The following is a 134,930-nucleotide window of genomic DNA, read 5'->3' as shown; positions in this document are numbered from 1 at the left end:
GCTCCATGTATTTGTCTTTTGCTTTATCCACCACTTCATTTGCGGGTGGTATTGGCAGCACTTTCTCTGTTGTTTGCCTTGGCACCTCTCTTGTCTGTGCAAATTTTTCTCTATCAATTTCCTGGTCAGTTGATTCTTGAGTCGGAGGAGGGGTGGTTGGTTGATTCAATGTTGATGGGTTATTTTTTATATGGACTTCCAAAGGATCCACACCACCCTCCTCTTTTATCGTTTCTTCTTCCGTGTTGGTCCTGTCATTATTTTTGGACTTGGTAGATTTTTTGGATGATTCGAGATCATCCACACGTTGTCGCTTTGACTCCTTTTGTGCCCTTTCCGCCACTTTACCCTAGAGCTTTTCTCTAATTCTTTGCCACATTTTGCCAGCTTCCAAATCTTCTTTAGCCGCTTGTCTTTTGTATTGCTTGATTTTTTCCAATGCTTCGGCTTTGTCTGCTCGAATGGCTTGTTCTCATTCTCATCTCCTGGTGACGTTTCTCTTAACCTCCGCTTTCTTCTTGCGAAGCTCCTCCCTTTGGTATTGAGCATCCTCAATGACCTTCGTGCTTGAGAGATCGGGATGGTCTCTATGTTCACCTGAGCATCTCTTTAGACTACCACGGTGTTGGGGAATATGTATTCAAAACGTGAGCCGGGTAGGCGCCGGGCCTCTTGTTGTGAGAGGTGTGAAAGAGAGAGAATAGTAGACACCAAAAGCTCTGGCAATCACCGTTATCATCAATTAATCAATTCAAGCTCTGAGTACAATGTAATCGGTAGCCCAAGGTGGGTTGTTAGCAGCACCAACACTTGGATTAATTGGTAAATAGGAGTTTATGCTCCCTTTACAGATTAAACGGGCCCTTAACGACACCGGGGCTTAATAAAATAATTAATTAACCTTCAGATGGATGAAAGTGATGAAAACTTTTGCCTGTCACTTTACTTGGTTCAACCTCCCCTTGGATCCTGCAAGCTTTCTCTTTTTATGCCGAACTTTCCCTACTTTAATAGCCCTCAAGAAAACTCTCTCTGTCTCTGTCTTTCATTTCTTCTCCCACAATTGCCAACAATAAGCCCGAGTCTTCTCCTCTGAATGTCTTGCTCTGACTACCCTTGGTGTCTCCTTGTCTTGCTTAGTCAAGAGATAAGATAGAGCTCTCCTAGCTCCCTTCTCCCCTTGAACTTGCTTATCAAGCCTTCATGTGCTTCAACCTTCTTCTTGTCCTTCTTCCCTTGTCCAAGCTCTCCCACTTGAGTGCCTTCAACTATCTTGCATTCAAAGTTGAGGTCGAGAGATCCTTTGTCCTTGCTTGTCTGCGAGAACAAGAGAGAAAATTGCTTGCTTCCTTGCTCTCAAGCTACCTTGGTCCTTCGTTTTTATGTTGCACCAACCCTCTTCTTCGTTCCCCTCCTTCAGAAGCTCCCTTGCCTAGTTCCAAGAGCGGGAGAGAGAGTCCTCTTGTTTTGAGAACGAGAGATTGTGTTGCTTTCCCTCCTCTCCGACTCCTTGCTTATGCATGAGAGCGAGAGAGAAAGCACCTCGCTTCCCTTGCTAACCAAGGACGAGAGAGAGAGCAGGAGAGCCCTTGAAGCCTTGCTTCTCTTCCCGTAATACCTTCATATCCTCCTCCTCTTTTGCAATTCCCTAAAAACCCTTTATTTGTAACTCCCCCCTCCCTTAGCAAAACGATGGTGTCGTCGTTGCTAGGGAGCGTGAAAAACACCCACTGATTATGTGGTAGTGAGTATGATGGCCGAAACGAGAATCTGTGAGTCTGACACGGAACATGGTCTCCCTGGTGAGCTGAGCAAAATTCCCTTATTTGTCGTGACCATCCGAAGCTGCTATGGGCCGTTGTCATCCCATCTCTCCCCTACGTTGCTGCTTACTACCGCCCCCGCCATCTCCCCTTATTTCCCTCGTTAGTTTCCCATTTGCCCTTATTAAAAACCCTCTTGGGCAGCCATTTGGTCGGCCTTTGGGCATCCTAGCCTTGGTTGCCCTTGGGCATTGGGCGGCCAAGCCTCTTTGTAAGGGCACCACATTTGACATGCATATCAGCCAAGGAACCGCCAAGCACAACATCTTTCTCCAGCATCCCCTGTCAAGCTAGGCATATCCCATAATCAATACGCTCCATGAGACAACATTTCAGACAAAGAGCTTATCAAGAGCTTTTTGTGCTTTCATAACAGCACCACATTTGGTATACGCATCGGCCAAAGCATTACCGAGCTTCCATAATTGTTGACCTAAGCAGTGTCGAGCTCCATTTTGCCTATCGAGCACACCCAGCTGCCAATGCACTGCAAGTGATGACATTCTCGACAAGATTCTCCTCAAGCACTTATTCTACTACATTCAAAACCCTGGCTGAATCTCAAAACTCCCAGATGGAACAACGACCGAGCCGATCAGACTGGTACAAAACCGGCCCTCGGTGAAATTTAATATGGCAATATCTTAGTAACCGTAACTTCAATCACTGGTCTGAAAAGACCAACGTGCTCCACAAAGTGAGCACTTCAGGCTGTACATTCACTTCATTTTTGTCCCCTCAGTTGCAGTTGCCCAATCCGGTACAGATCTGCAATCGACTTAAACTTCAAACTGCCATAACTTTTTCATCGTAGCTCCAATCGACAAGTCGTAAAGACAGTTCGGTAGAGCACTTCAAGCACTATAGTTCTAGATCATAAACTCCCATTTGTGCTCACTTTAAGAATACTCCTATTTAGCATCATCAAGGCATCTATTGACCCTTTAAAGCCGCATCTGGTATACATTAATCGTTAAACTTGGCCTGTCAACAAGCCCTAATCATTGCTTAATAAATGTGTAGGCTTCAAGGAATCTTAGCTTGCATTTCTTTGCTCTTCTTCCCATCATGGAAGCGGAGATGCACGACATCCACCCCTCTGAACTTGCACAGCCTCCGGTCTGTGCCAATTCCACTTCAATCTGCATCTGCTATAGGTACCTTAAGCTATTGGCCATCACCAGACTCACGTAACTGTTATACATATGAAAAATAATATAAGTATTATACCCTATCATCGATGTTCTAGCTTAACCATTAGGTAGCTGCCCATCAAAAATCTTTGAACCGTATCTGTCGTATCTCTAAAGCATTCAATCATGGAAAACCTGTTTAGTGAACCTCGCCAAACTCAAGTGTTCTAGTTAATGATGCACACGGCTTGACCATCAAACTCGCTTTTAGGGAGCCTTGTCAAGCTCAAGTATGCCTTACTTTGTCTACGCACGGAATGGCCGTCAAGTACTTTACTTCAAATTTTGGTATCAGAACTAACTCATAAGATGTGAAGATACTTCATCAATTGTCCAAAGAAGTCAACTAGAAGCCAGCCATGTAATCTTATTGAATGCATAACCAAAAATTCTTCTGACTTAGCATAATCTAGAAAACAAAACCTTGTACCATGCAACCTGCTATGACAGATAACTAGTACTCTTTGAATCTGCAAATTGCACTTTAATAGGCCCCCGGATCAAACGAGAAACCAATCATTTGTCCCACTATGAGCATTCCTTTGAAAAATTTGCACCATCCTCTAGGATCATAGGGAAAATACAAGAATTTCCAATCAGTAAAGCATAAACATGAATTAACCCACAGATCTTCATGAAAACCGCCTGGATCATATGGCATATAAGTCAATTGCCCAGGACAATGCATATATATGTCACCTCCTAGATCAAAAGCTAGCTCAACATCCCTAACATCATAGGGTAACATCAGATCCCATACAGCATCAGGTAGCACTAGATACTACCATATCCCTTGTGCAACTAGCTCATCCAATTGTTGATCATCAATCATAGGTAAAATCATTGGCAGTGCACCTTCACTCTCACTAGTATTGGATTCCCAATCATGCATATCTGAATACATCAAGTCTCTGGCAAAACTCTCTTCAATAGGCTCGCAAGATGCATTAGAAAACAATTCTCTATCTTGTAGAGGCTTAAAATCAAGTAGAGCATCATCTATCATATGGCATATAAGTCAATTGCCCAGGACAATGCATATATATGTCACCTCCTAGATCAAAAGCTAGCTCAACATCCCCTACATCATAGGGTAACATCAGATCCCATACAGCATCAGGTAGCACTAGATACTACCATATCCCTTGTGCAACTAGCTCATCCAATTGTTGATCATCAATCATAGGTAAAATCATTGGCAGTGCACCTTCACTCTCACTAGTATTGGATTCCCAATCATGCATATCTGAATACATCAAGTCTCTGGCAAAACTCTCTTCAATAGGCTCACAAGATGCATCAGACAACAATTCTCTATCTTGTAGAGGCTTAAAATCAAGTCCACTGCTTCAAAAGGTTCCTCCATCCTGCACATCTTTAAACTAAGATTTCCACATATTACATGCATACTAAATACATCTGTTGTAAACTGCTCTTCAAGTCTTTCACCCATCCAAATATCTTTGCACTTCTGTAGCACAAAGTTCAGCATACACACTAAAAATTTCATCTACTGCCGTGTCTGTATCATCGATACAATGAAACCAATCATATTCAACACCAAGAGATTTCACTTCACTATGCACCCCCTCTGGATCAGCATCATCAAGTTCATGATCATTCTGCCATAGTGTGAGCCCTGTGTCACAAGTTCTTGATAGAGAAGAATTTTTCTCCCCCTCTAAATCATCAGAAAATTGAGGATCAATCTGCCACATCGAAAGCTCTCGGTCACAGAAACTTGTCAAAGAAGGAGTATGCACCCCCTCTGAATCATCATCATCACACTCAATATCACTTTCCCACTTTGGTAGCTCGACGGCGCAACAACTTGTCAGGAGTCGGCACCCCCTCTGAATCAACATTTTGCAGATCTTCAAACACATACTCTTGCTTAACCAAGTCCTCAAAATCTAGTATTACCCAAATCCATGGTCCTACTACTCTCAATTGCAGCCTTGACCTATCACATATGTATCATCAATCAACTCTATGGTAGAATCTGTACTAGTATCATCAATCAACTTTATGGTAGAATCTGTACCAGGAGAATTTTCCTCTAATTCTGAGTCAATAGCAAAATTATCCGTTGTAACCAAATCTTCCTGCATGTCTACTTGAATATGGTTGCACTCATTCACCTGCACAATCTCTTCTTGAGCTTTAGACACTTCATTGTTTTGATTCCCTGATCTCTTTTCCTCATGTACTGCATGTATATGTTCTTTGCAAAATTCACCATGTGTATCTTGAGGCTATAGAGCCTCACCCTCAAATATTTGTACTTCATGTAAGGCATCTGCTAAACCCAGCTTTGCATACACAGCTTCAACTATATCTTCATCTTGTAAGAAGGTAGCATCTTGTACAATACACTCATCAATCACAGCTTCTAATTTCGGTCGTACTTGCCCTCAAATATCTCTATAGTTTAGTAGACTTGGACTTTGTTCTTGATAGCTTGCATAATTCTCATAACTTACTTGTACCATAGCTTCTTTGAAGTATTCCTAATTGTCATTGCAGGATTTTGTAACCTCTTAAATCTGCTCCTTCAAATCTCAACTCACTAACTGCTCAAAGGTTCTGGTCATTAACTCTTATGGTATCCCTCTTAACTTCATTTTTTATTCATAACACTCTAGGTAGCCCTCTAGATCATAACCATCAAAGACTCGCCTCTCGTCGTATACCGCATCTAAAGCTACAGCCAAAGCTTCATCCATTTGATTTTTCTTCTATACGGTCTCCATTTCAAGCAGAGATCCTTGAACCAATTGAAGCATCTTTGAATTGGAACTGTTGACTTATCATCAAAACCGTTTGCACTTAACTCTGCAATCATCTTCATCCATCTGCTCTACATTCTACATCTGTACCTCCCACCCCGGCTTGTTTCGTGTCCGTTTCACCAAAGATGTCGGGGGATATGTGTTTGAAATGTGAGCTGGGTAGGCACTGGGCCTCTGGCTGTGAGAGGTATGAAAGAGAGAGAATAGCAGACACTAAAAGCTGTGGCAATCATCGTAATCATCAATTAATCAATTCAAGCTCTAAGTACAATGTAATCGGTAGCCAAGGTGGGTTGTTAGCAGCATGAACACTTGGATTAATTGGTAAATTGGAGTTTAAGCTCCCTTTACAGATTAACCGGGTCGTTAATGACATCGAGGCTTAATAAAATGATTAATTAATCTTCAGACTGAGGATAGTGATGGAAAATTTTTCCTGTCACTTTACCTGCTTCAACTGCCCCTTGGATTCTACAAACTTTCTCTTTTTATTTCGAGCTTTCCATGCTTTAATATCCCTCAAGAAAACTCTCTCCGTCTCTATCTCTAATTTCTTTTGCCACAATTGCCAACAATAAGCCCCACTCTTCTCCTCTGAATGTCATGCTTTGATTGCCCTTGGTGCCTCCTTGTCTTGCTTAGTCGAGAGATAGAGAGATAGAGCTCTCCTAGCTCCCTCCTCCCCTTGAACTTACTTATCAAGCCTTCATGTGCTTTGACCTTCTTCTTGCCCTTCTTCCCTTGTCCGAGCTCTCCCACTCAAGCACCTTCAACTATCTTGCATTCAAACTCAAGGTCGAGATCAAGAGATCCTTCGTCCTTGCTTGTCTCCGAGAACAAGAGAGAAAAGTGCTTGCTTCCTTGCTCTCAAGCTACCTTGGCCCTTCGTTTTTATGCTGCACCAACCCTCTTCTTTGTTCCCCTCCTTCACAAGCTCCCTTGCCTAGTTCCGCGAGCGAGAGAGAGAGTCCTCTTGTTTCAAGAATGAGAGATTTTGTTGCTTTCCCTCCTCTCCGACTCCTTGCTTATGCATGAGAGCAAGAGAGAAAGAACCTCGCTTCCTTTGCTAACTAAGGACGAGAGAGAGAGAGAGAGGGTGAGCCCTCGAAGCCTTGCTTCTCCTCCCGTAATACCTTGATATCTTCCTCCTCTTTTGCAATGCCCTAAAAACCCTTTATTAGTACATCCCCCTCCCTTAGCAAAACGATGGCACCATCGTTGCTAGGGAGCATGAAAAATGCCCCTTGATGATGTGGCAGCAGGTATGATGGCCGGCACGAGAATCTGAGAGCCTGGCACCAAACATGGTCGCCCTGGTGAGCTGAGAAAACTTCCCTTCTTTGTTGCGACCATCCGAAGCCGCTATGGGCCACTATCATCCCATCTCTCCCCCCTACGTTGATGCTTACTACCGCCCTTACCATCTCCCCTTATTTTCCTCGTCGATTTCCCATTTGCCCTTATTAAAAACCCTCTTGGGCGGCCATTTGGTGGGCCTTTGGGAGGCCTAGCCTTGGTTGCCCTTGGGCATTGGGCGGCCAAGACTCTTTGTAAGGGCACCACATTTGACATGCATATCGGCCAAGGAACCACCAAGCACAACATCTTTCTCCAACATCCCCTGTCGAGCTAGGCATATCCCATAATCAATACGCTCCACGAGACGACATTTCAAACAAAGAGCTCATCAAAAGCTTTTTGTACTTTCGTAATGGCACCACATTGGGTATACGCATCGGCCAAAGAATTATCGAGCTTCCATAATTGTTGACCTAAGCAGTGTCAAGCTCCATTTTTGTCTATCGAGCACACCTAGTTGCCAATGCACTGTATATGATGACATTCTAGACAAGATTCTCCTCAAGCACTTATTCTACTGCATTCAAAACCCTGGTTGAAGCTCAAAACCCCCATATGGAACAACGACTGAGCAGATCAGACTAGTACGGAACCGGCCCCCATTGAAATTTAATCTGGCAATATCTTGGTAATCGTAACTCCGATTATTGATCTGAAAAGACCGACGCGCTTCACAAAGTGAGCACTTTAGGCATGTGCATTCACTTCATTTTTCTCCCCTTAGTTGGCAGTTGCCCAATCTGGTACAAACCTGTAATTGACTTAAAATTCAAACTACCATAACTTTTTCACCATAGCTCCAATCTACAAATCGTAAAGACATGCCAATAGAGCACTTCAAGCAATGTAGTTCTTGATCATAAACTCCCATATGTGCTCACTTTAAGCATACTCCTATTTAGCATCATCAAGGTATATCTTGGCCCTTTAAAGCCACATCTGGCATACATTAATCATTAAACTTGGTTTGTTAACAAGCCCTGATCACTGTTCAATAAATGTGTAGGCTTCAAAGAATCTTAGCTTGCATTTCTTTGCTTTTTTCCCATCATGTAAGCAAAGCTGTATGACACCGGTGGAGTGGGTATTCTTCTTCTTCCACCTCCTCCTTTTCCTTTTCCTTTTCCTTGTTTTCTGATGACTTGTATTTGAAAGGTGTATCCTCACTCAACTTTACATTTGACTGAGTTTCTTCGTTGTCGGAATTCTTTCTCCTTGAGCTTTGCCCATTTGCTTTCTTCTTTGGAGGTTGTGCTGCAGAGGGTCCTACCACTGGTTTAATCACACGTTTGGATTTATCGATCAATTCTAGTGTGTCTCTGCAGGTGGCAGCTCATCGATCATCCCTAATGCTTAATAGGTAATCCTTGTCAATACTAGTCACCGTTCATGTTTTTTTTTTTTGTGGCCGCTATTTTTCATATTTGCCTCCAGCAGATTTTCTAGAACATATGTGCCTAGATCACACTTTATGGTACGTTGCTCAGATAGCCCTATCGCCATCACCATTGAAGGTGGCGCAAGGAGCGTGTGCAAGTGCAAGTGCGAGACCAAAGAGAGAGAGAGACCTGCTTTGGGTGGAGCGTACAGCAACATAATCCTGTTTTGCAGCTCCTTATTCTTCTATGTATAAAGAATAATTGTATGTAGGTTAAGTTAGTAGATGGGTTAGTAGTAAGTGGGATGTCCAGCCAGTTGGCCTGAATCCCAACAAACTCCCACTTGAAGGCCAACGCAGCCCAAGTGACCTGGTATGTACAACCATGAAGCAATCTAGTGGCTTCAACCTATACCCATCAATGTGTAAACCGCTCCAAATCCTAAGCCTTTTGTCAAAGCATCTGTCGGGTTGTCGTCAGTGTGTACCTTGACCAAATTAATGAGCTTTTTGGCCAAGAGATCTCTCACGAGATGATACCTGACTTCAATGTGTCTCAATTTGGAGTGAAACACGAGAATCCTTGCCAATGCAAGAGCACTCTGACTATCACAATATATCATTGGAGTCTCATCAATGCCAAGATTTTTGACCAAGCGAGATAACCATACGGCCTCTTTACTTGCATCTGACAATGCAACATACTCTGCTTCCGTAGTGGAAGACGACGTACAATCTTGAAGACATGACCTCCAAGATACTACTGCTCCAACAAATATGAAGACATAGCCAGATGTCGATCTCCTATTGTCGACACAACCCGCATAGTCTGCATCCGCATAACCCACGATGGATGCATCATTGTTCCCAAAGCATAAACACCTGCGAACCGTACCTTTGAGGTACCTAAGAATGTGCTTTACTGCTTCCCAATGCTTGCTGCCAGGATTTGCGATATATCTGCTCACCACTCCCACTGCAAAAGCAATGGCTGGCCTTGTGGCTACCATAGCATACATGAGACTACCCACTACCGAAGAATATGGTACCTTAGCCATTTCAACTCTCTCAGCATCAAATTTGGGTGCGTCTTCCTTGTTGAGTTTCAAGAATGCCTGCCTTGGGGTATGTTGGGGTATAAAGCCCAATGTGGTCGCCCAGGTAAGTGGGCGGGCCGCCATGTATGTACACATATTCTTTTGTAAAAACCTAATAAGAACTCACTATGCTCTACACATTACAGTAGAGCGAGTTCACCATATCATCGTGCTCTTCTTCTCGCACTCTCTCTCGCGTCGCACTTCCGCTCGTACTCCTTCAACTGGTATCAGAGCTCAGATCGAGGCTCGGGGCAACACTGCAGGAGGCTAGAGTGGCCAGCTCAGATTGGAGTGAAATTCGACAGGTGAAGACACGGCCCCAAATCTCGTGGGAGAGCCCGAAAGTCTTGGTGTTGTCAGAATTTCATTCTGAGGTCATCTCGGCCACCATTTGGCTTCAACAAAGGTCTGCGCAGGTCATTTTCGACTACGTGGTCTCGACGGGTGCAGATCCGACTCTGCAAATTTGGGGTTTTTGGCCTACGACTGCAGGTGCTGAGGATATCGACACTCCCAGAGTGTTGATTTGTGGTTGTCTACACATTGAAGGACGCCTCACAGTTCTTGGAGGCGTGTCACATACGACACGGGCGTATCTACACACAGACTGTAGGCGACATCCACTAGTTCATCAGGTAGCTTGTGTTTGCCGCTTGATATTCCAGATTTCATCCTGACATTGCAGGTACTTCCACATGGGATGTATTGTCAGAGATGATGTATGTTTGTTGAGGGTTTGCTGGCTATGAGTCATGCAGCAAACAACCGCCGCAGCAGTTACAGCATATAGTGGGAAATTTGTGGATGTATGACTTTGTGGGAACTCTATGTACTGTCAGATTTACTGCAATCTTTGTTGAGGGTCGAGTGAGGTTTTATTGAGCTGGGGTATTCTCGAATGTTGAGATCCTTTCGGTGATACGGGTCTTGGGGCGATCCCTCGAGCACCCTTAGATAGGCAGCTAGGATGTATTGACTGTGAGTTAGACAGTTGGGATTGCATCTTTGCTTTACTGCCGTTGAGGCATTGTCGCAGTCTATGCTTACAGGACAGTCAGAGATAGTACAGGTGTAGGACAGGTTTACCCGCAGCTTACAGTGTCAGAGAGACAGTGTTTTTGGAGCTGTTTTTTGGTCTGTTTTTAGTACACCAGAGCCATTTTACAAAGGAGACTCTGCCAAAATTTCTGCAGAATCTGAAGCTTTCTTGGTTCATTTGACAGGTTGATATTGGTTCAGAGGTCAGTTTACAGGGGAAACTCTGCCGAATTTTTCCCAGAAAAGTAAACTACTGTGAAGCGTAGCTATGGCTGGATCACAGGACATTGCTCTTTACAATATCAAGAAGCTGGATGGAACTATTTTCCCATTGTGGAAGAAGCAGATTTGGCATGTGTTGGTACAAAAGAAGCAGATAAAACCTATAAATCTCAAGGGGATAAAACCGGAAGATATGGACGAAGATGAATGGAGCGAAATGAATGAATTGGCACTTTCTACCATTATGCTGACTTTGGCAAAAAGCGTTTACTTCAATGTAGCAGATGAGATGTCGGCTTATCAAGCATGGTTAAAGCTAAGTGATCTTTATGAGAATCAGAGTGCAGCTTCACAGGTATACTGGCTTAAGAAGCTTGTTGACTTGAAGATGAAAGAAGGGACACCTATGTCCAATCATCTGAATGAATTCAACACAATGTACAGTCAGTTGTCAACTCAAGGTGTCAAGTTTGATGAACCTGTTAGAGCTAGGTTCCTATTGATCACATTGCCGGAAAGTTGGGACACTTTTCGCACAGCTTTGAGTAATTCTGCACCTTCAGATGGTTTGAACATAGCAGGTGTAGAAGGAAGTCTGCTTACTGAAGAAACCAATAGAAAGACAATGGACAAAGGCAAAGGAACAGCCTTAGTTGTCAGGGGAAGGACTAAAGAAAAGTACAAAGGTGGAAAGAGGAATCAGTCTCGTAGCAAGTCCCGCAGTGCTAAAGGCAAGAGTGACATAGAATGCTACCATTGTGGCAAGAAGGGTCACATGAAAAGAGATTGCAGAGAATGGAAAGCAGAAAAAGGCAAAGAGAAAGCTGAAGACCATGGTGAGAAGAACAAGTCCTCAATGAAGATTCAAGAAATAAATGTGACAAACACTGTTGCAGAGGATGACAGTCTAGTGTCAGGAGACATCTACTTCTTGAAGAATACAATGGACTCAGCTCTTCTTACAGCATCTGATGGAAATGCACTGAGTGACTGGATTATAGACTCAGGGGCATCACTTCATGTGTCTCCAAACAAGGAGTGGTTTACCTCTTATGTGACCACTAAAGATCATGTTCGGCTAGGCAATGGGAAGACATGTGAGATCTTAGGTGTTGGAGATGTACAATTGAAGTTTCAGAATGTCTCTTCTTTCACGCTGAAGAATGTGAGACATGTTCCCGCAATTACAAAGAGCTTGATCAGCATAGGTTTACTTGATGATGCTGGCTACGTCACCACTTTTGGACAGAACATGTGGAAGATATCCAAGGGTTCTATGACAGTAGCACATGGAGTAAAGTCTGGAGGACTTTACATGATTTATGTATCAAATGTCTCTAAAAATGTAATCAATGTAACCGAGCAGCCGAACGTTTCTTTGTGGCATAGCCGGTTAGGACATATGTCCAAGAAGGGAATGGAAATCTTGTCTCGTTCTGGTTATTTTCATGGCTTTTCATTTAATGATTTTGAATTCTGTGAACATTGTCTGTATGGTAAGCAAACACAGCATCCACATAAGCATAGAAGCAGTAGAAGAGATACACAGTTGGCACTTGTTCATAGTGATTTGTGTGGACCTATGCCTAACTTATCTCTAGGGGGAGCTTCTTACTTTATGACATTTATAGATGATTACTCGAGAAAAGTATGGGTTTACTTTCTCAAGCACAAGGATGAAGCGTTTAGTGTTTTCAAAACGTTTGTGACACTTGTGGAGAATCAGAGTGGCAAGAAGCTTAAATGCTTACGCACTGACAATGGTGGAGAGTATGTTTCAAAGGCCTTTCAGGACTTTTGTGAGTCAAAAGGTATAAAACGTGAACTTACTGCTCCTTACAATCCTCCTCAAAATGGTGTTGCTGAGAGGATGAATAGGACCATACAAGACAAGGTCAGAAGTATGTTGTCTAATGCACAGCTGCCAAATGGGTTTTGGGCTGAAGCTATATCAACAATTGTTCATCTTGTAAATAGATCTCCTAGCAAGGTTTTGCAGAAGGATTCAATGCCAGAGATGGTATGGTCAGGCAAAATGCCCTCATACAAGCATCTCAGAGTCTTTGGCTGTGAGGCATATACTCACGTTCCCAAGGAATTTAGGAACAAACTTGAGCCAAAGAGTAGAAAGTGCATCTTTCTAGGCTATGGTAATTCTGGTGAGATGGGGTATAGACTTTGGGATCCCGAATCCAGAAAGGTTGTCCGCAGCAATGATGTTCACTTTAATGAATCCAAATATCATTCTAAACCAGAGAGGGTTGAGGAGATTAGAAGAGTTGTCTTCCAAGAAGATGGACCTGCACGTGCAAGACAAAATGTCAAGGCTCAAGAGGAGCAAGGACAGGATAGAGTGGAACCACAGGTTGTGGCTGAGCCTAAGCCACCTATTGTGCGTAGATCTGGACGTGTCACACGACCTCCTGATAGGTTTGTTCCATCTATGAACTATGTCATGTTGACTGATTGCAATGAGCCTTCATGTTACAAGGAAGCAGTGCAAATGAAAGACTCCGGGAATTGGCAATTGGCCATGCAGTCAGAGATGACAACTCTGCATAAAAACAAGACATGGAAGCTAGTTAAATTACCACAGGGCAAAAAGTCTCTACCTTGTAAATGGGTTTACAGGTATAAGATCACCGCTCATGATAGTCAGCCAAAGTACAAAGCAAGGCTTGTTGCCAAGGGCTTTAAGCAAGAACAAGGCATTGACTTTGATGAAGTCTTCTCTCCGGTGGTCAAGATGACTACATTGAGATGCTTTCTTGCATTGGTTTCCATATCAGATTTGGTGCTGCACCAAATGGATGTCAAGACAACGTTCTTGCATGGTGATTTAGATGTGGAAATTTACATGCAGCAGCTAGAAGGGTTTGTTGAGAAAGGCAAGGAAGATTGGGTATGCCAGTTGTTAAAGAGTCTTTATGGCTTAAAACAATCATTGAGGGCATGGTACCATAAATTCCACAAGTTTATGCTTTCTCAAGGCTACAAACATAGTGAGTTCGATCACTGTCTATATACAAAGAAGGCTAAGGATGGTAGTTGGCTGATCCTTATTTTGTATGTGGATGACATGTTGATTGCTGGCAAGCACTTGGAAGAAATTTCAGCTTTGAAGTCAAAGATGGCAAAATTGTTTGACATGAAACACATGGGTGAGGCAAGTCATATACTTGGTATGCGCATTGAGAGAGACAGATCAAAGAAGTTGATTTGGTTATCTCAAACAGAGTATATTGACAAGGTTTTGTAACGTTTCAATATGGAGAAGGGAAAGGCATTGAGTGTTCCATTGCCACCATATGTGAAACTTAGCAAACAAGATTGTCCTGTGTCTGAGGAAGAACAGGCTGAAATGGATAAGATTCCATATGCATCTGCAGTGGGTAGTTTGATGTATGCAATGATTGCTACTCACCCAGACATTGCATTTGCAGTGGGAGTAGTAAGTCGTTACATGTCAAACCTAGGCAAGAAACATTGGGAGGCAGTGAAAGGAATATTGAGATACCTGAAAGCTACAAAGAGTATGCGTATATGCTATGGGAGTCAGGAGCTAAGTGTGAAGGGTTTTACAGACTCAGATTATGCAGGTGACTTAGACAACCGAAGGTCTACGTCAGGGTATGTCTTTACATTGGCTGGTGGAGCAGTATCATGGCGTTCTAGATTACAAGATTGTGTTACTCAAGTCTACTACAGAGGCTGAATATGTTGCATCATCAGAGGCATGCAAAGAATCAATTTGGCTTAATCGACTAGTAACAGATTTGGGAATCAAAGAAGAGATGCCTGTGTTATATTGTGATAGTCAAAGTGCTATACAATTGGCTCGCAATTCAGTTTATCACTCAAAGACAAAGCATGTGGACGTGAAGTATCATTTCATTAGGGAAATGATACTCAAGGATAAGCAACTTCAGCTTGTCAAAGTTCACACCACAGAAAATCCTGTTGATCTACTTACAAAAGGACTTCCCTCAGAGAGCTTTGCGCATTTTCGCAAGTAGTTAGGTGTAGGGTAGTACATCACTTCTCTACATCTCTTGTATATTAGCTTGTATAGTAGCTTCTCTCACACTTAAAGTACCACATTGGACTCTAAGTGGGAGGTTGTTGGGGTATAAAGCCCAATGTGGTCGCCCAGGTAAGTGGGTAGCCCACCAGGTATGTACACATATTCTTTTGTTAAAACCTAATAAGAACTCACTATGCTCTACACATTACAGTAGAGCGAGTTCACCATATCATCGTGCTCTTCTTCTCGCACTCTCTCTCACGTCGCACTTCCGCTCGTACTCCTTCAGGGTACTCAATGCTTCCCCCCCCTGCATATTGAAATGCTGCAAAACTTTCTCAATGTATGTTTCTTGAGATAACTCAAGAATACGGCGTTTGCGATCTCTTTTGATTTGCATGCCAAGAAAGTGTGTAGCATCTCCCAAATCTTTCATTGCAAAATTGTTGCTAAGTGTTTTCTTTGAGTTGGCAATTTTCGCAATGGATTTCCTAGCTATAAGCATGTCATCAACATACAGAACTAGAATGATCATGGAGCCATCATCTAGCTTTCTTGTGTCCAAGCAGTGATCCTCTTCGCTCCTTTTATACCCTTGAGGCCTCATACATGCATCAAATTTATGATACCACTGTCTTGAACCCTATTTTAAGCCATAAAGTGCCTTTTTGAGCTTACATACTAGCTCCTCATGAGATGTGTTCTCCTGAACAAACCCTTCAGGCTGCTACATGTAAACATCCTCATCAAGATCCCCGTGAAGAAATGCTATCTTCACATCCATTTGGACAAGTTCCATGTCCTCAATTGCTACAAGACCAAGTACGGTTCTAAGTGTTGTCATCTTGACCACAGGCGAGAAGGTTTCATTAAAATCGATTCCCTTTTGTTGTTTGAACCCTTTGGCTACAAGTCTAGCCTTGTACTTTGGATTTGGATCACCTGAGGTAAATTTCTTCTTGTAAACCCATTTGCAAGGTAAAGCTTTTGCATCATTTGGTAGTTCTACCAAGTCCCAAGTGTAATTAGCCAGAATCGAGTTATACTCAGATTCCATAGCCTGCTCCCACTCACCACATCATCTGTCATCATGGCTTCTTGGTAGCAGCTTGGCTCACCACAATCGGTCAACATAATGTAATCAAGACCTGGCTCGAAACGCGCAGGTGGACAAGAGACTCTAGTAGACCATCTTAGTCCTTGACCATTACTATCCGCTCCCTCTGGAGCATTGCTAGTGGAAGGTACATCACTAGCCCGTTGAGTTGATTTCACTATCTCTGAGGCAGCATCCTCAAAAGTGACTCTCCGAATCTCTATTTCCTTGATAGGTTGTTTATGCATCTTCAACTCATTGAAGATCACGTATGAACTACGGATGACTCGACGAGATTCCGAGTGCCAAAGACGATATCCCATCTCTCCATCTGCACCATATCCAATGAAAATACATTTGTGTGACTTTGACTCTAACTTCTGTCGAAGTTTTTTAGGCACGTGAGCATAAGCTTCACAACAAAGAAAAAACGTAGATGGTCATAGTGGGACTTATGTTTAGACCATAACTCTTCTCGAATCTCATAATTCAATGGCGTACTAGGAGAACGATTTATAATGTGCACTGCAGTCAAGACGGCTTCTGCCCAAAAGCCTTGTGTGAGATTTGCCCTAGAAAGCATGGCTGTGACTATTTCTTGAATCGTACAATTCATGCACTCAGCAACTCCATTTTGAGCTGGTGTGTATGGTGTAGTAAACTGCCTTTTAATCCCCCTTTTGGCACAAAAATTGTCAAAACTCCTTGGAGACATACTCTCCACCGTTGTCAGTCCGCGACCTCTTGAGTTTCTTGCCAGACTGATTCTCAACAAGTGCAAAAGAAAATTGGAACACAAGAAGAACTTGATCCTTATGTTTCAAAGGATATGCCCACACCTTCGAGTAGAGCCATCTATGAATGTCACAAAATAGATGGCGCCCCCTAGAGATTTGGTTGACATAGGACCACAAACATCACTATGTACTAAATCTAGAGGTTCAGCTTGCTTTTGACCCAATGGTAAGTGAATGGACCTAGTCTGTTTGCCATAGATATAGTGCTCACAAACAGGAAAGTCAACATAAGACAAGATAGGTAAGTAGCCAAAATGAGTTAGAGTTCTCATTCCTTTTTGGATAATATGATCGAGCCGGCAATGCCACAACTCAGTAGACGTCAGCTTGCTATAGATATTAATCATGACCAACATCTGACACATACATGGAATACAAGGTACCATGCTTCTGACCTCTGAGTACAACAAGATTACCTTTGCGTACTATCTATGAACCATTGCCAAATGTGGTGTTGTAGCCCAAATCATCAAGCTGACCAACAGAAATCAAGCTTTTAGTCAACTTGGGCACATGTCTGACATTAGATAAAGTAAAGTGCGTGCTATTCCTTAGATGCAATTTGAAGTTTCTGACACCCTCAATGTCTAGTTCATAAGCATCACCAAGTCTCACTTTGCCACAAGAGTGAGAATAAGTAGAGAATCACTCTCTATGTGGTGTCACATGGAAACTCGCACCAAAATCTACTATCCAATTTTGTGCATACTGTGCATCTTCTGTAACAAGAACCTCAACAGGTAGATCTGTTGTGAAGACCAATACGTCAAAGGTAAGTGGCATAACAACCGCTGGAAGAGTCTCTATAATAGGAGCATTTGAAGACTCTAGCACATTGATCTCCTCTAACTTTGCTTTGCCCTTGTTTGAATCATCAGACTTAGAAGTGTCATCGGATTGTTTATCCTTCTTGCTTTGCTGCCATTTCCTGCAATCCTTCTTCACATGCCCTTTTTTATGGCAGTGATAGCACTCAATATTATGAATAGAACCACGAGACTTACTGTGTGAGCCCCCATGTTCCTTGATTTTGACATGACTTTGAGTGCGACCCCTCTTATATATCACTAGCAACATACTCATCACCATCCTTCTTGCCTTTGAGAGATTTCCTGTGAATCTTCCGGTAAACAGACTCCCAAGGACGTCATTGTACACTATACCATACCAGGTGCTGAGTTGCTAATTACAGTACAGAACGTATCCCAAGATGAGGGTAAATTGCATAGCAAGAAGATACATTTGATTTCCTCATCGAAGACCAAACCCTAAGTGGTCAACTGAGTGAAAATGATATTGAACTCATTAATGTGAGTAGAAATAGTGCCCTCTTTCTTCATACGAAGGTCAAACAGCTTCTTCATCAAGAAAACCTTATTAGTGGAACTTTTGTTCTCATAACTGGAACACAACTTATCCCATACATCTCTAGCAAACGTTTCTCCAACTATAGTAAAGTACACAAATTCGATCAAATGCAAACGGAGGGTAGATTTGGCCTTAAATTCAAGTCTCTCCCACTCAACATCTGTATACTCGCCCTCTGGGCGCTCCATGATAGGATCCAGCTGGCCTTTTTGTATCATAACATCTTGAATCTTCTCTTTCCAGATGGCAAAATTCGTCCCATCAAATTTTTGGATATTGTAAATATCATTTTCACCACTAAATGACATGGCTGCAAGCTAAAGATAATATGGCGATAAACACTGGTAATTCTAGGAAAATTTCGGCAGAGTTTTTCCAAAAAAACTAACAAAATCTCAATCCAAAATTGTCACAAGAGATCAGTAACACATCAAAAGTAATGCTCTCAGAGCATAAGTCAGGCGCATCAACCACTAACTCTGCATAAAAAGTCAAAAGCTGACCCAAGATTGCCAACATGGCGTCAAATGCACCTAGCCCTCTCTATACATGTCCTATGGTGAGGCCACAAAAAAGGGGTACTCCAGCAACCTGTATCAGCGAAAGGATCATAACATTCGAGAATCCCCAGCTCAAGAAAACCTCACGCCTATCGACCCTCACAAAAGGTTATGTAGACAAGAAACCAGCCCAGTCTCAGAAAGGGCCTCCGAACCAAGTCTCAAAAACGATCGGGACTACCAGAAACAAGCCGAGTCGGCTTCGACAAAGATGCATCCAATTTACTGTCACGCAATGTATGCACAACCATTTTGGCATATCTCTAGCCTACTCATTTTCAGCCCTTTCCTCATCAAGTACATTATGTACATTTGCATCAGTAATAGGCTGATCTGTAACATTTTCAGAAACCCCCATAGGCTGTACATTTGCCTCATTGGAATTTACATTCGTATTTCCACCACTAAAAGAGGCAACAAAGTGTCATAAATGTCCTGTGAGCTTACATTATTGTCTCTAGTACATGACAAGAAAGACTGAACAGAATCTTATACAAACACTAAATCCCGTGAAACCAAAATACGCTTTGTTTGCGGATGATACAACCTGTAACCTTTGCTTTCAGCACTATAACCAACAAAAATACATTTGACAACCTTATCATCCAATTTTTTGCGTTGTGTTCGTGGCACCAAAGCATATGCCAAACAGCCTAAAACACGCATGTGCTCAATAGAAGGCTTTCTATCATGCCATGCTTCATATGGAGTAATAGAATGCAAAGCTTTCGTATGACACCCGTTTAGTACATAAGTGGCACACATGATGGCTTCAAGCCAAAAAGAATGCGGCAAAGCTTGACTTTTGACCATACATCATGCCATTTTCGTAAGTGATCTATTTTTCCTCTCAGCAACACCATTTTGCTGAGGTGTATAAGGCACTGGTATCCCACGACTAGCCAGAAATGCATTAAATTCATGAGACATATACTCCCCCCCTCGATTGGAACGGAGGGTGCGCATAGTACATTTCGATACATTTTCAGCCATAGCCAGAAATTGTTTGAAGCACATAAAAACTTCGGACGTGGCTTTAAGCGGAAATACCCATGCATGCCTAGAGTAATCATCAATGAAAGTCATGAAGTAAAGGTAATTGCCCAAGGACGGAGTTTGCATGGGCCCACAAACATCACTATGCACAAGCTACAACCTGCATGTGGCCCGAACTGAACCATCCTTTGGAAACTTCGAACGTTGCATTTTACCCAAAATACAGCCTTCACAGACATGTTTGACAGGTGCTTCAAGAGGCGGCAAAGAAGCAACCATATCAGATTTCTGCAAACGTAGCAAACTGGCAAAATTCAGATGACCAAAACGTGCATGCCAAAGTTTTGCATCTGAAATAGCCCTGGAATCTACAACTGCATTTGCAAAATTTTGTCCACACTTGTCATACAAAGTGAGCTTATACAGCCCACGACACAAAATCCCAGATGCAACAATTTCATCACCAAAACTGAGATCATGAATTGTACATCTGTCATCCACAAATTTGACTACAAGTCCAAGTCTAACAAGTGCAGATACAGACAAAAGATTCTTCTTGATCCTAGGTACATAAAGTGCATCAACAAGTGTAAAAGAACTGCCATTTGCAGTAGTAAGCACAATCTTTCCAACTCTCTGAACCGGATAAGAGGCATTATTGACACAAGTGACTAAATTCCCATGAGGGACAGACTCGAGAGAGGTGAACAATTCATGATGTGAGGTAATGTGCTTTTGTAGCACCACTATTGAAATACCCATGTGAATATGGAGCAACTGACATGCATGCATGATGGACAGCAGGATTGTAAGTGCACACTGCACTAAAAGCCCATTCGCATCAACATCAGCATCACAGTCTCCTTTCACAGAAGACTCAACAATGGCTGCATTTGTAGTGGAACCAGCATTTGCAGTGGAACCACCCTCTTTCTTCTTAGCCTCTTTGGCCTTTAACTTAGGAAACTGCTTAATCAAGTGATCATTAGCTTTATAATAATGGCAACGTATCTTCTTTTTGCCCTATCACCAGAATTGCCAGACGAAGTACTGCCACAGCAGAAGCATTGGGAACAGAAGTTTTGCCACTCGCAACAGAACCATAAGAAGTGGCTGCATTGCTATTAGCACCCTTTCTTTGAGAAGCAATAAAAGCCTGTTCAACTGCACGCTGTCTAGTCCTGTTTTTTCTGGAAAGTGACTCTTGCAACAGCAATGTGCATAATGCATCAAACTTGACAACTTCTGGATTTCCTTGGGTCATAAGTCTCCAAGTACTAGCAAAAGTCTGGTAAGAATCTGGTAAGGCATCAAGAACAGTCTACACAAGGGGACTGTCTGAAACGACTTCACTTGCAGAAATAAGTTGCTCATTGATATCCTTGACACCAGCAAGAAAAGTGTCCATATCATCTTTCTCATGCATAATCTTCGACTCGAGCTCTTTACGCAGCAAAGCAATTTTAGCCTCATTGCGGCTTGCATAAAGACTTGCTAGAATATCCCAAGCCTGTTTTGCAGATTTTGTTGAACGAATGTGAGGAACAATGGTGAGCTTCACATACAACGCAATCAATGCATGAGCCTGCGCATCCTTTACATCCCAACGAACTTGTTCTACCGTAGGCAAAACAACTCTAATAGCAGCAATCCTTGCAGCAAGACCTGCAACATCCTCAACGTCGCTTGCATCCTCAGAACCAGGATGTACATCAATGCCCTGCACAATATTCCAGACGCCCTTTGACACAAGAACATGCTGCATCATATAAGCCCACATAGGGCAATTGTCCCCATCCAACCTATCCTCAGCAGCAAACATCTTGAACACATTTGTGTTGTTGTCAGCCATGGTAAATGTTGCACTTGATGTGAAAACTGGAGAAACGGAGCGGAAACAACACGTGCTATAAAGCACAAATCATTGTAGACTGTAAGGCACCTGGCACTGATAGAAATTCTGCACAAAATGACAAAATTGCCTGTGCAGACCTTCCTGTAGTGGAACAGAGGCCGAAATGAGCCAGAATCAGAAATCTAAGCATACTGAGCTCTACAAGCATTCCCGTTTTATTTGTCGAGCTGCGAACGCTCGCCAAACCTCACTGTAATTGGAGAAAGTGAGCAGGCGTGTACTATAGTAGCTGGCGACTAAGCCCGAGAGGATGCAACCTGCTCTGATACCAATTGTTGGAATTAGGGTTACATGGAAACGCACACAGCTTGGAGAAGATGAAGGAATCTCAAGGCACACAATAGAGTGTGTGTTACTTAGTGTGCAATGGGAAGATAGATAGCCCTAGAGTGATGGGCGTATATACAATGCACGAGGGAAAAAAACCCCCTAAAGAGGGAAAAATGCCCCGGCGGTCCTAGTGTGTTCACACACATCACTACCCCATGTATATGGTAACAGGGGCTTCCCACTACTTCCTAAGTCAATTGTGAGGCATTTTGTTATCAAACATTTCAAAAATTAGCTCTAGAAGTTGGCCAACAAGTTGTCGAGAAAAGTAAAAAAATGTAAACTTTGACCATAAACTAAAAAATGAGTCTAACTAGATTAAAACAAGCCCAATTTGGTCCAAAGTGTTCACTTAGATGTTTCTAAGTTTTATTTATCTTTGCAAGTTTGATACATGTACTCCAATCCCTTCACAACAACAATATCAGTGTAATAAAAAAAAACTACAACCCAACCGAAACTTCTATGTATGTCATTCTTGTAGAGAAACCTACAAGGCTTCAACAAAAAAGTACTATTTTGCACATGTCAAAGTTAAATACCCAAAAAAAAATTGCACATGCTACAAGCATTGCCATCATTTCAAATAAAGATCCCTCAAAAGCATAATCTTTAGGGTCCCAAATATTACAAGGCAAAAAGCATGCCATTGGAGAGATTGTTTTACTAGGAAATGCCAAAATAAAGCCTCACAAAGTGTACTAATCACCCACCAAAATGTCAAAACAAATTGTGCAAACTACTAGGCATTTCTTTTTTCTCTATTTCTTTGAAGGTGTAGACCATCTGATTCAAGATGAAAGTGAGATCTCTTTCACGTAGCGTTGGTTGATGTATAATCATATGTTGCTTACCATCCAACCCAAGAATCTGTGTGTAGACAAAGTATAGGTGCTTACAAGCCAAGTAAGATTTTGTTGCTTTCTCCCGTCCTTGAAAATTAGGGCATGTATAGTAGGGCTCCATAGCCACATGCACATCATATACATCTTGTGTTAATATCTTGAACACGGCATGATGAGCAGGCACCAAAATTATCTCTTGCACACAACAAGATAGATAGATAAAATCGGACCTCCATTATCACTTGCCTCCTTAGAGACACCGGACCTCCATTTTTTGTTGCTCTTGCTAGAGGTTCCCACTGTCTCCCCTTCCTTAACAACCTTTGGAGAAGGAGCTCTAATCACAAAACCTGCCCCTAGCAAACCAACATACTCCTCCTTTGATACACCTATTTTACTCTCTACTAGCCAAGTTGTTGGCCTTTTCGGTGATGACAATACTTGTTTGGCCACAACTTCAGTGTGATGCACATCATGGCCACAAAACCACATCCATTGGTGTTGCCTCTGGTCTTTGTAAGTTCTTCTCTTCCAAAATCATGGGGCCACAAGTCCTAGAGACCTACTTTGCATGACCCCTTGGCACAGCAATCTCAAAATCACCAATAACGTATTCACTAATAGAGAGTATGGTGTCATCTATTATGTCATTACTTGCATGAATCTCCTCATATGTGGAATCTGTATTCACATCAAATCTTTGTCCCTCTTGCTTCGTGTCGATATCAAACAAAATCTTTCGTGCTCGTCCGTGCTCTTTTCATTGTCTAGACTCCGTCACATAACCAGGCTTATGAGAAGTAGTTTCTACAAACCCTCTAGCCTTCTTTCTTTGCACGGTTTCCCTGTCTCCATATACGGAAGCACCGAAACCTATGTGATTAGTCCACAAAGGGGAATAAGTCCAAATGTTAGGACAAGGGTCATGCAAGGGCAAGATCGACTAGGAGCCACATGTATGGCACGCATAGCAAGGGGTCTCAATAGCTAAGCTAAAGATCTCTCTTAAGAGACTTGGATGGGACGAGATCATTATGCTACTTACCCATGGTCTCACATTGGTATGAGCACACAAAGATATCATGGCATGGAGAATTTGAAATAGAAGGTTGCCTTGTTGAAGCTTCATAAAGCTGAACAACCATGATTCATGAAGACTTGGATGATGAAGCTTTTTGTTGAATCTGCTAACATTCTTGTGGGAGACGTCAAGGTTCGATGAATTTGACTATGATAACATATGAAGTTGACTTTTGTAAATTGTTCCAAATATATTGTGTTGTGAAACTTGGACATTTGTGTCGGTCTCTTTGTAAAAAAGGACTACATATGTGGAGGATACTCTATGACATAAGTGAGAGGGGCCGTCATAAAAACATGCTCCATACTATCTTTATATGGCTAAAATAAACTCCATGAGCTCTTAGACCATGTTGTCCACCCTTGTGACTAACAACATGTGCCATAGAAAATATCACTATCTTTGTAATCATGCAATCTTTTTTTTTTGGGTTCAAGTGTATGTTATCCTCATATTCCATTCTTGTTTTCAAGATTTGGAAAGTGTGCACCATAGCACAAGCATAAAATTGCTACCTCTTGTAGCTATGTGAAAGAAATACTAGTAGAGTAGACATGCTTGTACGTTGACTCTATATGCCTTCCCTTGATTGCTATCTATGTAGATATGCATGCCCTTTGTCACATTAATGAACATGCTATGTGATGAAGCCTCCATAGAGAATCCATTATCATAGTGATATAGATGTAGTTGCACTCCTTGTTTGACAGTTCAAGATCATCTTAAGCTTTGAATTAAAAAAATACAAACTTTAACTTTCAAGTGAGCACTTTGATAGACCCTTGGAAGAGGTAAAGTCCTAAAAAAAAATTGCCCATTGGCATGAGTGTAGCTAGTCTTAGCCTCTAGCACCAACTAAGGGCCCTTCTCCTAAGGCTAAGCCATCTTAACAACTTAAGACCTTTTGGCATGAGTTAGAATCAGCATGATAGTTGAGGACCCTGTTTTGAAGTGTAAATCACCATGGAAGTATGCAATCTTGTGTATAATTGAAAAAAGAAAACATAGACTTGCATCTTAGCAAAGAGGATTCTACATATTCTTGGAAAATAGTCCATATAACATGAGAATAATGGGAAAACATGTGACCATTGAGCTACTGTTTGATTATCTTAGGAATATCTTTTCTTAGTGTGTTAAAAAGTACCTTATCTTGTTCCATGAATGCGCACACCTTCTCATGACCTATCCAAAAGAAAAAAATTTGCATTTATTGTTTCTATATACATTTATTATGCAACATATGCACGAGAAGTGAGCTTGAAATAATGTCCTTGTAGTTAAGTTCCAAAATATCTTGAAATTGGATAATAAGCTTGTAATACAAGTTCATCATAGGCCTTGCCATAAGAATGTGATCCTATATCAGGGCCTTTTTCATAACCAAGAAGGTGGGATACCCCGTGTGGACAATGGCTCTTGGTTTGTGAACCTAAATAATTAAAGTAGAGCTTGGATTTCTTAGACGTTTGGAAATCTTAATGTTATGAAGGGTTCAAGATGTCTAAACTTGTGAACCCCAAGGCACCTTCACCTTCGCAAAAGAAAATGATGTCCTTGCTCAAGATTAGTGGTCAATTCGATGAAAATCAACCCTTGGTTAAGATTTTGTTGAGGTAAGCTTGTAGCTTACACTCATAGTGAGAACAAACCCTTAAGACAAGCATGCACCATTTACAAGCATAATCACACCTTTCTTGTGGAACCTATAAGCCTCACACATGGTATTCATTCCGTAAACACATGCCACACACTTGATATCCACATGCTATTCGTGGTAGCTCACATGACCCTTTCCATTACCACTTGTGGTGCATATCCATCCACTCATTGATTGCACTTCTCCACCTTGAGCATATAAATGGTCACTATGCAAAACTTGTAACTCTCCCTCTCTCATTCTAATAAATCAAGCAAGTTCATTTCTTATTATTGCATTGATTATAATCTCTCTAATCTACGTATTCCTAATCGTTATGAAACTCTTACTATGATGAATGCCTCATCGGTCTATCCAACATAGGCATTACAAAGTTTTGATGATGCATTAGATGCTCTACCTTGGCAAGTGAAATGGTCATTTGAGTCTTTAACTATGTGATTCATATCACCAAAGCATTAAATCACACACGACCACCACTCCATGCCATCGAGAGAGGAGAATTCATAGCGGATAGAAAGTTGTGCTTGACATAGAAAACCTTAATGCAAATAGTGTAAGCAAGAGGAAGCACCTTGGCTAGATTTTATGGAAAGAGGTGAGCATTATTTTTTTCATATCTAAGGAAACATGAATGTTTAGGGACCTGGCTAATAGAATATAATAGCAAAAACCTTACTTCATAGAAACCTTTTAGAAACGTTGTAGCAGTTGTAGGGAATGTCACCCTTAAGAATGAGCACATGAAACTCCCAACTAGCGTATTCTTGTTGAGAATTTGATGGTAAAATGTAAGACCATGTAAGAAGAAAAAGTACAATCCATGATTGCAATAGAATATTTTACTATATAGTAGTACTTGTGTGTTGTAATATTGGCATCTCATTCCACCAAAATAACTCTAGATAAGTAATATTGAAATGTAGTTGCATCTACAATCAATCAATCTATACATGTTCAACATCTTATACCACTAACATGTAGAAAATATTGATTTGTTTGAATTCTAATACAATGAGGGTATTAGACTAATGGTAAAGTGCTAGTTTGTCATCTTGTAACTCCTAGATGTCTCTTTGAGTTATTCTAATTGTGACCATTTAGCCTTCACCTCTAAGGGTGACAATTTCTTGAGTCTATGTAGGATGAATTATGGCTACAAGAGCAAGGAAACTTAGGAGAATCCTCAAAATGTTCATGTAACTACAATCAAAGTGCATTAACAATCTGACTAATCATTCATAGTACATGAAAACATGATCGATGCCCATGCAAATGATTAATGCTAGTGTGCATGAATTTTGATTTGTACCATCCTTCATACGATTGGTCCCAAACAAAAAATCCATGTGTTAATCATCACGCATGTGGAATGCAATACAATATTGATGCACTTTTGTGTGATTAAAACCTAGATCATGACACTATTGAGGAATTTAAACTCGTAGTTTCTCTACTTTCCATGTATCAGTCACTATAGTTACAGACACGATATCATGTTTTCCATCAAGAACTAATCAAGTGGAAAGATAGACCTAAAGAAAGTACCACTTGGGAAAACATTAGTGTTTTAAAGAAGAAATACCCCTGATTTTCAAGGGCAAAAACTCTTCTTAAAGGGAAAAGGAGGAGGGGGGGGGGGGGGTTAATGTTAGGATGACAAGGGTCCTATAAGGGCAAGGCCATCTAGGAGCCAATGTTTAGGAGCCACATTGACATGCATAGTAAGGGTTCCTGGTAGTTGAGCGAAGGAGATCTTCTTAAACGAGTTGGATGGGTCTCAAGCCAAAGCTTTGCAAAAATCTTCAGACTTCTCACTAGGTAAAGCCTTTGTGAAAAGATCAACATGGTTATCCTGCTAGGCAAATAAGGCAAGTTGACCTCTCCTATAAAGACTCGCTCCTTGACATAATGATAATGCACCTCATTGTTCTTTGTGCAAGTATGGAAGGTTAGGTTCCTTGCAATTTCCAAAGCACTCTAACTATCAATGAAGATCATGGTGGCAAATTGCTCTCCAACACATGTCAATCAAATATTTCAGCCAATAACACTCAATAGTAGCTATGAAAGTGGCCATGTATTCAACCTCACAACTATAAGTGGCCATTGTAGATTGCTTCTTGCTCAACTAAGATATGCACAAATTATCGAGTATGAAACAAAAACCACTAGTGGACACTTATGTGCTATAGAAACCAACCCAATCTGAGTTTGAACAAGGATGTAAATAAGTGAAAATGGCCTACCTTAAGATAAAACAACCCAAGATGTATAGTGCCAGTCAAGTAGCAAAAGATCCACTTAACTGCCTTCCCGATGTGTAGAGAGTGGGCTATGCATAAATTTACTCACTTGCACGAGTGCATACTGAGCGTTTGGCCTCATAATACATAAATGAGGCCACCAATATTTTATTGCTAGAGGGTGACATCAAAGTGTTCTCCACCAGCATCATGTAGACTAAGCTTCAAATATATCTCCTAGGAGTAGTAATAGGTTGTAATCTTCAAGCTAAATCTATGCAACAATGTCTCAATGTGCTTTGTCTGACACAAAGCAATGCCTCCATCAACCTGCTAAAAGTGTATGCCCAAATATTGATGCAAAAGCCCCTAATTTGACATCTAAAAAGAGGCATATATTCAAATCCGCCTTAAAATCAGCAAGATGTCCCTCATTTTGGCCTAGTGAGTAACACGTCATCAACATAGGGCACGATGATCAGAAATAGATCATCCGCACCCTTGACATACAAAGTGCTCTAAGTTGGATTATTCTGAAAACGATGTGCAAGCAAATACACATGAATCTTTTCATATCAAGACCATGGAGCTTGATTTAAACCATAGAAAGCTTGTACACCTTGTTTTTCTATCCTTTTTGAGAAAAACCACAAGGTTGTGATACAAACACTTCCTCATGCAAATCCCGTAACAAGTGGGAGAAAAAGTCTCATAAAAATAAATGCCCTTTCTTTAAGCATACCCTTTTGCCACAAGTCCATCCTTATAACGAGCAACACTATCATCATGCTTACGTTTAAACTTGAAAACCCACTTAGTACCAATAGACTTTCTGCAAGGAGACAATTCACACAAAGACCATGTACCATTCTTCAGGCTTATATTTTAGCTTGAGAATCCACTTAGTAACAATGGCCTTTTTGCTAGGAGGCAAGTCACACAAAGGTCATGGCCATTCTTCACAATAGCATCTTACTCATATTGCATTGTGATTCAAATTGTCCTTTTTTTCCCATATTATAGAAGTTTTAAGCTATCCATTTGACGAGTTGAAGGTTTTTGGTATTTATCGTCTTTAAGCCAAACAATATTGCAGATTCTTATACAAGTGAGTTGTGGATACTTTGTTCTCCATGCATAATAATTTAGACCATTGCTACATTTGCCTTATAGTTGCTAAAGTGCAACACCAAGCAAATGGGTAGTCTTTGACTTGTCCATTCCAATCCTTTAACATTCTAGCTAGGAGCTAGGGTTGTTGATAGATTTTGAGTAGATCTTAAAAATTGTGTATACCTACTTTGTTTGGATAAGACCCACCAGTACTATGTCTCATTTCTTGCAACACCTACTTTGTTTCCTAACTTATTGCCCGTTTCCCTCCTTTTACAAAAGAGGAAGTTAGGGGGAAGAATATTAAAAGCTTATGCATCTCAAGTCCTACATGGTTCCAAATGTGCATATAACCTTATCATCAACTACACTTGGACATGCTCAATAGATCAACTGTTAGCCTCCTAGGTTTGCAGTAAGCTCCAAGAAGGAAAGGGGCAAATGTAGGATTAGGGATGTGAATATGCGAAGGCCAAGGACGGTTTATTCCAATAGATTTAAGGTATGACTACCCTTTTAGTGGGAATAAGTTGACTTGAGTGCGAATGGGAATAAGACCCCTCCCCACGGGACGAATTGGCTTCAGATGGAAGCAATGATCCGGACCAATCTCATGTCTTTCAGAGGAAACAAATGGTTCCCACCAATCGTCCCCTTTGTGACGCAAACCACTGACTTCCCTCTTCCGGGGCTACCATCACACCAGCTTCTTGAAAGGTGTAAGTGTTGTAAATTATATTGTACTCAAAGGGCAAAGTTCCCTTTGCTATATCTAACTTTCATAAAAGGGTTGACTACCCTTTGTAAAGTTCGTTGGAAAGGCAGGCATGTCCAAATGTTTGAGCTCCATTACATTGGAGTACTAGTCGGGTAACGCATGTCGACGCGATCGACCCTGCCTTCACGCTTCCTCCAATTGCCATGGACGAAGTGCATCAAACTAGCAGCTCCGAGGATCACTTCTCATCTGGATTCCAAAAGACGAGTTTCTGCTTGCATCTTCGCGTGCCATTTACGAGCAAAAGGCTGCTCAATAGAGCTTGCGGTCGATCCAAGAAAGTAGGTGCATTTCGGCCCCTTCTGCATTTGGAAGCAAGTGTAGTTGTAGCATGTGTGTTTGTGCGTGTGTGTGGGTGTGTGTTTTTTGAACAGTGATCCAGCGTCATACCTTCAGTATTGACATGCTTGGTGCATACAAAGCACAAACAAAAGGACACTAGTGCTCTTTAGCAATCGAGAAAGACCTAAGACCCTCTTGCATGCCTAGGGATTAAAACCTCATTCTTTAGAGTAGATTAGATTAGGCATTAACGTAGCAATCTTTCCATTGCGTTGGGGTCAAGTAGATCTTGGCTAGTTGAAATTTCAATCAGAAGAAGTTTTGGACAAATTCTCACAATAATTCCCACATTGTGACTTACCTCAACATCGTGAGCTTCTGTGAGGGAGGCACCGCATACCTAGCTAGGTATGCGGTGCCTCTTGAGCGGAAGCTCATGATGTTATGCATTGTATGGAAAACATTGACAAAGACTCCGTTTTCCTACATGAGAAAATTTTTAAATCTTCTTGTGAATTGAAACCAGCCTTATTGAAATTTTTCCTAGTATGAACGATTTATCTGTTCAATAGAACATGTTTTGCCACTTAAATTGTTTACTTTTTTATTGTTTGCTTATTTCCATCCAATACTTTACTCAATTACAAGCTTAAAGCATACTACAGGTTCAAGCAAGAATGTAATGTCCGGAGTAGTAACCGTTTATTCTTGTAAATCAAGTTATGCATAGGCAAGGTCAATTTTTGATCATCTTGTGCAAATGTTGGTAGCACTTTCAATGGGGATGGTTTTGTAATAGCACTATGCACACTCCCTATCAAGGCAAATTGTAATAGTGCTTTAGAGCATATAGTATGCTTGAATCTTTTTTGCATCACTAAATATTTAAATTTGAATGTTGCAAAATTCAAAAAATTATGCATAATGTACTCCTGGCCTTTTTTATCCTAGTTTTATGGTGTGTGAGTGTGTCCTCTACAGTTAGGTTGAACATCCTCAGGAGCCCATGATGGTTGGAAGCTCTCCTCGACCATCCCCTTTTGGTCGATCATTTGGTGGTTCCATCTTACGAGGATCGAAGCACCTCAAGGTATGGTTCTGAGTTGCTTAGCAAGCAACATTTTTTTAATTTCAGCCTTAAAAATTGGCCTATGAATGTGCTTGGTAATTTTATCTTCACCCGTTCAATTACGTTGTATTTGATACCGGTATAAGTAAGTCTACATTACATGCACCCGAGCACATCCACAAAACAACTCACATTCTCTGGCTTTTCGAATTCTTGTGAGGAGGGTGAAAGGCTAGATATAGCCGAATCAAGCAATATTGGAGTGAGTTGTGTAGTTAGTGTATCGATAGGTGGTGACGGGTCAAGAAGCATAAGCTCATCATATATCGTACTTGTGTACATGTCACACTCATATATGAAATGAATGATAGCAAATGATGGTAGTGAAGGCTCCTTTATTCTAGGAAAACTTCTCGGACCACTACCACATGATGAGGATGCGTGTCACAAGTTGGTGACATGGCAATTGAAAAGGAGGACTTGTTATGAGCGGCGGACCATGCTGGCGTGGCACTATACGACGAGCCCACAAAGTGCGGAATTGTATAGACCCTTCGCAATTTATGAAAACTGCTTTTGGGTGCTAGCTACTGGTTGGGAATGCTTTTGAAGACCCAACTTTTCATAGCAATTGCTTTTCAAGGTGAGGGGCCTTTAAATCCAAGCCTTGGGGTCTTACTCTAGCATTCTCGCACAAGAGAAGCAGAGGTAGAGCTCCCTGGCAATTGTAACTTTGTGAAGCCATATGAAAAGAAATATTGGAAGGGGCGCCAACGTTCTGGGGCCTGTAACATGCTTGGACACCCAAGCGAGAAATCAATAGCAACACAATAGAGAAACTGCAACAACTGAACTTGAAAGGAGAAAGAGAGAGAAGAGGAGAGTCGACACGAAGCGGTGGAGTTCCGATTTCAGATCCATTGGCCCCAAAGACTCGTGCCCCTTTCGGTAATTCTTTCTTCATTGCTTTTTGTAACAAACTTCGACACCCCAAGTCTAGAATCTGTCGCGACATGAGAGAGAGATTCACTTAAAACACTTCATAGAATCAAATTACAGTTAAATTGAGTCGACATGGCCCGGTGTAGGTCTGTGCCAAGAGAGATTGGCCCCAAAGACTGGCGCCCCTTTCGGTATTTCTTTTTGTATTAATCTTTGAGCAAAGTACAACTCCCGAGGGTCCTCTGCTCTCCGACTCTTCGTCCAGATCTTCGGCAGAGTGAGGCCCTTGGGTTCCTTTTATTCTTACAAAGGGATGCCAAAAGCAGAGCCCCAAAATCAATTACACAAAAAGCTTCTAACTCAAAAGCACTAGGCCCAAAAGCAGCCAGTGCTATTTGCGAAAATCCGTAGCTGTGCCACGTCAGCATTGTCATGTCAGCGCAACTCACGGAAATCCGTACGTTTCGCCACATCAGCAGCCAGTGCAATTTGCGATATTCGTACAGCTTGGCAGTCCGCCGGTTTTATTTCCTTTGTGTCCCTTGGCCTTGCCTCGGCTAATGCCCATATGTTGGAATAACTTAAAAGGTGATAAGTCTTTACTTTTAATGTCCTGGGTCATACTACATCATCAGTTTGTGACATACCCCCCTCTTGAAAGAAATGTAATCGCCCTCGATTACGCCTGCAAAACGGACAGAGGCCATAATCCAGTTCAGTAGGCACTGACTCTAAGTACCGACGCACTAGACATGACATCTAGCACTTGTACAAAGACGACAGTCACATCACATCACATGACATCACATCCATATCAAATCATTCACATTAAGATTTATTCCAAATCTCAGACCATGACTGCCAGCAACGTATTTAGTAAGTGCATCTAGATCCATCCCGGACCTCACTGATGTCGTATTAATTAATCCTTATTGCGATCATGTCTATAGAGATTCTCAAGATTGAAATGCTGCAATCATTTCGTCTTTTAGTTCCTGCACTCAAACAAATCACATGAGAGAGTACACATCATTCAGGTTCAATTTCGGGAATTCCCATTTTCATCATTCATAGCAGAATATTGTCAGCACAACGGTATCCGTGAAATCCAAAGGAAAGTCAGTGACTCTATTCTATCCAGGTAATCTATGACAAAGGAGCGGAGTGACTCCCCTCTTGTGTAGTCCCGTCTGCACCAAATTCAACCTTGCTGATTCACAGGATCTTTCTGAGTAGATGCAACTAAACCAAAAGCCTCAAGGTAAAGTTCCAAAATCTGAGGAGTATCTGGTAGGTCCTCCTCCTCTATCCACATTGCATCCAATACCGGATAGTTCTTAAATTTCACTTAGAACCGTCGAATCACTTTACCTTTCACTTTTCTTTCTTTATGTGTCAAAATCTGTTCTGGAACGAGTATCTGCTCGCTCTCTTCCACTTTGGGTTGCTCATCAGGCTCCCCATCAACTGACACCTCACCCTTAAAGGGTTTCAACAGACTCACATGAAATGCATTGTGAATCTTCCAAGTATCTGGAACTTGAGTTTGAAGGATATATCATTTATCTTTTCTTCAATCTGGAAAGAGTCATAACATTTCATGCCAAGCTTTGGAAAAAGCCGTTCCTTTCCCTTTCGTTTCCTTAGGCATGCCTTATCAAAACGTAAGAGCACCCAATCATTTGCCTTCAACTTTGAGTCGCGTCAATGTCGATCTGCTGCCTTCTTGTGCCGTGCTTGAGACTTCTCTAGAGCCTCTCGAACCTTGGCAAAAGCAGTGTGGTCCCTCGTATACTGATCGGCTTCAAAAATCTTGTCTTTAGTGCTTAGAAAGGGAGGGACCTTCGTAGCACCTTCAATTACCTCAAATGGCGCCTTCCCCGCCGAGGAGTGAACCGTGTTATTATAGGCAAATTCCACCAAAGGCAAATATTTTTCCCATTGAGTCTTCTGATCAGAGATGTAAGACTTCAATAAATCCAAAACCACTGAATTGGCTATCTCAGATTGCCCATCTGTCTGCGGGTGGAATGATGACGAGAATTGCAACCACGCGCCAATGTTCTCCCAAATAGCCTTCCAAAACCAACTCGTGGATCGGGGGGTCTCTGTTGGAGACTATGGTCTCAGGCATGCCATGTAACCGTAATATCTTAGCAATGAACAGTCTTGCTAAATGATCAGGCTTGACTGTTTTCTTTACTGGAACGAAGTGAGCTTGCTTGCTAAATCTATCAATGACAATCTAAATACCATCATGCCCACTTTGAGTCTTCGGGAGATAAAAAATGAAATCCATAGCAATAGTTTCCGTGGGGCGGGTGGGAATGGGTAAAGGCTGTAGTAATCCCTGTGCCTTATGTGTAAGGTGCAGCGGAAGTGAATGTTGAACTTTGCTAAAGATGAGTTCTCCGAACTGTGCTCAAGGGTTCCTTTTACTTACGGAAGGGAGAGCCTTCCTTTCCTTTAGTGAGAGAGTGCAAATGATCACAAACAAAGCGAATGACACTGTGAATGAAGGTATTGAGACTGAGAGATAGAGAGAGAAAAGAATATGACACCAAAATGTTGTTAAACTCTCCTCCAAGGGCCCCATCCAGTGCAACCGCCTTTGCCCCTACCTCCACCACTACCACCGTCACCAGGCTACAATGGTTGGAGCCCATATGGATACCCTTATTATCCATACCCGGGATATGCTCCTAACCAACCCAAAGATTTCAAAGATGGCGGCACGACAGTCAAATTTTTCACTTTTTCCGGGGTGAAAGATCGCAAGAAAGCATTGTAGTTCCTATAGCAATTCGACAACATCTATGCTTTAGGGAACTATATAGAAGAATCCAAGATTTCTTGAGCAGCGGGATTTCTTAAAGATAATGCTATGTAATGGTGGAGTTCAATCGCGACACAACCGCATGCTCCAAGGACTTGGCAAGCTTTCAAGACAGTTTTTGCACGTAGTTACACGACTTCTATGTTTGAAGTCCAAATTTTGGTAGAGTGGGGCAACTTGAAAATGCTTGCCACCGAAACCATGGACGAATATAACCAAAGGTTTCTTGACGTGTACCTTCCGGTGTCCTTTAGATCTGTTCCCTTGGAGGCCCAATGCGAGCGATACACCATTGGACTACCATCACCATTGCAAGAATATTGTCTATCCAAGCAGGTCTCCACCATGCAAGAACTTATGGACCATGCCGCGGTCGGCTACAAACTGATGAAGGGAAAGGTAGAGTTTACCACAGAAGAATCTCCGGCCACTAACCACAACTCTCAGCAACAACGAATAAATTCTCGAGAGTCTCGTGAAAATCAACCGCAAAGGCCTCGTTTGACGCCTCAACAATGAGACACCTTACTACAAGAAGGCCAATGCTTTGGATGCTTTCAAACAGGGCATAATCATTCTAATTGTCCCTGTCACAAACGGGAGCGCATAACAATATAAAATATACTCGGATAAATAGAATTTATCACTTAATACTGAAGCCAAAGGATATAGAGAGAAATAGATAGAGAGAGAGAGAGAGAGAGAGAGAGAGAGAGAGTGAGAAGATCGACACAGTACTGGGGACCAGAAGATGGGCTGGTCCCCCTCCTTAAAGAGAATTCTTTATTAGGGAGAATCTTTTTACAAGCACAAGAACCGGAGAAAACCCCTCCGTTCTAAATCTCTGACTCGATGGTCGTTCCTTCCCGTAAGGGAAATCTGAGAGAAGCTCTCAATCCTTTTTCCGTCTGTACTCGGAGTTAAGACTCCGCAGACAATTTCCGAATTCCGTTTCCAGAATTCCCAAGCGTAGGCCGAAGCCTTCTCGCTTCTCCTTCGCGATGAAGTACCTGCAAACACACACGCAAACACACGACAACAATTCGTATGGCGAATCCACAATAGGTACCTGTCGCTCTTGCGCGAGAAAAGCGACTTCCGTGCTTCGTAGTCTCGCGATCTCTCGCGTCTTTTGGCGGCAAAGTCTTCTCTTGCTGGCGTTGGCAACCTCCTTTCAGTGAGGGCGTGTGGTGCTTTTATAGCTCCTTGGCCACGACATGAATAGCTGCTCGCGTAGAGATCGCGGCCGGTTTTTTTTTTTTTTTTTTTTTTCGTTTTTAATGTTCTAACCGAAAGAGAGAGAGAGAATTCGTTGGCTGGTTTTGTTGCTTTATTTTCTAAGTGGCTGCCCACTTATTAAGTGGACGGCCGGCATATTTTAAAATTGGTATGAACCTGCCCAAAGACTCAATAAAACCTTATAAGTTTAAAACAATGCTTTTCACAACACTTCCGAGGCGTCCCTGGATGCAACCACATGCACGAATGCAATGCAAACATAGATTCCTCGTGGGAAAGCGTCTGCTCTTTCCGGAAAACTCGTTAAAATATTCCACTTTTTAAGAAAAGCTTCTCAGAACCCATCTTTATTCTTGTGCTTGCGTCTTTACGCGTATTCCTCTTTTCCAGTTCGGATTTCCTCTCGACTATGGATATCCCCTTTCCGATGCACCCGTCATCCACCTTGTGACGCATCAAGAATACCCATCACCTAGTTCTTTCCTACCGAACTTACGGTACAATCCCCTTCACTATGCTCTATGTCACCCATCCTATGACGCATCAGAGATGTCCGTTCCTGGATGGTCGGATACTTCTTTCCGATGCTCCCTGTCACCCATCCGATGTGACGCATCAGAAGTACCCGTTCTTGGTGGCCTTACAGATATTCCCGTTCTCAGTGCTCCCGTCGTTACTTTGAATGACGCACTAGGAATACTCTGTACTCGGATGTCTCCAGTGAGAAAAACCCTCTCACTTAAAATTCCAATAATTCATTTAGAATTATTTTCTTGGTGTTCCAAGCGAGAAAACCCTCTCACTTATAAATCCAATAATTCATTTAGAATTATTTTTCTGTCAGATAAAGCCAATTTAGCAACAGTCCCAAACGCATTGATAGACCAGAGGAGCCTACGCCTGCACCAACGATCGACAGAACCCCAACCCCACCTCCTGTTAAGAGAGCTAGACCCGCTATTGGACTAGTTCCCGATATTTATGGCATACGCCTTGCGAGTACAAAAGAATTGTGTCGAGCATATGGCAAAGTCAATGGCTTCAAAGCCCTTATTTTCTTTGACCCCGGAGCTACAGAGAACTTCAGCCATCCAGAATTCTTAAAGCAGATGCACTTTGATTATGATGCAGAGGGTGGAGAAATTGAAGCTGAGCTAGCCACGGGGCAAACTCAGAAAGTAGTACCGCTCATTGGTGCTCTTTCAGTGACTATTCATCATGGAAAAGCTGATTTCCATGAAGTTGGGCAATTGCGACGTTCTCTTGGGCATGCCTTGGCTCGACAAGAATGATGCAACTCTTTAGGTTCGGAACCGAACCATCACCGTGATGCAGAAGGACAAGCCAGTCGTCCTCAAAGTTCGGTTATCCGAACAAAACCTCGAATAAACTCTCTCTACTTGTTTCTCTTCATAGCTAGAAAGTATTGTTTGAAATTTGTTTGAAATGGATGGTATCTTTTGGTGCCGATTTGAAATTTGGTTTTAATACTGGTTTCAATGATTAGTGATTTTACTCCCGGGTGGAGTAGTGAGAAATGATGATTGAAAAGTGTTGTTTTTACTCATGGCCCGGACCCTTGTGGTTATTTTACTGGGGGAGTATTGTTGTTGTGACTCCCGGCCCGGACCTGGATGGTTATGCGGGAGGAGGTATGAGCAGTGGTTACTCTCAGCACCTCCAAACAATGCAGGCTACGGTCTGGGGGGTGTTTGGTTGTAAAAGGCCTCTATATCTCCCGGCCCAGACTTTTGTTATGCGGGAGGAGTGATGAGGGAGTCGTTGAATATCTCCCGGCCCGGACCTTGTTAGGTTATGCGGGAGGAGTGTTCATTGGCGGCTTTATGTTTCTATGTCTTGTAACATGCATATGTGAGCATTTGTGTTGCATTGTGATGTGCCAACCACTGAATATTCCTAATTGGATGAGATTGCTTGGGTATGTAATTTTAGTGCATCAGGACACCTGTGGAAGATCAGTGCGGTCTGGGTGTGATGGCTAATTTTACTACACCGGAATATCTAGAGTTCCGATCTGGACAAAAGAAGAAGCCAACTCCTTGATCAAAAGAGCCGAAAGGAGAAGCCAACTCCTTGATTAAAAGAGCCGAAAGGAGAAGCTAACTCCTTAACAAAAGAGCAAACTGATTGTCCCTCTGAATGTCCCTCGGAAATTTTTGAGCAACTTGAGTTGTTTTGCCGATATGCTGTAATTGCGGACAATTACTTTCTTTCAAGAAGGGGGGATGTCACAAACTGTTGACGTGTCAAAGCCCTGAAGAATGGAGCCAACTTACAAGTGCCGGCCGAGGGGCCTAAACCCTAAGAAGAACAAGTAGCAGAAGAAGAAGAAGTCCTACCAACTTATGGGGACCCCGTCCGATGGGGTCCCAGTGACATAAAAGACATTAAAATAAAGCAGAACCCACACAAAGACTTGCGCAACTGATGACGTGGCAGTTGTACGAAAAATCTGGAAATTGCACTGACATGATGATGTGGCAGACTGTACGGATTTCCGCGTTTTGCGCTAGCAGTCAAGGGTCGAAGCTATCAAGACATGGCCAAACTTGAAGACTGTGCACGATGTCAGAAGCTTCTTGGGATTGTGTTCCTACTATAGAAGGTTTATCAGAAATTTTGCAGAGATAGCATCGCCTCTTCACGCTTTGCAAAAGAAAGAGTTCACTTTCAGATGGACCCAAAAAGAGATTTCAGCTTTTAGTCTCTTAAAGGAAAAGTTGACTTCAGATCCAGTTATTGTTTTGCCAGATCTTAGAAAGTCATTTGTGGTCCAGTGTGACGCGTGTGGCAGTAGCATCGGAGCAGTGCTAATGCAAGATGGACGGGTAGTAGCTTATGAAAGCCGAATTTTGCAAGGGCCAGAGAGGACTATGCAAGTCTATGAGAAAGAGCTCTTGGCCGTGATTCATGCGCTTTCTAGTTGGAAGCACTACCTCTTAGGTGCTGATTTTGTTGTCCAAACAGATCATCAGACCTTGCGATACTTCTTGACACAGTCAAAGTTATCCGAAAAGCATATGCGATGGGCAAACATTCTTTCTATGTTCCACTTCCAGATTATGCATGTGGAAGGCAAGAAGAATGTTGTGGTTGATGCATTATCAAGAAAGCCACAAATTTCAGCTGTGTCAGTTCCTTATCATCATGAGTTAGATGACATGAAGGAACAATATACTACTGATGAGGATTTTGCAAGGATCTTTGAACAGTTACAAGAGGGGCAACATCACGAGCACTACCTCCTCAGAGATGGTTTTATGACGATGCATGGCAGATTTTGTGTCACTAGGCCACTGCGACATAAGGTCATGGAAGAGAGTCATGTCCCACCGTATGCAAGGCATCGTGGCATTGATACAACAGTTAAAGTCGTAGAGACATTCTTCTATTGGCCTACCTTGAGGAGAGATGTGGATGCCTTTGTGCGAGCATGCATAGTTTTCCAAAAGGTCAAGTTTGACAGGCAAAAGGCACCAGGGTTGTTACAACCACTGCCGATTCCGGATAGGCCATGGGAAAGCATTGCTATGGACTTTATCTTTGATCTTGCAAGAACGCCAACAGGGAATGATGGTATATGGACCATTATCTGCAGGTTCAGCAAGCAGGTCCATTTTATCCCTGTCAGGAAGAAGATAAAATCTAATCAGATGGCACGCTTGTTCATGTACAATGTGTTTAAGTACCATGGTATGTCACAATCGATTATCAGTGATCGTGATCCTCGGATGACCAGTTTGTTCTCGAGAGGATTGTTTGAGAACATGGGCACTACACTCAAGTTCTCGTCTTCGTTTCATCCACAAACTGATCCACAAGCTAATTCTACTGTCTTAGATCTGCTGAAATGCTATGTGTCAGATAATAAGGGCAAGTGGGAACAGTATTTGCCTATGCTTGAGTATGCGTACAATAATACGGTGCATTCGTCTACTGGCAAAGCACCTTTTGAAATTGTTGAAGGCGGCAAAAAGGTTCCTCCCATTTTGCATACAAAGGACAAGATCTTTGAGGCAGATCGATATGTTGAGAACATGGATGAGATGTATAAGAAGATTAAAGTTGCCTTGGAGAAGACTCAGGCAAAGCAGAAAAAGGTTGCTGATCGTCACCGTCGTGAATTGCTGTTATCACCTGGTGATTGGGTTGTTAAGGTTCGAAAAGGCAAGGTTAAAGAAGATGAAGGGCAAGGAACGGCTCTTTCCTAAGCTCAGCATGCGTTACTATGGGCCTTTTCAAGTGCTTGACAAGATCAGTGATGTGGCTTACAGGCTGAAATTGCCTGATGCGTGGAAGATTCATAATGCATTTCACGTGAGTCTTCTAAGACTCTTCGTGGGTGATGTGCCACAAGATATGCCAGATGAGGATCAGCCAGAAGTTGAAGAACTTGATGAGATCCTGGTACCTGAGCAAGTTTTGGCACATAAGGACAGAAAAGTTAAAGGACAAGTTGCAAGACGCTATTTGGTGAAGTTCAAGAACTATCCGCCTATGGATGCAAAGTGGATGGAAGAGCATGAACTGTCAGAGTCACCAAATGTATTGCAGCTTTACCTTGAAGCCTTTGGGTTACAGCCTACTTATGCCCCAACCCAACGTGTGCAAAGGAGGGGTAATGATAGAGCTAGTACATCAAATGTACATATGAATTCAATGTAATAGATAGAAATGACAAAAGTATGAAGGCCCCATTAAGTCATTTGTATCTATGTGTTATGACCTTTCTTGCGGATACATGCGATGATAAAAGAGTGTTAATAGCACAAGATCATCAGTGGCGTGTATTTATGGTTTGCAATCGAGGACGTTTGCGATTTCAAGAGGGGGGTATGTCACGGGGACGTGGCAACTGTTAACTATGTCACGAGGACGTGGCAACTGCTAACTTTAGTTGTTGGTTTCTTTCCAAGGGGTTTTGTTTTATTTTTGAGACCTCTGCTTGAAGTAGCAAACGGTCGGACATTGCATGGCCAATGTGAACGGTAGTTTCACCCGTAGATGGGTAGTGGTCGGCACTAGAATTCGTATGGTAAGAGGATGTCTAGGCTCAGAGCAAGATCATATAGGTCCCCCCCGTCGCACTTAGCAAGTTGGTGGATACTAGGAAGTGAACTCAATAAAGGCCTAAAGTCAAGGTGTGACTACCAACTGAAAGTATCCGATAGTTGGGCCACATTGCATTTTTGGATGCGGTCCCAATGAGGATAGATGGTCAGAAGACCAGTGGGAGCCCAACGGAAGCATCTCCTAAAATTTAGGGAATTGCTATTTTGGGCCGAGAAATGTGTTTGCGTCATTACCTCCGGTATGACTAGGGGAACATTTTACAACTCTGCCGCGAAGTCAACTGGGCAACCGGTCAGGATATTTTTAAGCGGTGAACCCGAAACGGGAAAATGCTTGTAAATGCGCCGAGTGTCAATTTCTCATGGACTTTCCTCCTACAGAAAAATGGGCGCTGAATTTTAAGCTGGGAGAGGGCCTCTTTTGCAGTCTGTTCACAGGTTAAGAGCTATGGAGTGCTTCCTTTCCCTCTTATGTACAGTGTGGTGCTAGGAGTGATGCCCTACACGCTACGCATTGCTCTCTCTCCCCCCTACGAGCAGTATGTTATGCCCCACTAGTGGGCTTTTCATTTGACCAATGTACAGTTATGTGGGTTCATGCGCGATTGCCGAGGCAAGAGCCTCTTGCACAGGTACTGGATTAGCTAGCGGCTAATCCCCCGCAGGTACAGGTGAATGCGGAGAGGTTTCACGCCAGAAATCTCGTCCAGAAATCTCCCTACTGGTGCGGGAGCTCGAGGTCTTGCTACAGATGCGACTGGCACGCGAAACGGAGCCCAAAACAGGGAATTACAGCCTGCTGTGTATTTTTGCAGGTTTAGGGTTTTGGCCCTAAATGGACCCTAATACCCCCAGGAGGTTTCGGGGACGCAAGAGGACTGCTGTACAAGTGAACTGGCGCATTTTCGGGGCAGAAAACAGAGAATTCAGCGTGCTGCAGATTCTCGCCAGGTTTTGCAAAGTGTCCGTATGCGTCGGGAAAGTCACCTATTGCGTGGGGATACTGACTGTGAAGCGTCCTAGTACAGTTATGTTACCGAAATCGGGCTAGAACAGGTGTTTCTTAGCCTAGATTGTGCGGGGCAGCTTGTAGGAGAACACAGGTTTTATTGCCTCTGTTAAAGAATAAAGAAATACCGAAAGGGGCGCCAATTTTGGGGCCTACAGGTTGTCAGCGTCTGCTCGGAGCATTCTAGCTCCCGAGCCGTGTGTGTACTTAGGTGTTAATCCTCGTTACAGGTTACCTTTGCAAAGTACTCTGTGTGTGTCTAAAGTAAAGAATTTCAGGTGAAAGCCAACGTCTACCACCCTACGGGCCGGTTTCAGTAGTTGTGTACCTCGGGTCTATCCATTGGGCATGTCAGATATACGGACCACGCTTGGTCACTTGTATGAGCAGCTTGTTATCAACATGGAGAGCCTTTCCTAGATCTCTCTCTCTCTCTCTCTCTCTCTCTCTCTCTCTCTCTCTCTCTCGCTCCCACTGGTCATCTGACCATCTATCCTCATTGGGACCTGGTGTGAAGACGTGAGAACATGTTCACAATGCCCTCCACATGTGTGCCTTGTTCATATATGTGGCATTGCAGGTGTTCTAGATCCGAGTCGAGGTGCCCACAGGATCACGAGCCATTTTTTGTCTTCATTGCATCTTCCCCTGCCACCTTTGATAGTTGTATGGTACTATGGTTCATTAGACCTTTGTTAGGTGCAGCGGAATTAAAATGGTGAAGATCTAGGTTTTACGCTTTCACAAATCCGGTTCTTTCTTTTCTTGTGTTAGTGATTTCTTTTAGCTTGAATGATGGTTCCTTTTATCTTTCCTTGAAGAGAGGGAACGAGAGAGAGAGCGGTAGAGATGTGGAGAGAGAGAGAGAGAGAGAGAGAGAGAGAGAGAGAGAGAGAGAGAGAGAGAGAGAGAGAGAGAGAGAGAGAGAGAGAGAGAGAGAGAGAGAGATAATAAATATTTTTTACGTCTATGTCAGGCCGAAATCGGCCTATGAGACAAATCAAATATACATGGTGTGTATGTCATCCGTCTATCGGAAAGACAACTGAAGTAAAACTAATACAAAATCGAACTAAAACTGAAAATAAGTAGTGATGTACTGAAGATGGTGATGGTGATATGTCCAGGGGATATTTGAGGAGGGATGGAGCTCTATCTCTAGGATATATACATGTCTATATGCTCAGGGTAGTACAATCATGAGAGTGCATCAAGCTATCTAGCTCCATCCTGTACTAATGGGGGGGTGTAATATGTGGTACATGGGCGGGTCTCGTGCCAGGGCTACTCGGTTGAAAGCTGCAGGGTCCTCCCTCATCTGAGCCACTCGCTCCTCAGTGGCACGTGGCTCTCGGGCCCGGATCTCCTCAATCTGTCGATAGTGGAGGCTCGCACCCCTGTAGCCAGTGACTCGTGGTGGTCGTCTGGCTCGGCTCGCCTTGGCTTGTGGGAGTGTCACTCCCCTTTGAGTGTCGGATGAGGGGCGGACTGCAACCCTCTGAAAGAAGTCTGTGAGCTGCAACTGTCTCCCCTCTGTTTGTGTAGCTGCGTGTGTTTGTAGTAGTATGTCCCGGTGGCTCTGTATATCTAGTAAGAAACTCCCTAGCTGTCTTTGATCTCGGGAGTCCATGATCTCTCGAAGAGTGGGCTGCCCTTTGAATAAGGCCTCATACCTGCCTCTGATCTCAGTATATGTGCTGCTTCGACACACAAAATGCTTCTCACTCTCCACCTCCTCTGTGCATGCTCTGCAGACTCGCTCCTCTCTGGGGACACCAGTATGTCTCCCGATCTCAATCTCTAACCTGTGTGATGCCACTCTCAATTGACCAATCGCCACCCGTGAACTATGTGGCATGTATGTGTCCATGTAGCGTGGTCTCTGTATGAACCCATCAAGTAGTATGGTACTGGTCTCTGTAGTCAGGCGTCTTCGTCCCCAAGCCTGGTGACTCCCAGAATCTCCTTATGTATAGCTGCCAAAGGTCTTGTCTCAACACCAGGTTCCTCTCTGTAAGGTGCAGCGGAAGTGAATGTTGAACTTTGCTCAAGATGAGTGCTCCGAACTGTGCTCAAGGGTTCCTTTTACTTACGAAAGGGAGAGCCTTCCGTTCCTTTAGTGAGATAGTGCAATGGACACAAACAAAGTGAATGGACACTGTGAATGAAGGTGCATGAGACTGAGAGATAGAGAGAGAAGAATACGACACCAGAATGTTGTCAAACCCTCCTCCGAAGGCCCCACTCTCTATGGCGAGAGCGGTCTACTATGATTGCACAAATCTCTACAATGCTTGGACTTGCCGACGAGGTCGACGACGATGGGGACGACGACGAGACGGGCTGAAATCTGAAAACGCTAAGGGCTGAAATCTGCAAATCTTTATCTGCTGAATTCTGACTCTTATGTCGATGACGATGTCGATGGCGAGGATGCGACGACGACGCGCTGAAAATGCAGATGCTGAAATCTGCGTTTTCCGGGCTGAATCTGTGAACTTTGCGGAATCTGACCGTGCGGCGAGGAACTGCTGCGGGAAGGTGAGATCTGCGAGGTTCCGGGGTTCTACTGCGGGTACTGAATGCTGAAAACTGAAAAGGCTGATGCTTGTGGGGATTCCGTCGCGAAGATCTGCAAAAGCACTGAAGTGCCTTGCAGATGTAGAAACGCTAGGGCTGATCTTTGTCCTTGCGGTGGAAATGTGTTAACGTTGGAGAGTCTGCTGCTTCTTGCTGTCGCCAGGCTGTTGCCAATGCAAAACGTTGGCTGATCTGGTCCAAAAACGCTAGCCTTCTGCTGTGATGCAAAAACGCTAGGCCTCTTGGGGGTTCTGCTGAGATGTTGCCTGTTGAGCGAGTGCTCCTGCTCCTGCTGCCTCTTCCACCACAAAGTGCTAGCGCTAGGTTTCTACTTATACAAACTTAGTAAATTTGCCCTACCTACTTTCCAACAAAAGTCACTTAAAAATAATAAGTGGAAAATGTCAAAAATAGGGAAAATAGGTTTAATGCGTTGGAAAATTCCCTTGATGGATTCTGATGAATTCTGATGGGAATGCTGATGATCATGCTGTGTGCAACCAGAGGATATGCATCTAATCTAAGTGACTGGTCATGCACGGTCTGCGAACACTCACAAAAGTGCTAGATCACTGCCTATCCTAGACTGACTTGACTGAACTGAACCCTGGTCATGCTTTAGCTTGTCCACGGACACATAGGATTGGATGTGTCACGTGACAACCCCTCCTTTTCAAAGTGAGGTACTGGTACCGAACTGTATGGTGTCGAGGGAGATCGCCAATAGCATCCGGAAACCTGGAAAGGACTCTTCGCCGGCCCTCTCTGATGTGTGGGTCGTGCGATACTTGAACTTCATAAAGATCTGCAACGCTTGCTGCTTTGGGCCGCGCCGAAAGCGACAAAATCATCGTTGATTGCTGCAATGCTTCCACTTTGTCTATGGACGTAAGTCCACCTTCTTCAAGAATCTCCAAGGCTGAAAATTCCTGAAACCACCTCCAACACAAAAACATGAACATACCCATTCCATGTAAAGTGACTGGAAAAAATCTAATCTTCCTAAAACATCGTGTATGCAATGTAGATGAACAAAGAGACGGAGTGCCAAATCGTTCATCAAACACATGCAAAAATGGAATCCAAACTCATTTTTCTGATCTAAATCAATCAACTGTGGCAAATCACAAAACGTTGGAGAAAGACTCGATATTGTTGCCCGCACGCTCCCCCTCCCCCTTCCTTGCCATCGCTACCTTCCCTCCCTGCCCCTGCGCTGCACCCCTGTCCTCGCCCCCTAGCGCAGCGCGCCCTGCCCGCCTCCCTGCGCAGCCATCCCCCTTGCCCGCCCCGTGCGCTGTCCACCCACCCCGCCTGCTACCGCGTCCGATTCCCAGTCCGCAGCCTCTCCAGCCCGTTGCTCGTTCGCTGCCTCGCCCTGCCACGCGCGCCCATATCCCAGCCAATCCGCATTGCCCCCGGCCCCCCCCCCCCCTCTCGCTTCCTCCGTTTTTTGCCTTTCTTCCCAAAGGTCTCCTTCAGCCGACATTGGCAGTACTACTCCTTGGATAGTGCTCGTGAAGGTCGTTTGCAGCGAAATCACTCTCCGCTTCTCCGACACAATAGTAGACACAGATGGAGGCTCCAGCTGTAGAGACCAGACAGGGTGGACTCTCGACTCAGTGTTGGGATGGTTACACACACAGGTCCTGGAGTTCTCTCACCACATAGGAGAACTAGGAGTTACAGACATGCTTCAGAATTTGTGGCCATTGGCCAAGTTTGCGGGGACACCTCCAGATTCAGCAGGATGTAGACACATTGTGGTTTACTTCTTTGCTGATACACAGTGCTTGCCATGCTATGTATACATTCATGAGGACTCTTGGACAGAGGAGGTTGCTTTACGTACGGCTCGCTCTACTTGGGCTTGGACCAAGCACTCGTTACAATCACGCCTATCTAGAGGACGCTCGGATGCGGATTACTCCCCATCCAAGCCAGCCTCGAAGATAGCCCGTCTAGCTGCTGCGGCAACATCTGCTCCCCATGAGGATCGTCTCATGGAACGTGCAGGGACTAGGTGGGCCCCAGTTTCAGCGTCAGCGGGGCCGACTGCGTCAGGAGCTTCAGCGTTGCCTTGTGGGAGGAGAGATTGATCTCCTTATGCTTCAGGAGCACCATCTGTGTGTGAGCCGCATTAGACGTTGTGGTCAGCTCTTGCGTGGACGATATGATACTTTTTGGTCAGCTGCTTTTGGACCTGGAGGCATCCGGGGTGGGGTATGTATGTCTATTGCAGACTCTTTGCAGCAGGCCATTGTGGGCAGAGGGATTATTGTGCCAAGCAAGGCTCAGTGGATTACTATGCAGGTTCAGGGTGGCCTAGTGGGTTTCCTGAACATCTATGCGCCCAATGTGACTAGTGCTCGTGTAGAGTTTTGGTCACGGATAGTTGAGTCTCTGCCGCAGGTAGAACATTGGTGCATAGGAGGGGACTTCAACATGTTGGAGGACCCTTCTGACAGGGTTGGTAGTAGCCATGCTACTGTGCGTGGAGTTGAGTTGGCAGCTTGGGAGAGGTTTTGTATGACTTTGAGGGTCTCGGATGTTTGGCAGCACTCTGGTTTTGTGAGGCCCCCAGATAGCCTTGCCTTGTCTCGATCGGACCGCAGAGTGGGAGGAGTGAATCTATTGCGGATAGATCGCTTCTACACTAGTGACCACTTCAGTGACTTGGGAGGGACAGTGGGCATCTTGGCAGGGACCTCCTTCTCGGACCATGCACCAGTGATCCTCACAGTAGCAGACAGACAGAGGAGTGGGAGCACGATGTTTCGCATCCCAGAGAGGGTCTTGTTGGACTCAGCACTCAGAGAGAGGGTAGAGGCTCTCTGGACAGAGGGCTTGGACAGTCAGGACTCTCCTGCTGACAGAGTGGCCTCATGCCTAGCTCAGATTAGCCGTTTTTTTCTCTAGGAGTCTCTGGCTTCCCGGGCTGCAGCGAGAGAGACGGAGCAGCGTCTCAGACGAGGCATTGCTTCGTTACAGAGGATGCAGGAGCAGCATCCAGACATTCTTGGTTGGAGGAGCAGTTACAGTAGGCTCGACAGGAGCTTGCTAGCACAGAGAAGAGGCGACATGAGTTTGCTTTCCACCGACAGGCATCTCAGTGGACCCAGGTGGGTGACATAGTGACTGGTGCTTTTTTTGAGGCAGTGGGACCTCGGCACTCGCATGCCATGGTCAGTCAGTTGAGGAGGCCCGATGGGTCAGTTGCTTTTGAGCCCGAGGATATGCGTGCAGTTGCTACTGACTTTTTCCGTGAGTTACTGTCTGCAAAGTCCCAGTCAGAGCAGGTTTGGGCACAGATGCCTTGTCTTGTGACTGAGGAGATGCGTCAGAGGCTTGAGCTGCCACTTCAGCTTGAGGAGCTGCACACGGCTCTTAGGGCCCTCCCCCGTGGTAGCTGTCCAGGTGAGGATGGGTTGACTCCCAGTTTTTTCTTGGAGTACTCGGACTTGCTTGGCCCAGATCTTTGGAGTGCTTTTCAGTACATTTTGCACACAGGAGTGATGCCTGACAGCATGAGTGAGGGCTGTTAGGATTTGGATCGTGCTAGCTATGGTGGATGAAAGAGAAACATGGTGCAAGTGTGTGAGTGTGTGTAAGCAAGCTTATCACTCAAGTGAATTAGGTTCCAAGATAGATTAGCTTGGACTCATAAACACAATCTTGAGTATTGACTTAGCTTAGCACAAGCTCACCATAGACAAGCATGTAGTGCAAAATGAGTTGTTTATTGATTCAAGAGATGAGCTTTAAGTAGCTCTATAGCCTTGCTCCACACTATGTGGGATAAATCAACTCTCCTCTCCTTGACTCACACCTTAGGACAAAGCTCACACTTTACAATCCTCCCCTTGAGGTTTGGACTAAGACAAGATACTGAATATGCACGATCCACACAGGCTAACAAAATCCACACAGGATGGTGATATCCACGCAGGAAAATAAAGTCCACAAAGGATGGTGATATCCATACAGGATGGTAAATTCCACACAAGAACAATCCACAAAGGATGGTGATGTCCACACAGGATGATAAGCTAGTATCCACACAGGAAACAGTCCTCCCCTACAAGTAGAGAGTCTGCATCTTCAAAATGGGTCTTCCCAAACGCTACCTTCGTCTTCGTCCTTTTTGTCTCTTACTATGTGAGCTGATCCTCTGTCAGGTCTCTTGCCTTCGTTGCTTCTGCTGTTGCTTCTAACTGCTTCATGGTCTGACTTCGTATCCTCCCCTCGAACAAGAACTTCTGTCCCCCTTTTTGTGGTACAATCAGGCTTTATTCCATGTGTCATTATGACATGCAACAATATGCTAAAATATCCTATGAAAAGGTTTATGCAAAAATTAATGCTCTCTTCCATCTTGGTTATACTCCGAGAGCCCAAGCATGCGGTGTTTCTCATACACTTTGTCACAAATTCTTTACACATGGGGAGATTTTAGCAATTTGGAGACTCTCCAATGCCAATGTCTATCCCATTACAAAAGCACACTATGTCATCCATGTAGACAAATATAATTACATACATTGCAAGAATTTTGTTGTGCTTGGCTGCAAGATTTCAATTTTAATATCTTCTTAATGAAATGTGAAGTACCTCTTCACTCGAGGTGAAGTCACCCTTCACAGCTTTGTTTTACCTTGGCGTATTTGGCCTGGAGATGCCTTTTGAAGCGCAATAATATCCGCCTTTGAATGTCTTTTGGAAGGCTTTGAAAGCCTTGTTGCAGCTTTGGTGGGAGTGCTTGTGAATACCCTTTTGAGGGGCTCGGAGGTTGTCCTCGGGGTTTTGAATGGTCTGCTCGTGGGAATAGGCTCTTAAAAAATCTCTTGGAGGCTTTGAAGGCACTTGCCTTGAGGGCAGGAGCAGCACGGGAAGGGGGGCTTTGGGCCTCTTAGAGTGCTCGACAGCAGGTTGTGGGACTGCCCCCTTGAGGGAGAAGGTCTTTCGGGGCTCTTGTGGCCGGGAGCAGTGTTGCTAATTGGACTATTTCTTATTTTTAATGATTAATTTCTTTTTATGAAACTAGGATATTTTAATGTGTACACTAAGAACTGTTAAAAGATTGTAGCTACAGGAAATGCCATCAGGAACGGACAACTCTGATGTGTCATTTGATGGGTGACGGCAAACATCGTGAAGGAGTTTCCGTAAGTTCGGTGGAAAGGGCCGGGTTACGAGTGCCTCTGATGCGTCACATGATGGGTGACGGGTGCATCAGTAAGGGGGCATCGCGTAGGCTAAGGAGGAAATCCGAACTGAGTAAGAAAGTACGCGTAAGAACGCAAGCACAAGAATAAAGATGGGTTCAATGAAGCTTTTTACGAAAAGCAGGAAGAGTCGCGGGAGGACAAATGTTTTCCCGCGAGGAGTCTATGTCTGCATTGCATCTGTGTCGTGTCCTGCACCCGGGGACGCCTGAAATGTGTCCGTGTAGCATTGTTTTCACTAACGGAGTGAGTTTTTAAAGTTTGAATAGATTCACACTTTATTTTATAAAGTGACCGGCCTCTTTATTAATAAAATAAAGCAGCCACTTAGAAGATAAAGCAACAAAACCAGCCAGCGAATTCTCTATCCCTATTTCGGGTAGAATAGCGCCCAAAAAAAAATAAAAAAATAAAAAAATCCGGCCGTGATCTCTACGCGAGCAGTTATTCGTGCCGTGGCCAGGGAGCTATAAAAGCACCACATGCCCTCACTCACGGTAGGTACCAACATCAGCAAGAGAAGACTCTGCCGCAAGAGATCGCGAGACTACGAAGCACGGGAGTCGCTTTTCCCGCGCAAGAGTGACAGGTATCTATTGTGGATTCGTCATACGAATTGTTGTCGCGTGTTTGTGTGGTTTGTTTTGCAGGAATCTCCCGTCTTACGGGAAGGCCCTTTACGAGAAGTACGGCTTCACGCTTAAGTCCCTTACGGGAAAGTACGGCTTCACGCCTAAGTCCCTTACGGGAAAGCACGGCTTCGCGCCTAAGTCCCTTACGGGAAGGAATGGCCTTGTGCCCAAGCCCCTTTACGGGAAAGCACGACCTTCGGGTCTAAGATTACAGAACGGAGGGGTTTCCTCGGGTTCTCGTGCTTGTATAAGAATTATCCCTGAATAAAAGAATACTCTTTACGGGGGGGGGGACCAGCCCATCTTCTGGTCCCCAATACTGTGTCGATCTTCTCCCTTTTCTCATGTTTTCAAAGAATTATAATTTTCAGATTTTCTAAGTGCTCGTGTACGCTCCCGTTTTGTGACAGTGGTATCAGAGCTTGGACTCCTCTGTTTCTCTGCAAAGAAGGACGATTCCGGGAAGAACGAGAAGAACCATGTCGAGCCAAGGGAGAAGCGTTGAAGAGGAGCTTCAACAAGTGCAAGCTCAACTTGCGGAGTTGCAACAAATCTTACTGTTGCCAGACGTCCAAAAGCTTTTGGACGGAATGAAGAAAACGAATGGAACTGATGTAGCCAAGCATCCAGACAACACTGTTGGCGTGAGACCACAGGAGGCAAGAGAAGAAGAACGTGCCGAGGTGCACAAAGGATCTTCGGATCGGAATGAACGGCCTACTTCAAGGAAAGGCCAAGAAAAAGCGCTCTCTCTGCTAGACGAGAGCAAGGACATCTCTATCTCATCTCCATCTTACTCTCTTGATTATACTTCTACTTCTCGATCATCTCGTCAGAAGAAGGAAGCCGCTACTGCCACTACCCTACATCAACCTAAAGATAAGCCTAGATTCAAGAAGCAAGGTCGCAAGTCTCAACATCGCATGAGAGTCTTCAAATCAGGCGACAAGGACATCAAGTTCGAAACCTACAACGGACGGAGAGACATCTCCAAAGCACTGTCCTTCATCAGACAGTTTGAAGTCGCCTTTACCAATGGGCACTTCACAGAAAAATCCAAATTACGCCATGTGGGGATGCACCTCAAGGAAACGGCAAGTAATTGGTGGTTAGCCAAGATTCTGGAAGGTTCTCAGGCCAGAACTTGGGAGAGCTTCAAATCTGAATTTTATGAACAATTTCTTCCACCTGACTTCGAGCAGGACATACGGAAGGAATGGGAGTGGCTTGCCTAGAAAGAACATGAAAGAGTAACGACTTATGTGGACAAGTATTGGTCGGTTCTTTTGAAGGTCACTCCCTTCATGAAGATTACCGACGAGGAAAAGAAAAGAAAATTCGAAGCGGGTCTCCAACCGCAGCTTCGAAAGAGTATGAAGGTGTATCCGCATGATACTCTTCAAAGGATGATGGAGTCAGCAATCATCGCTGAGGATTTGCACTCAACTGGGACGCCCAGAAAGATGGAGCATAGCACTTACCGTGCAAGGCAAACAGGGGTCTACGATGACCATGGGGGCCAAGGAAGAAAACGTCCTCCATCTAGAGACGATGATCATTCTAAGAAGCCAGCGGGCACTGGCAAGCAAACTAAGTATCTTTCTCCTACTCAACTTCAAACTTTCAGAGAGGAAGGAAGATGCTTCTACTGTGGCGAGAAAGGACATATGAAACCAAACTGCCCTCTAAAGCAGCAACGGCAAGAGCAAGCCTCTACGAGGCAAGAGAAAGCAAGGAAGGAACCCGCACCACCAAGTTCGAACTCAATCCCAGATGTTCAAGGAAACACAGAATCGGAGAAAGGGAAGCGTCAACTTCTGAAGGGCTGGGGGTCTTTGAACAACCAGCGAGTACTGATTCTCTATGATCCAGGATCCACTGATAACTTCATCTCCCTGGATACTGCAGAACGTCTGTGCCTTACACAGGCTCAACTTGGCACACCGGTTACATCCGGATCGGCATTCGAGGGGTTGACAACCAATGCAACTCCCGTGCAAGGACAACTCAATCTTCGGATTGGCGAGTACAAGGACTGCGAATCATTTTTGATGGCACCCATCGAGGGATGTGATATCATCTTGGGTATGCCATGGCACTTTTACATGACACCTATTCCCGATTATGTGGAAAAGACCCTCACTTTTGATCATGGGGGTAAGAAAATAAAGATTCAAGCTGATGCAGGAGATTGGCAGTTCCCAATTGTAAGCCATATCTCCATTAAGAAAGAAATGAAGAAGTGTGTTTCTGCTTACTTAATTTTTGCAAAGGATAAAACTAGTAGAGACTCTCTCTCTAGTCTGGAAACTAAGCATCTTCAATTTATTGAAAAGTACAAGGATTGTTTCACGGAAACACTTCCTGATGAACTCCCTCCGGTACGCCCGGAAGATCACCACATAGATCTCATACCGGGTAGCTCGCCTCCCAATCAACCCCCTTATCGGGTAAGTCTTGCTTAGCAAGAGGAAATTCTGAAGCAAGTCAACGAGCTTCTAGAGAAAGGGTTAGTACGGCCGAGTGCTTCACCCTACTGCTCTCCAGTTCTACTGGTGCAGAAGAAAGATGGCACGTTTCGAATGTGCATAGACTATCGGTCTTTAAACAAGATCACAATCAAGAATCGCTTTCCGATCCCCCGGATTGATGATATACTTGATAAGTTGCAGGGTGCAAGTGTCTTTAGTCGCATAGACTTAAAGAGTGGGTATCATCAGATACGGATCGCCCCTGAAGATGTCCATAAGACTGCTTTCCGCACGACCTTTGGACTGTATGAATTTTTGGTAATGCCTTTCGGCTTGACCAATGCTCCTGCGACGTTCAATCGCATGATGGACCGCATTTTCAGCCCGTATCGAGCTTTTACGGGAGTATTCTTTGACGACATACTCATCTTCTCTAAGTCAGAAGAGGAACATCGGAAGCACTTGGACTTAGTGTTTCAAGAATTGCGAAAGCATGAGTTGCATGTGAATGCAAAGAAGAGCGAGTTCTTTCTCTCTGAGATACACTATCTCGGCCATATATTCTCTCACAATCAAGTGAGTATGGATTCTGCCAAGATCCGAGTGGTCGAAGATTGGCCTATTCCTACTACGGTACATGATGTACGTAGCTTTCTGGGATTATGTTCATATTATCGAAGGTTTGTCGGAGGATTTGCTCATGTAGCGGGACCACTTCATGATTTGACAAAGAAGAAGATTCCTTTCAGATGGGGATCGAGACAACAAGGAGCCTTTGATCGGCTCAAGTACTTACTAAGCCATGGACCTATTTTGATAGTGCCTGACTTAAGGAAACCATTTGAGGTTCACTGCGATGCTTCAGGCGATTGCATCGGAGCAGTGTTAAACCAAGAAGGCCATGCAGCGGCATATGAAAGCAGACGGCTTAAGGATGCAGAGTTGCATGCATCAATCTACGAAAAGGAACTCTCGGCTGTGATTCACGCCTTATCCAACTGGAAGCACTATCTTCTAGGAGCGGATTTTGTGATCAGGACTGATCACCAGAGTTTGCCGTATTTTCTTACGCAAAGGAAACTATCTGAAAAGCAGATGAGATGGGCAAACTTTTTGTCTATGTTTCACTTCCAGATCCTTCACACAGCTGGGAGTAAGAATGTAGTCGCAGACGCATTGTCTAGGCGGCCAAGGGTGAACGCTATCACTTCGGTGTATCACCAAGAATTAGAAGCACTACCGGATTTGTATCCGAATGATACAGACTTCTCCACCATTTGGGGAAAGCTACATCGTGGAGAGAATGAATTTCCCTATTCCATCCGGGACGGTTACCTCTACCACCATTAGGCAATATGTGTGGCGGAACCATTAAGAAAGAAGATCATGGATGAAGCACACGCTTCGCCTTATGCGGGTCATCGGGGTATTCTCCCTACAACCTTAGCAATGGAAAGATATTTCTTTTGGCCTAGCCTTAAAGCAAACATTGATAAGTATGTCAGGGAATGCTTGGTTTGCCAAAAAGTGAAGTATGATCGGCATAAGACGCCTGGGTTGCTACAACCTTTACCTGTGCCTAATGAACCTTGGGAAAGTATTGCCATGGACTTCATCATGGACCTCCCTAGAACTCAGACTGGAAATGACGCGATCTGGACCATTGTGGACAGGTTTAGCAAGCAAGCACACTTCATACCAGTCAAGAAAACGATCAAAGGAGATCATATGGCTAGGGTCTTCCTGACACAGATCTTTAAGCATCATGGAATGCCTAAGTCTATTGTGAGTGATCGAGATCCTCACATGACAGGAAATTTTTGGCGTGCCTTGATGGATAATCTCGGTACAAAGCTGAATTTTTCATCTACCTACCATCCTCAAACGGACGGGCAAAGTGAGAGAGCCAATTCCACAGTATTGGATATGTTAAAAGCTTATGTGTCAGACCGGCAATCTGACTGGGAGAAATATTTGCCTCTTGTCGAGTATGCGTATAACAATACCATACACTCATCGACGGGGAAAGCACCTTTTGAGATACTTTATGGTAAGCCTTTGCTTCCACCTATCCTTTTAACTAAGGATAAGATTTTCGCAGCTGACGAATTTGTCCGGGATTTGGACACAGCCTACGGGCAAGTGAGGAGAGCTATTCTACGCTCTCAAGAAAAGCATAAGAAAGCTGCAGACAAGCACAAGAGGAATCTCGACTTAACGGTCGGGCAGTTAGTCTTACTCAAGTTTGAGAAAGCAAGACTTAAGAAACAAGCGTCTCATAAGGGGAAGGTGGTAAAACTTTCTACCCGTTATTATGGGCCGTTTAAGATCACTGAGCAAGTGAATGATGTTACATTCCGATTAGAGCTACCGCCTAATTGGAGGATCCACAATGCTTTCCATGTCAGTTTACTCCGGCTGTATGTGGGACCGCCTCCGAGTCAACCAAGTGCTGAGGAACCTCCTGAGGTTGAGGAAACAGAAGAAATACTCCAACCGGAGTAGATTGTAAGTCATCAGGAGCGGCCCCTTAAGTCCGGAAAGATAACACGGAAGTATTTGGTTAAGTTCAAGAATTATTCGAACTTAGCTGCTCAGTGGATGACTCAGGAGGAATTAGCAGCTTATCCCGAGATATTGGAGGTATATGTCCAAGCACTACAGTTGAGGTCAACTGTTTAGAAGCCAGAGGGATGTTGCTAATTGGACTATTTCTTATTTTTAATGATTAATTTCCTTTTATGAAATCAGGATATTTTAATATGTACACTAAGAACTGTTAAAAGATTGTAGCTACAGGAAATGCCATCAGGAACGGACAACTCTGATGTGTCATTTGATGGGTGACGGTAAACATCGCGAAGGAGTTTTCGTAAGTTCGGTGGAAAGGGCCGGGTTACGAGTGCCTCTGATGCGTCACATGATGGGTGACGGGTGCATCAGTAAGGGGGCATCCCGTAGGCTAAGGAGGAAATCCGAACTGAGTAAGAAAGTACGTGTAAGAACGCAAGCACAAGAATAAAGATGGATTCAATGAAGCTTTTTACGAAAAGCAGGAAGAGTCGCGGGAGGACAGATGTTTTCCCGTGAGGAGTCTGTGTCTGCATTGCATCTGTGTCGTGTCCTGCACCTAGGGACGCCTGGAATGTGTCCGTGTAGCATTGTTTTCACTAACGGAGTGAGTTTTTAAAGTTTGAACAGATTCACACTTTATTTTATAAAGTGACCGGTCACTATAAAAGTGACCGGCCTCTTTATTAATAAAATAAAGCAGCCACTTAGGAGATAAAGCAACAAAACCAGCCAGCGAATTCTCTATCCCTATTTTGGGTAGAACAACGCCCAAAAAAAAAAATAAAAAAAAAATAATAAAAAAAATCCGGCCGCGATCTCTACGCGAGTTGTTATTCGTGCCGTGGCCAGGGAGCTATAAAAGCACCACATGCCCTCACTCACGGTAGGTACCAACATCAGCAAGAGAAGACTCTGCCGCAAGAGATCGCGAGACTACGAAGCACGGGAGTCGCTTTTCCCGCGCAAGAGTGACATGTATCTATTGTGGATTCGTCATACGAATTGTTGTCGCGTGTTTGTGTGGTTTGTTTTGCAGGAATCTCCCGTCTTACGGGAAGGCCCTTTACGGGAAGCACGGCTTCACGCCTAAGTCCCTTACGGGAAAGCACGGCTTCGCGCCTAAGTCACTTACGGGAAGGAACGGCCTTGTGCCCAAGCCCCTTTACGGGAAAGCACGACCTTCGGTTCTAAGATTACAGAACGGAGGGGTTTCCTCGGGTTCTCGTGCTTGTATAAGAATTCTCCCTGAATAAAAGAATACTCTTTACGGGGGGGGACCAGCCCATCTTCTGGTCCCCAATACTGTGTCGATCTTCTCCCTTCTCTCATGTTTTCAAAGAATTATAATTTTCAGATTTTCTAAGTGCTCGTGTACGCTCCCGTTTTGTGACAAGCAGTGCGGGACCCGGTGCTGAGAACCAGTGGGCAAGCAAGCAGCGCCGTGGGAAGGGGGGGCCCGTAGGGGCGGACCCGAAATATCTTTTAAAAGGAATTGAGTGCAGACAGGAGGTCCGTGGCCGGTCGGAGGGGCGCAGGCGCGCGCGGGGTCAGGCCGTCGATTGATCGGACAACTGGGCAGGCGGCCAGGCGTGGATGGCCGGCAGGTGGCGGACCCGAAAATGTTATGAAAAACGTCGTGGTGCCGTTTGAAGTCCGCCCAGTGGGCGCCCGATTTGAGGTGTGGCCGCCCTTAGAAAATGGTCAAAGACCCCTAAAATAGGAGGTTCCCACCACGTGGGCTCACAAAGGAGGTGTGAAAAAGTTTGATGAGCATTAAAGGAGTCAAAACACACACACAAAGGATTAGCTACACACACACAAAGGATTAGCTATCACAAAGAACAGAGAATGAAGCTTTGTAAGTTCGAATCTTTGCTCAAAGTGTTAATTGACAAAATGTAGCTCAAATTTTGTGTGGTTGGGCTTGATTGAAAGCTCTCGAGGCAGGCTACACACACACACTAATTGCAAATGCCAATTAACCTAAAATAAGGAGCAGCCGTTGAATGCAAAATGCAAGTTCTTGGAAATTGAATGCAATCTAATGCTAATTCTCTCCCTAATCAAGTCTACCTAGCCATGGAGGGTAGTGGCCTCTTGGGTGTGCCAAGGACATGCCCACACATAGCTAGATTAGTGCTTGATTAGTGAGATATGCAACTTAACTATGAAACTGTTAATGGGCCGTGACAACAATTATGCAATGCTAATCGATCTAATGGAGATGCTAATGACTAACACACACTAATGCATAATGAAAATCCTAGCTAGCACACCATAGCTCTGATACCAAATGTTAGGATTTGGATCGTGCTAGCTATGGTGGATGAAAGAGAAATATGGTGCAAGTGTGTGAGTGTGTGTAAGCAAGCTTATCACTCAAGTGAATTAGGTTCCAAGATAGATTAGCTTGGACTCATAAACACAATCTTGAGTATTGACTTAGCTTAGCACAAGCTCACCATAGACAAGCATGTAGTGCAAAATGAGTTGTTTATTGATTCAAGAGATGAGCTTTAAGTAGCTCTACAGCCTTGCTCCACACTATGTGGGATAAATCCACTCTCCTCTCCTTGACTCACACCTTAGGACAAAGCTCACACTTTACAAGGGCCTGATCTACCTCATTCCCAAGGAGGGTGGCTCCTTGGATGAGATTCGACAGTGGCGCCCCATCACCATCCTCAAGCCTACAAAATTCTTGCCAAGGCTCTAAGTTTGAGGATTCAGCCACCTCTAGAGAGCCTTATACATGGGACTCAGACAGGTTTTGTCAAGGAACGCAGTATCCTTGACAACATCTTTACTTTTTGGGAGGCTTCTGCCCTGGCACGGCTCCGGGGTGAGGACCTCGTGATTCTTCTTCTCGATTTTAAGAAGGCATATGACAGAGTTGACTGGGACTTTCTTGAGGGAACTCTGTGCAGGATGGGCTTCTCAGATGCTTGGAACAGAGGGGTGTCAGCTTTGTACAGACAGGCTCATAGTCAAGTACTCTTGGCAAGAGGTAGAGGTGATCGCTTCATGCTTACACGCTCAGTCAGACAGGGCTGTCCTCTTGCCCCCTTCCTCTTTCTGTTCTATGCGGAGGTGATGAGCAGGTTTTTGGTGTCGCAGCAGGTTGGTCTACGGGGCTTAGCACTTCCTATTCGGGGAGATGAGCTATTGGACGCTGAGTTTGCCGACGACTCAGCCTTGTACTTAGATGGCCAAGAGGCCAACCTTCACAGGTGTGAGCAGGCTTTGGAGACCTTCTGTTGTGCATCGGGCGCATTGATCAACTGGAGAAAGACAGTGGCTTTCTCGGTTGGTAGTGCTCCTATGCCAGATTGGATGCTTGGAGAGGGTTTTAGGTGGATTCCCCCAGGGACTGCAGTTCGGTACTTGGGTTGTCAGGTTGGTTTGGACTTGTCTCCCGAGCAGCAGATTGCTCCCCTTCTCCTGTCTATCAGGAGAAAGTTGTTACACTGGAGGTCAGCACGGCTGGTAGAGTAGTAGTTGCCAACCAGGTGTTGTTGGCGACTATGTGGTACATCACTTCCTGCTGGATCTTCTCGAGTTCTTGTATCAGCCAGGTAGAGAGGCTGATCAGGAACTTCCTTTGGTTAGGAGAGTCTCACAGCTGAGTTCTTGGCAGCATTTTGGGAGCGGTTGTGGGACTCCAGACAGCCAAGGCGAGTCACCTTGTTTCAGTGGCTGGTCGCACACAGAGCTATAGCAGTTGGTGGCTAGTGCATAGTGGTCTCTCGGCCGCATGTGCAGCTTGTGACCATCTTGTGGAGAGTCAGCGTCACTGTCTTTGGGACTGTCCCTCGGCCCAGCAGGTGTGACTACGAGTTCTTCGACTGATGCCTGCTCTCTCCACGGCTCGACAGTACACTTCGGGAGCAGCGGCTTGGTCCACCCTCTTAGGCCCGGCACTTCAGTTTGAGCTATCTTCCACTAGCAGGATGATAGTGTTGCAGGAGGGGCGACCGACACTCCAGCCTGCTACAGAGCTTACTCCATAGGAGTGGTGTAGTGAGAGAGTGTAGTGTTGGGAGCTCATCGGTGGCTTGACACTTTGGTTCATCTGGCGGGCCCGTTGCTTCCGCATCTATGAGGCTCGCCCCGTGCCACCAGCAGAGACTGTTCGCGATTTTTGGCTAGAGCTGATCCACACTCTCAGAGGACAGCTCGAGGGACTACAGAGCAGCTTCGACCGCATGCGGGAGCGCAGAGAGGCTTTCCTTCGACTCTGGCGTCCTGGGCCTTTCTACACCATGGTCCAAGGTGTACTCCGACGTCACTACCGACCACCTGTGTGGCTTTTCCCTCGCCCCATTTCTTGATTTAGCCCCATTGTACATATGTTGGTTTTTTTTCATTGGGAGAGTCTCCCACCATGGTTGTTGTAGCCCTCTCTTGCAGAGGTGGTTGTAGCCCTATGGGCAGTTTCAGTAACTGAAGGATCTTTTTCTCGGAAAAAAAACCTGTGGCAAATCAATGGACATGCCGAGGCTTGATGCTCAATTCGTCTTGTGATCTTTCTACGACTGTGTCATGCCAAGGAAGAGACATTGAATGTGACTTCCTAGAATGCAAACATCTTTGTACTTATTTGATTATTTGCAGCCTCTTCTTCGTAGGTTTGTAGTAGTATTCATTTTTTGATTTCGTATTTAGCCTATGTTAGGACTTAAAAATTTGTTTCTTTAGAAGTTGTTGTGTGAAGTTTGATTTTTACAATTAAGTTTTTTAAATATCTTATCCTTTTTTGTTTAAAGTTGAGTACTTGTTTGAAGTTTTATCCAAGTAACTGCGTGAACTTATTTTACGCATGACTTTTCTAAAAGCATTTTTAAGTTAATAATATTTTGTTTTATCTAGTTTTGTTTCAAGTGATTTAGTCTTTTTTCTTTTCGTTTCTTCTTATTCTTGTGTCACTTGTTTTTATAGTTTTATGAGTGCTTTATTCCCTCTTATAATTCGTGAGTTCGGACTATTCTGAACTTATGAAGGTATATATATAAATAGTCTTACCGGGCGTCGTGCATGTTGGGCCAAAGTGATCCGAATCCTCTCATGCAGCCTCCGTTGATGCTATGTAGTCCTCCGCAGTTGTGGGCGTCTAGATTTCCCTAGCTCGATCGATCAACGTGCCTCTGGTGTGAGGAGAATGTGAGCTCTGCTGTGGTAGCTGCTCCTCTGGCTACCCAGTGTCCCCTCTAAAGAAGTCTGTGATCCGTCTCTGAGTGTTAGGTGCAGTGTTTGAACTTTGCTCAAGATTTGTGCTCCGAACTGTGCTCAAGGTTCCTTTTGTTCTTATGGAAGGGATAGCCTTCCGTTCTTAATGAGAGAGTGCAATGGACACAAACAAAGTGGATGGACACTGTGAATGAAAGTGCATGAGACTGAGATATAGAGAGAGAAGAGAATACGACACCAAGATGTTGTCAAACCCTCCTCCGAAGGCCCCACTCTCTATGGCGAGAGCGGTCTACTATTGATTGCACAAATCTCTACAATGCTTGGACTTGCCGATGATGTCGACCACCATGAGGACGACGACGAGACGGGCTGAAGACTGAAATCGCCAAGGGCTGAAATCTGCAAATCTTTATCTGCTGAATTTTGACTCTATGTCGGTGATGATGTCGATGGCGACGATGCGACGACGACGCGCTGAGACTGCAGATGCTGAAATCTGCGTTTTCCAGGCTGAATCTGTAAACCTTGCGGAATCTGACCGTGCGACGAGGATCTGCTGTGGGAAGGTGAGATCTGCGAGGTTCGGGACTTCTTCTGTGATGTCTAACTGCTGAAATATGAAAACGCTGGTCTATGTGCTGATTCTGTTGTGAAGATCTGCAAAAACGCTGAGGTTGATCTGCAGACCAAAAACGCTAGGGCTGAAAATTGACCTTGCGGGGAAATCTGCTAATGCTAGGGCTGATCTGCTGTCTACTGTCGCCGGGAATCTGCAATTGCAAAAACGCTGGCTGATCTGGTGCAAAAACGCTAGGCCTTCTGTTGAGAGAAAACGCCAGAGTTGTTGCGGGGGTTGGTCTTGTTGAGAAGTTGCCTGTTGAGCAAGGTGCTCCTGCTGCCTCTTCTGCCAGAAAGTGCTAACTCTGGTTTGCTTATATATTAACTTAGCAAAATTGCCCTACCTACTTTCCAACAAAAGTCACTTAAAAATAATAAGTGAAAAATGTCAAAAATAGGGAAAATAGGTCTATGCACTGTAAAAATGCTACTAATGGGATCTGACTGGAATGTGATGGTCATGCTGTGTGCAACTAGAGGATATGCATCTAATCTAAGTGTCTGGACATGCACGGTCTGCGAACAGACTCACAAAAGTGCCAGATCACTTCCTATTCTAGACTGACTTGACTGAACCGAACCCTGGTCATGTTGTAGCTTGTCCACGGACACAAAGGGTTGGATGTGTCACGTGACATCCCCTCCTTTTTAAAGTGAGGTACTGGTACCGAACTGTATGGTGTTGAGGGAGATCGCCAACAATATCCGGAATCCTTGTAAGGAGTCTTCGCCGGCCCACTCTGATGTGGGGGTCGTGCGATACTTGAACTTCATAAAGGCCTGCAACGCTTTCTTCTTTCGCCTGCGCCAAAAGCGACACAGTCTTCTGTGGCTCCTTCGATGCTTCAACTTCGTCTGTAGTCATGCGTCTACCGTCTTCAAGAATCTCCGAGACTGAAAATTCTTGAAACCACTTCCAACACAAAAATATGAACATACCCATTCCGTGTAAAGTGACTGGAAAAATTCCCGTCTTCTCTAAAGACTGTGCATGCAATGTAGATGAACAAATAGATGGAGTGCCAAACCGTTCACCACACACACGAAAACAATGAGATCGAATTTTTCTCTCTAAATCCATCAGCTGTGGCAAAACACAACGGAAATGCCCATGCTTGGTGCTCATACTTTCTTGCGCTCTTTCTACGACTGTGTTGTGCCAAGGAAGAGACATGGAACGTCCTTGAATGCATACTTTTCAGCTTTTCATGAATAATCCGCATACATCCGTGCTCATCCATGAGTGAATCGTGCTCAACGTACAATATGTCATGCCTAGGAAAAGGGATCACATAAAGACGTTGACTAAAATACAGGAAACGATCACGAATGAAACACTCGATCACTGCGTGCTGACTAATCATGCGAACGCATAGTACTTCCTGTGGGGGTTCATTGGACCTAGGCTCGAGAGCCAAGATCGGTTCTTCCTGAGGGGGTTGTTTGGACCTCGACTCGAGAGCCAAGATCGGTGCTTCGTGATTGATCGTCTCTGCAATGAGGTTAGCTTCACTATAGAAAGTATCAACTAACACATCATCCTTGTGAACAATCACCTCATCTTCATGCAAATCATCATGGTTGTTAGAAATCATATCTTGATCATGCAAATCATCATGCTTGTCCTTATCATCCAAATCATCATGCTCATCATTATCATGCAATTCATCATGCAAATCCTGTGTGTCATGCTTTGGAGAAGAAGAGACTGAGAGAGTCTCCTTCTCTTGATTCTGTGCAAATTGCGCCTGCACAATAGAAAAAAGTCGCCACAACTCTTTCATGTGTTGGTCGCTCTTCTCTTGTCTTGCTTTGTTCTCGCGGTCATGTCCTGCTTGTCTTTCGTTGTTCTCGCGATCAAATTTGACTTGTCTTTCTTTGGCTTCCAAGCGTGCTTGCTCGCTCTCACGCGCTATGGCTGCCATTCTTTCTTGGCATTTGCGCTCTATGGCTGCTATTCTTTCTTCGCTTTCTAACTTCCTGTCCATCATCCTCTTGTCAAAAGCCTCCATAGGAGTTAGTGCAATCCTTGCCGTAGATGGGGAAGGGGGAGGGTCGGAAAAACCTCCTGGTGCGGAAAATTCTTCGCCTCTCTCATGCTCATCACCTCTAAGCGAAGTATCCATTCCGCTTCGAGTGATGACCATCTTGAAGTCATGGGTTCTTGTGGTCTTGGGTTCTTAAGTTCACAAGGAACTTGGGTTCTTGGGGTTCTTGAGTTCTTGAGGTTCTTGCGGGTCTTGAGGTTCTTCTTTCGCTTGCAATCTGTGTTAGAGAAGGATCTTCTCTTCACCCAAGTTCTACTCTTTTCCGCTGGCGCCCCCCTTGGCGGCCTTGCGCTCACACCAAGGTTGCTTTTTCCCATCTCACGTCGATTGGCCGGCCGCTAAGTGCACGGTCCGCTCTCAATGAGTGAAAAGAGGCACAAGGGGAGGCTGGACAAGCCGTTCGTTCTTGGGATTCCTGTCACTCTTCAAAAACACGATTAGGAATCGACACGCCCAAGCAAACTTGGGTTCGTGTGACCTCAACAAGCAAAAACAAATTATGTGGTTCTCGTGGTTCTTTCCTTGAGTGATACAGAACGCTGCCAAAGCTCTGATACCAATGTAAGGTGCAGCGGAATGAATGTTTGAACTTTGCTCAAGATGAGTGCTCCGAACTGTGCTCAAGGTTCCTTTTTGTTCTTATGGAAGGGAGAGCCTTCCGTTCTTAATGAGAGAGTGCAATGGACACAAACAAAGTGAATGGAGACTGTGAATGAAAGTGCATGAGACTGAGAGATGGATAGAGAAGAGAATATGACACCAGAGATGTTGTAAAACCCTCCTCCGAAGGCCCCACTCTCTATGGCGAGAGCGGTCTACTATTGATTGCACAAATCTCTACAATGCTTGGACTTGTCGACGATGTCAACAACGAGACGGGCTGAAGAGTGAAATTGCTAAGGGCTGAAATTTGCAAATCTTTATCTGCTGAATTCTGACTCTATGTCGGTGATGATGTCGATGGCGACAATGCGACGACGACGCGCTGAAAACGCAGATGCTGAAATCTGCGTTTTCCGGGCTGAATCTGTAAACCTTGCGGAATTTGACCGTGCGGCGAGGATCTGTTGTGGGAAGGTGAGATCTACGAGGTTCGGGACTTCTTTTGCGATGTCTAACTGCTGAAATATGAAAACGCTGGTCTATGGGCTGATTCTGTCGCGAAGATCTGCAAAAACGCTAAGGTTGATCTACAAACCAAAAAGGCTAGGGCTGAAAACTGACCTTGCGGGGAAATCTGCTAACGCTAGGGAATCTGTTGTGTTGTTGTGGGAATCTGCTAACGCTAAGGCTGATCTGCTGTCTACTGTCGTCGGGAATCTGCAATTGCAAAAAACGCTGGCTGATCTGGTGCAAAACCGCTAGGCCTTCTGTTGAGAGAAAATGCCAGAGTTGTCGCGGGGGTTGGTCTTGCTGAGAAGTTGTGAAACCGGCCCGTAGGGTGGTAGGCGTTGGCTTTCACCCGAAATTCTTTACTTTAGACACACACACAGAGCACTTTGCAAAGAGAACCTGCGACGGGAGTTAACACTTGAACACACACACGGCTCGGAAGCTAGAATGCTCCGAGCAGACGCCGACAACCTGTAGGCCCCAAAATTGGCGCCCCTTTCGGTATTTCTTTATTCTTTAGGAGGGTAAATTACAAGGTAAGGTCCTGGGAATCCTTCACGTGTATCCACCTAGATACCATTTGATTTGGCCAAATTTCGGTAGCATAACAGCCCCAAAACTTGCGCGAAACCAATTCCCCTGCTGGAACTCGCTTGCACTGGCGTATACCCTCTGATTCCTGTCCAAAAACAGTAAATTCAGCACGCTGTATTTATTGGTTTTTGCCTTGTTTTCAGCCCCAAACAGTCCCCTAACTGTCCTTTGCCAGTGGGGCACGATTCCCAATGATCCTGGCGTCCGTACGGCTGAAAAACAGTGAATTTACAGCGCATAGACAGCGCTGATTTTGCACCTGTACGGTGAGGTTATGACCCTCACCAGTGCCTGCTTTGGAGCAGCAGTGAGCTACCCTTGTTCCTGCTCAAGGAGGCTCTTGCCTCAGCATAAAAGCATGAACCCACACAACTGTACATCAGTCAAATGAGTAGCCCTCTTGTGGGGCATCACATAACTGCACGTAGGGGAGAGAGAGAGCAGTGTGTAGTGTGCAGGGCATCACTCCTAGCACCACACTGTACATGAGAGGGAAAGGAAGCACTCCATAGCTCTTAACCTGTGACAAAAGCTGAAATGAGGCCTCTCCCAGCATAAAATTCAGCGCCACTTCTTCTGCAAGAGGAAAGTGCATGAAAATTCGACACTTGGCGCATTTACAAGCATTTGCCCGTTTCGGGTTCGCCGCTTAAAAATATCCTGACCGGTTGCCCAGTTGACTTCACGGCAGAGTTATAAAATGTTCCCCTAGTCATACCGGAGGTAATGACGCGAACACATTTCACGGCCCAAAATAGCAGTTCCCTAAATTTTAGGAGATGCTTCTGTTGGGCTCCCACTGGTCTTCTGACCATCTATCCTCATTGGAGCCGCATCCAAAAGTGCAATGTGGCCGAACTGTCGGATACTTTTTGTTGGTAGTCCCACCTTGACTTTACGCCTTAATTGAGTTCACTTCCTAGTATCCACCAACTTGCTAAGTGCGACGAGGGGACCTATATGATCTTGCTCTGAGCCTAGACATCCTCTTACCATACGAATTCCAGTGCCGACCACTTCCCGTCTGCGGGTGAATCTACCGTTCACATTGGCCATACCATAGTTTTTCCATACGTCAATCACACGTCGGACGCACACGGGTACGGAAGTACGGAATAAGTACGGATCAGACCACCCAAAATTCCACACGTCAGTCTTAGGATGCTACATAGTAATTGTAGAAATACTTACTGCACCACCATGTTTAAAACTTTATAAGTTTATAGACAAACAAAAGTTAAAACTTAAAACCATAGAAACTTTAGAAATTAAAAGTGGACTCAGGAGTCTGGAGAGTCGAGATTGGAGAGAATCAAGATGGTGCCTCAGACCTCTAAGTAATGATTGATAAAGTAACCTCCAAACAGAAAGGAGTCAAGAGTCAGGACAATAGAAGCAAGCCAAAAACATTCAGGAATCAGGAGTGTAGTCTCCTGAAGGCTGAATCCAAAACATAAGTAGGGAGGCGAGACTAGAGGCTAGAATCTAAACTGTAGACTCTAGAGTCAACAGTGAAAAAAACACCATACGGGTAACGGCATGCCGCATAAGTAAATGTCAAAAACCATGGTCCAGACTCCATAAGCAGGCGGCCAGGCACAGTGAGCTCTAACTCTCACCATAGCTCACATCCTCATCGTCATAAGCAACATCATCCTCCTCCTCGTCCTCATCCTCGTCCTCATCCTCATCCTCATCCTCATCCTCATCACCACCAACTGAGCATGATGCCCCAATATGACTGGTCCCAGCAATGGGAATAGGCTCTATCGCATCTGTAGTACTCTCTGCAATGTCCTCCTGAATCTCTTGCAAGGCAAGCAAGCGGTCCTCATCTTTTTCCTTATTGAGCATTTCCAATGTGACCTCCATTCTCTCATAGACGCGCTCTTTGATTTTGGATATGAGCCTCAAGTTCGTGTGTATGTACACAAGCTTCTCTGTATGAGATGGGAGTAGCCTATTTCTTCTCTTGGTATGAATGAGAGAGAAGGTGCTCCAATTTCTCTCACATGGAGAGGCACATGTCCCTTGCGAAAGCACTCTCAAAGCAAGAGCTTGCAAAGCAGGTGTGCAAGCCCCAAAAGTTTCCCACCATTTCACTCCCTCTTGCATCCTCAATGCATCTTTTGCAATTGGATGAGCAAATGACTTGCTTTCAGCTTTATAAATGTCAAACTCATCAATTAGGGTGCCTTGCAAGGTCAAATCACCCTTGGTGTACCTGTCCAAGAATGTCATCCATCCTTCATGCACCTCGCCATCACTTTCTTGCCCTCTTCCTCGCCATATGGGATGCAACATGTATCCAACAGCATGTAACGGTGTGTGCAACATATTCCATCTTTGAATGCATAGATCCCTAATCTCTCTCATCCTTGCAGCATCAATGCCTTGCATGTTTTCAATTTGCTCTACCATGCGATCCGTAAGCTCGTACATAAGCCCCATGGTGGCTCCTTCCCTATCAGCCAAACGGAGAATTTTCAAAATCGGAGCACACATTTTCAAAATCAGCCTTGCCTCTTGCCAAAAGGATGCATTAAACACAATGTTCGAGACCTCAGTAGCCTTTTGAGTCTTGGATCTCTTCATCTTAACAAATTTGTCATCAATCATAAGCTTGCGCATACCTTGCATGCATCTCTCATCCACAAGATTGGCCAACATAATAAAGTAGTACGCAAATCGAGTGGCTGACGGCTTGACCAAGTCCTTCTTGCTAAGTTGCCGAAACAATGCCAACACAGTAGATTTTCTTGTCACAAATGTGACAATCTTTGTTGCATCCTCAAGCACTTTTCCAACCCAACCAATCTGTCCAATGTCCTCAAACAAAAGGTCCAAGCAATGGCAAGCACATCTGGTAAAAAAAATGTGTTTCCACTCCCTTTCAATCATCTCCCCAGCACCAACACAATTGGTTGCATTGTCCATGCATACCTGCACAACATTTGATGGGCCAATCTCTCTGATAACCTGTTTCAGATGCTTAAAAATAAATTCGGATGTCTTTGTTTCCCCAGATGTGTCTATAGCTTTCAAAAACACTGACCCATGAATAGAGCATGCAAGAAAGTTAATGATAGGCCTGCGCCTAGTGTCAGACCATCCATCACACACTATAGAGCATCCATATCTTTTCCATTTCTCGCGTACACCCATGATCTCAGTCTTTACGCATTTAACCTCCTCATTCAATTCTTTGGTGCGCAAAGCATGATAAGAGGGGGGAACATACGAAGGACCTGCTTGCTCAATAGCTTTCACCATTTGCAAAAAGTAAGGGCTCCTTACTTTCCATGTAGGAACATCCTCAGCATAAAAAAACCTGCGCAAGGCTTGGTCTGCTTGCTTCCGTGTTTGCAAGCCAAATGCACTCGCCAAACCCCCTTGAGAAACCTTCCTCTTTTTGCTTGAGGACCCCACATTGGACTTGGAAGAGCCACTTACATTAGTTGTTCCCTTAGCATGCGTACTCATTGAAGCACTTCCTTGAGCTTGAGAGGCATCTCCTTCCAAATCATTGACCAGTGCATCTACAAAAGCAGCTCTGTCTTCTCCCTCTGGCCTTGCATCTGCATGCAATCTTGTGACAATCTCTACAACATATGCTGGGGCCTCATCACATGGGCCTCCCACACCATGGCCAGCAATGCCCAAAATATGTGCACGGATACGCAAAGGACCACCGTCCCATGAATGCCCACAAAAATTACATTTACAAGTCCATTTTCCTTTTGGAAGACTCTTCACTTGTTGCACATACTGCCACTCGGGACGCTTGGTTCGGCCCATTTGCAAACTTGCAAAGAATTCGGCTTGGAAGTTGGAACTTGGAAGATGGTGCAACGAGCTTGAGCTTTGCCACTTGGAGTACTGAGCTGGCTGCTGCGCTATGTGTTGGGGGAGAGGTTGGAGGCAAGAGAGAGTGCGACCCGAGGGCGGAGACTCGAGAGAATGGGCGGGCCGCGGGCTGATGTCCAAGCCTCACAAGTTCATACACGCTCTGTGACAATGTGAGTGTCTCTGCAATCTTTGTATATTCTATGCAGAGACATTCGCCTGCAGACTATACGAGCGCGCGGCCAAAATAATGCACCCAATTTTTTTTGCCATGCTGGCTGCACGTACGAAATCCTCTTCCGTACTTCATCGATTCCGCACGTATGGCAGTACGGCAGGCCTTCCGTACGCGAACGAAAAAAACTATGGGCCATACAATGTCCGACCGTTTGCTACTTCAAAAAGAGGGTCTCAAAACAAATAAAATAAACCCCATTGAAAAGAAACCAACAACCAAGGTTAGCAGTTGCCACATCTCTGTGACATGGTTAATAACTGCCACGTCCTCGTGACAAGTTGCCTGTTGAGCAAGGTGCTCTTGCTTCCTCTTCTGCCAGAAAGTGCTAACTCTGGTTTGCTTATATATTAACTTAGCAAAATTGCCCTACGTACTTTCGAACAAAAGTCACTTAAAAATAATAAGTGAAAAATGTCAAAAATAGGGAAAATAGGTCCATGCACTGTAAAAATGCTACTAATGGGATCTGACTGGAATGTGATGGTCATGCTGTGTGGAACTAGAGGATATGCATCTAATCTAAGTGTCTGGACATGCACGGTGTGCGAACAGACTCACAAAAGTGCTAGATCACTTCCTATTGTAGACTGACTTGACTGAACTGAACCGTGGTCATGGTGTAGCTTGTCCACGGACACATAGGGTTGGATGTGTCACGTGACACTGAGACTGGCTAGCCTTGCCTCTCATTAGGCTCTTTTTGTGTCTGCGCAGGTCGAGCAAAAACAAACCGAGACATCTCTAGTCCTTATACCCCATGACTCTAAAGAGTGGTCCAAAGCCCTCTCTAAACAGGCAGTGAAAGCGGCCTCGTATCTCACAGTAAACTGGGCAGTGGCATGTGTAGTTCAACTATGTCTCAGGCTCCATGTGACATAGGGGACATGTCCTGGCCTCTACTGGTACTCCGCTGTATCTACTTTTTTGATTTGAAGCTGGTGTGGAGATGTGTGTACCTGGCCAATAGCACATCGTATCCCATGAGATAAGTGGGTGTCCATGTATCTGAGCCTCGTCACAAAACCATCCTCAGTAAGTAAGCTGGAGAAGATGCTCTCTATAGAAAGCCATCTTCGTGTTCAACTCTTGTGCCGGCTGTATCCAAGTCCTAGTATCTAACGAGTCAGTTCTTGTGTCACAAATTGCTGACGTGTCAAGTCACTGAAGAACAGAGCCAACCTTCAGATTACGGTCGAGGGGCCTAAACCCTAAGAAGAACAAGCAACAGCAGAAGAAGAAGAAGTCCTACCAACTTATGGGATCCCATTTGATGGGGCCCAAGTAACAAAGGAATTAAAATAAAGCTGGACCCTCACACACACACACACACACACACACACACACACACACAACACACACACACACAAAAGACATGGAAACTGATGACGTGGTAGTTGTACGGACAACCCGGAAATTGCGCTGACATGCTAATGTGGCAGCCTGTACGGATTTCCGCGATTTGCGCTGCTGACGAGGCACTTGTACGGATTTTCGTAAATCAAGTTGATAGCTTTTGGGCATTGCTTTTGGACTAGATGCTTTTGAGTTTGAAGGCTTTTCATGTAAACTGCTTTTGAGCCTAGGTCCTTTAAATATGAGGCCATGGGCTCATTCTCGGGCATGCTTCTTGGAGAAGGTGCAGAGCGTGGAGTACCGGCTTGTACTGTGTTGATGCAATATAAAGAAATACCGAAAGGGGTGCCAAGGTTTGGGACCAATACTCTCTGGGGTGGAGTTCCGTCACTCCGTGTGGCGTGTCGTCTCTCTCTCTCTCTCTCTCTCTCTCTCTCTCTCTCTTGTCAGTTGTTATTAAAGTGCTAAAAGTCTGTTCAACGTGTTCTTTTTTATTGGCACGTGGTGCCCGTCTTGTGACATCTTGGCGGATGAGCCTGGTGATCTCGGATCTTGTAAGAGTCAGAGATGGTGCATCCAATGAGTATTGGAAGGGGGGCAATCTGTCCATGCTGAATCCATGTACCTGAAACCATGATGTCATCTCCCCATACCAGCATGTTGTGTCTCCGTGCAAAGCTAATTGTCGAGAGGACTCAAGTGCTAGGCGGGCATATCTATCTCTGGGGAAGTCCCACAAGTGGTGTAAAAAGGAGACTGATTTGGTAAGCGCCTCAACCGCTAGTGGGGAGGCAGCTAGGTCTGCTCAAATAATGTCATGTGGTACTGAAGCCTTGGCTCTAATAAGCCGTAAGATCATAGAGACTAGAGGCTTCTCCATGTCTCCCCATCCATTAGTGCGATCCGACCTCCCGTGAGTCCAATGAAGGCCCCCATATCTGAAATCCATAGAGCAATGCGGAAGCCACCAGAGTGTCAAAAAGCCAGAGCTTCGGGCGAGGCTCCTGAAACTGAATCTGTGAACACATCCTCTTCAATCTACCCAATGCTGCATGTGCTCTGGTCAGTCTAGTGTCTGTTGCTCTCCTCAATGAAAATGCTAGTCCACTAAAGACCACCCCAAGGTAGGTATAAGCATCTGTATACTGGACTGTCTCATGGCCGTATGTGAATGTGGGTGCTGATCTCCTGGCCCACTGTGGGGTGGTGTTAAACACCATAACCTTGGTTTTACCAAGGTTGACAGATAGACCATTGTCGTGAGCAAACCTATGCAAAGCATCCAAGTGACGTTGCATCCCCTCCGGAGAGTCGGAGATGAACACAATATCATCAACATATAAGAATAGTGGAATCCATGTCCCTGCCAACTGTGCACCTCTATCACCCTCTCTCTTAATATAGTTAGAAACCTCATCCACATACATACCAAATAGAGTGGGAGAGAGCGGGCAGCCTTGCTTCACCCCGATAGTGGAGTGAACTAATGTAGATAACCCCTCTGGAGTGTGTACATGCCCCACTATTGACCTGTATAATGCCATGAACCCCCAAATCAGCTCTGTGGGTACTCCCATCTCCTGCAGTTTGCGCATCAATCTAGCTCTAGGCACTGTGTCAAATGCTTTGTGGAAGTCCACAAAGCTACAATAGATCCGTCTCCCATGTGATTTGCCCTCAATAATGGCTCTGAGTGTCTTAATGTGCTCAAGTGTAGAAAAACCTCTCTTGAACCTTGCTTGCCCGGCTGCGCTTATACCCTCTCTCTCTGTCCATTTACTCAGTTGCTGCTCAAGAATGGATGCGTACAATCGTGCCAACGTGTGTCCAATCATGATAGTGCGATAATTCCCAAGCTCCATAGTGTCTCTTGACTTGAAGATAGGTACAATAGTAGATAAACTCCAAGTATCAGGCAAACCTTACACATGGCACGGTTGAATGTCACTGCTAGAAGCTCAGAGAGAGAGAGAGAGAGAGAGAGAGAGAGAGAGAGAGAGAGAGAGAGAGAGAGAGAGAGAGAGAGAGAGAGAGAGAGAAGAATGACAGGTCCCAAACAACCCGCTCGAGGGCCTCCCACATTGTTGCCAATGTGGTATTTGCTTTCGATTGCGTAAATGGAATGTACACACATGCAATATGTAACGGGGACGGGTACCATGTGCCAATGGAAAGAACAGTGTGAACAACTTTAAGCACTTCAAATAATAGTGAATTGAAAAAGATGCACGACACACGAGACACGGAGTGACGGAGTTCCACCCCAAGAGAGCATTGGCCCCAAACCTTGGCGCCCCTTTGGGTATTTCTTTATATTGCTTGAACTCAGTACAACGCCGGTACTCCACGCTCTGCATCTTCAGTCGGAAGCGTGCCAGAGAATGAGCCCATGGCACAAATTTAAAGGCCCTTGGCCTATGAAAAGCATTACATGAAAAGCTTCAAACTCAAAAGCATCTGGCCCAAAAGCAGCCAACACATTTTGTGAAAATCTGTACAGCTGCCACGTGGCATTGTCAGTGCTTTTTGTGGGAATGTCCGTACAATTTGTCACGTCAGCATGTTAGCGCGTTTTGCGAGCTGTTTGAAAGCTCTGCCACATCATCATATTCTACCCTATCTTCTGTGTGTGTGGGTCCAGCTTTCTTAATTGTCTTGTGTCACTTGGGCCCCATTGGACGGGGTCTCATAAGTCGGTTGGAACTTCTTCTGCTATGTGCTGCCCCTGCTTCTTAGGGTTTAGGCCCCTCAGTTGGGATGTACAAGTTGGCTCCATTCTTCAGTGGCTTGACACGTCAGCAATTTGTGATATCCCCCCCTTCTTGAAAGAAAGTCACAATTGCAACATATCTGCAAAACAACTTAAGATAGCTCTAAAATTTCTGAGGGTCATTTCGAGGGACGATCAGTTTTTTTGTTAGGTGCAGGGGAATGAATGTTTGCGCTTTGCTCAAGATGAATGCTCCGAACTGTGCTCAAGGTTCCTTTTTGTTCTTATGGAAGGGAGAGCCTTCCGTTCTTAATGAGAGAATGCTATGATCACAAACAAAGTGAATGGACACTGTGTGTGCAAGTGAACGAGACTGATAGATAGAGAGAGAAGAGAGATACGACACCAGAGACGTTGTAAAACCCTCCTCCGAAGGCCCCACTCTCGTCGGCGAGAGTGGTCTACTTATGATTGCACAATCTTGTACAAGTGGTATGCATGAGACTGATGCAAGTCTAGGCTATGTCGACGATGACGACGGGGATGACGAAGGCGACCTAAGGGCTGAAATCTGCAATCTTTCTACTGCTGTCCAAAAAAGCTATGGGCTGAAATCTGCGACTGAGCCAAAAACGCTGATTTGGGGGGCTGTTTCTGTGGTTCTTTGACGCTGAAAATCTGCAGGTTTGGGGCTGAAAACTGACGTGTCTAAAGGCTAAAAACTGAGGGTCTTTACCGGGGCTGAATCTGCTAATCTTCGGGGCTGAGAATCGTTGAGGTTCTGCATGTACTGAGATCCAAAAACGCTAGTGGAGCTGATGACCAAAAACGCTATGGATGCTGGTTCAAAACGCTAGCTTGCCTGACCTTTCTGCTGGCGATGGGATGGTGAAGCAAAACGCTAGGCTGAGAGGGTTCTTGCGGTGAAGACTAGAGAAAAAACGCTAGGTTGGGAAGTTTCTTGGCGATGAAGCTTGCAGAAAACGCAGGGCTGATTTGGGTCAGAAAACGCCAGGGTTGGATCTTATTGCTTGGAGAAAACGCCAAGGCTTGGGATCTTGCTTGGAGGGGGAAATCGCCAAGGTTCTGCTGAGAAGTTGCCTGTTGAGCTTGGCTCCTGTTGCCTCTTCTGCCATTTAGTGCTAACTTTGGTTTGCTTATATATTTTCTTAGCAAAATTGCCCTACCTACTTTTGTTGGAAAGTCACTTAAATTAATAAGTGAAAAATGCCAAAAATAGGTAAAATAGGCTAAATGCACTGGAAAAATCCCCTGACTGATTCTGATTGATTCTGATGGAAATGCTTATGATCATGCTGTGCAGTGTGTGCAACCAGAGGATATGCATCTACACTAAGTGTGTGGGCATGCACAGTCTACGAATAGACTCACAAAAGTGCCAGATCACTTCTAATCTAGATTGACTGGACTGACTGAACCTTGATCATGCTGTAGCTTGTCCACGGACACATAGGGTTGGATGTGTCACGTGACATTTTTTTTGGCAAGCATTTCCGGATAACTCACTCTGTCAGAAGGTGCACTCCGAAGGAAGATGTGAGAAGGCATGTAACTTCGGGCAAAAATTTTCTTGAAAGCTTGCCAAGTCCTTGGAGTGTGCGACTTGGTAGCTATAGACATCCACCATTGTATGGCACTGCTTCTGAGAAAAACAGCGGCTCGAAATTTTTTTTCCTTGATCCTTCTCTTGCAAGTGATCTTTATGGCTTATGCCCGGTAAGGCAGAGCGATGAAGACGAGAGCGCGCTCGATGCGCAATGAAGTAAGGGTGGGAGTGCCTAATAAGTTCGGGGTCAGGGCACGAAGTTTCTTTGGTAAACTTTCGAGAAAACTTTGGAAGCGCCATCTTGCTCTGTCTGCTCTTTGATAGGACCGGTATGCTTTCAGAAAAGCACAGGCATGAAGCTCTGATACCACTGTAACGGGGACACGCACCATGTGCCAACGGAAAAGAACATACTGAACAACTTTGAGCACTTCAAATAACACTGAATTGAAAGAGATGCACAGCACGAGAGACGGGGAGTGGCGGAGTTCCACCCCAAGAGAGCATTGGCCCCAAACCTTGGCGCCCCTCTCGAGATTTCTTTATATTGCTTGAACTCAATACAACACCGGTACTCCACTCTCTGCACCTTCACTCGGAAGCGTACCAAAGAATGAGCCTATGGCACAACTTTAAAGGCCCTTGGCCTATGGAAAGCATTACATGAAAAGATTCAAACTCAAAAGCATATGGCCCAAAAGCAGCCAACGCATTTTGCGGAAGCTGCCACGTGGCATTGTCAGCGCTTTTTGCGGAATGTCCGTATAGTCTGCCACGCTAGCATGAGAGTGCGTTTTGCGGGCTATTCGTAAAGCTCTGCCACGTCATCATCTGCTACCCTATCTTCTCTGTGTGTGGGTCTAGCTTTATTTATTGTCTTTGTGTCACTTGGGCCCCATCAAACGGGGTCCCATAAGCTGGTTAGAATTTCTTCTGGTGCCCTTGCTTCTTAGGGTTTAGGCCCCTCGAATGGGATGTGTAGGCTGGTTCAATTCTTCAGTGGCTTGACACGTCAGCATTTTGTGACACATTACCTCAAGTGCAGACTCTACTCACTCGAATGGGGATTGTTGCAATGGGTACTCCTCAAGACGAGGCACCTCCGAGGCTGATTTGATGCACCTTTGGATCCTTCTCGATGTGGGATCGCAGATGGCCACCAAGGGGTAGATCTAAAGCTGAATTGCGCTCCCAATGTGAGAGGAATGAAGGGCTGAAAATGCAGATCTCGATGATACCGATGATGGACAGCAATGGGAGCACTGGATGCTGGCAATTGCCAATAGAATGGCCGTGGAGAGGCTCACTGACTGCCGAAATACTGGATCGCAACGAAGAGGCTAGCGAGGCCAAATCCAAGCCGATCGGGCGAGGGAAGGTCTGAAATCTGAAAATGCTGGCTGATCTGCTGCAAATCCGGTTGATGTGCTATGCAAACGCCAGGCTGATGGGTTGCTCCAAAAAACACTAGCTGGTTCTGTTGCAAAATGCTGAGGCTGAACTGTAGAAAACGCTGGGCTCTTTCTGGCGCTAGCTCTCAATGCATGAAAACGCTAGCCTAGGTGCTCCTTTTATATGACTTTGGGCCAGATCTGGAAACTTAGATCAAGTAGGGAAAAGTGTGCAAATGAGTGCATACGGGCGACAACTGACTGCTCGGTGAACCATTTGACAAACTAACTGGACTGCCATGTTCCTTTAACCAAGACCTACATACTCATCATGACAAATGCCCACAGTATTGTCATAACATCTGTCTAAACGCTTGTACAAACCGTTTATGCAAGAGGGTTCCAAAACTGAAAAATTGGCTCTAGAGGTTGATGAAGCATGCCCACGTGGCATCCCCTCTTGCTTAAGGTGAGGTACGGATACTTAACTCCATGCACGCCATAAGATGGTCTCGGATGAAGTTGTGTAACAAACTTGGACACTCCAAGTCAAGATTCTACCGCGACACAGCAGAGATTCACTTCAAAACAGTTCATAGTTCACAATTGATTCGTTACGGCCCGACTGAGTTCTGTGCCTAGAGATATTGGCCCCAAAGACTGGCGCCCCTTTTGGTATTTCTTTTTGTATTAATCTGTGCTCAAAGTACAAGGGAGTGGGAGGGATCTCACTCTCAGACTCTACCCAGATGCTCTGAGGAGTGGGAGTCCAAACCACTTATTTATTCATTACAAGGGGTGCCAAAAGCAGAGTCCCAAAAGCTGCCAATCTTTCAAAATAGGCTTAAAATAAAACAAAGCCCAAAAGCTTGTGATTTTTAGCCTTGTGTAGGATTTTTCCCAGTGCAAAAAGCAAACTGCCGTACTGCTGCCAGAAATCCATACGCTCAGCCACGTCAGCCTGTTAGCGGGAAATGCGCCGCAAATTCCGGAAGCTGCTACGTCAGTCTGTACTTGCGTTTCACGAATCCGCGAACCGGGTGTGGGTGTATCTGCTGCACCACTTTGATGCTAGGGTCATGCCACCTCACCAGTTTGTGACATACCCCCCTCTTGAAAGCATTGTAATCACCCTCGAATCCGCCAACCGGGTGTGGGTGTATCTGCTGCACCACTTTGATGCTAGGGTCATGCCACCTCACCAGTTTGTGACATACCCCCCTCTTGAAAGCATTGTAATCACCCTCGATTACTCTTGCAAAACAGACACAGGCCGTAAACTGTCTTAGCAGATACTAACTGTTAGTACCGACGCACTAGGAATATACATCTAGCACATGTACCAATTGACAGTCACATCACAGGACATCACATGACAAATCACATTCAAAATTCATTCAGATCTCAGATTATGATTAATCGGCAACGTATTTAGCAATCGCATCTAGATCCACTCGGAACCTCATAGATGCCCTATTAACTAATCCTTATTGCAACCATGTCTATCGAGATCTTTCAGACCGAAATGCTGCAGTCATTTCGTCTATCAGTTCCTGTACTTAGACAAGTCAAGAACAAATTAGTATTATATTATCGGGAATTCCAGTTCATAAAGTCATACAACAGAATGCTATCAGCTCACAGTATCCCTGAAACTCAAAAGAGACATCAGTGACTTTAGTATCAAAAATCGGGGCAATCTGTTGACAAAGGAGTGGAGTGACTCCTCTCTTGTGCATACCCGCTGCACCAAATTCCGCCCAATCTGAGTTTGGGGTTCAATTTGGGATAGACTATGCTAAACCAAATGCTTCAAGGCACATCGCCTTTAAACAGCTTTAGGAGACTCACATGAAAAGCATTGTGAATCCTCCAAGTATCGGGCAGCTTCAGTCGAAAGGAGACATGATTTATCTTTTCGGAAATCTGGACAGGTCCATAGTATCTCATGCTAAGCTTTGGAAAAAGTTGCTCCTTTCCCTTTTTCTTTCTCAGGCGTGCCTTCTCAACGTAAGAGCACCCAATCGTTCTCCTTCAATTTCAAATTGTGACGATGTTGATCTGTTGCCTTTTTAGGTCTTTCTTGAGATTTATGCAAAGCCTCGCGGACCTTGGCAAAAGCAGTGTCCAAGTCCCGTGTGTACTGGTCGGCTTCAAAAATCTTATCTTTCGTGCTTAGGAAGGGTGGAACCTTCGTAGCACCTTCAATAATCTCAAATGGCGCCTTCCCCGTCGAAGAATGTATCGTGTTATTGTAGGCAAATTCCACCAAGGGCAAATACTTTTCCTATTGAGTCTTCTGATCCGAGATGTAAGAGCTTCAGTAAATCGAGTTCGACTGAATTTGCAATCTTCGATTTTCCATTTGTTTGCGGGTGGAAAGATGATGAGAACTGCAACCGCATGCCAATGTTCTCCCGTATAGCCTTCCAGAACAAACTCGTGAATCGAGGATCTCTGGCAAAGACAATTGTCTCAAGCATGCCATGTAATCTGAAGATTTGGGCCACAAACAGTCTCGCTAAGTGATCCAGCTTGACTGTTTTCTTCACTAGAATGAAATGAGCTTGCTTGCTAAATCTGTCAATAACAGTCCAGATACCATCGTGCCCACTTTGTGTTCTCGGGAGATCAAAAATGAAATCCATTGCAATACTTTCCCAGGGGCGGGTGGGTATGGGTAAAGGCTGTAAGAATCCCTATGCTTTATGCCTGTCAAACTTGACCTTCTGGCATACCAAGCAACTGCGTACAAAATCGTCCACGTCCTTCTTGAGTCTTGGCCAAAAGAAACATCTCTCCACACCTTTCAAGGTGGTAGCAATGCTGCAGTGACCCGTAAATGGTGGACAGTGGCATTCAGTTAAAACCTTTTCCTTCAACGGCTGTGTAACGCACAACATCGTTTTCTTCATCAAGTAGCGATTCCGAATGGAATATCCCGCTACTACCTCCCCTTTCCGTATCCGAGTGAAAATATCTGCAAAATCTGTCTCTGTGGCATATTGATTGACCATATCCTCGAAGCTCCTATGATGTATCGCAGAAATAGCCATAACCAATGGCTTCCGGGACAAAGCATCTGCCACCAAATTCTTTTGTCCCTGCTCATGGACAATCTAGAAGTGAAACTGTGACAAGATGTTTGCCCACCGCATTTGCTTTTCTGAGAGCTGCTTCTGTGACAAGAAGTAGCGTAAACTCTGGTGATCTGTGAAGACCGTAAAATCGGCTCCGAGTAGGTAATGTCGCCACTGAGTAAGAGCATGGATAACCGCCAAAAGCTCTTTCTCATATATCTGTTCTCTCAATTCCGGCCTTGAGAACAATCGGCTCTCGTAGGCAATGACATGGCCTTCTTGCATACGACCACAAGCATCACAATATACTTCAAATGATTTCTGCAAGTCCGGCAAAGTCAAAACTAGTCGTGTAGTCAATTTCCCTTTCAATGCCTGAAAGGCAGTCACCTCTGTGGATCCCCACGACAAAGGGACTCCTTTCTGTGTCAAGATATGCAAAGGGGAAGCAACCTCTGCAAACTTTCTAATGAACCGCCGAAAGTAAGAACATAAGCCCAAGAAGCTTCTAACTTCATGAACATTCTTCAAATCGAGCCAATCACGGATAGTCTCTATCTTGGCCGGGTCCATCTGCACTCCTGCTGCTGCTGAGACGATGTGTCCCAAAAAGTGTATCTCTGGTAGGAAAAATTCACTCTTCTTTGCATTGATCACCAACTTGTGATCTCGCAATGCCTGAAAGACTTGAAGCAAATGTTCTCTATGTTGTGCCTCATCCTTGGAGAAGACAATAATGTCATCAAAGAAAGTGCCCACAAAAGATCTGTACTCTTTGAAAATCCTGTCCATCATTCGGTTAAAGGTTGCTGGAGCATTGGTAAGCCCAAAAGGCATCACCAAAAACTCGAATAAACCGAAGGTCGTCCGAAAAGCTGTCTTGAAGACATCTCCCGACGCGATTCGGATCTGATGATATCCGCTCTTCAAATCGATCCTGCTGCTGCTGAAACAAGAGGATCCCTGTAGTCGGTCTAGAATATCATCGATCCTTGGAGTCGGAAATCTGTTCTTGATGGTGATTTTGTTGAGAGCTCTATAGTCAATGCACATTCTCCAAGATCCGTCTTTCTTCAAAACCAACAACACCGAAGAGCAGTAAGGTGAAGTACTCGGCTGGGTAAGACCCTTTTCCAAGAGGTCTTTCGCTTGGTTCATAATCTCTTCATTCTGGGCTCGGCTCACACGGTAAGGTGGCCGATTCGGTGGTGTGCTTCTAGGTATCAGATCAATGGTATGATCCTCAGGACGAGCTGGTGGCAACTCGCCTGTCAGGCCCTTAGAAAAGCAATCGGCATGAGTGTGGAGAAAATCTTGGCGTTCTTTTTCTAGATCAGACATATTTTTCCTATGATCATCATTCAACTCTTTCAAAAAGATCGAGTAAACAAACAGACTGGATTTCATTAATTTTGAAACGGCCGAAGCCGATACAATAGGGACAGACTCGCCCTTAAGTTTCACATCAAGTACAATGGTTCGCCCCTTTTCAATAGTTAGTGTCGCTTTCTTCACCTGATAATCGACCACGACGTTGTTCTTATGGTACCAAGGGACTCCCAAGAGAACATCACAACCTTCCAAGGGCATTATGTAGAAGTCCTTGTGCCCCAAATACCCTTGACAATGCAACCGAAGTTTGCCAATGATAGGTGTAATGGCCACGTCCCATCCGGGTGCCGCTAGAACTTCCTCTGCTTGTGGTCCCATCCGATCGGGTGTAATCTCGAGCCGCGCCGCCAATTCAGGTGAAATGAAGTTGGCCTTGGCTCCTCCATCAAAGAAAATTAGGGCTTCTTGATCTTTCACTTTGCGAGACAAGAAGTGTTCCAAGCAGTTTGTATGTCGCGTTCCAAGCATGATGCGACAAGAATGATGTGACTCTCCAGGTTCGGAACTGAACCATCACCGTGATGCAGAAGGGCAAGCCAATCGTCCTCAAAGTTCGGTTGTCCGAACAAAACCTCGAATGAACTCTCTACTTGTTTTTTCTTTATAGCTAGAAAGTATTGTTTGAAAATTTGTTTGAAATGGATGGTACTGTTTTGAACTTGTCTTTGTGCCGATTTGAAATGTTTGACTCTGGTTTTAATACTAGTTTCAATGGTTGGTGATTTTACTCCTGGGTGGGGTAGTGAGTTTGAACCTCTGAACGACGCAGACGGGATGTCTGGGGAGCGTTTGGTTGTATGCTTGAAAAATATTGTTGTTGTTACTCCCAGTGTAATAGACTTGGACACTCCAAGTCAAGAATCAATCACGACAGCACCAAATAACCACTTTAAAACAATTCACAGTTCACAATAGATTTGAACTGGCCCGGCGGAGTTGCGTGCCTAGAGATATTGGCCCCAAAGATTGGCGCCCCTTTCGGTATTTCTTTATGTGTTAATCAGTGTTCAAAGTACAAGAGTGGTTCGGGTCTCACTCTCAGACTCTGCGTCCAGATGCTCTGCAGAGTGGGAGCCCAAACCACTTATTTAATGTTTACAAGGGATGCCAAAAGCAGAGCCCCAAAAGCTTTAGATCAAAAGCAAAGTCTCTCTCTCTCTCACAAGCTCTCTTAAGCTTTTGTCAATAAAGCAACAATATTCTCTCTCTCTCTCTCTCTCTCTCTCTCTCTCTCTCTCTCTCTCTCTCTCTCTCTCCAATTGCATAGAGAAAAAGCACCAAAAACAGCCACGCAAATTCAGCGCTTTTTTCGAGCCTTGCCGTACGATGCCACGTTTGCATGCCTCTGCAAATTCCGGGATTTCAGCCTGCTGCCCTTTTAGGGTTAGGGTTAGGGTAGGGTTTCTGTTGTTTTTAGGGTTTTTGGAAGATTTTAGGGTTCGCAGGTTTTAGGGTTAGGTTTCTAGAATTAGGGTTTTCAGCAGCAGTCATGGCAGCCACGTCATCACTTTGTGACATACCCCCCTCTTGAAAGCATTGTAATCTTCAGGAATTCCATTTCATAAAGTCATACAACAGAATACTGTCAGCTTTCAGTATCCCTGAAGCTCGAAGAGACGTCAGTGACTCTAGTATCTAAATCAAGGCATCTGTTGACAAAGGAGCGGAGTGACTCCCCTCTTGTGCATCCCACTGCACCAGATCTCCGGCCAAGCTGAATTCTGGGTTCCATTTGGAGTAGACTATGCTAAACCAAAAGCCTCGAGGTAAAGTTTCACAATCTTAGGAGTATCTGCTAGGTCCTCCTCCTCCATCCACTTCGCATCCAATGCAGGATAGTTCTTGAACTTAACCAAGAACCGCCTTCGGACTTTACCTGTATTCTCCGTATCCTTATGTGCCAAAATCTGTTCAGGAACAAGGATCTCCTCGTTTTCTTTCACTTCGGGTTGCTCATCAGGCTCCTCATCATCAGACACATCACCTTTAAAAGGTTTCAAGAGACTCACATGAAATGCATTGTGAATCTTCCAAGTATCAGGCAGTTTTAGTCGGAAGGAGACATCATTTATCTTTTTAGTGATCTGGAAAGGTCCGTAGTATCACATACTAAGCTTTGGAAAAAGCCTCTCCTTTCCCTTTTTCTTTCTTAGGCGTGCCTTCTCAAAACGTAAGAGCACCCAATCATTCTCCTTCAATTTCAAGTTGCGACGATGGCGATTTGCTGCCTTTTTCTGTCGTTCTTGAGATTTCTGCAAAGTCCCGTGAACCTTGGCAAAAGCCGTATCTAAGTGGAGAAAGAGAGAGAACTGCATTGCTTTATTTTTTAAAGCTCAAGAGAGCTTGTGAGAGAGAAAAGAACCTCTGCTTTATTTGAAGCTTTTGGGGCTCTGCTTTTGGCATCCCTTGTAAACATTAAATAAGTGGTTTGGGCTCCCACTCTGCAGAGCATCTGGACACAGAGTCTGAGAGTGAGACCCGAACCACTCTTGTACTTTGAACTGATTAATACATAAAGAAATACCGAAAGGGACGTTAGTCTTTGGGGCCAATATATCTAGGCACGGAACTCCGCTGGGCCCGTGCAAATCACATTGTGAACTGTGAACTGTTTTGAAGTGGTTATTTGGTGCTTCCGTGATTGATTCTTGACTTGGAGTGTCCAAGTATGTTACAGTGGTATCAGAGCTCGTCTCAGCAGCAGCAGGAGTGCAAATGGATCCGGCCAAGATAGAGACTATCCGTGATTGGCTCGATTTGAAGAACGTGTCCCAAAAAGTGTATCTCTGGTTGGGAAAATTCACTTTTCTTTGCATTAATCACTAACTTGTGATCTCGTAATGCGTGAAAGACCTGAAGCAGACGATTTCTGTGTTCTGCCTCATTCTTGGAGAAAACAATGATAAAGTGCCAACAAATAGCCTGTACTCTGGAAAAATCTTGTCCATCATCCGGTTAAATGTTGCAGGAGCATTGGTTAAGCCAAAAGGCATCACCAAAAACTCAAATAACCCAAAAGTCGTTCAAAAAGCTGTCTTGTAGACGTCTCCTGGCGCGATTCTGATATGATGATATCCACTCTTCAAATCAATCTTGCTAAAGCACGAGGATCCCTGTAATCTGTCGAGTATATCATCGATCCTAGGAATCGGAAATCTCTTCTTGATGGTGATTTTGTTGAGAGCTCTATAATTGATGCACATTCTCCAAGATCCGTCTTTCTTCAAAACCAACAACACTGGAGAGCAATACGGTGAAGTACTAGGCTAGACAAGACCCTTTTCCAAGAGGTCTTTCACTTGGTTCATAATCTCTTCATTTTGTGCTCGGCTCACACCCGGTAAGGTGGCCGGTTTGGTGGTGTGCTTCCAGGTATCAGATCAATGGTATGATCTTCAAGAGGAGCAGGTGGTAACTCGTCTGGTAGGCCCTCTGAGAAGCAATCGGCGTGAGAGTGGAGAAAATCTTGGCGTTTTTTATCAAGTTTATACAAATATGTGCTATCCTTATCGCTCAATTCTTTCATAAAGATCGAGTAAACAAACAGACTAGATTTCATTAATTTAGAAATGGCCGAAGCCGATACAATAGGGACAGACTCGCCCTTCAGTTTAATATCAAGTACAATGGTTCTGCCCTTCTCTGTAGTCAATGTCGCTTTCCTCGCCCGATAATCGACCACGGTGTTGTTCTTGTGGTACCAGGGAATCCCTAAGAGAACATCACAGCCTTCCAAAGGCATTATGAAAAAGTCCTCATGCCCCAAATACCCCTGACAATGCAACCGAAGTTTGCCAATGACAGATGTAATGGCTATGTCCCCGCCGGGTGCCGCTAGAACAGCCTCCGCAAGTGGTCCCATCCAATCGGGAGTGATCTCGAGCCGCGCTGCCAATTCCGGTGAAATCTCTCTCTCTCTCTCTCTCAAGCTCTCTTGAGCTTTCGTTAATAAAGCAACAATATTCTCTCTCTCTATCTCCAATTGCGTAGAGAAAAAGCACCAAAAACAGCCATGCAAATTCAGCGCTTTTTCCGGGCCTTGCCATACGATGCAATGTCAGCATGCCTCCAAATTCCGGGATTTCAGCTTGCTGCCCTTTTAGGGTTAGGTTAGGGTTAGGGTTTTTGCTGTTTTTAGGGTTTCTGGCAGATTTTAGGGTTCGCAGGTTTTAGGGTTAGGGTTTGCAGATTTAGGGTTTTCAGCAGCAGTCAGGGCAGCCACGTCATCACTTTGTGACACCCGGCCCGAACCTAGATGGTTATGCGGGAGGAGTATTAAGAAGCATGAGCAGTGGTTACTCTTAGCACTTCCAAATGACGCAGGCTGCGGTGTTGGCGGCGTTTGGTTGTAATAGGCCTCTATATCTCCCGACCCGGACCTTTTTAGGTTATGCGGGAGGAGTGATGGAGTCGTTGAATATCTCCCGGCCCGGACTTTGTTAAGTTATGCGGGAGGAGTGTTCATCGGCGGCTTTATGTTTCTAACATGCATATGTGAGCATTTGTGTTGCATTGTGATGTGCCAACCACTGAATATTCCTAATTGGATGAGATTGCCTGGGTATGTAATTTTAGTGCATCAAGACACCCGTGGAAGATCAGTGCGGTCAGGGTGTGATGGCTAATTTTACTACGTCGGAATATCAAGAGTTCCGATCTGGACGAAAGGAGAAGCCAACTCCTTGATCAAAAGAGCCGAACGGAGACGCTGACTCCTTAACAAAAAGAGCAAACTGATTGTCCCTCGGAATGACCCTCGAAAATTTTTGAGCTAACTTGAATTGTTTTGCAGATATGTTGTAATCGCGGACGATTACTCTCTTTCAAGAAGGGGAGATGTCACAAATTGCTGACGTGTCAAAGCCCTAGAGAATGGAGCCAACTTACAGATGCCGGCCGAGGGGCCTAAACCCTAAAAAGAACAAGTAAAAAAGGAAGAAGTCCTACCAACTTATGGGGACCCTGTCCGATGGGGCCCCAAGTGACATAAAGCTTTAAAATAAAGCAGGACCCACAGACGCACACACACACACACACAAAACTTGATGATGTGGCAGTTGTACGGACGCTCCGCGTTTTGCACTGACTGCTGACGTGGGAGTTGTACGGAATTCTGCAAAACGCACTGGCAGCTTTTTGGGCATTGCTTTTGGACTAGAAGCTTTTGAGTTTTGAAGGCTTTTCATGTAAACCACTTTTGGGGCCTAGGGCCTTTAAATATGAGGCCATGGGCTCATTCTCGGGCATGCTTCCTGGAGAAGGTGCAGAGTCTTGAGTACCGGCTTGTACTGAGTTGATGCAATCTAAAGAAATACCGAAAGGGGCGCCAAGGTTTGGGGCCAATAATCTCTGGGGTGGAATTCCGCCACTCCGTGCCGCGTGTCGTCTCTCTCTCAGTTCTGTTTTTATTGAAGTGCTAAAAGTCTGTTCAGTGTGTTCTTTTCTATTGACACGTGGTGCCCTTCTTGTGACACCACAGAAGCAAGCAATGTCGTTTCCCATTTCCAGGTATGGAGGAGTCTCTAGCCGGCTTTTATCCCAATATCCCTTGATCCTCATGATGTACCTTTCACAACGCATTTTTAGTATCTGCTTGAGACGTAGAGGGCGAGGATAGTAGTAAAAGTCCTTGTCATCTGTCGTTTGCTTACCCGATCGTAAGCAAACCATGATGAGATGAGCTAGCTGTTCACAAGACAAGATAATAAGAAAATGCATAATGAGAAGACGAAAAGAGAGAGAGAGAGAGAGAGAGAGAGAGAGAGAGAGAGAGAGAGAGAGAGAGAGAGAGAGAGAGAGAGAGAGAGAGAATATGCATACATGCATGTATGTATATTTACACATGCACATATCTATTTAACGTCTATATTGTGTGTGTATGTGTGTGCACATGCATATATTTATTTAACGTCTATATATATATTGTGTGTGTGTGTGTGTGTGTCTACACATGCATATATCTACTCAACGTCTATATTGTGTATGTATGTGTGCACATGCATATATCTATTTAACGTCTATATATATTGTGTGTGTGTGTGTGTGTATGTGTGTGTCTACAAATGAATATATCTACTTAACGTGTCACCAGCGTGTGACTACTATCTATCCTTTTTGTTGATTTCTTTCTTATTATCTATTTACTTTCACTTTTTGGAAACACCCCTCGGGAAATCTAATTGCCGTGCATTGCATAGCTAGTGTGGAACTGTCCAGAGGGAGTCCAGGCCTGAGGGCAAGAGAGCACTAAGGTTGGACAAGGACTATGGTTAGCCAAGTGGGGTCATTGACTAGCCAAAGTGGAATCCTTTGCTACAGAGGCTACATTTCAGTTCTGGATGTGGCCGCAGTGTACAAAGAGGGTCGGATGACCTAGAAAGATACAATGGCAGCATCTCCTAAAATTTAGGGAACTGCTATTTTGGAACCTGAAAATGTGTTGGCGTCATTACCTCCGGAATGACAAGGGGAACATTTTCTTACTCTGCCGTGAAGTCAACTGGGCAACCGGTTGGGATATTTTTAGATGGCAACCCCGAAACGGGAAAATGCTTGTAAATGTGCCAAGTGGCACATTCTGGTGCAGTTTCTAATGCAAGAGAGAGTTGGCGCTGAATTTTAAGCTGGGAGAGGCTCATTTGCAGCTTTGGTCACAGGTTAAGAGCTATGGAGTGCTTGCTTTCCCTCCTATGTACAGTGCGGTGCTAGGAGTGATGCCCTACACGCTACGCACTACCCTCTCTCTCCTCTTTGGCAGTATGTTATGCCCCTCTAGTGGGCTTTTCATTTGACCAATGTACAGTTGTGTGGGTTCATGCGCGATTGCCGAGGCAAGAGCCTCTTGCACAGGTACTGGATTAGCTAGCGGCTAATCCCCCCGCAGGTACAGGTGAATTCGGAGAGGTTTCACGCCAGAAATCTCGTCCGATTCAGAGGGCAAGTAGCCCTACAGGTGCGGGAGCTCGAGGACTTGCTACGGATGCGACCGGCACGCGAAACGGAGCCCGAAACAGTGAATTACAGCCTGCTGTGTATTTTTGCAGGTTTAGGGTTTTGGCCCTAAACGGACCCTAATACCCCCAGGAGGTTCGGGGATGCAAGGGGACCGCTGTACAGGTGATCTGGCGCATTTTCAGGGCTGAAAACAGAGAATTCAGCGTGCTGCAGATTCTCGCCAGGTTTTGCAAAGTGCCCGTATGCGTCGGGAAAGTCATTTAATGCGTGGGAATACTGACCGTGAAGGGTTCTAGTACAGTTATGTTGCAGAAATCGGGCTGGAACAGTGGAAATTCAGCCGAGTTTGTGCGGGGCAGCTTGTAGGGAACCACAGCGTTTATTTCCCTCTTTTGAACAATAAAGAAATACCGAAAGGGGCGCCTAAGTTAGGGGCCAATCTGGTGTCGGTCTACTCATACAGGTGCAATCTAGCAACCTGTATCCCTCTCCCCTTTGTTGTGTCTTGAAAGTACAGGTAAAATAGACGACTAATAATGGGTGAAAGCTAAATCAAGGTTTAAAGTAAAGTCTACCGCCCTTTTTGGATTAAACAGGCCGGTTACATGGTTCCATCGACGGGATTAAATCACTTTTTCCCATAGAAGTGAGCCTTGGTCAGTTTTGGGCTTGAAGACACAGGGGATTATAGACCAGACACAGGGAATTGCAATTATGGCTGATAGACCAGATGATGTGACTGAAGAGGTTTCCTCTTCACAAGGTCAACAGACACATGAAGTGGGTGAGTCCTCAAGACCACCAGAGACAGATGATGATATATTCAGGACCCAGTTGGCTACTGCTATGGCTATGTTCACACAAGTAATGCAGAACCCGAGGTTTTTAGCCTTTCTGCAACCTCCTGTTCCGTCTCAGCAAGTTGGGTCACTGGATCATATTCAAAAGCCTGTTAAGGCTCGAGCACAGGTGATTCATACCGCACAGTTAATGGAAACACCTGTACACTTGATGGAGAACATGCAGTCTCCACAACCTATGCCTAAGGTGCAAGAACAGGTGGTTGAGATGCTAGTATTTCAAGCTGTACCAGTTCAGCCCGCCACCTTTCAGCAGCCTATAGCTGGTTCTAATGGGCAGGGAAGCAACCTACAGGCTATGCAACAAGTCTTCCCACCACCTTCAGTACACCCTGGCTATTTTGGAGGTGGATCGGTATTCCAGAGCATGGCTGGTCATGCACCTGGAAATCAGTTTTACACGCCAGGAACAGTGTTTGGGGGTGCTCAAACGATGATGCCTAACCCCATGTATGGTGTCACAAGCATGCTACCAGGGTTTCAGAGCACTCAGGGCCAATTTGGGATGCCACAAACAAATTTTGGTATGGCTGGAATTACAAATCAGCAGCCAAATATGGCATTTCCAGGTCAAGTTAATAGCGCCCAAGGAACACAGATGAACCCTAATAGTGTTCCCATGTTTCAGTCACTTCCATATGACAATTTAACGCCGCTGGAGAGGCCAACTCCGTACAAAGAAGGTGACAAAGGTGTGTCATTCATGACCTTTACAGGGTTTGATGACAGGAAGAAGGCTCTCTCATTCCTCCAGCAGTTTGACAAGGCCTATGCAGGGGGAAACTTTACAGAGGCTTCAAAGGTCCGCAAGGCAGCCACTTTCTTGACAGGGAATGCGGGACAATGGTGGACAACTTTATTGCTTCAAGGGCAAGCTCCGTCCACATGGATTTACTTCAAGCAGATTTTTGCAGCAGCATGGTTATCTGATGACTTTGAAGCAGATGTCATGACAGAATGGCACCAGCTAAATGCTGCCACTTGCAGAAATCTGGATGATTACAATCGGAAGTTTTGGAAAGCTCTACTTCCAGTAACTTCCTATAGGTTTGTGCCATTGACAGAACAAATTGAAAAATACTGTTGTGGCCTACCTAAAGGATTGAGAAAGTACTGTACGAAGACAAAACCCTCTCTCTCCTCTTTGGCAGTATGTTATGCCCCTCTAGTGGGCTTTTCATTTGACCAATGTACAGTTGTGTGGGTTCATGCGCGACTGCCGAGGCAAGAGCCTCTTGCACAGGTACTGGATTAGCTAGCGGCTAATCCCCCCGCAGGTACAGGTGAATTCGGAGAGGTTTCACGCCAGAAATCTCGTCCGATTCAGAGGGCAAGTAGCCCTACAGGTGCGGGAGCTCGAGGACTTGCTACGGATGCGACCGGCACGCGAAACTGAGCCCGAAACAGTGAATTACAGCCTGCTGTGTATTTTTGCAGGTTTAGGGTTTTGGCCCTAAACGGACCCTAATACCCCCAGGAGGTTCGGGGATGCAAGGGGACCGCTGTACAGGTGATCTGGCGCATTTTCAGGGCTGAAAACAGAGAATTCAGCGTGCTGCAGATTCTCGCCAGGTTTTGCAAAGTGCCCGTATGCGTCGGGAAAGTCATTTAATGCGTGGGAATACTGACCGTGAAGGGTTCTAGTACAGTTATGTTGCCGAAATCGGGCTGGAACAGTGGAAATTCAGCCGAGTTTGTGCGGGGCAGCTTGTAGGGAACCACAGCGTTTATTTCCCTCTTTTGAACAATAAAGAAATACAGAAAGGGGCGCCTAAGTTAGGGGCCAATTTGGTGTCGGTCTACTCATACAGGTGCAATCTAGCAGCCTGTATCCCTCTCCGCTTTGTTGTGTCTTGAAAGTACAGGTAAAATAGACGACTAATAATGGGTGAAAGCTAAATCAAGGTTTAAAGTAAAGTCTACCGCCCTTTTTGGATTGAACAGGCCGGTTACATAACGTCTATATTGTGTGTGCGTGCCGCACATCCGCGCATGCATGTGTGTGTTTCGAGTGTTGGAAGACAAGTTTGTACTGATATAAACGTTTGTACAAGAGGTTCTCAAAGGTACTAAATGTAGCTTGTCTCAAAGAATGAACAAAAAGTGTGTATATACCTATAGGTACGCGCGCGCGTGTGCGTGTGTGTGTGTGTGTGTGTGTGTGAGAGAGAGAGAGAGAGAGAGAGAGAGAGAGAGAGAGAGAGAGAGAGAGAGAGAGAAATGAAATGAAATGATATATTAACGTCTTCAAAAGGCCAGAGTGACCTAGGAGATAAAAGAGTTTACAAATGGTGAATGTGATACAATGTTTGTGTAAAAGACTGAAAACTGAAAGTGAACTGAGCTAAAGTGAAATGAAATGGAATGAAATGAAATGAAAGGTTGAAATGCTGGAATCAGGATCCTATGATATCCAGCATCGATCGCTGGCGAAGCTCATCAATGTCCTCCTTAGTGAGTACTCTGACTGGGCGTCTCCCATGTCGTGCTAGAACAATCCGGACCCTCTAATGCAGGAGGAAGGAGGGGTTTACATGTCACTTGAACATTCTCAAACCAGTCAATATATTTTTAGTTGGCAAAATATGTGAGGTAGAATAAGTTGTGTCATATAAAAGAGCACTCAATCCGCATCAATAAAGCCACTTCTCTAATCTATTATTGCTTATGTGATATTTGCTTTTGATTGCATAAATGGAATGTACACACATGCAATACCTCAAGTGTAAACCCTATTGACTCGAATGGGGATTGTCACCGCCGTAACTCCTCAAGACGAGGCACCTCCGGGGTGATTTGATGCACCTTTGGATCCTTCTCGATGTGTGATTTTGGATGGCCACCAAGGGGTAGATCTGGGGCTGAATTGCAGGAGTACTCGATGCCGGCGATGGAATGGCCGAGGAGAGGCTCGATGGCTGTCGAAGTGCCGGACCGCAACAAAGAGGCTCACGAGGCCAGATCCAAGCCGATTCGGCGAGGGAAGGGCTGAAATCTGAAAACGCTGGCTGACCACTGCAAATGTGCAATTCCCTGGCTGTTGGATATGAAAACGCCAGGCTGATGGGTTGCTACAAAAATCGCTAGCTGGTTCTGCTGCAAAACGCTGAAGCTGAAGTGCAAAAAACACTGGGCTCTTGTTGGCGCTAGCTCTCAATGCATGAAACGCAGGTCGGGAAACTTGGTCAAGTCGGGAAAAATGTGCAAATGAGTGCACACGGGCGACAACTCAGTGCTCAGTGAACCATTTGACGAACGGACTGGAACGATACGTTTCTCTAACCCAGACCTACACGCTCATCATGTCTGATACCCACTGTAGTGTCGTAACATCAGTCAAAACGCGTTTACAAACCATTTATGCAAGAGGGTTCCAAAACTGGAAATTTGGTTGTAGAAGTCGATGAAGCATGTCCATGTGGCACATAGAGCCATCTGCACGTGACAACCTTTGATATGGGCCTAGTGCACCGTGTGCCTTTGGTGGACCAAGGGACCATCTTATGGTGGCCAAAGTACTTGGGTCAAGGACAACAAGCTAGACCAAACTGGACCTCGGTGGACGATACTTCGGATGGAGCAGCTCTTTGGCGACATAGCTTCCTGCCTCGAGTGTATCTAGTCCTTGGTTCGTCACTAAATATCATCATCATTGAGCCAGTCTTAAAAGTGTTCATATTTCCTCTCCAATGTCTTGTTGTACGTAATGTCTCAGATGATATGGGCCAGGAAATAGCATGCTAGGGCTTAAAAATAAAATAAAATAATGGTGTGCATGTTAAGGCTTATTGTTGAATATAAGGAAGTTCAGCATGCTGTTGTGTCTTGTTTATAGAATGTCCATCTGACAATGAATAGCCGATGTATCAACCATATCTATTTGTTTAAATCCAAAAAAATAAATAAATACAATTACTCTTTTCTAGTTTGCAAGTTACTAACCCGTGACTTGTATGACATTATGCAGGCTTCTATAATTATTTTGTGGATCTTTCTGTGCTGCAAGGTAGGGTGATAATCCCACCAATTCTTCCTCAGAATGACCATTGACGGCAATCCTAACTGACATAATAGTGTGTGTGTGCTTGCTCGTCGTTCGTTTCTTTTTTCCATGACAAGTAGGGCAAAAACATTCTGTACATTCAATTTTGACTTAAAGGTTCAACTCGAACACATGAATGCCTCTCTCTCTCTCTCTCTCTCTGTTTTTCCCAATTTATCTTTTGTTTTGCTGGGCAGACAGCAGCAGATTCTATATTGAAACTAGGTCTTCAAACTCGGAATGACCTTCTGTATGAGACGTTCCTGTATTACAATCCACTTGTTTTACTGGTGAGTTTCTATATCAAGAGTGTCCTGCTTTCCATTGAATGCTGGAGTCTTGATGTAGAGAAAAATGCACAAACCTTTGTTTGACACATTTTGATTTTTTTTCTAGGCTGCCATGATATGGCTGTGGGGAATCAATTTACGTGTATTTTCAGCCTCAAAAATCAATTATGCAAAGGTGTTTGATTTGGATGGTACACATTTGACGTCGAAAGAAATATGGAAGGTGATAGTCTTATTGTTCTATATTAAAGCATGGGGTTTTCAAAGTCTAGTTAGCAGTACTTTTGATGCTCCTTTGCCCATGAGGATTATCATTATGTTTGATTTGTGATGTTTGGCCTTCATGGTAGTGTTTTCCTGCATGTATTTGCAGCTAAAATTAAGATTATTCATGTTTTGTTTGAATGCAGATTGCGTCATGGATTACATTAATTGTTCTCACAAGTTTGACATCATACTTGTACCTCTCTTCACATAACAGTTATCTTGCAGCATCTCAACCAGTGTAATATCTCCTCAATTCTTCACGTTTTGTTTTGATGGTAACATATCAATTTTGTGAGCTCTAAGATCTAGAAAACAAAATGAGTCCAATATAGCTGATGATCCCAACACAAACCAAAACCATATTAGCCTTTAGGCCCAAGGGCAAGTCAACATAAAATGTTCTATGATAAATAGAGACACATTACAGAGAGTTTGCCTCTAATCGCTAGATTCTTTTATGCATCTTGCCTTATTTGGGATCTAGCTATCTAATCTACTTGCTAGATATTGTCCTAAATTCTTTGTTATTGTACCTATACATGGACTAGCCTGCGCTTTCCCTTTAAAAAAACAAAAAGGGAAAAGATCCTTCTGCTAGATAAGAAAATAGATTAGAGGGGTACAACCCTCTTCATGGGGCAAGATGCAACATAGAAAATGAGAGAGTAGGCTCCTTGCTCTCTATTATACCTTTGCTAGAGAGGAAGGGGAAAAATGTCAAACAACTGGCTGGTACACACGGGTGCTCCTGCAAGTCATTAGAACGAGCTTGTGTGTTGCCACGCCTGGAGGAAGGCTTGTCTCTGCTGCATTGGTTTGAGCTTGGAGTTCCTTCTAAGCTGTCCAACTTGGCACAATGAGTGTGAATAAGCGGATGCCATGTGGGCCATTCTCTCTCAAGTGAGTGAGAGTGGTGGCAGTCAAGGGTCAAAGCACATCTGTTTCTTCTTATGAATGAAGCTGTCAGGCTGCTGATCAGAGCCCACTGGGCACAAGTATCACCTGTCAAAGGGTGGGAAGCTTGGGTGAAAGAAGCTTCCTTTCAGGAATCTAAATTACTTGGCTATTGGCTATGTTCTTGTATTCTTTGTGGAATCAAGTAAAGCATATTAAGCTACAGAAGCAATGTTGATGTGTGAGGGGATTGGGGTTTGTGTCAAAGCCATGTGAAAGTGCACTGGAGCATTGTGGAAAGTGAAGGGGCTTTGTGGAGCACATCTGCTAGATTGAATCCCACATGAAAGTGTTTGTGTCCCATGGGCTGAACGTGGATGACTTAGTGGGTAAACCATGAAGCTCGCTACCCATTAACGTGGAGGCCACTGAGAATGTGTCTCTGCAAGTACTTGACCTATGAATTGTTATGGTTTTGTGGATCATCTCCTGGGTATGCCAGCGTGACAGGGGGAGGGCTTCTTTGTGATGTGCCTGTCCCAAGTGATATAGGGCATATAGAGAATTCTTCATGCAACAAGGAAGAGATGAACTCAGGCAAGAGCTGAAGGAGGCAAAAACATGAATCAATGAACTTGAATCCCAAATTTCTGTGAGTGGAAGAAAGAATCAGAGAAACAAAGCAATGTGACATTAGAAAGAAACCCACGTATCAAATCCATTCAGAGGATTGCTGTAAAAATGTTATAATAAGAGGATATACTATAATTAGTAAAACCAAGAATCAGTCTTGGCTATGTGTATTTGGGATTACACCTCTGTTCTAGTTGGCTTCATTGTACATCTATTGTACCTCAAGCGATGTGCGCTTGAGGTGTTTCTTACAAGCGTTACTTACAAAACAAGAAATGTGTGAGGGAGGAGATTAAAGATGGGGGGGTGAAGCTTAGAGAGGAGCATAGGGTAGGGGCAGGAGGTGATTGGGAGCATGGGTGATGGATGGAGTGGGAGTGGCTGAGAGGGCACTTGTTCTCTAATCCTGAGTGCTTTGCCTCTGTGTTGATATATGCTTTGCCTCTGTGCTTTGTATTGATGTATACTCGTGTGTGTGTGTGTGTGTGTGTGTGTAGTGTGGGGGTGTGGAAGCATATATTGGTACCTATTTCTACACCCACTATTGGGCACTGACGACATTAGTGGGGATGTCGTAGTATTCAGTCAATATTATGCACAAGGGAGCTGATGGTTATATTGTCTTGTGGGTGACTACCATGAGATTATACCTTGCACTTTCTTAAACGGTGAATCTGGGCTTATCGTGGATTCATCTCGGTATTCGCTTTGCCTTTGTGTTCTAGCTCTCGCTTGTTAGAACCTGGCTTGTGTCCCAGTTTATCACTTTTGAATCACTGCGACACATTTTACACACTAAGGACAGCCTTATATTAAAGTAATTCACAGGCAATTTCAAACCCAGAAATGAATTTTGACAAGCTTGATTTTATTTTTTTTTCATGCATTTAGTGGGACAATTCATGAGAAGCTTCTTAAAGTGATTCGTGTTTCATGCTTTCAGGTCCTGCTCTACAGTGTTCTCCCTCTCATGCTGGTGCTCCCATTTGATGCATTGTTTTTAACATCACGCCTTTTTTTTCTTCGAACTGTGGCTCGAATAGTTTTTCCATTACAGGTTTCCACTTGTCCTCTTTCCTTAAGTAACAGTTCCGCAATATTTTGTGTAGGACCAGGTCTTTTCTATAATGCATGTGTCTTTTTTTGTAATGGATGGTTTAAGTCATATTTTGCTCATTTATGTGACATTTTATTTCTACAAAGAGACATAGCAATGACATGAGAGGACTTAACTTCCATGATAGGCAGTGGGCTGCACTTGGGATTCATCCTTTTGTGCACACTCACAATCATCTGGGTGGTAATAGAGTGATATTATCCAAAACAGAGAGCACCAAGTGATGGGAGACGATTATCTAGTTGTACGTTGTTCCGATCTCAAAGATGCATTGGATGGTGGCATTCTAGTGCTCTTGGCTTAGGGTGCAATACTGAAGACCTGTGGTTTTGATGCATGGAAAACTTGCATGTAGAATGTGTTCAAGAGCTCACCTGATGACATTTTCTATGAGCAGGATCTTCTAAATATATTGATAATATCCCTCTTTTCAGATGTACATGATTGTATAGGATCAGCTCATTGATTATTTATGATTCGCAGCAGGCAATCAATGTCGTTGTCAAGATGCCATTATTTCAAACTTGGGCCTTTGCCATAGAGATGACCTCAATATTGGTGAACGAAGATACATTCCAAAGCAAAATGCCTGTCACCTAGAATACATGGTTTTGAACGCAACTTTCTCTATAAAAAATTAAGGCATCCAGGGTTTAATTTTGTGAAAAAAATGACGAATTTTATGTATGAGCCTCTGTTAGAAAATCTGAGCCATCCAGCATGGGAAGGTCTCATGAAGTACCTTGCCCAGTGATAACTACTAGTATGTGTTGCAATGGCATATAGCAACGCATAAGCGGACAACCTCGATGGACCGAGCATCCCAAATTCAAGACTTTCAAAGATCGATGGACCATATCAAAGGCCTCAGAAATGCGAACTTGCATGATCAAAACATCGTGCTTATGCATTTTGCATATTCAATTCCCATGTATATATTTGCAGTATCATCCAAAATCTGATGGTTGTATACAAAACCATATTGAGCAAAATGAAAACCGGAATGAAGGTGATCTTTAAGATAATTAAGTAACAATTTGGTCACCAATTTGTAAACAATTGGCATAAGCGAGATAGGTGTCCGAGCATCCAACGTTTCACATAATTACTTTTTGGGCAGCAATTTTAGCTAACCTTCTTTTCAAGTAGCAAGAAACATTCCATACTGCCAACATTGATAAATGATGTGAAGCAAAGGAACCTTGAGATCATCCTAGAATGAATGAAAGAATTCCTCAGTGAGACCATCCTAACCTGGTGATTTCCATTTATTTAAACCACAAAGTGTCACTACTGACTCACGTAAGCTTAAGCTTTTTGGTTTCAATAAATGAATTCTCTAACGCTTAAGCTTCGAAAAAGGAAACAATAGGGCTAATTTCTACAAGAAGCATATCATGTGCATGCTGAACCTCTAAGGTAGCAGGGAAGAAGAAGCGTACAAAATCCTGTTGATAAGAGAAACACACGTGAGTCCTATCCGTGCTTAAAGATGTTTGAGTGTGCTGCAATCCGATCTTGAAGATGAAGACCTTGCTCATTCATAGACTCTTGTCAAAAACAAGCGAGTTCTCCAAATGTGTTGTGTGTAGTCGGATAAAGTCTCAACTAGAGTCAACAAAGGATGATGAGCTGATTTCACGTTTGAAGGATGAACGTAAAATTCACATGATGCGACAACAAAGCTATAGAAATGTGTACTACACCTAGTGTAAGTTCTTGCAAATGCAAAAGGATAAGTACTTATGCATTATACATGATAAAATGGACCAAAAAAAGACAGCAATAGTGAACTCAAAAGACTATGCGAATGCATATCAAATGTTCTTGTGCAAATACGGTCCTGTTGTCTAGAGCGAGTTGTCTTTTGAACACGGTGTTCTTTTGTGTCCGAGTAATCTATTTAAAACAACAACACACACAAAAGCTAAACACAAGGTCTCTCAGGCAATTGGGTGGATGGGGACATTGGCTTTGGAGTACACTTTGTCTATGGTGTTTGGACAAGCCCACTGTTGGTAATTCTTGCAAAGGTTGAAAGGTGTTAGGCGGATTGGATAAAGACCCTAGATGGGGACATTGGCTTTGGAGTACACTTTGTCTATGGTGTTTGGACAAGCCCACTGTTGGTAATTCTTGCAAAGGTTGAAAGGTGTTAGGCGGATTGGACAAAGACCCTTGATGGGGTTCCTATTCACAGTCATCGTAGTCCCTTGACTTGATTGGTTTCAAGATATAGGAACTAACAATTTCACTTTTTTTTTTAAGAATATTGTCTAAACTTGAAGTCTTTTTTCAGGGAAAAGCTACATTTACACACACACACACACACACACACACACATTTACACCCACACCCCCACACCCCCACACACTTTTTTTTTGTGAGTCTGTTTTGATTAATTTACAAGTGGGAGACCTCAAAATGAAAAAAACCCACCAGAAGGATCAGATACAAAGCTTTAAAGCAAACATAGAAGAGCGGAAATTTCGTGCTCTCTACATTGTCCATGGCACCAGAATCTAACCCAACCAAAAAAGCATGTGTACGGCCGAAGCAATGGCGGAAGCACTCAAAGATCCAGAAAGGTCTACCAAAATGTATGCCAGGGAAATGCGTGCTGAGAGCTGTAGAGATGCAATCCACAAACTGTCGCGTACGAGAACAAGACCACAATAAATGTGAAATATCCTTAATGCCTGCAGCACAACGAACACATCGCGAAGAGGCCAATCTTTTGGAGTGCAAAAATTTACCAGTCGAGAGAACCCCAACGATGCATCTCTACATAAACAATCTCTCCTTCAGAGGTAGCTTAGCATGCCACACTTTCATAACTTTATTATGCCACCATGTAACACTCATTCATATTGCATACCTTATTACAGTGTTCTCGTATCCAGAAATATGATTGCAAATGACAATACAACTTCTTTGTAGATATCAAGCGGATCGAAAAGCCAGCATAATGCCAATCACAAGTTCGATCCACCGCAACCAGCGGCGGAATGGGAGATACAGAGCCTGTCTAGGAGAGTGTTGAACAAGAGTCTGATAAAAAACCCGACTCCAATGCAAACTCTCCAATTGAAGTGAATTGCCATAGGCGTCATCTCTACCATGCCACAACAATTCCTTTGTGATCAATTTCCAATCAGCCACAAGACTCGAAGCCATAGTTACACGGAACGGGAAATCGGAACGGGGAACGATAACATGCATGAAATGCGATTCCCTATTTCGGATGCTCACGTTTGAAACACAGAACGAGGATTTGGAACGGGAAATTGGGATGGGAACGGGGAACGGGGACATGAAAATGGCCATTCCCTGTAACTATGCTGGAAGCAAGGGGGCATCTAGGTACCGTAGCTTCAAATTTACCAAAACACCACATCCCAGTACGAGGGCTGCCAATGGCGGCACACACTTTTTTTTTTTGTAAATTAGATTTGATTAATTTACAAGTGGGAAACCTCAAACTGAGGAAAACCCACGAAAAAGAAGAGGTACAAAAACCGGAGCTATATGATGCTCCGAGGGCTAGAAATAGTCAAAATAAGTCCTGTATGCTCATAAGTGAAATGCAGTGCTTGGCCAAGCGACAATTTAAAATAAGGAAACAGGGCAACGTCAATGCCTTGAGACATCAAGAGGTTACGATGGTGCTAGATGGCCCACAGAACCCAAAATCTGACCCAAGCAAAAAAGACTACAAACTGAGACTGCAGAGATTGAAGTATTCCAAAAAGCCAAAACTGTCTTTGAAAAGCGGCGGAAGGGAAACGGAGCCAAAAAGCAGCCGACACCTATCGAATGAAGGTTCTGGAGCAACGACAATCCCACAATAAGTGTAGCACAATCTCCTCCGCTGCACGACATCTGAAACAACAAGAAGGCGCAATATGCCAAAGTATGCAAGGTGCTACCCATAGGTAAAGCTCCCACCAAACAGTGCCACAAGAAAATACGTTCCTTCAAAGGGAGATGACTTTGCCAAATGGAAGACAACGTGCGCCTCCACCATAAGGATGACTTGGAGAGTGACCACGACTGATTACCATGACGCACAATCCACACATCAGATTGGAGGAGAGCGTAGACACTACCGGCTGAAATGCATTCTAAGCTGACATCGGCAAGATTCCAATCCAAACAGCAAGAGTCTTCATTCCAAGGAGGAACAGGAGAGAGATCAGCAAGCATGCCACGAATTTCTTGCCAGAGAGGAGAATAATGAGGTTGTAATCCAAAAAGAGACCTCGTAGCAGAGAACGAAAGAGCAAGATTGACGTGATCTACCACCTGATGTACCTGGCATATCCCCTTTTGAGAAAGAAAATATACTTGACGAGGAGAGCGTTGAACCAAAGTAAAAGAGAAAGCCTTCTCCAATGCAGGCTCTCCAATGTAGGCTCTCCAATCGGAGGGAATACCCAAGAGAAGATTGCCGGCCATTCCATTCCAAATGCACCGTGACAACCTTCCAATCAACAATGAGAGAAGAAGTAAAGGGACATCCAGGAATGTGTCCTTCCAGCTTGCCAAAAATGACCTCCCAATAGGTTGGCTGCCAATGACCAAAGGACAAAGTGACAATATGCGCACACTAGTGTAATACCATAAGCGACCAAGGTTGTCGTTGATCGGCAACAAGGTAGCTTTCCGAGCCAGAACATGAGTACACAAATCCAAAATATTCAGCCCGCCAAGGCACTTGGGAGAACACAACTTGTCCATAGATAAGAGCCGGAGACCCTTTTTGCGAGCTGAGCTGTACCAGAAATGCTCCAAAATAGTAGACATAAGGGAATGCAAGCATGACCAAGACCATGATAATAGAGGCAAGTAAAATTGCACATAAGCCATAAGAATGCACTGAACAATCCTGAGCCGCACATGCAGAGGCCGAGTGGACAATTTCCAATAATTTAACTTGGAGTACAAACGTTGGAGCACCCAATCCGTTTTTTGTGAAGCTGACGCGTTCTAAGTGAGGGGATAACCCAAATGACGAACTATGACATGTGGAGGAACAATCTCCCTTGGCCACAACAGCCTATGCCAATCATACTCATTCAAACGAAGCAGCTTAGATTTACGGAAATTAACTTTGAGGTCTGCCGCCGAACCAAACAAGTGAAGAGCATGCATAATTTGTTCCACATCATCATAGCGGTTACGAGACATAAACAAAGAGTCATCTGCATAAGCCTGACCAGCAAAGTGTTGCCCAGATGGTAATACGAGGCCATGCAATCTACCAGCAAAAGTCAGAACATCCAAATACATAAGCAGGGGGTGAGTGGTGATTGCATAAAGCAAAGCGCTAAGAGGACATCGAAGGCAAATGTAATCCATGAAGGCGGCCTTGGGAGATCAAGTGATCCAAGTGTAAAAGCAGAGGGTGGGTAGCAATGGCAAATAACAAAGCACTAAGCGGGCAACCTTGTTGAACCGAACATCCGAGAGACCAAGAATCCGTCACTTCGCCTGCAAGGATCCTTGAGGTCCTATTGTGAGCGTATAAAAAATACACAATATGCGCTAACTTTGGGCCAAATCCGAGACACTGCATGACATCCGCAATGTAATCCCAGTGGACAGTGTCAAAAGCCTTATCTATGTCAACTTGCATCACAAGCACATCCTGTTGTGTATACTTAGCAAATTCCATTCCCACTAGGATATTGGCCAAATTATCCATTATTTGGCGAGGAGGGATAACTCCGTACTGTGCCTGATGAAGACCTGAAAAAGATAATCTTTGATGCGAAGTACTATCATCTTGGCCAAAATCTTATAAATGACGGGCATAAGGGTAATAGGCCGCCAGTGGGAAAATTGCTCGCAGAGTTTGCGTTTAGGTAGCAATACAAGAAGACCCTCTTTCCAAGATTCTGGCAGATGCTGTGCGTCCCATGCGGCATTCATCATGAGAAGCAGAGGCTCCTTGAGAGAATCCCTGAACGAGATGAAGAATTCAACTGTGAGACCATCCCAACCAGGTGAACGCCATCTACCAAAAGCAAGCAAGGCTAAGTGTAACTCATCTTACGTAAATGCTGCTTCAAGACAATTAGCAGTCTCTGGTGAAAGGATTGGTTGCACTCGAGATAACAATAATTGACGCACTCGATGAGCCTCAATAGAGGTGGAGGGAGGAGCAGCAAACACAGTACTATAGTAAGAAACCATAGAATTAGTAAGCTCCTATTTCGTAGATGTCCAAGAGCCTGAGGGGAGCAAAACCAGCTTAATACCTTGGGTTTGTCTAGTATGATGCAGGTGCTTGAAGAATCATTTAGAGGCACACCCTTTATCCATGAGAGCCCGTTTGCGAGCGCGAGTTTGCCATTTATCAATTTTGCGTTGATCATTTTGGCGCAGGCACAGACGAGCCTGACAAAGAGCGGCCTCTTGTGAAGCCGATAAGGGTCTTGAGTCAGACTTTGACAAACCAACTTTTCCTCATGAACATCCCCACGCAGCTGACGCATGTACTGCTTACCATAATCCCGGATAATGCATTGGATACGTATGACAAAACGATACCATGCAGTATCCGGATCATATTGTATCTGATCACAGAGTGGAGGAATGACCTCATTAGCCATATCTCGAAAGCTGTCATGAGAAAGATAAGCCTTATTCATATGCAGAAGACGCTTTTGAGGAAGAGGCTGATCACACACTGGCGGGCCGAATTGCAAGGTCAAAATAATTGGAGCATGATCAGATAACATCAATGTATGATCAATTTTCATCTCACAAACAAAGTCATCATACTGTTGCGAATTCATTAAATACCAGCGGTCCAATCGTGCATAATAAGAGGTGCGCGCATTATGCTGAAAAGTGAAGTCCGAAGCATCAAGATGTAGACACTTCCACAGATCTTGCATGTACATAAAAGCACTAAGATTATCCCAAGTTTGCCTCTCAGCTCGTAGCATATGAGAATGACCAGTAGTATTATCAGAGATATTTGGTGCATTATTGAAATCGCCACAAAGCAATGCATTCAAAGTCCATGAATAAGAGCTAATATCTTACCACAAGACAACCCTATGCCCAGATGCCGTATGCGCATAAACACCACCCACCTCATACACTTGATCATGCAACATACATTGTATCACCATCCATCGACCACCGGGATCATTGTAAGCAAGAACCGGCTGTAGTTCATGACGAACTAGCATTAGAACATCCGAAAAACCAGCCAAGCTAGCATAAGCTATCCAATAACCCGTAAAATAAGAGCATTGTCCGGAAAATCCATGTTGATTGTGTTCCTGTAAAACCACTACATCTACCTTACATATGTATGTACAAAGTGCCAGGTTAGCCTCCACTTGTCGGGGTTGCATAACCCTCGCACATTATATGAGATGCATACTATATTGCTATTCATCACACCACATATGTACAAAGGGCAAAGAAAGTAGCAGCTAGGTCGACATGCCCATGGACACGTCTTCATCCATTCTGTGCAAAGGGGAATTTAGTGGTTGACTTTGGCCTAGGATGTGGGTCCGAGCCAGAAGCTTCACCTGTAACCACATCCTTATAGGAACGAACTACTTTATCCCATGCTGGTGCCAAAGATTTATTGTCATTACAAGGGAGTTTGTGTTGACCCACAATCTTTGGCTGCGGTACATAATTATGCGAAGAAGCCGGAGTTCTAAGCTTAACAGGTTTCTTAGGGACCATCCATGCATCTGTGTTTATAGCTTTCCTTTTATCTTTCTCTTTTGATATAGTGGCGATAGCCGTAGATTGCTTCCCCTTCCCTTTATCAGCCGATGAGGTGATGTAGAAGTCGTCATTCCAAGAGATCTAAGCTCAGGCGGCAACTTTGCAAGCAGGATGGATCGTGAAGTTGGAACAGTTGAAGGAGGCTGTAAATTCGGATCAGGGCATTCGGACTGCATATGCCCAAACTTACCACAGCGAAAGCATGAATTGGCAAATTTACCCCATTTCAGTTTGAAAGGTCGTTTGCCCACCAAAGGATCCCCTGAATTTACATAAATACCAGTAGGCGTGGGAATATTTGTATCGCATAAGATGCAGAAACGATTTGTATTTGCATCTAATTTCGGGGGACAAATGACCTTTCCCAGCTGTGAGGCTAACAATGGGAGAAAATGGTGCCATGTTCGAGGAAAATCCTCGAACTCAAACCCACACCGGGCATTTATGACGAATCAAACTCTGATAATCTCTGGTGAGGGCATAAGGCAAAACATGAGTCATCTGGGTATTGAAAAACAAAGGGGACATTTCAAGAAGTGTATCCCTAGCTTCAGAGTCGATCACCAAAACTTCATAGAATCCACGTGCTCCAAAGTAAACACCTCTGACTGCTTCACGTTTGAGAAGAAAATCCATCCACTGTCCCACATCTTGAGCAATAGGCATCTTGCCGGGAAAGAAGAGGATTAGTGCATTAAGAGCATATTGCGCGACAGGATCCATCAGCTCCTGCACGGGAATAAGCACTTCTTTATTAGGAGTCTGACCATCCCAGGCTTTGCGAGCATAGTCAAAATCCTCACTCAAACATTCTTTGATGATTGACATGGCATCCTCTGTAGACGTATCCATCTCTTTCCGACGCTTGTAAGTGTAGATGTCTACTGTCGTGAGCCCGCACCCTAGAACCCTAATGGGCTGCTGTCCAATTGCTAAGCCACTCACGTGCAGGAAGTCTCTACAGGCTGCACCAAAACCCTAACTCTGAGATGACGAAACTGCACGCAGTCAAGAAACCCTAGGGCGCTGATGCTCAAAGCTGCCTGTACACCCGTCCTATACATACACCTGCGCCTGCTCACATGAATCGCGCTACTGCTGCTGCACACCTGCACGCGAACAGCACCAGCTCTGTCTCTCTGTATCTCGCTACTGCTGCTGCTCACCAGCACGCGAACAGTACCAGCTCTGTCTCTGTCTGTCGCTACTGCTGCTGCTGTCTCTCTATCTGTCGCTACTGCTGCTACTCACCAGTGTGCACCCGATTCTCACACACACCCACACACAAACACACACACACAGGTGCGTGCATGCACGCACATACATCCGTACACATGCACATGCGCACGCGCGCCCACACACAGACACACACACATTTACCCACATTATCTGAAGATAGATGCATGATGCATGGGCTTGGTGCGCGTGCACACACAATAGAGATACATTTTAATTGAAGAAGAGATCTGAGGGTATTTAAAGTTATCTGGCCTTGTTCTAACTCATGATTGTGTGCGTATTTCAGCCGATCACATTTGCAGACTTCTTTGTGGCAGATATTCTCACTTCAACAGCAAAAGTTAGTGTGCAGTCTCTTTTCTTTCTAACGGTGAATGTGTGGCTGTGTGCAGTCTCTTTTCTTACTGACGGTGAATGTGTGGCTGTGTGCAATGTGTGGCACCTTGTTATTGTACAAGTAGGACTGACTGTGGTGTTAATATTAGACATTCTCTATTTTCTCATGTTGCCACCCTTTTAATACTAACCATTTGAGAAATGACTGTGAATGCACGGAATTTTTCTTGTGAGACAATGTTATTCAAGCAGCATATCCAGTTAAATACTTCTTTTGGCTGTGTAAAGAGGGCGGATACATCAAGCATGTATATGGTGATGTTTCATATGTAGTAGAGGTTGTAACATGAAGAAAACATGTTGGGGATTTTTAAATTTTTAAGCTACTGGTCATAAACAAGAAGCAAGGGCAGGGTGGGGAAACCTTCTGCCTTGTGATAATACTGTCAGAGACTCAGCTGACTTCTGCCTGCGTTCTCGAAGAAAACATATATGGAAGACGAAGGTAATGCCTCAAGGTGCCGAAATATGAGGGGTATATGAGTAAATGGACTGTGGGATAGGGGCTGCCGTTGTGAAGGTGCATATGCTATACATAACTCGTCCATGGTCATCATGGAAGTAGACCATACCATCCAAGTTTCCATGAAGCTCTGACTTCTCTTGCTCTTCAAAGTGTTACAAGGTAATCATCTGGTCTAGCCTGTGAACCAAATCTGCTGGATGGAGGATCCCTCCGAAGGATGTCAGTCTGAGTTTAATAAATTCAAGTCTTTTGTTGTTTACATGTGCTTGAAAGTTATGTACGAGCCGAGTCACCGGCGGTTATTGATGTCCACTATTCGACAAATTGACGTAGGAAAGGTTGATGTAGCTTCTTCCTGACATAGACAGAATTTAACCTAGCAACTCATTGAAGCGTTAGGAAGTCACTTTGTGTCGCTCAAACGGAAACACTTTGTGAGGAACTCATCCACTTCTGTAGGGAAATGCCCCGTCTGATCACTAGGAACGAGCAAATTTCATATGACAAAAGAACTAGGATGGTGGCCACTGTTTTCAAAGAGGGCTGAGATCTTTAAGAAGAATTCAACCAAGACTAATTGGACACTGTGCTCTTTGAAGAATTAAACATCCCATACAATGTCCAACTTTGGGCATGGTGTCGTACCTAATTGGGCTCATGCATTGGAAAATTGTGACCTTGCATTTAATTGATTGCCTGTGTTTCTTTTGTAGGTTCTATCAGACGTCGAGCGTGCAACCTGCAGAATGTTCCATGGCCAGGTGAAAACAGCGTGCTTCACTTAAAAAGCTCAGGATTATGATAATCTAGTAATATTAACTTTTATAGGGTTTTTTTGGGGTCCCACAGGTTGCTACATTGTCATGGTTTGAACCTGATTCCACGTGTGGGAGTCATTCAGTTTGGATTCCGTGTATATTAGCCCTTCCGTATCTGTGCCGCTTTCTTCAATGTCTGCGCCAGTATAGTGACACAAGGGACAAGAGTTGTGTCTTCAATGGTGAGAGCTATGTGCAATAAAAACATAAAATTCAAAATTTTGCATGTTCTTCAGAGCTGTCTTTCGTTGTCTTCATGATCAAATAAAGGAGCCTCATTCACGACCTATGCCAATTTTGTTTACATTTCTCTAGCTGCAAAACGGAACATGGAATTTGTGATACCATATAATAATAAACAGACCATTCTTGATTGAAAGATAGATCCTTTCCTTCTTTTAATGACAAGGAAAGAAAATACCACTCTTGTAATGGGGTTGGGGGCCGCCCTTAAGAGGGTTGGTTGCGACCCTGTCACAAACTGCTGACGTGTCAAGTCACTGAAGATCCGGCCGGTTGGGGCATGGGAGGGCACCACGTGCCAAAGGAAAAGAATGGATTCAACAGACTTTAGACGCTTCAAAACAACTGAACTGAAAGAGATGCATGACACACGAGACACGGAGTGGCGGAGTTCCACCCCATGAGAGAGTTGGCCCCAAACCATGGTGCCCCTTTCCGTCTCTTTATATTGTTTTAACTCAGTACAACGGCGGCACTCCTGCTCTGCAACTCCACTCGGGAGAATGCCAGAGAGTGAGCCCTGAGTTCGTATTTAAAGTCCTTGGCCATCCATAAGCAGTTACATCAAAAGCATCAAACTCAAGAGCATCTGGTCCAAAAGCTGCCAGCGCAATATCTGAAAATCCGTACAATCGCCACATCAGCAGCCAACACAAAGCGTGGACGTGCGTACATCTTCCACATCATCAGCTTGTCAGCGTGTTTTACGGAATGTCCGTACAGCCACCACATCATCATGTTCTACGCAAGACTTTTGTGTGTGTGAGTGTGTCTCCTTACTTTTAGGCCCCTTTGGACAGGGTCCCCATAAGTTGGCTGGGAGTTAGGGTTTTAATCCTAACCCTTTCTTTAATAATTGCCCCACTCGGCGAGCATCAATAAGTTGGTAAAGACTTCTTCCTCTTCTGTTTCTGCTAGGGTTTAGGCCCCTCGCCCGGGATCTGCAGGTTACCCCCTCCGATGCCCTAGGTGGTACCTCCTCCTCCGCCGGCACCAGAAAGTAGAAGAGCTTCCAACCGCTTGGGCTCTATATCTTGAAGGACAAGAGAATGCAAAGTTTAGTGATGTCAACACAAATAGCCATCATAGAAGTTTTCAGTGCCAAGATTGCAGCTCCCTCCGCCTCTACTCATCCACTAAACTACCCTGTCAGGACGCCTCTTTAGAGTAGCAGCATTGGACATAGCCATTGCCATATGTAGAGGGGATGTCCACGACCATGAGGACCTCGCTTACAACGTCCTCATCATCGGCAGATGCAAGCCATCATCACTCGCCATTGGAGGAATATTGCATGATGACTGAGTGGTCCCTCCTTCTCAAGGCAACCTTGAGCAAAGACCATTCCTATGGCTTGCTAGTTGTAGCCTGTAGCTTTAGGGTCATTCAAGAGCTTTTCGTTCTATTCTAGCCAGGGATTAGATTTTATTTCTTGTTACATTTTATGGTGAGAGATAGCATCATCAGTTGTACATCTTTTAATATATCTTTCAAGCCATCATCACCCACCATTAGAGGAATATTGCATGATGACTGAGTGGTCCCTCCTTCTCAAGGCAATCTTGAGCAAAGACCATTCCTATGGCTTGCTAGTTGTAGCCTATAGCTTTAGGGTCATTCAAGAGCTTTTCGTTCTATTCTAGCCAGGGATTAGACTTCATTTCTTGTTACATTTTATGGTGAGAGATAGCATCATCGGTTGTACATCTTTTAAAATATCTTTCTTTCTAGTCCTTGTTACTTGACATATAAATTCTTGTCTTTGGATAAGACCCATGAGTTGAAAAATGATCCTACTAATGTTGCACCTTCATAGGTAGCGGCTTTGTTCTCTCTTCTCTTTGTGGCCTCGTGGGGTGGTTGAATTCAGGTCTGAGTAGTGTAGTTCTGTATCTAATCACATGGTATAGCCCTGTTGTTCTCCAAATAAATAATCGTATGTAAGGAGAGTGACGATCATTGAAAAAGTGACAATCTTTCCATATCTAGCAAACCACAACGGAGCTGCAGGGTGTGGCTAGAGATCATATCAATAAGTGTAAATATGTGAAGGTGTTAAAATAGAGCATGATGGCTAGTGTTGCAGTGCTACCAGCGGGAGCCTCATACTTGCAAGATGAACTATATTTTTAGACAGAATTCAAGCAACTAAGAGAGTGTTTTGAGGCGGCTTTGGGAAATCATCATTGACATCGCCGAGGCTGTTGGTATGATGATTTGTATGGTCCGTTTCTTGAAATCAGGATTGATAGGCCTTGATAGGAATATGCATTGACTCTCTGGCAATACCAAGAAAGAAGACAACTGCTGACTGTGTGCGAATAAATATGAAAATGATCATGCAACAAGAAACAATATCTTTGCACTTTACGAAACCGACGTGTCTTGTTCATGTTACAATGATGCTTGTTGTAATTGTCCAAGTTGCTAGTAACTAAAGGGAATCTGTTATATGCGTGGCAGCTTTAAAATATGCCACCTCTTTTCCAGTGATTCTCCTGTCGGCTCTAAAATATCACGTGGCACTTGAGATGTGGCATGGAATGTATAGACCACTTTGGCTCCTTTCTGGTCTGATAAACACTTGCTTTTCCTTCTACTGGGACATCAGGCGGGACTGGGATCTTAAGTAAGTAAAGTTGTAGAATTTTTATCCCTGTTTACATGGTGAGAAAGTTTTGTGTATTTTCTAATGATTCTGTTTCGACTGTAGCTTTTTCTCAAGCCTCTGCAATTCAAAGTACCCTCTTCTCAGGCCCAATTTGCTGTACAGTAAACATTTTGTATGTTCATCTCTCTGTTCTCTATGTGGGTATCTGTCTCTTTTGGTAGAGTATTATTAACAAACAAAAGCACAAAGGTAAAACAATCCATAAAAAGCTCATACCACATTTGCTTCACTTACAATCATGTATGCCTACGAGGATGCACTATACTGGGGGATCTCATGCCTTTTGATCCATCCCTCCATTTAAATATGCTCACGACACAGCTCACAGCTCTATTAAGTTTATATGTACTCTCTAGCTTTGCACAAACAGCTGGGACTAGTGGAAAAACCAATGTTAGGTCTATGCCAACAAAAAGCTGGTAGGATAATTAGTTCTTTGAGACCAGGGCGTTAATCAAAGGACACAAACTCTAGAGTAAGGGGAACTTACTGTGTTGTAACTCGTGAGAGCATAGGTTGAATTTTTCTCTTACTTGTCTTGGGATCGGTATCGGGAATAATATGAGACATTCTCTAGCGATGGATTGACCCAGGCTTGGATGAGAATACGCCACTTATATTGTGGATCCCACCATTTGGCACATACCCCACTTTTCTCTAGCAGATACTGGATCAGCCACGTTTATCACATCCCACTAAACCACGATCAGCTCTGGCAGGATGATCCATAATGGCTCAAGAGTGTTACGGGTGTGCCCGGGACACTCAAGGAGGAACCTTCACCGAGAGGCCAAGGGCCCGCAACTTTGAGTTCGCGGGCTCGGATTGTCGCGTCCTGCTGACTTGAGTCCCCTTTGGCGGCTCATGGAGGGCTCATCCAGAAAACGGCCGTCGTCACATATAGCTCGATGTGTGCAGGAGCCTTCTCAGCACCGCGCGTTGAAAATTGAAGTTGGGAGTGCGGAAGCGTCTTTTAGGATCTGTTGAGCCGCTATTCGGGCATTGAGCGCTTGTCCAAGAGGTCCTTCTGGAATCCTCGCCACTTGGGCAAACTTGAAAAATCACCGAAATTGCCCCAGACCGCCCGGTCGGGCCGAAATCTGCCGACAACCGTCGGTCGCGAACGAGGAGTCCCTCGGGCATGCGTTCATGAATGTGCATGGCTGATCTCAAAGAGGATGCTGAGGTCTCCACGTGGAGTACCTAAATGTCAAAATCGGACAACCGGTCCGCGTGTAGCGCCGAGCCGACGCTCGCTGATGAGAACCGCCGACGGCCCCGTAAAGCCCCGCATGCGAGCCGGGTGCCCCGATTCACTTGGGTCTTTAGTCCCTATGCTAGATAGACTCCCTGTATACCTCCACGTTGAGAAATGGAGGGGGACACTCCGGTTGCCGGGCGCTTTCAAACCCAATCATGTGTTCGTCGTAACCAAGACGGTGAGTTGAGGAGAATGTTTAGGTCAGGACTATGGCCCATCGTCCATCGTTCCTATCCGGGTCCATCGTGCGCCCCGCAGAACCCGTGTCACGGTTTGCTGAGATCAGGTGTTCACCATCCGCCGTCACCCCAGAGGCCTCCCGCTCGAGTGAGGCCCAACATATACTCTCCCCCCTGCCCCCCCCTTCCTCCCACACACACACACAGAGAAAACTCTCGTCCTCGAGAGTAGCATTGTTAGGGTTGGACTCTCCCCGGGCAATGCTTTGGAGGGTGTAGAACGTCGTGCGTCTACTTAGGCAAAAAGATGGGCTGCTTCTGAGCGGTCTTATCGAGAATTGGCAGTGTCTATCTCATAGCAGCTGTGCTGGTTTATTGGCAGAAATTGTGAGTACCAAGTCCGTGCCTTCCTCATGTGGCCCTAGCGTTGAGCTGTCTTAATGGGGGGCTATCCCCGAATCTTTGTGTTGAAAGAGATGCATGGACTGCTCGCTCGCGGGCCTCCAGCTTTGTTGTTTTGCACGGTCCCTTCCTCTGAAGTATCCTGCTGGCTGAAGCCATCTCGAAACTCAGTGCTGGGCCTGTGAGTGTAGACCAAGCTACAACACCCCAAGTGTACTGGCTGTCGTGCAGTCAAGTCCCACAGGCAGTGCCATTGTCTCAAGTGGGTGGTCACAGGCGGCACATATTGCCGAGAGGCCGCTGTGCACAAACCAAATTCCGACTGCAGTAGCTCGATGTGCAACTAGCCACTGGAACATGGAGACTCGCCTCGGCTGCCTACAAGTGCTCTTAAAATCTTGCCAAGAACTCGGACGTGAGACCCTCCTCCTACCAGTGAAGCTCTGCAGCAAGACGAGCCTCTCCTCGCTATCAGTATGTGGCGACCTAGCCGAGTTGTGTACTGGAAGAAAGGGATCCTTGGGTGATCGGCTCGCGTAAGGGATCCCACCAAAACCACTCCCCCCCGGTCCCATTGCACTTGCACCGAGGGGTGGCTTTTCCAAGCCCACAGCCGCCAATGTCCTGACTCAAGATCTGACGAGTCAGGGTCAATGACACAAGTCCTCCCAATGATGTCCATACCACTGATGCCCACAACTCTAATCCTCTAAAAGCGGCACTCAACCACCTCTGGTGCCTCGGCGATGACTCTATGAAGGCAGCCCTCCCTCTATACCTCGAAAAAACTGTAGGAACCTGTATTTGAGCAAGCCCTGACTGAAATGAGGACCTCCAATCGCGTGAAGGCCCCCATAGAGTAGGGAGTTGTTGGCTCCACTGTGCCAATATAGCCTCTATAATATCCTGACACATGCTCTATGCCTCTCTCATGTCGTGCAGGTGAATGTCCCGAATCTCCTCCAAGAGTACTGTAAACTGTAGCCAGTCTCCAAAATTACGAGTTGGACCCTCTACCATGTGGCCCCAAGAGACATGAGGTCCGCTATCAACCATGTGGCCTGGTTGTGTGCTGACCATAGGGTTCCAAACTAGTGGCTGCCCCAACTGCTCCTCAATGCATGTGGGCTGGTGCTGCTCAAGGACACCCCGCAGCTCTCTCAAGACCGAAGCAGGCTCGTAGCAAAGCGATCCTCCCATCTCGTGCTTATGCCTACTCTGCATATCTCTAAGAAGATCTAACGGGTGGAGGGCCACATGAGCCGCCCGTCTGTGGGACCCCGGACCGAATCGGGTGTAGCAATAGCTCCTTCTAGGGCTCCTCCACTGGAAGTAAGTCCTCTGACCACAAGCTTCCCAAGGAGGGCTTTACTCTACCGTGCTGGGTCGATGATCCCCAACCCTTCCTGAGAGCAAGGTAAAGTAATGACTTGCTAGGAAACCTTGGCCTGAGCGGACTGAGTAGCTTGTCCTGACCTCAAGAAGTTCCTGATCAACAACTCCAGCTAGCTGATGCAAGAACTGGAGAAAATCCAGTAAGACATTCTGTACCACATAGCCAACACCACCCGGTTGGCCACCACAACCCTGCCGGCAAGATAAAGCTGTGCTTAGCTCCGATCGAGCAGTTTCCTCCTTATGCAAAGGAGGAGACGAGCAATCTTCTGCTCTGGTGACAGATTCAAACCAACCTAAGAGCCCAAGTAACGTATTGGTATCCCTCGAGGAATCCACCTAAACTCCTCTTCAGGCGACCAATCAGGCAAGGGACACTACCAACTCAAAAGGCCTTTGTCTTTTGCCATTTGATCAATGCTTCCAATGCACAATGGAACACCTAAGAGATTGCTCACACCTATGCAAGTTGGCCTCCCGGGCCTCCAAAAACAGGCCTGAGTCATCAACAAACTCAGCATCCAGGAGCTCCTCTCCCCAAATAGGCAATTGCAATCCACGCAAACGAACCTCCTGTGAGGTCAAAAACCTGCTCATTGCCTCAGCATAGAAGAGGAACAGGAAGGGGGCAAGAGGGCAGCCCTGTGAAACCGAGCGTGTGAGCATGAAACGTTCCCCTCCTCCCCCTACCAACAACACTTGATTGTGTGCACGCCTGTAGAGAGCTAGCACTCCCCTAATCCATGCATCTGAAAACCCCATCCGACGCATAGTGCCCGCAAGGAAGCCCCAGCCAACTATGTCGTATGCCTTCTCAAAATCGAGGAGTATCAGAAGATCCTCTCCTCGGAGACGTGCGAGGGCAGTCGCCTCCTAGAAGGTGAAAATGTTGTTAAGGATGTTGCACTCCTTGACAAAACCCGTCTGCGTCTCATGTATAATGCTCTCAAGTAACAACACGATTCTCAAACTCAAAGCTTTGCTAAAATTTTGTAGGCGGAGTTGAGAATGGTGATGGGTTGCCACCGTCGAATCTCATCCAAGGAGCTTGCCTCCTTGGAGATAAGGTAGATCAGTCCCTCACCCATGTTGTCAACCATCTCCCCAGTATGCAGAATGTGATGGTAAGCACAACAGAGGTCTCGACCAAGCACGTTTTCACAAGACGGGCACCACATGCCAATAGAAAAGAACAGACTTTTAGCACTTCAATAACAGCCGAGCTGAAAGAGAGAGCACACGCGAAACGGAGTGGCGGAATTCCACCCCAGAGAGTATTGGCCCCAAACCTTGGTATTTGGTACTTCTTTATATTACTTGAACTCAGTACCTTTACCCGGAAGAGTGCCAGGGATTGAGCCCTCTGCACTTATTTAAAGGCCCTTGGCCTTGAAAAGCAGTTTACATGAAAAGCTTGAACCTCAAAAGCAACTAGCTCAAAAGTTGGCGCCCAAAAAACAAGCAGCGCGTTTTGCGGAAATCCGTACATTTGCCACGTCAGCATGTCAGCGCAATCTGCGGAGCGTCCGTATTGTTGCCACATTATCAACTGCTACACAAATCTCTGTGTGTGAGTGTTGGTCTCGCTTTATTTTAATGTCTTTGCATTAGTTGGGCCCCATCGGATGGGCTCCCATAAGTTGGCGGGAACTTCTCTTTAAAAATAGGCCTCTCGGCAAGACTTTGCAAGTTGGCAAAACTTCTTATGCTGCTACTGCTTCTTCACTTAGGGTTTAGGCTCCTCAGGCATGATCTGAAGGTTGGCTCCGTTCTTCAGTGACTTGAGACGTCAGCAATTTGTGACATTCCCCCTTCTTCAAAGAAGGTAATCGTCTGCGATTATAGCAAATCTACAAAACAAGTCAAGTTAGCTCAAAAATTTTCGAGGGTCATTCCGAGGGACAATCTGAGGGACAATCATTTTTCTCATTCCAAATTAGCATAATTAACAAGGAATTGCCATTTTCAGATTCCCCGTTCCCATCCCAATTTCCTGTTCCGGATCCCCGTTCCGTGTTTCAAACGTGAGTATCCAAAACCGGGAATGGCATTTCATGCATGTTGTCGTTCCCCGTTCCGCGTTCCAATTTCCCATTCTGTGTTACAATGCAAATTAAAGCTCTTGATTTCTTGGGTAGTTGGGTTCCCAAAAGAATCTCATCCAATAAGGAGTCTCATTCGAGATCGAAACTCTTGATATCCTGGGTCATTGACTTCCCAGAAGTTTCTCATCCAATAAGGAGTATCCAGTGGTTGGCACATCACAATGCTCACATATGCATGTTACAAGACACAACAAACAGCACCGCTGAGCACTGCCCCGAGACAAACGGTCTGCGGTATAAAGCTACTCAGCAACTACCTCGTCACTCCCCCCGTAAATAACCTAAAAAGGTCCGGGCCATGAGTTCAGAGGACTGGTACAACCAAACGGTCCCCAGACGCCTACGTCGCTTGGAGGTTCAAGCATACAACCAAACACTCCTCAGACATCCCGTCTGCGCTGTTCGGAGGTTTTCCAGTATACAACGAAACGCTCCTCAGACATCCCGTCTGTGTCGTTCCGAGGTTCAAACAATACCAAAACAACATTTCTCACTACTCCTCCCGGGAGTAAATCACCAATCAATAAAATCAGTATTAAAACCAGAGTCAAACAGTTCAAATCAGCACCAAGACAGGTTTAAAACAGATAGCATCCATTTCAAACAAATTCCAAACATTACTTTCTCAAACAGTGTTCAAAAGTATCCAACTATAAAACAACTAGAGAGTTCATTTAGGGTTTTGTTTGGACAACCGAACTTTGAGGACGATTGGCTTGCCCTTCTGCATCACGGTGATGGTTCGGTTCCGAACCTGGACAGTCACATCATTTTGTCGTGCCAGGGCATGCCCAAGAGAACGTCGCAATAAAGTTGACTTTCGCTAAGTACGATGGTAAGATGGATGCATCTGTGGTTTATTCTTAGCTGCATCAATTTTTGATGGTAAGATGGATGCATCTGTGGTTTATTCTTAGCTGCATCAATTTTTGATGGTAAGATGGATGCATCTGTGGTTTATTCTTAGCTGCATCAATTTAACGCCTATTTTGCTACTAACAAGAAAAACAGTAACAGTAAAGTTTTGACCGCTGCCATATGTATCTATTGGGTGATGTCATTAATTGGTATCAAGCCTGGCAAGATGCATAGCTGGCCGAGCATCTTGAGCATGTTGTGGATGGTGCACATTGTCTAACAACTGGGCCGACTTCCAAGACAAGCTCAAGGCTCGTTATATGCCACGGCAATACCTTGATCTGTTAAAAGAGAATTGGCAAGGCCTCAAGCAAAATGGAACTCTCGCTAAGTTTTTTTTAAACCGTATTTTGGAGATTTGTGTTTAATTGTGTAAGTTGGATGAGGATCGCAAGGAGGCTTTCCTCTTTGGTTTGGACGAATACATCAAAACTACAATGACGCCGTCAGAATGGCTCTTAAGCAGGAAATGAAGCACAACAAAGGTAAGCCGAAGGAACGAGTCAAGTACCTCGCAGAACCAACAGAACGGTAAGAACAATGTTAAGAACCACAATACCTCTTCTTCTCAATCTTCCATTACACCTAGAGCACATAATTCTTTATCTTTTAGTGATAATAAAGGAAAGGCTAAAATTGTGCTAATGCTTTGCTGTGACTATGTCTTGCCACACGGAATGAGTATGCAAAATTTATTGACATGATCTACAATGGTGAAACATTGGATATTCCTTGAATGCATACTTCCTACCTTTCCTAAATGCTTCTCTGCTCATCCGTGAGTGAATCATGTGCATCGTGCAATATGGCTTTCCTATGAGAAGGTAACACACAAAGACGGGGACAAAAATACAAGAGACCGTCATAAATGAGAGACTTGAAAAATGCATATTGATTATTCATGCAAATAAAAGATACTTCCTGAATGGGTGATGTGGATCTCGACTCGAGAGCCAAGTGTGACTCTGTACTGAGAGATGCTATTGGATTGTGTTTTTTATCCCCTTTCAAAACATGAGTGAGAGATTAATGACACATAAGGAGTGTTCTTATGACCATGAATGACTACAGGCAATGCACCCTCACAAGAAATAGTATTCTCATTCCAACTAACTTGTGGATCAATCTCATGAAACATCTTAATGCCAAAAATCATATCACATCCAGACAGAGGAGAAACAACAAACTTGCAACGAAATATGTATGTTGAACACAAACTGTCATTAGGATATTCATGCGTGATGGAAGAGTGCATGCCAAGCGCAAATCCCAAAAACCGCAATGGGATCCACTGGAATGGCGCGCACGAGAAAGTCACTAATCACATCATGCATACTGTCAGAATCAAACAAGATCACTATGCGCTCACCATTCAAGTGACCATAACACTTAACGAGAGACTCATCTATATAATCATGAGAAACTTGGGATGCACTACTTGGCTCATTATGACACTAACAAAAGATGTGGGTTATGTGGGTTCTTTCTTAGGACAATCTCTTTTCATACGACCTTTAGTATGACACTTAGGAAATCTTCCTTTCTTTCCATACTTGGTTCCTTTTTCAAGACTTAACCAACCTCCTCCTATTTCTTGAGCAGATTTTTCTGGAGCACTTTTAGAAATCATGGGATTTTTATTGGCATTGCCCGACCCAGCTTTAATCCCATATAGAAGTGACCCTAGGGGTCACTTCTCAAGCATAAGACCAATACCTGTAGTACAAGCATCGGCAGCACTATGTCGTAGCGTTTTTGTTAGGAGTACCACCATTAGTATCCATGGCATTTTTCCATCAGCATACTCAGTCCACCAGCGTTTTTAATCTACAGTAGTAGCAGATTTGCATCGCAGTCAGTTTTTTAGCCCTAGCGTTTTCAGAAGTTGCAGATTTCAGCCATAGTCCCAGCGTTTTCAGAATAGCCCTGGTGCTTTCAGAAGTTGCAGATTCAGCCATAGTCTCATTGTTTACAGATTCAGCCCTCAGATCAGCCAACGCTTTTCCTTTTTCATCCATCCTCGACGTCGGCCATAGCAAATCAGCCCATGGCCTCGTTGAGCTTGCAGATCCCATTCAACATCCCTAGCATTTTGCATTTTCAGCCCTTAGCCTTGCAAATCCGAGCATCTACAACAAGATCCCATCAGCATCTTAACATCTAGGACCATTGTATCAACATTTGTGCAATCTAAATCAAATATCTCTCTAGCGATAGAGAGGGGGTCCTTGGAGGGGGGTTTTGGGATCCCATATGATGTTAGTCTCCTTTTGTTTCTCTATTTTACTCATAGAACCTTCACTCACAATATCATTCTATCTTCTCTCTCTAGTCTTTGCACATCTCTCATGAAGTAAAAGGAACCTTGAGTACACACCGAGCACTCACCCACCATCGATCACTTCCGCTGCACAGTACATCAACCAGTGAGAAATCTGGGTAGTTCGTACGTTTTGCCACATTAGTAGCTTTGCGTCAATTTAGGGATCTTCAGTTCGTTAAGTTTTTAGGCCCCTCGGTTGTAAGTTCCAATTTCACAAGGTTAGGTTTTTGAAAACCCTAACCCCTTGTCTTTAGGGTGACATATAGTACAAGATAGAACTAGCTAGAGTGCATATCATACTTGTATACCCTATCCATCATCCCTAGTTAATGACTTAGCTCTAGCTATTGTCTTTACTTCAAGTTCAACTCTTCCTTTGGATGACAAAATATATATCACAAATGTACACTGATTTGTCTCATAGGCCAAGTTGGGCCTTTCCAAGAAGCTAATAAAATCTTCTTCTTCTTCTTGAGTGTTGCCTCTATACCCCTGCACCCTGAAAAGGAGGATTGTGACGTTCCCAGAAACCTCTTTTGCCTCAAACCTCGTGTAACACACAACATGGTCTTCGCATCAAATAACCATCCTTGAGAAAATATCCTGAAACTGCCTTCCCACTCAACACCTTGTCAAAGATTTCACCAAAATCCTTGAACTGTCTCCCCGAACTGTCTCCCCTCTTAATACCTTGTTGAAGATCTCACCAAAATCCAGGTCTGTAAGCATACTACTCTCGTATCTCATTGAAGTCCTGATGATGCATTGTCATAACAATGGATATTTGTGGCTTGCGAGACAAAGCATCTGCAACCACATTCTTCTTTCCCCTCAAGTACACTATTTGAAAGTGAAACTGAGATAGAATGTTCGCACGTCTCATCTACTTCTCTGACAACTTAGTCTGGGATAAGTACTTCAAACTTTGATGATCCTTGTATTCTGTAAAATCTGCGCCAAGCAAGTAATACTTCCACAGACTCAAAGCATGTATGACTGCTAAGACTTCCTTCTCATAAATCTCTGTGACCCTCAGCCGTCGAAAGCATCCAACTACTCCCACAAGCATGGCAATAAACCTCAAAAGATTTTTGCAAGTTTGATAGAATCAACATTGGCCCCGTAGTTAACTTTTACTTGAGTTGCTCAAATACCATAATCTGTGAGGATCCCTAAGTGAATGGTACTTCTTTCTAAGTAAGGTATGTCACGATAAAGCTATCTTTGCAAACTGTCTGATGAACTGCCGATAATAAGAATATAAGTCCAAGATGCTCCTCACATCATGTACATTCTGTAGTGTAAGCTGATTGCGGATAGCCTCAACTTTTGTTGGATCAATGCTAACACCCTTGGACAAAATAATGTGTCTCAAGAAGTGTATTTTTGCTAGAAAGAACTCTCTTCTTTCCGTTCATCACCAATCTCTATTCCTGTAGTACTCTGAACACTCCTGTCAGATCCTCTCCATGTTCTTCTTTGGACTTTGAGAAAACAATTATATCATGAAAGAATGTGCCTATATATTGTCTAGGCTCTTGAAATATCATGTCCATCATCCTGTCGAATGTTGCAGGAGCATCAGGGAGCCCAAACGATATCACCAAAAACTCGTGCAACCCAAAGGACGTCTTGAATGTAGTCTTGTATACATCTCCAAGATTAATCTTGATCTGATGATAACCACTTTTAAGATCAGTTCTACTGAAGCAGGTAGGAACCTGTAATATCATCGATCCTTAGTATTGGAAACGTGTTCTTGATGGTAATCTTTGCAAGAGCCTTGTAAACTATACACATCCTCCAAGATCTGTCTTTCTTTTGCACAAGTAGCACTGGGAACAAAAAGACGAAGAATTTGGTTGGATCAAGCCCTTGCTCATGATTTTTTCCTATGAGACCTTGGTTGGATCAACCCCTTGCTCATGATTTTTTCCTATCGAGACCTTGGTTGGATCAACCCCTTGCTCATGATTTTTTCCTATCGAGACCTTGGTTGGATCAACCCCTTGCTCATGATTTTTTCCTATCGAGCTCTAATTACTATGTACGGTGGGCGGTTTGAAGGGGTGCTTTTGGGAATCAAGTTGATGGCGTGATCTTCTGAGTGCTTTGGAGGCAACTCAGCCCTCTGAGAAACAATCCACATGAGACTTAAGGAAATTAAAACGCTTTGACTCTTAACTCTAACCAATTTGAATGCTCAGATTCACTCATTAGTTTGCCAAAGATTGAGTAAATGAAAAGATTTAATTTCATTAATTTGAAAACGGCCGAAGGTGTTACAGTAGGGATTGGCTCGCCCGTAAGTTTCACATCTAAGACCACATCTTTGCCTTTTTTATCTTCAACTGGAGCTTTCTAGCCCTCGAATCTACTATCATGTTGTTCTTGTGGTGGTATGACGTCAAAAGCACATCACTTCCCTCGAGAGGCTTATTATAGAAGTCCTTGTGTGCAATGTGACTCTGTGAGTCCATTATCTCCCATGCTTGTTGAGTTGTCTATTGTAAAATTTTCAGCCTACAGGCATGCTTTTAATCATTGAAAACAAAGGCCACTGCAGTCATAAATACATGCTTTTCAAATATGCACTGACCAGAAACATCATTTCTCATACCTTGTTTTCTTTATGAAAGCATCAGTTAAGTTTTGTTGAACGACTTACATTGTTTGTATGGCAGGTTTACTATGGTGCAATTGGAACCAATCTACTACTACGATGGGCATGGACATACAAGCTTTCTGCTCATTTGAGGCATAACTATATTACTGTTTTTCTCATGACAGCTCTTGAGATGCTTCGTAGATTTCAGTGGATTTTCTTTCGGGTCGAGAGTGAGTGGAGCAAAATGTCTAGGTCAAACTTGCAAACATCTGCCAACGACACTGTGAAAGATGCAGAGATGCTCATCCCACTCACTGAATATAACGTGTGAGATAGGCAACTAGAGATTTTGCAGCTCATCCGTGGACGGATTTGTACTTGCCTCCATGAGGCCAATGCATAGACACAGAGTATGGAAATTATGCTGCAACAAACTTTTTTCTAATTTGAAGCAGCTATGACCCTTTTTGAGGGTTGGCACAAAGAATGAGCAGGGTAAGAATGAACCAGATCAAAGTTTCATAACGGAGTAAAATATTGTTTGTAGTTATGGGTGTGGCTTGTCGATGAATCTGCTATCTGGGTTCCCTCTATCAAGCCTTTTTTATCAACAGCATCCCAGAGCAGACCATCAAGGCTCTTAAAACTCATTTATCAACATCATTTTACGATTCCAGACATGGCCAGATACTGCATGGGTGTCTTTGGCTTGGGAACTACTCTATTTGAGAGGTTTACAAAAACATGTATAATTTATAGTCAATGGCTCTTAGCTCAAGCCATATATGATACAGCTGACATTTTTTTGTTGATGCTGCCAGACAACAATGGCCAGGCTCAAGAGGTCAGTCGAAATCCCATTTCACGTGAATATTTATCAACTTAAATGGCAGTCACATTGTAACTGTATGATGAGTCCTTTGTAAAATGATATTTTACAGGGCATCTAGAAAATATTAAGTCTTTTGACTTTCCAATACCTTGAGGCTTTTCATCTCCTACACCATGACCCTTTGCTTTTGCATTTTTTATGTTTTGCAAGATTTTTCAATTTTCGAGATGGTAAAGACTTACTAATCAATCGAATCAATAGTTTCAGTTTTAACTTATTGCACCGTTGGTCCTAGAAAATTAACCAATTTCCAGTATTTTGTTTGAATTTCTCATTGCTTTGTGCTCATGAATGATGGCGATTGACATATTGAGCAACAAATTTCAATCTAGTCAAGTTTAAGATGTTTTGCATCTACTTTTTTGCCGAGAAAAAGATCCTTCTATTAGTTACTGAAACTGCCCATAGGGCTACAACCACCTCTTCAAGAGAGGGCTACAACAACCATGATGCGAGACTCTCCCGATGAAAAAACCAGCATATGTACAGTGGGGCATCAGCCGAAGAACTTGTAGCCACACCTACTGGGCCGAGGGACAGTCCCAAAGACAGTGACGCTAACTCTCCACAAGATGGTCACAAGTTGCACATGCGGCCGAGAGACCACTATGCACTAGCCATCTCCCAATTGCTATAGCTATGTGTGCGACCAGCCACTGAAACAAGGTGACTCGCCTCGGTTGTCTGGAGTCCCACAACCGCTCCCAGAAGGCTGCCAAGAACCCAGCTGTGAGACCCTCCTCTTGCCAATGAGGTGCTGCAGTGGGGCGGGCCTCTCTCTGTGTTGCTAATATATGACGTCCCAGTCGAACAGTGTACTGAAAGAAAGGGACTCCAGGGTGGTCTGCAGAAGAGAAGGGGTCCCTCCAGAGCCACTCACTAGGATCCCACTGTACTCGTGCTAGTGGGACAACACTTCCAAGCCCACAGCCTCCAGTGTCGAGTCTCAAGAGCTGCCAGGTTAGGATCTATGACACAAGTCCTCCCACAGATGCCCACTACTCGGATCCTCTGAAAACAGCACTCAGCCACCTACGGGGCCTCTACTGCAACTCGCTGTAGGCGTCCCCCACCCTAAAGCTCGAAGAAAAGGAAGGGAACAGTCTCTGAACAAGCCTTGACGGAGATGAGAACCTCCAGTCGTGTGAAGGCTCCCATCCACCTGGGTGCTACTGGCTCGAGAGGCGTGAGCCACTCAGCAAGAACTACCTCTAAGATGTCCTGGCACATGCTCTGCACCCCTCTCATGCCCTGTATTTGGAAACCCTGCACCTCCTCTAACAAGCCTGTGAACTCTAACCAGTCACCTAAAGAGCGCGTTGGACCCACAGCCATGGGACCCCAGGAAACATGAGGCCGACTACCAACCAAGTGGCCTCTCTGAGTGCTAACCATGGGGTTCCAGACAAGGGGTTGCCGTAGGCGCTCCTCCGTGCAAGTAGGCTGTCTCTGCTCCAGGCCTCGCCGCAAGAGCTCCCAAGAGCAAAGTAGACTTATAGCGAAGCGGTCCTCCAGTCTCCTGTTCAAACCAACTCTGCGTATCTCTGTGAAGACCCATCTGGTCGAAGGTTGCCAGCGGCCTCCTGCCTGAGGCACCCTAGCACGAAGCCGCTGCACCAAGAACTCCTTCCAGGGCTCCTCACCTAGAAGAAGTCCTCTGACAATGAACTTCCCAAGAAGGGCTTTGCTCTGTTGTGATGGGTCAATGATCCCAAGCCCTCCCTGTGTGAACAAGGAAGAGTGATGACCTGCCAAGCCACTTTGGCTCGGGCCATCTGAGTGTCACCTCCTGACCAGAGGAAGTTTCTAATCAGCCTCTCTACCTGGCTGATGCAAGAACTCGAGAAAATCCAGCAAGAAGTGATGTACCACATAGTCGCCAACAACACCTGGTTGGCCACTACTACTCTGCTAGCCAAAGACAGTCGTGCTGAGCTCCATTGTAACAACTTTCTCCTGATAGACAGGAGAAGGGGAGCAATTTGCTGCTCGGGAGACAAGTCCAAACCAACCTGACAACCCAAGTACCAAACTGCAGTCCCTAGGGGAATCCACCTAACACCCTCTCCAGGCATCCAATCGGGTACAGGAGCACTACCAACCGAGAAAGCCACTGTCTTTCTCTAGTTGATCAGTGCGTCCGATGCACAACAGAATGTCTCCAGAGCCTGCTCACACCTGTGAAGGTTGGCCTCCTGGCCCTCTAAGTACAAGGCTGAGTCGTCGGCAAACTCAGCGTCCAGAAGCTCATCTCCCCGAATAGGGAGTGCTAAGCCCCGTAGACCAACCTGCTGCGACACCAAAAACCTGCTCATCACCTCCGCATAGAACAGAAAGAGGAAGGGGGCAAGAGGGCAGCCCTGTCTGACCGACGTGTGAGCATGAAGCGATCACCTCTATCTCCCGCCAAAAGAACCTGACTATGAGCCTGTCTATACAAAGCTGACACCCCTCTGATTCAAGCATCTGAGAAGCCCATCCTGCGCAGAGTGCCCTCAAGAAAAGTCCCAGTTAACTCTGTCGTATGCCTTCTCAAAATCGAGAAGAAGAATCACGAGGTCCTCACCACGGAGCCGTGCTAGGGCAGAAGCCTCCCAAAAAGTAAAGATGTTGTCAAGGATACTGCGTTCCTTGACAAAACCTGTCTGAGTCCCATGTATAAGGCTCTCTAGAAGTGGCTGAATCCTCAAACTCAGAGCCTTGGCAAGAATTTTGTAGGTTGAGTTGAGGATGGTGATGGGGTGCCACTATCGAATCTCATCCAAGGAACCACCCTCCTTGGGAATGAGGTAGATCAGGCCCTCACTCATGCTGTCAGGCATCACCCCTGTATGCAAAATGTACTAAAAATCTCTACAGAGATCTGGGCCCAGCAGGTCCCAGTACTCTAAGAAAAAACTGGGAGTCAGCCCATCCTCACCCAGACAGCTACCACGGGGGAGGGCCCTAAGAGAGGTGTGCAACTCCTCAAGCTGAAGTGGTAGCTCAAGCCTCTGACGCATCTCCTCAGTCACAAGACAAGGCATCTGTGCCCAAACCTTCTCCCTGCATGCATCCTGACGCTCTGACTGGGGCTCTGCAGACAGTAAGTAACTCACAGTAAAAGTCAGTAGCAACTGCACGCATATCCTCGGGCTCAGAAGCAACTGACCCGTCGGCCCTCCTCAACTAACTAACCTTGGCATGCGAATGCCGAGGTCCCACTGTCTCAAAGAAAGCACCCGTCACTCTATCGCCCACCTGGGTCCACTGACCTACCTGTCAGTGGAAAGCAAACTCATGGCGCCTCTCCTCTGTGCTAACAAGCTCCTGATGAGCCTACTATAGCTGCTCCTCCAACCAAGGGCTGTCTGGATGCTGCTCCTGCATCCTCTGTAGCGAAGCAATACCCCGTCTGAGACGCTTCTCCTCCTCTCTCGCTGCAGCCCGGCGAGCCTGAGACTCTTGGAGAAAAAAGCGGCTAATCTGAGCTAGGCTTGAGGCCACTCTGTCAGCAGGAGAATCCTGCCTGTCTAAGCTCTTTGTCCAAAGAGCCTCTACCCGCTCTCTGATTACTGAATCCAACAAGATCCTCTCTGGGATGCGAAGCATCGTGCTCCCACTCCTCTGCTTGTCTGCCAGTGTGAGGATCAGTGATACATGGTCCGAGAAGGAAGTCCCTGCCAGAATGCCCACTGTCCCTCCCAAGTCACTTAAGTGGTCACTAGTGTAGAAGCGATCTATCCGCGATAGATTCACTCCTCCCACTCTGTGGTCCGAACGCGAGAAAGCAAGGCTGTCTGGGGGCCTCACAAAGCCAGAGTGCTGCCAAACATCCGGGACCCTCAGAGTCATACAAAACCTCTCCCAAGCTGCCAACTCAACTCCATGCACAGTAGCATGGCTACCACCAATCCTGTCAGAAAAGGGTCCTCGAACATGTTGAAGTCCCCTCCTATGCACCAGTGTTCTGCCTGCGGCAGAGACTCAACTATCTGTGACCAAAACTCTGCTCGAGCACTCACCACATTGGGCGCATAGATGTTCAGGAAGCCCACTAGGCAACCTTGAACCTGCATAGTAATCCACTGAGCCCTGCGTGGCACAATAATCCCTCTTCCCACAATAGCCTGCTGCAAAGAGTCCGCAATAGTCATACATACCCCACCTTGGATGCCTCTAGGTCCAAAAGCAGCTGACCAAAAAGTGTCATATTGTCCACGCAAGAGCTGACCACAACGTCTAATACGGCTCTCACACATATGGTGCTCCTGAAGCATAAGGAGATCGATCTCTCCTCCCACAAGGCAATGCTGAAGCTCCTGATGCAGTCGGCCCCGTTGACGCTGAAACTGGGGCCCACCTAGTCACTGCACGTTCCATGAGACGATCCTCATGGGGAGAGAGAGAATAGATGTTGCCGCAGCAGCTAGAGCGAGCCTTACGTAAAGCAACTTCCTCTGTCCAGGAGTCCTCATGAATGTATACATAGCATGGCAAGCACTATGTATCGGCAAGGAGTAAACCACAATGTGTCTACATCCTGCTGAATCTGGAGGTGTCACCGCAAATTTGGCCAATGGCCACAAAGTTTGAAGCATGTCTGTAACTCCTAGTTCGCCCATGTGGTGAGAGAACTCTAGGACCTGTGTGTGTAACCATCCCAACATTGAATTGAGAGTCCACTCTGTCTGGTCCCTGTCGCAGAGGGGAAAGGAGAAGCCAATTGCTGAGTCCAAGGCCTCTGTCCCCCTAGCTGCAAGGAATAGAACATGGACCCTGAAGCAGGCTGCCTCATGGTCTGCTGAGGGATCGCCGAGAAAACGAGTGAAGTCATAGTCGAAGAAATCCCATCGGCGTCGGATGTCAATGCTCGTCAGACCTTGAGGGATGTCTGCAAGAGGGGACCTCTGCACCTGGAGAGGGGGCCGCAAGAAAGGTTGTCCCTCTCTCGCCAAGCAACTCGTGGCAAAGGCGCTGCCAAGAGATCTCCTAGCAGCCGGAGAAGGCCCTGCCCCCTGAGACGACTATGGAACTGGAGCGGGGGGGGGGGGGGGGGGGGGGGAAGGAGCAGGGGGGAGCGGTGGAGAAGAGGGGCGGGAGGAAGAGCGGGGGGGAGGATGAGGAAGAGGGGGGGAACTCTGGAGGGGGAGGGGCTGTCGAGGGTGAAGTTGGGGTGGGGGCTGGAGCAGGGACGTCATCCTGCTCAAGAGAACCGAACCGGTTCCCCGTGGGAACCCACTGCTGCTGAGTAGGCGCCTGAGGCCCACCCTGGGTGTCAGGCTGTCGCTGGGCCCCTGTTGTCGTCGACCACGGACCTGCTGCCATCCCTCCTCCGCTGGAGCCCCAGCCTCAGAGGGTGGCTCTGCATGCGTGCGTTGTGTCTCTGTCTGTGTCTGCTAGCCAGTCCTTGCAGGCTGGGGCTGAGGCTGTGGTATAGGTCGAGGCCTCCTCCGTGGACAGGCCTTCGCTAGGTGGCCCATCTGTCGGCAAATGAAGCACTGGTTCGGGAGACCTGAATACTCCACACTCAGTCTAAACCAACCCCCACTCACCCGAGGCAGAAGAATAACCTTCGGGAGTGTATGAGTGTCTCTGACCAGAATGCAAACTGAGGGAATGACAACCGCCTTGGCAGCTACTGAGGCTGCCGTGCGAGGTGTCTCCAGGGCAGTCCCAATGGCTGAGCCGATCCTGGACAGAAGTGGTAAGTCCTGGACAGAAGGATCTGGCATTAAGTATTTTGACCATACGCCGTTTTGCATCTACTTAGATAGTAGAGTCTGGAAAATGTAACCATTCAAGCCTCTGGTCAAAATGGTCTTGCTACCACCTCCATGCAACATGTCTGCCATCCTCTGCCATTGTTGCTTGCATCATTTTGCAGAAATTTTCGCGATCTCTTTGACTCCGTTTGCCTTGATAATTTTCTTGGCTACTTGCATACATTCTGCCATTGAGAGTTGTATGTATCTGATTGCCTAGACTTAGGTTTCCATGACCACGGTGGTCTCCTTGACATGAACCTTGTCCTCTACCTCTACATTTGCCATTTTAGAAGACATGTATAGAATTGCTTGTACATTATGAAGACGATTCCTTGCCTATGTTCTTCTATTCCACAATTATGAGACATATTTATAAAACTCGTACTGTTATGTCGAGCATGACTAGGGGTCATGAATTGCTTGTGCAATGGTATTCAACCATGTAAGCATGCTTCCACCTCAGCATCCTTCACGTAACTAGACATAATTCTTCCTCATTTTCTGTACTTAAAATATGTCCCTGTTGATCTAATATGACAACTCTAGTTACATGATTACTCCACATTTTCTCTTCTCAAGGGTTTTCCCTTTTTCATTTAAATTGCTAACTCAAGTGACCTAGGTACTCCTTATTTGCTCTTGTTAATATATCCCCATTTTGATATAAAATACGCCCCCTAACAATCATTTGAATATTTGTAACAAGGCTTGAAAAACATTTAGATGGTGATTGGGTTTTTAAGGTATTCCTGCAATCTTCTTTTCATGAATGATCAGTTGTCTTGTAAAATACATACACGATTTGGGTTCTCCTTAGCTTAAAAAGAGCTTTTGCAGCTGAATCCTTGTAGGGAAGCTTCATTCAAAGGGTTCTCACTGCTTTTGGGAGTGGATCTGGTCAAGGACCCCCATGACTTGCACATTGAGGTGACGGGCAAACCTCACATCCCCCGTCCAACGTGGTATGTAGGATTTGGAGCTCCTCTTGTGTGCTTCCTCTTCTTTCTCCTAGTTTTGGAGGCTATTCAAATCACTTCAGCTCTTACCAATGACTACCCTCTTAAGATTTCACCTCATTGCTTAAGATTTGACATCATTTCTTTGAAGCAAGCAGATTCTACAGCCTTCTTCCACACATAGAGTTGCTAATGAAAATTTACAACACGAGATATTATGCTTCATGCTTTTTGATTAGTTATACAAACACCACCACCAATGAAGAGATGACCTTAAGACGAAAAGCAAGTTTGGCTTGAGCTTGAGATTTCTATGGAGATTATTTATTGATATTTCTCATAAGGAAGGCTAATCAACATGAGTGAACAAATGTTATCAAAGTTTTTTTATTTTGTGCGGTTAAGAGATGGAAATCCTTTTATGTTCGCAAAACGTTGGAAGAAAACCTTCTACGTTTCAAACTAGGCCATATAAGCCACCAAATTGAGTGCAAGCACAAACAAGGGTCTTAGATTTGAATAATGTAAGTTGGATTGACAATGGAAGTGACCGCTTAGAGTGCTTTCAATCATTTAGTAGAGAGGGCAATTGTAGTGAGGGCTAGTAGAGAGCTTGTTGGGTAGCCTAGCGGGATTTGGGCTCTAGCGCACATGCACACACACACAAAGCTAAGAAAAGAGCCTACAATAACACGAGTTGCATAGCCATTTAAAGGTGACCTACTTAGAAAATTTCCAATATTGGGGGCAATGAGGATGCAAACATGGCATACAACTACAAACAAGGCAATGAGGGCTCAAGGAGAGAGCACTATGGTTATTCAATCAGGAAAAGGTCCCCATAAGCACCTACCAATGCTTAGACCTTACTATATATGCAAGCCTTATCATCAATGAGAATGTGTGTTGCAACATCTAGCCTCAAAACTTGTACAAAAACCAATGACTTAGTAATTTGAAAAATTTAACATAGTCTCATTCAACATGCAATTTTGACTATATGCCTATTATAATATGTTTAAAAATTAGACAGGTTCATCAATAAGCACAAAGCTATGTGGGTATGTCCAGTACAATTTGTTTATGACACTGTAAAAAGAATTAAAAACAATAGAAGAATAGAGATAGAGAGCACAATATATGCACGAAATAGAGATCTTTATTGATATGAATCAAACTTATAGATAACATGACAGATCCTTAATGGAGGAGCTAGCTTTTCAACCATTTATAGTGGGGTTGGCTAATGATGAGCCATGTCAGCAGCAAGTCAAGGACTTCGTCCATGATCATATGGATATGTTGAATGTTGCTCATTGATAAGATAGAGACAAGAAATATGCTGATGAGAAACATCGGCAGGTCACTTTCATGGAAGGTGAGGAGGTATTTTTTACGTGTTCCAAAGCATTCAAAAAGTTCAAAAACTAGTCCTATGTCTAAGTCATATCCTAAATATTGTGGCCCATTTAAAATAGTCAAGTGAGTTGGGGATATTTCTTACAAACTTTCTTTACCTGTGCACTCTCGTACTCACCTGGTTTTTCATGTAAGTCATTTACATAAACGCTTGCATAGGGATGACAATGTCATTGACCATCAAGTTTTGGCCCATTTCATTGAACCTCCAACCCGTCGCATGAACCCGAGTGCATTTTAGAGTATCATGACATGTATTCATCATCATGTGTGTCGTCAAGTATCACTTAAGTGGAAAGACCAACTTGCATAAGGTGCCACTTGGGAAAACATTAGTGTTCTTAAGAGGAAATAGCCCACTTTTGTTTTCGAGGACAAAAACATTTCTCCAAGAGGAGAAACATTCTAGGCCAAGGGCTAGTGTGAAGCGGCTCAAGGGTTGCCTATAAGTGGCATACGGCTTCACATCCCCTGACCTCAAATTGCAATTCAAATTTCCCCACTTTTAGTTTTGAGGACAAAGTTTGTTACAATTTAGGGAGAATGTAATATGCCAATATGATAGTTCACTTTTTATATATATCCTCATGGACTTAGTGTTTCAAGTCATTTTAGGATGTTTGGAGTCCATAAGCAAAGTCTAGTGCTTAACCCTTGTTGAGAACCTATTTTGCAAGTAGACTTGAAAGACTTTTGTATAAGAATTTGAAGAAGTTTTTTATGAGTGAAATGTTTGTTTTTTTGTGTAGGAAAAGTTTTTCTTTGGGCGTTTTCTGTTTGGTGCTCCAGAAGTGTGGTTGTGTAGATTGACATGTTTTTAAGCCATTTTCGAGCTATTTTGAAATCATTGCCTAGAATTTGAGAAAAAGATCATGATTTTGTCTATGAATCCTCCCACAAAATTTGTTGTGTAGATTGACGTGTTTTAAAGCCATTTTAGAGCTATTTTGAGAATTTGAGAAAAAGATCATGATTTTTTCTATGAATAATCCCACAAAATTTGTTAAGCTTCCAAAGATGAACATTTTGATAGTTCACAAGTTGATTCTCATTCTTTGCCATTTTTGAGATATCGGCCTCTGGAAATCACCAAAATTTAATAGCCACACTCATTATTGCTACTAAATGTGCCTTTTCATAGATTTCTTTGGGTCTTTACACTCATAGGTAGCCATTGATAATGCCAAAAGCATAAAAAATATTCCACCTATGAGAATGGTGGGCACAATAAGAAAGTACTAAAACAACACACATGAAAAAACTGGGTTCCATATCATGGCCTTTACAATCCCTTAAAAACCCCCAATATAAAGGTAAATCTAGAATGTACGATTAAATGTTGATATAAGGTACAAAGTTAATATGATTTTCTATCAAAATAGCACTTTAAAGGAATTTATCTTTTTTTACTCAAAATGACTTTGATTCAAGTTGAACCAAAAAAACTCAACTATGGTTGTATTGTTATCTATATGGGGTATTAGGTGCCCAAAAACTCCCAAAAGAAGGCTTATATGTTATGGAATCCATGTATGCAATCAAAATTGATTTTGGATTTCGTTAAAATGACCAATAAAATCATGAAAGGCCATATTTTGCACAAGAAATAACATTGATAAGTTTTTATAAATAGACCGTAACTTTCAATGTGAACCTTTTCTTCTCCTTAAAAGCATGAAATCAGGTCAATAACTACAAAGGCTTGTCATGTAGCAATCTCAACTTCAGCTCAATGACTTCAATACATTGTCCATATTTTGAAGTAACAACAATAGCTTAGCCAGAAGGTGATATTCAAATCCATTTAACTTTACCATTCCTCCAAGTCCACTATGTATGTCGACCAAGCCCTTTTGCTACTACAAGAGCTTCCTTGGTTTATATATCATATGCATGGTGAGGATGAAGCAGGTAGTTGTGCTGGTGGGCCACGATTTGCATCGTGCCAATACTCACATACCTCAATTACAAACTATATGCATGTTGCCAACTACAAGCTGGATAGTAGAGCTAGTGGCACTCAATAAGTCTTGATGTCCTTGCTAGGATAGCATGCCATTTATCACAACAATGTGTAGCCTAATTTTCTTGTTGTGACAAAAGAAAGTAGATCCACTTTGTAGGCTCAGCTAGTAGCTCATCAGTCTCTATTTGAGCACATTCTTGCTACACATTTAGCTTGTCTATGGGTGGGTACACCTGATGGGACTAGTGACTATTACCATATACATGTGATAGTCCTAAGTGTGTTCACACACTTAGGACTGTCGGGGCATTTTTTCCCTCACTAGGAGGTTTTTTCCCTGTGCATTATATATACGCCCATCATTCTAGGGCTATCCTATCTTTCCATTGCACACTAAGTATTACACACTATGTTGTGTGCCTTGAGCTTCCTTCGTCTTCTCCAAGCTCTGTATTTTCCAGAAACCCTAATTCCAAAAAATTGGTATCATAGCAGGTTGCATCCTTTCGGGCTTAGTCGCCAGTAGCTCCATCACATGCCTGCACATTTTCTCCAATTTTTGTGAGCTTTGGCGAGCGCTCGCAAGTGGACACTTATCCCGGGCAAGATCGTAGAGTTCAGTCTACTCCAGATTTCTAATTCGGGCTCGTTTTGGCCTCCGTTTCCATTACATGCAGGACTATGCAGGCTATTTCGTCATTTTGTGCAAAATTTTTGTTGGTGCCGTTTTTGCATATCAGGTCCCTTACGGTCTTCTACGGTTTCTGCTATATAGCACATGTTGTTCCTACTTTTCTTCTCCTCTTTTCGGGCAGATTTCACATCAGGTGCATCATATACCATGGCTAACAACAACACAGATGTGCTCAAGATGTTTGTTGTTGAGGACAGATCGGATGGGGACAATTACCCTATGTGTCTTATATGATGCAACATGTTCTTATGTCGAAGGGCATTTGGAACATTGTGCAGGGCATTGATGTACGTCCTGGTTGTGAGGATACAGGCGATGTTGAGGATGTTGCAGGTCTTGCTGCAAGGATTGCTGCTATTAGAGTTGTTTTGCCTATGGCAGAACAAGCTCATTGGGATGTAAAAGATGTGTAGGCTCATGCATTGATTGCGTTGTTTGTGAAGCGCACTATTACTCCTCACATTTGTTCATCGAAATCTGCAAAAACAGGCTTGGGATATTCTAGATGGTCGTTATGCAAGTCGCAATGAGGCTTGTCTGCCTTGAGCTTCCTTCATCCTCTCCAATTTGTGTGTGTTTCCCTGCAATCCTAATTCCAATAGTGATGTGCTCATGATGTAGATCCAGTAGGCCTCTCCCATTCCAGATAGCAATTAGAGATCAAATGCCGGCTTCTTGCTCTTGCTTTTTCTCAATTTCCCTTTAGATCTTTGAGCGTAAATTGCACCTGCTTACATATTTAGGCAAAGGGCAGTCAAGAGAGGTCGATTTCCCTATTGAAGACATTGCACGTCATCCTTGGGTAGCACTCCATCATAAATGCCATGCATGACTATTGATTCATTGCAGGAATGCCGACATGGAATAGCCACTACTCATCACTCAAGCAATGATGCTACTTAAATAAGAATTGTCTTGGTTCTTCCAATCTTAAGATTTAACATCAAAGAACTTAGCATTGGCAGGGCTATCCTCTTGGTGGCAACCCCAACCAGCCCTAGTTCCCTTTCGTTGTCTATGGTCGTAGGGTGGCGTCCTTTATTAGCCAATGTATTTGGTTGTGGTTGGAAGGTTGGATGATGCCACGGCTTGGGTGGAGCATGGATTTCTTTGTAACTTTTTTGGTTTTTGTAACATTTATCACTCACAATTTTGAGGTTGGAAAAAAAAAAGATTTAACATTAAAGAACAAACAATGATTTGAAAGTATCCACTTACAATCATCAATGGTTCATCTTCAAAGTTAAATAAGTGATAAAATCATAATACCTACGTACAACATAAAAGATGTGCAAATATATGTGAAGTAGACAATGCTTGTGGCTAGGAAATCCATAGAAAAATAGTGTTTATATAAGGCTTGCCTCACCATTGCCCACAAAATCAAATCAAAGAAAGGGAAGGCAAGGAATGGACAAATAAAGCAAGGGGTAGGGCTAACATAGCACATTCACGAGCATGATTGGCTAGCAGAACATATTCAAGAACAAAATTACCCAACTTATTGTCCATCATTTTAAAGATCAGATAGCTCAAGGGATTACCATCTAGGAGAAAATCTTTAGTGCAAATATGTGACATGAATTTTTTTGATACAAATGAACTATATATGTGACCAAGAGCATTCACATGGAGTAACAAATGCATATACTTTAGCAGATATTGGAATTGCAAGTTCAGCCAAGCACCATTTGGATCATGAAAAGGTTACTACAATTACATCACCATTCTACTAATGATGATTGCATTGTTTGGAATTTCCATTGTACTCATATATGAATTACAAAAACTTCAAAGTTATTGTTCCTCCCAATCCTTGTACTAATAGACTTATATTCTTCCAAAGAACTAGCACAATCCAATATACAAGATAAGGTGTTAACATGCAAAGAGGAGCTTGAGAACTTTTCTCTACTATATATAAATTCACTCTTTCAAGAAGCACATGTATCAACTAATTGTAGAGTTAAAATTTTGACTTCAATACGTTGTCCATATTTTGAAGTAACAACAATTTAGCTCAGTCAAAAGGTGATATGCAAGTCCATTAACTTAACCATTCCTCCAAGTCCACTATGAATGTCGTCCAAGCCCCTCGGCTACTACAAGAGCTTCCTTGGTTTACATATCATGTGCATGGTGAGGAAGAAGTAGGTAGTTGTGCTGGTGGGCCACGATTTTCATCATGCCAATGCTCACATACCTCAATTACAAACTATATGCATGCTGCCAACTACAAGCTGGATAGCAAAGCTAGTGGCACTCAATTAGGATCGATGCCCTTGTAAGGACATCATGCCATTAATCACAACAATGTGTAGCCTCATTTTCTTGTTGTGACAAAAGAAAGTGGAGCCACTTTGTATGCTCACCTAGTAGCTCATCAGACTCTATTTGAGCACATTCTTGCTGCCCATTTAGCTTGTCTATGGGTGGGACTAGTGACTTGCTCATGGTGTAGAGATGGTAGGCCTCTCCCATTCTAGATAGCAATTAAAGACCAGATACCTGCTTCTTGCTCCTGTTGGGACAAGTGACTTGCTCTGGTGTAGAGCTGGTAGGCCTCTCCCATTCCAATTAGCAGTTAGAGACAAGATACTTGTTT

General features: G+C 44.5%; 2 protein-coding genes and 1 pseudogene across 6 annotated transcripts; 1 reads left to right on the top strand and 2 right to left on the bottom strand.

The window, feature by feature from the left end:
• Positions 1-23,025: 23,025 nt before the first annotated feature.
• Positions 23,026-23,885, bottom strand: LOC147424209 (uncharacterized; annotated as a pseudogene).
• Positions 23,886-29,728: 5,843 nt separating this feature from the next.
• On the top strand, positions 29,729-121,630 carry LOC147424207 (uncharacterized). Of its 5 annotated transcripts, none has more exons than XM_086502285.1 (13): positions 29,856-29,995; positions 30,978-31,086; positions 92,588-92,626; positions 92,860-92,952; positions 93,059-93,175; positions 93,363-93,455; positions 95,690-95,803; positions 105,153-105,206; positions 106,442-106,489; positions 106,578-106,728; positions 109,253-109,418; positions 109,503-109,572; positions 120,728-121,630. In XM_086502285.1, the coding sequence occupies exons 2-13, from the start codon at positions 31,003-31,005 to the stop codon at positions 120,980-120,982; spliced, it is 1,284 nt and encodes a 427-aa protein (XP_086358411.1). In that variant the 5' UTR covers positions 29,856-29,995; positions 30,978-31,002; the 3' UTR covers positions 120,983-121,630. The 5 variants fall into 5 exon arrangements, with proteins under 5 accessions (XP_086358415.1, XP_086358414.1, XP_086358410.1 ...); XM_086502286.1 differs by having other exon boundaries at positions 29,860-29,999; XM_086502284.1 differs by lacking the exon at positions 30,978-31,086 and having other exon boundaries at positions 29,732-29,995.
• LOC147424208 (uncharacterized) lies at positions 66,838-69,027 on the bottom strand. The gene has a single exon (XM_086502366.1). It carries the CDS (start codon positions 69,025-69,027, stop codon positions 66,838-66,840), a length of 2,190 nt encoding a protein of 729 aa, XP_086358492.1.
• Positions 121,631-134,930: the final 13,300 nt, after the last annotated feature.

Source organism: Adiantum capillus-veneris, chromosome 26 (genome assembly GCF_014529385.1).
Source record: "Adiantum capillus-veneris isolate H3 chromosome 26, ASM1452938v2, whole genome shotgun sequence".
NCBI classification, from domain to species: Eukaryota; Viridiplantae; Streptophyta; class Polypodiopsida; order Polypodiales; family Pteridaceae; genus Adiantum; species Adiantum capillus-veneris.
The sequence above is the reverse complement of the archived record's forward strand: the minus strand, read 5'-3'. Positions and strand labels throughout refer to the sequence as shown.

What these genes read in the sequence shown, in the direction of transcription:
- LOC147424207 (XM_086502284.1), top strand. Translation starts at nt 29,858, where the DNA reads ATGGACGAAGTGCATCAAACTAGCAGCTCCGAGGATCACTTCTCATCT. An exon ending in CGTCGAAAGAAATATGGAAG is followed by an intron (nt 93,176 to 93,362) that starts GTGATAGTCTTA and finishes GTTTGAATGCAG; the next exon opens with ATTGCGTCATGGATTACATT. An exon ending in GCAGAATGTTCCATGGCCAG is followed by an intron (nt 106,490 to 106,577) that starts GTGAAAACAGCG and finishes GGGGTCCCACAG; the next exon opens with GTTGCTACATTGTCATGGTT.
- LOC147424208 (XM_086502366.1), bottom strand. Translation starts at nt 69,027, where the DNA reads ATGGGCCGAACCAAGCGTCCCGAGTGGCAGTATGTGCAACAAGTGAAG.